Source organism: Acomys minous (assembly GCF_964271855.1).
Source record: "Acomys minous genome assembly, chromosome: 6".
Classification (NCBI taxonomy): Eukaryota; Metazoa; Chordata; class Mammalia; order Rodentia; family Muridae; genus Acomys; species Acomys minous.
The window spans coordinates 50472787-50603371 of NC_140487.1; the positions used below are offsets into that span (position 1 = coordinate 50472787).

At 42.2% G+C, this 130585-nt stretch overlaps 2 protein-coding genes across 3 annotated transcripts; one reads left to right on the forward strand and one right to left on the reverse strand.

The window, feature by feature from the left end:
- Window positions 1–228: 228 nt before the first annotated feature.
- Window positions 229–92771, reverse strand: HERC3 (HECT and RLD domain containing E3 ubiquitin protein ligase 3). Of its 2 annotated transcripts, XM_084786980.1 has the most exons (25): window positions 92334–92771; window positions 80004–80257; window positions 62869–63028; window positions 62009–62085; window positions 61073–61294; window positions 60074–60165; window positions 58944–59074; window positions 57862–58022; window positions 56383–56459; window positions 51195–51319; window positions 49810–49869; window positions 45701–45812; window positions 45194–45383; window positions 43049–43212; window positions 42625–42738; window positions 37606–37629; window positions 37426–37515; window positions 35061–35231; window positions 33798–33941; window positions 33193–33359; window positions 27938–28004; window positions 27385–27467; window positions 4473–4656; window positions 4140–4242; window positions 229–2087 (listed from the first exon to the last, which is right to left on the reverse strand). In XM_084786980.1, the coding sequence occupies exons 2-25, from the start codon at window positions 80227–80229 to the stop codon at window positions 1879–1881; spliced, it is 3153 nt and encodes a 1050-aa protein (XP_084643106.1). In that variant the 5' UTR covers window positions 80230–80257; window positions 92334–92771; the 3' UTR covers window positions 229–1878. The 2 variants fall into 2 exon arrangements, with proteins under 2 accessions (XP_084643106.1, XP_084643107.1); XM_084786981.1 differs by lacking the exons at window positions 80004–80257; window positions 92334–92771 and adding an exon at window positions 63216–63373.
- Window positions 15722–17624, forward strand: NAP1L5 (nucleosome assembly protein 1 like 5). Its single transcript, XM_084786991.1, has 2 exons — window positions 15722–16380; window positions 16612–17624. Exon 1 carries the CDS (start codon window positions 15894–15896, stop codon window positions 16362–16364), a length of 471 nt encoding a protein of 156 aa, XP_084643117.1. The 5' UTR covers window positions 15722–15893; the 3' UTR covers window positions 16365–16380; window positions 16612–17624.
- Window positions 92772–130585: the final 37814 nt, after the last annotated feature.

Consider the following 130585-nt stretch of genomic DNA (forward strand, 5'->3'; position numbering starts at 1 on the left):
TCCTCGTGTATTCTCCGTGTTTGAGCCTCGCTAGCTCCCCTCCCTCTCTGGGAAATGATTTTTGAACATCAGTCACTTTCACCACTCCCGTTCTTCCCATCACTTTCCTATCCACCTGTAGAGCATTTGGCTCCACCTTCTTTTAGTTCCTGTCAATCTATTCCTTGGCTGGAAGACTTAACGCTTCCATGGAAAGCACACTGTCCATCCCACAAGTACAATACAAAGTTGTTTTAAGTTAAAACACCAAATTTATTGCATAATATTGAACTATATGCACACACATAGAAAATAAACATTTCATATAATTGTGTATCTTTTTTTAAATGTTCTATTTATAAGGACTGAAAAACTACCAATTTAGCAATTGGAGTAACTTTTAAAAACAAAAAGAAAAAACAAAATCTACATTCCTTCATAAAGACTCAATGCTGCATCACAATCTATATGTACTTCATTTTATATAAATAAGTCTTTTTCTCTATCTACTACAGATTTAAAATTAGGATTACATAAGTTCTTTGATCATGTAGAATTCTCTTATCCAATGATGGGCAGTTAAACATGTCATTTTTGAGACAAATGTATTTGACTTAACATAATCCCTCTGCTGAAATCCCACTGTAAAGGAACATTTCAAATGTGATAAACAGAAACTCTATCATGAAGAGTATTTTCATATTTTAACAGAGACAGAGGTAAAAAAAAAAACTTACAAAATTGAAAACAACAACAAAAGACAGCATGCATCCACTAGCAGAAGAAAAAGGAGAACTGATTCAAGCAGCAAAGACAAGGAAAAGTAAGAGAGTAAAGAAAGGGAAGTGGGGAGCACAGGAAAGAAAAGGGAAGGGGAATCAGTGCATATAAAGTGATAAAAAGGAGAGGGTTTATTAATTGTACCATTCTTGGGCAATATGGAGATAAGAAAATGCAACTTGCTTCAAAAGCAAGGTAAAGGGGGTCTACCGAGTCACGGTAAACCAGGGGGTCACGGGTCACAGACATGTGCAACCCACCTGGAACCTGAGGCTGCTGCCTGTGTCTTCCTGGGGCCCAAGCAATGGGCAGCCCTGGAAGGCTGGCAGCACTCCTTCAGGCCCTAGGTTCTTTTGTTTCGGGTAGTTTTGTTTGTTTATTTATTTATTTTCCCTCTCCCTCTGTTTATTTATTTTTTTAAGTGTCTTAAAAACTTTATTATAAGGAACTTGCAGCCAGGCGCCATGACACACACCTGCGATTCCGCTTTCTTTCAGCAGGGTGTGTTTAGAAGGCCTCCTCCATTAAGGCTCAAAAGCAATGAGAAGCAATGGCCCCACACTCAGCCTTTTGGAATCGGGAGTCCTGAAGGAGCCTGTTCCGTCTAAAGGGTTGGAGTGGGCTGCAACAACAAGCCGTGCATTCCCAAAGCTGCGGAGAAAGGAAATGTTCGGCACAGCACGCAAGAAGGGACCCATCAGTCATGTCATCCCTCAGAGGAGTGAGGACTGAGGAAAAGAGCAGGGAAGCTGGTGAAGAAACATCGGGGCTGAAAGACATTTGGGAAACAAAAGCTTGAAAACCCACTGCCAGTTAATCCAGACTGCAATACATTCACAGATGAAGGAACAATAGTTACCTTGGTTTAAAACAAAACCAAACAAAATCAAATCCACATCCCAAATTAAAGCCTCCTTTTGGCTCATCCCGACCACTGATATTTCAAAAAGACTATTTACTGCTGAACCCCAGAAACACACTGACCAGGATTTAGGACTCAAAAGTGTCAATCCACTAAAACAATAAAAAAATAGAAACCACCACTCCCCACAGTACTTTGTATCAGCCGCAATGTGGCCAGTGAGGAGGGAGAGGATGTCCTGGGTAAGCTGGGGAGCATCAAGCCAAACTAAAGCCCTCGTAGTTGTCGAGGGCCTGGGTCAGCCGAGCCCTCATAACCTCTTTGCTGCTATATTTAGGGAGGTCAAGAAGGTTGTAGCAGGTGTGGGCCACAGGTAAGTACTCCTCCCCGGTGGCTGTGGACTGGATGACAATTTGCAGGCTGGCCATGCCATAGATGGGAATCCGGTCACTGCCTGTCAGGAACACTGCAGGGAAGAAAATGGCATCAACAGCTATGCAGTCTTCTGGGCAACAGAGAAAGGCATGACACCCTGTGGCTTCCGTGGGAACTACAATGTTATTAGGTACCAACATGTAAGCACCAGGATGCCGGATGCTCAGGCATGCTCTTGGGCCGCTATAGAATGCATATCCCCAGAGGTGAACCTTCACAAAAGCAATGAGGAAAGGAATGACCAGCAAAGAACCCAGGGTCTGTGACTTCAAGATCTCCCCTTACCTCAGGGGTCTGAGAACAGAGCCATTCAGACTGCTGTTTCCCTTCAGGGATCTACTTGCTCATCTCCCGCTTGTGATGCATTGTTACTTAGCACAAACAACTCACTTCTCTTGCACGATATAGACAGAAGTGGTTGTCTTCTCCTGTACCCTAGTGTGGCAGAGTGCTTTTTCTTGTTGTTGTTGTTATTTGTTTTGTTTTTTCACTGTTGAACTGCCAGAAATCACTACAATGAACTCATTATCCACTTGCCACACCCCACCCCCACTTTTTGTGATGGTGGTGTTGGGGTACCCACTCAGGGCCTTTTAGGTGCTAGGCAAGCACTCTGCCACTGTACTATCTGCCAGTCCTCATCAGCCATTTCAAATAATCTGCCATTGTCTAAGGCATATAAACATATAACCATTCCTGCCAAACTCCCAGAATTAACACATCAACAACAACAGACAACAAAATCCTTAAATCCGATGCTCTCAAACTCGAGATACCTTTTTCTAAGGAAACTCCCGGGGACTAGTAGGAAGGCTTCCCCTGAAAGTGATAGCTTTCCACATTCACTTGGCAGCCCAATCCTTCCTCAACCAACACATCACTTTCTCAACACCTTTTGTCCACGGGCAGATGGGTTCTATTGTGAGGTACCATCTTTTCCCCTCACCCTTGCTCCGTATGAGCAGCAGAATCTTCAGCTAAGCCTCCCATTAATATTAATATCTGCCCATTCTTAGAAAGCCAAGAGGTTTGCTTCTTAAGCCTTTTTTGTTTCATGCAGATAAAAATTCTATTCTATTCACTGGCTACTTATGAGGCTATTACACAGCTATAGACAGGAAGATCCAACCATTTCTCAAAGCCTGGATTTGATCATGGAAACTAACTTCACTTTACTCTCTAAAGCCATTGCCCTACTCCAATGCCACGCAGCAGGTTATGAAGGACTACACGCTGCATGACTCTATCTGCAAGCAAAGTCTACAATGGACAAACTCAAGATGGCGGTAGAGGAAGGGAAGAGTTGAGGAGTGATGCTGACCAGTATGGCGTTTCTGAGAGACGGAGGTACTCTGAAGCTGTTCTGTGAGAGGTTTAGAACCTATATACACTGAAACCTGCTCAGTTGCCTACTGTAAACAGTTGAACTACCTGTTAAGTGGATCATACTGCAATAAAACTTGTATAAATCAAATTTTCTCTGCTTCATCTAGAATCTTTCCAGATTAATCTTTTTAGATTTGGGGAGTCAGGGAATCACTATGTTTGTTGGTCAAACTGATCTTAACCTCTTGGGCCCAAGGGATCCTCCTATCCCAGCCTTCCACGTAGCTGGGACAGTAAGCACGAACCACAACTTCCAGCTAGAATGACTATTATTTTTAGAGAAAGTGAAGGTCAGTGAAATGACTCTTTTTTTTTTAAAGATACATTTATTAAGTACAAAGTGTCTTGCCTGCATGTGTGCCTGCACACTAGAAGAAGGAGCCAGATCTCATTACAGATGGTTGTGAGCCACCATGTAGTTGCTGGGAACTGAACTCAGGACCTTTGGAAGAGCAGTCAGTGCCCTTAACCTCTGAGCCATCTCTCCAGCCCAGTGAAATGACTCTTTACTTATTTTCATCTCCTTGTTTCACATATGAGTGGGTACTCATAGCCTCCAATACATTTTAGCTACTATACAGTCAATACACTGAAGCTTAACTTCTGTTAGGAAGTTACATCTTTACCTGTGGAATATATTACCCTATATGATGTGACACTAAAATATGGACAACCTGCTGATGTGATGAGTACTTACAGAGAAACTTCTTCTTCTTCTCTAGTGGGAACTCATGGAATGTTTCCCAGAACAGTCTCACAGTGGGATGTGTGCCTGAGTAATCGCCCTTGTAGACAGCAGTCTGTCCAAAAGAGGAAAACAGAAATTACAGCACACATTGGACACCACTTGCATTTGCAACAGATGCCACTCCAAGGCAGGAGACTTCCAACAGCTGCCCAAGCATGTCGCACGTGAAGGAGGCCAGGTCCTCGGCACACCCACCTACCCGGCTGTGCACACGTCGCACGTAAAGGAGGCCAGGTCCTTGGCACACCCACCCACCCAGCTGCGCTGTGCTCTAGAGCTTACCTCTTCCAGCTCTTCCCAGTTATAGTTGCTGTTCCCCACCATCATGGCTCTCAGTTCTGCAGGCTGGAAGAGTTCAAGGACCTTGCCACCACACACTTTTAGAAAGCCACTGGAAAAGGCTGTGTACCACTCATGAACCGAAATTTGGAAGACATAATTCACGTAAGCATCCACAAATTCTTGCCTGCAGGGAGACCGGAGAAGCGGGATACACTGTAGACTTGGCACTGAGTTGCACAAGCTCTGTGAAGGCGCCTTTCTACACTTGGGTTGTAAGTGATGAGAACGGCTTTGGACCAGGCATCTGTGAAGGCGGCGATGTTATCAGGGATTCCTCTTCCTTAGTTCCTAACCCTCAGATTCTACTGAGTGCCTATAGGGGAGGCAAGTGTGCAAAACCAAAGTACTTACCTGAGCTGCTCCCGTTGTCATCTTTTTAACGTATTCCTTAGAGTTTAGTTTAAGGGGGAAAAAATAAATATTTAAAAAAAACACCCAAAGCTATAGTTGTAGGCTAACTGCTCTACTACCTTCAGAAACTAAAGCTACCTATTATTTATATCCTAATTTATTTCTTTTGCTTTGGTGTTTATGTACGTGCATACAGAAGTCAGAAGACAACTCCTGGTATCATTTCTCAGATGACACCTTGCTTTTGGAGATAAGAGTTTATCACTGCCTGGGGCCCATCAAGGTAGAATAGGTTGGCTTAGCAGCAAGCCCTATGGATCCACCTGCTTATAACTCTCTGGCACCGGGGTGCAAGTGTGCCCTAGCATTGAAGGGATTCTAGCCAGTCTGGGCCTGGCAGCAAGCTTGGCTCTGGCAAGCTTTGCCATTTCCCCAAGTCCCTCTGACTTGCTAAAAAACTGTTAGATTACATTCCCAAAGCTAGCAACCAAGGTCTATTCTCTCATTTGGCTACTTCCTCCTCCAGAGGCTGACTACCAAGGCCCAGCTATCAAAGTATTAAAGTCCAGCAACCAAAAGCCCCCTTCAGTTCACCTAATTAACATGTCCAATCAAAATATACTCCTACATCAGAGCCCATTCTAACAAAGACCTCTCCTTTTTTCTTCTTAAAAAAAAAAGGGGGGCACCTACAAGGTCATTTGTTACTGCTTTTTCTGTCTGGGTCAGAAAGCAGCCACTTTAATTTGTCTTCCCTGCTTAATAAAGGAGCACTCTGTGAAAACAGGTGCTCCGGTGTGGTTTGTGCCTAATCCGGGGTCTGAAAGGGAGCCTCTGCTGGGCAGGGAGCAGGGAGGGGGTGGGTGGGAGGAGGGGAGAAGGAGGAGGGAGGGGGTGGGTGGGAGAAGGAGGAGGGAGGGGGTGGAGGTATGGAGGGGGGTGGGGCATGTTGTCGGTTTCCTTCAGTCATGGTTCCTAACAAGCATCTTGCTGACTGAGCTGTCCTTCCAGCCCTAACTTTTCAAGTATTTTAAAATATAACATTCTTATAAATAGCAGTTTCTTTAGAAGTTTAAAGTCTACTAGAATAAAATGAACATTAAAGTGGACATCATATTAAATTACATTTGAGAGTAAGAAATAACTACTAAAGGGCTAGAAGGGCAATTCAGTTAGCAAAGCCTTTGTTGTCAAAGCAAGAAGACCCAGATACAGTCTGAGCAACCAGGGGAAAGCCGGATGTGGCACTCCCAGTCCTAGGGAGGCAGAAACAAGAGGATTACTAGTTTGACTAACAATCCCAAGTGGCTGGCTAGCTACAGCAAAAGAGCTGTGGGCTTGAGCATGAGCGCGCTCTCTCTCTCTTCTCTTCTGTTTTCTTCTTCTTCTTCTTCTTCTTCTTCTTCTTCTTCTTCTTCTTCTTCTTCTTCTTCTTCTTCTTCTTCTTCCTCTTCCTCCTCCTCCTCCTCTTTCTCTCTGTCTCTGTCTCTCCCTCCCTCTCTCCCTCCCTCTCTCTCTCTCCCTTGCCACCTCATGTAAATACAGGAAGAGGGGGCTGAAAGAAAGAACTACACAAATCCTACACTATGGTTGGACCAGGACACAAATTTGTAATTTTTTTTTCTATTTGTTTTGTTTTGGACTGGTTACAAACTTGCAATCTAACCTTGCTGCCTTCAGTGTTGGGATCACACATCTGTACTACACACCTGATGGCATCTGCTTTCTTATAAATCCTTTAAGCACCTCAAGAAACAATTGTCTCAGCATCTATCCTGTTCTCACAATAATTAGGCAAATGCAAACAGCACTGCGTTACCATTTGTCCCCATCTGTCTAGCATTCGCGTAAACATGAGGTAACACCATGGGGAACCTGGAACCTCATAGAGAGCCACATACTTACAGTGGGAATAAATGAAGAAGCCAAAGGAGAAAAACAAAGGCTATTTAAACAGAGCCATTCTAGAGCAAAGTAGTCAGCCACTGCCACCTTTGTTTGACAGGCCGGAAGGCAGCCAGAGGAATGGCGGTGGGTGGGTGGGTGGGGCGCCTCATAGCAGGAAATGGGACCACCACAACAACAACCTGACAGGAGGCCTTTGGCACATGGAAGCTGTGGCTGGCTGAACAGACACACAGCATCCTAGGCAACTAATCAAGTGTGCATATTTGTTTACTCTCTGTTTATTGTTCAACTGGTAGTTGGGACATAAGTTAGGAGAATTGTTAACTGTTCAGTATCCTGGCCGTTTTGACCTGATTGTTATAGAAGTTACCGAGAAAAATAGAAGGGTGACCGAGTGGACAGGCCTCCCACATGGCTTACTATACAGTAAAGTTAGTTTTCCTTTGCAAGTTGCTCCAAATTATGGATCAAAATTATATTTTTCTCGGTGGGCACGATATTTTCACAAACAGGGGCACAAAGTCAGAAGCGAGACATAAATACTTAAGGGGAGAATCTGTCAATATCCAGAAGAGTTGAAAATATAGATTGCTTTTCCTCCTGGTCCTCTATGAGCTTTCAAAGAGATCTGGAGGAAAAGGGCAAAGAACTTGGGATGTCTGCTGTTAACAAGAGAACTCAGAGAAATATACCCAGCGATCCACTAACGTAAGAGCAAGCAAAGACAAGACAGAATCATAAAGTAGACTGGATTCAGAGAGAATTAACTAGATCTCCACTTCCCCAAATAAAGAGTCTCAGGAATGCTCAGTACAAACCAAGCTTCTTCGGGTGAAATAAATCACGCCAGTATTCATGGAAATTGCTTCCTTTGCCCCCAGAACAATGTTATTAACAAATACCAGAAGAGCCACTTACAGCACCCCGTCCCCTCATCTGGGAAATAAGAAAATATTTAATACATATAAAGGTACTTAGGGCCCACAATACTCTAAAACAGTATGTTAGCTACTGATGTCCTACGGTTTAGGGATTTTTACATATATGATATGTGTATGCTACATATAATTCCATCATTAAAAAATAAAAGCAATCATGCTAAAATGTCTTGATGCATGTGCTTATTTCAAAAGTTGAAAACATGAAATAACACATCAAATGGGCAGTATTTTATGCAAAGGATGGAGGCTGGGGTGGAGGCCAGCAGAGGGCTTGCCTAGGAGGTGTGAGGTCTTAGGCCCCTGCATATAATCCACAGTATGAAATGCATTAGAGAAGAGGATGGAGAAAAAAAACGGAAAAGTGAGTTGAGCATGATGGGAATGAAGAAGTATATAGGGTTTTATTTGTAGTTTTTTTTCTTTTTTTTTTTCTTTCAAGACACCTGAGTGATATGTATCTATTAGGCCTCTGGAAGAAGACAGCAGATTAGAAGTTTCCATCTTGAGACTCCATCAATCAGTAGGTCAAAAGCAAGAACTACACTCTAGAGGAAGGGCACTGGACACTGAAAACATAGCAAAAGAACAGCTAAAAGGCAGAGAGAAACCAGTTAACAGTGGCTCCTCTTGGGTGACAAGAGCGGAAGCACACAGTATCTCAGTGCTACAGACAGGTACCATCTTGAAAGTGGACCAAGAGAGGGTCTGTGAACATGGAACAATTCCAAGTGGGAGCTAAGGCCTTCCCTTATGGTGGAAAGACTGAGTGAAAGGCAAAAAAGCAACTTGCCTAGGGTGGGGCAGTAAGTGACAGAACTCTTGCTTTTCATTGGTAGCACTGTCCTAGGGGCAAAGGAAGCAACTTCCATGGATGCTGGCGTAGCTTCCTTCACACTAAGAAGCCTGCTTTGCACTAACATTCCTGAGACTCTGTTTATTTCAAGAACTGCAGGTGTAGTTAATTCTGCAGTGAGGGGTGAAGGTCCTATTGTTGAAAATTACCTTGGGGACAGAGCTCTGGGGCGCCTCCCTGAGTCTAAAGCCTGGCTTAGCAGAGCACTCAGTCTCCTCCCTGCCACAGGGTTTGAAAGAGCTCTAAGATGGACAGGCAGCATGGGTTCCTTTGGTTCAGAAATCAGAGCTTTGGTTGCTTCCACCATTCCCACACACCTGGGGGAGAGGGAGAGCGGGGATCTGAAGATGGGAATGGATAAGAGAACAAACAGGAAAATAAAAAGATAAAAAGCTCACTAAATGAAAGAGAACCCTCAGTGGTAGCATCACCAATAGACTACGCCAGGGAGAACAAAGAAATCAGGGGTGGATGACAAGGTTGAAGACTTACTAATTCAGATAGCACGATGACCAAAGTATGACAAGGCCTCTAGGGCACAGCTAAGAGAACAAATCTACAGGTTGGTAGTGCAGAAGGGAGAGTTGAGAGGTAGAATGATTTATTGAGTCTTTTTTTTTCTTCATACAATTCTCCAAATCTAGAGGAAAAAAATAAGACATCCAAAAGCCAGGCGTAGTGGCGCATGCCTTTAATCCCAGCATTCAGGAGGCAGAGGCAGGCAGATTGCTGTGAGCTCAAGGTCAACCAGTTCTACAAAGTATGTCCAGGACAGAGAAACCCTGTCTCAAAAAACAAAACAAACAAACAAACAAACAAAACAGAAAGAAAGAAAGAAAGAAAGAAAGAAAGAAAGAAAGAAAGATATGACATCAAAGTATCAGAAGTAATTACAAACTACAGATAAGGAGCTCTTTATGTTATACTGTGGCTTAACTGCCATAGTACAGGACAGAAACTGAATACTAAAGCCAGAGGGAAAATTCCAACAACTGTGAAGACAGACCTATCAAAATAGCAGCCCCAGAGTACTATATCTTAGATGAACTCAAAGACCTGGAGAAAATAGAGGAACTATTCAACCCCTGAAGCAAATTACCTGCCTACCATTACTACAGCAAGCAAGCAAAGAGATTTTTTTTTTTTTTTTTAACTAAAAGGAGGAATGAAGATATTTCCAGACAACCTCTAAAGCCAGCATTGCAAAAGAAACCTAAAGTAATGCAACCCAGAGGAACAGTAGTCATGGGCTTAAGAGCTCAGAAAAGAATCAAACATTATTAAGCCAGTAAACCAACACACCTCTAAGATGAAGAAGGGGAGATGCTATTATATACTTTTCAACAGTAATCACAAATGTCTTAACTCATCAATTAAAAGACAAGATAGTTTTTTTTAAAAAAAGTCTCACCTATTTTCTTCGCACTGGCATAAACAGACTGAATGTGAAAGGATGGAAAGTAATACACTAGGCAAAAATATTTCAAAGCAAGCAGAAGCAGATATAATCAAGCAAGTCTATCACGCAGATATGCTAACAGGGCATACCTCAAGTCACAATCAGTCAGAAGGTAACACTGTAACAATAAAGAGAACATTGCATCAAGGACAGATAACAATCCTGGCAATGACCAAACCCAAACACTCCTGAATGCTAAGGGACTCAGAGGTTCATATAAAATGAAACTGGGTAAATTTAATCTCACTTTCTTCAATAGGTCATCCAAACCAAAAACATCAGCAGAGAAACACTAGAGTTTAAATTGGACCACAGAGCAAATGGACTTAACATTAGCATCCAGAACATTGCATCCAACACCTGTGCAATATATATTCTTTTTATCAGCCCACAGAACTTCTTCTAAAATAGAATACATTTTAAGAGATAAAACAAGTCAATAACTACAGAAGAAATTGGGAGAATAGAAGAAACTCAGAAATGAACAGTAAGAGAAAGTACAGAAATTAAGCCAGGGCATGGAGACTGAACAATACACTTTGAATTATCAATGTGTTATAGAAATCAGAGAGAAAATTAAAAACTTCATAAGTTCACACAAAAATTAAAATACAACTTCCCACAACCTTAGGGACACTGCAAAACTAGTTTTAAGAGGGAACTTTAGAGCCATGAATGCCTACATTAAACTTCAGGGATGTCAAGTAAATAAGCTAATATTGTAGGAAAATAAAAACAAGATAAATACAAAATTAACAGGTGAAAATACACAGCAAAGATATGAAGACTAAAAACAAGAGACAAGATGCCAGTGTGTGTGTGTGTGTATGTGAGAGAGAGAGAGAGAGAAAGAGAGAGAGAGAGAGAGAGAGAGAGAGAGAGAGAGAGAGACAGACAGACAGACAGAACTATAGACAACATGATATGGAATGGGGGAAACTTAAAGCACTTACTCTATAATCAGGCATGAAAAAAGGGTATCATGCTCCCCAACTTTATTCAATATAGTTTGAAGGCATAGCCAGAACAAAAAGCAAGGAGAAAAATTAAAGGACTATAAATAGAAAAGAACAGAGCCAAAGCCTCCCTATTCACAGACAATGTGATCCTATCATTAAAATACCATAGACTCTGCTATAAAGGCTGAGATCTGATAAATACTTTCATCAGAGCAGCAATACATAAACCAATGTACAAAAGTCAGAAGCTTTTCTATACACCAATAACAGACATATTCAGAAATAAATCCAACGGAAATGAAACTGCCTGCATTGACGTACTGTGCTGACTGTGGGTACTAAGCAAAACAGCCACGCTATAGAATCAGCCTTTGCCTGTAATTACTTTCCTTTTTTTCCTATTGCTGTGATAAAATTCCCTGACAAAAGCAACATAAGGGTAAAAGGGCCTATTTGGCTCACAATTCCACATGCATTATGGCATAGAAGTAAAGGCATCAGGAATGTGAGATAATTGGCCACGTTATATCTGTAAATCAAGAACAGAGAGCAATGATTTAATGCACTAGCGCTCATTTTGCCCTATTTTATACTGCTCAGGACCCAACACCCAGGATTGGTCCTGCCCACAATCATAGTGGGTCTTCCCACATCAATCAGGGAAGGCAAAACAACCCCACAGGTCATTATCAGAGACTAACCTTAGTCCAGAGACTCTATCACAGGTGTGCCCAGAGGCTTGGCCCACCCCGTACCTAGGTACCCAGTTGAAAATTAACACTAACTACCCCAGCGTCAGCAGCAGATAAACAATTAAAAGAGTGTGGTATATATACAATTATATATTACACTATCTGCAGGAAGATGGGTGGAATAAGAGATCATGCTAAATAAAAATGCCAGACTCAGAAAGACAAATGTAGGCCAAGCTACATTCGATCCCAAACTATTAAGCTATTTTTCTCATTTTAAAAATTGGATATATTTTCTTTTCTACCCTTTCAAAGAAAACAATCCTTATTCTATTGATATCATATTTCTTTACTTTCAGGTTTATTTTGGCTCTTTGTTGTTTTCTTCATTCTGATTTTAGGTTTACTATGTTTCTCCTCTTCTAAGTCCTTAAGATGCCTCATTAGTTTCTTTATTCAAAGTCTGTTTTTGTTTTGTTTTGTTTTTCAAGACAAGGTTTCTCTGTGTAGCTCTGGCTGTCCTGGAATTCACTGAGGCCAGACCAGGCTGGCCTCAAACTCAGAGATCCACCTGCCTCTGCCTCCTGAGTGTGAGTACTGGGATTAAAGTCATGTGCCAACACCACCCAGTTTATTCCCTCTTTATTGACTAACAGAAGCTGGTAGTCAATGCAACAAGCTTCCCTGCTAGTGCAGCTCTCTCTACAGCCCCAGCTCTGGTGTGTCGAATTTCTACTTTCACTGGTTTCAAGAAATGTTTGAAAGTTTTTATTTCTCTTCAGATTTAAATGACTTTCCTTTTTCCTTCAAAAGTATGATGGGCAGAGCTCTGCTTGCTCTGTTCCTATCCCCCAAGGACTTTTCCTAGTTGCACATCCTTTGTCCCAGCCCAGTCTGGTTAGCTTACCTGACTTAGCCCACCCATGCCATATCCAGGCTCCATCCCTTACCCAGGGTACCCACCCTGTGTCCTAGACTGGTGAGCTCTAAGATCTCAGCTCACCCACAGCCTCACCACACTCCCGTGCATAGCCTGGGTAGCAATGACTGAAAAGCAACCTAAGCAGATCCAGCTATTTGTGCCATCCCCTCCCTCCCTCTTACCCCCTTTCTCTTTCTCTAATGTTGCTTCAATCTAAAGCTTCCCCTACAACGATTCCTTTTTAAAAATTATTATTGCATGCATATGGGCATTTTTGCCTCCATATATAGATGTCTGAACATCATTTGCATGGTTGGTGCCCACAAAGGACAGAAGAGTGCAAGGAATGTAAGAATGGTAACTATGCGCATTGGTAAATATTCTGAATCATGTGTCACTAAGGATACCGGGAACACTGTAACCCCAGAAAGTCAAGATGCTGAAGCAGGCAAGTTCTAGGTTTGCCATACAAACTGGCACTGGTATATAAAGACTCCATCTCAAAACAAAACACAGAACAACTATAACTTTCATACATTACTGGTGTGAAAGCAAACTAGCACAGCCATATGGAAAAGAGTGTGACAGCTATTTATGAAGTTAAATAAACCAAATAATCCGGCAATTTTACTGGTAGGTATTTACAAAAAACAAAGATGTGTTCAAATAGAAATCTACAGACATACATTTCACAGTGGTATTATTCATATTTTTAAAAACTGGGAATAACACTGGTGGAAATATTTCTCAACAATATAATGTAACAAATTAGTAACATAAATGACAATACAAATGGGTATCAAATGCATTTGCTTGTGAAAATGACAGATTCCAAATACTGCATGTGATTCCATTCATAACCATTAAGAAAAATACAGAATTAGGGTAGTGGTGGGGCACACCTTTAATCCTAGCACTCAGGGACAGTGACGGGTGGGTCTCTGAGATCATGCCAGCATGGTCTACAGAGCACGCTCCAGGACAACAGAGCTACACAGAGAAACCCTGTATTGAAAAACAAAACAAACGCTTTTAAGCCAGGTGGTGGTAGTACACACCTTTAATCCCAGCATTTAGGAGACAGAGGCAGGGAGATTTCTGTGAATTTAAGGCCAGCTTGGTCTACAGAGAGAGAGAGTTCCAGGACATTCAGGGTTACACAGAGAAACTCATGTCCCTGGAAATAAAGCAAAACAAACAAACAGAATTATTGAGACAGTAAACAGGCCACCGTGTCATCTGCACTGTAGGGAAAAGGTCCCAAGGGCATTTCAGGGGAGCAGAGTTACTATTCTCTATCATGATTACCACAGTGCTAACAGGAATGTATTTGTTTATGGAAATACTCCCCAAAAGCTGGATTTTACTAAGTTTTAGGATCTTTTGAGTTAAAAAGAGAGAAAGAAAGAAAGAAAGAAAGAAAGAAAGAAAGAAAGAAAGAAAACAAAAGAAAAAGTATTGAAAGAGGACCACCAAGTTGGCTCAGCAGATAAGCCATTTGCTCCCAAGCCTGAAGACCTGAGGTAAATCGCTAGAAACACAGGCTGGAAGGCTAGAACCAACATACATTCACACCGTGGATCACGTAGTTACTCCTTCAACACATAAGGCCATAAATGTAATTTAAAAAACACCAAGAATGAAGGAGGTAAAACAAACTGAAGGACTCACAGGTGCATTAAAAATGCATTTTGTACATATTTACTTTCTTTGATCAGATATTTATTTTGAAAGACACTATGCATAGTTATCTTTTGCATATTAACACAGCAATTTTCTTAAAATATTCAGTGCTTACTATGTGCCAGAACTAAATGGTTTACATATAATTAACTTAATGTACATAAGAACCAAAAGGTAGAAATCCCTTACAGAATTCTTATGCGCAGGACACTGGTATGGCCCACCACAGAGAAAGAAAAACTCCTAAAGAGGTAAGGAATGCAGCTGCCAGGAACCACTGAACATTTGTTTCCTCACCTTTATTCCAGAAACTGTAAGGGGGCAGAAAGGAGCCAGAGCTCAAGGCCATCGTGAGCGCAGGCCAGCTAAATAAGTAAATAAATTCATAATATGAAATAAAAAATTCTCTAATTCTGGCTTGTATGAGTAAAAACTTAAAGAGTGTCCGATCACTTCATCGTCAGAAAACAAGAGCTTGATGTTTATGGTGTTTTCCAATGATCTCACATGCAAATCACAAGCAGACCCAAAGAGCAGATGGTTAACCATTAGCTGTTTGGTGACAAATGACTGTAGATCCCTAAGGAAGAAGAGGACCACACACATGCTTTTCAAGATGTATTAAAATGCCCTCTTTTCCCCCTGGCCCTTATGGGCATCTCTAACCTGCCATCCGGAGGCAGCGTGCCTCCCAAGAAAACTACGAATTGGGCCCTAGACACTTGGAGATGATGGCATCTTATCACAATATCACAGGTTGAACATTCCCAAGGGTCTAGCTTCTGTTCACCCTTACTTTATTCCTTTTCATAGGTACCTGTTTGGACCCTTCAGTATCATTACCAGGATGCTACTATGCAGAGATCTCATACATAAACACTTAATAGAATTCATTCCAAGGTCCCTCCTACGCCAGTGTGCCGCCAGGAGTAGCTAGGTTTAACAGAGATACTGGCTTGCGGCTCTAGGAGCACAAGATGGTCAGTGCGTAGATACGCGCACTGCAGGTCTGCAAACGAGTAGGGGGAAAATGGTTCTGCAACTCTAGTCTCTGGAAGTGAATTTAAGACGCAATCGCGATTTGGAAAGCAAGGTACCCATAACCAAGGCTGACTAGCATCAGCTATGGCGCACTTCCGACAGAAGTTGAACAGGTGCATTGCGGATTCCGAGAGCTGAGATGGGAGGGGGGAGCACACAGTAAACAGACTGGAGCTGTACAAACAGGTATGGAAAAATACAGTCTCAGCCTCAGGCTGGTTCTAGCCAGTTCTACAGGGGTGGGGGCGGATGGTGGGGGCTGAGTGTTTAAGTAGCAGGTTTTGGAGACCTTGGAGATAGGAGCATAGCAACAATCTGGTGCAGTATGTGCGCACAGCTGTCAGCTGATAGTGAGCAGCCATTCACTTGCCGCGAGCCGCGAAGCGGCCGCGCGGACGTCACCACAGCCGTCAGCTTTTGCCGCATCCTCTCAGACTCACTCTGGACCAGCCGCAGTCACAGCTGCAGGACGTCCCTGGACCAGCTCTGCCGCAAACTGCGCAACTACCAGACCACTGCGGCAAACCAGCCGAGCTGAGCCGAGAACTAGCCATGGCCGACCCCGAGAAGCAGGGACCCGCTGAGAGCCGCGCCGAAGACGAGGTAATGGAGGGCGCCCAGGGTGGCGAGGATGCCGCAGCTGCCGACGGTGCTGCTGCGCCCGCGGCTGAGGAGCCACAGGCCCCCGCGGAAAATGCGCCTAAGCCCAAAAATGACTTTATCGAGAGCCTGCCCAACTCCGTCAAGTGCCGGGTTCTGGCGCTCAAAAAGCTGCAGAAGCGCTGCGATAAGATTGAGGCCAAATTTGACAAAGAATTCCAGGCTCTAGAGAAAAAGTACAACGACATCTACAAGCCCCTACTTGCCAAGATCCAGGAGCTCACCGGAGAGATGGAGGGCTGCGCGTGGACCCTGGAGGGAGAGGATGATGAAGACGATGAGGAAGAAGAGGATGATGACGACGAGGAGGAGGAAGAGGCTGCAGCAGGCGCAACTGGGGGTCCCGACTCCGCCAAGAAGTGAGCACAGCAGCTGACAGGTGACAACCCCCCCGCCCCTTTTATTTCCAATGTCGGCAGACTTTAAAGGCTCAGGTTTTGTCCAAAATACAATGTGAATCTATTCTGACATTCCTAAAATTAAATTGAATCAAGTAGATTCTGGCTAGCCCGTTTCTAATCTGACTTTTATTTCTGTAAAACAGATGCCAAAAGACGTTTTTAAAAAAAGCCTAATTAAGCTTATTTTTTTCTCCCTGCTCTTCTGTGAGAACTGGACTTGAGACTGATGAACGGTTGTCAGTTAGATGTGAACTAAAGTGCGTCACACGTTGAAATCCATTCATCACACTACACCTGATCACCCAAGCTAAGACTGAACTCTTCTCAATGCTTAATTCTTCAGTTTCTTTACATTTACCAGCGCTGGAGGAAAAGGAACCCAAGAACGACATCATCTTTAAGACTTTTGCTTTTGCAAACCCAGACATCAGCTTTACACTCCAGAGGAGACGTGGCATGGAGGAAGACTGGACTGACAGCATTAGAGACTACTGTTTCTGAGGCTAGGGAAACTGCCATTTCAAGTTTTGAAAATTTTAAATATTTTGAAATTACAGAAAGAACATGGTTCCAAAAAAAGAGGGTTATTACATGTACAATATTGTCAACACGTGTTCATTTGTTATGGTCTCATGTTATCTGTTTTCTTGGTAGTGTTTACAAAAATCGTCAAAATGACCCCAAGTGTTTTAAGTATTAAATCACCTTATAGTATTTTAGAAATATAATTTACTTGAAGAGATGTAGAATGTAGCAATTCTGTAAAGCATGTGTATCCAGTGTTGCGTAGTTTGACCTTTTGTGAAGTCTTTTTGTCTTGTAGCTTTTAGCAAGTAGCTGTGAAAACCATCAGAACTCCTCAATGAAGCTAATGTTTGGAAAAATATCTACTTGAAGAATCAATCCAAGCGTGTATCCCTGCCCCCAGCTCAGAAATAGAAAGGGTTTAAGTTTGCTTGTATTAGCTGTGCCTTCATTATTTTGCTATGTAAATGTGACATATTAAATGGTGCATAATCAAATTTTATTGCTTGAGGACAGAATGGCAAAAACAGGAAGGACTTTTGGGGAGAGACATTTCATATAAATGCCTTTAGCTTCTTTGTGGATTTTGAATTATCTGTGAACCAATGTTCTGTAAAGAAATACAAACATAAAGTTGTTTACCACTGTGGTGTTAACAAAACAGTATTTTCAAAAAATAAAGACTTGTTATTCTGACTGCCTGTATTCTCATCTATAGAAGGGGGTGGTAACAGTCCCTTCCTCACAGTTATTATGAAGAAGAAAAAAAAAAAGCACATCCCACACAGCAACATCTGATACCTAGCAATAATTTCCAGCTATTATTGTTATGATAAAGACAAAAGACCCTGATAGAAAATTCAACTCTTTTCCTCTTCTGCTACGTAAGAGAAAATGGTAGCTTTATTAATTTCTACCTTCGTGACTCCTTATTATCAGAAAAAATATGGCTTTTAATTCAGAAACAGAAGACATTAAAAAACTACCTTGTTTCGGTTTCATCCATATAAAACCTGGTTTTAATTTCTTCTCAGAAAAAGTAAGGCTTTAATGTGACGTTATCAATGCACACACACAAAATCATCAGACGCCATTCTTTTCCATTTGCTGCAAGGGTTAATCACACTGCAGCAAAATCTGATGACGACAGGAATGGAGGGCAGTGCTAACTGGTTGCTAATGACAACAGATGACTATGAACAATTCTAAGGTAGTGGTAATCTTCCTTACAGTCAGACCAACCCAACTGAAGGAGTATATTACTTACATTATGATCATCATAATCATATGGTTATTTTAATAAGAAAAGAAGTAAAAACAGTGAACATTCACTCATCTTCAGAAATGGAGAGACTGACATTTAGTATTTCTCTAGGTCTGGTAAAAATTAAAAAATAACTATAAATAAATGGTCTAATAGTTGGAAAACGTATTTTATGGATATATGATTATTAGATATAGAAAACCCAAGAAGACAAACTAAAAAACATTATACACAAGTTTGATAAGTTGATTGGTTATCAGACTAGTATATAAAATCAATAATTAATTCAAGGCATTAAAATATATAAGATTTCTTTTACACTAGAAATAATATATGCATACATAAGCATAAGCTATCCTATAACAAAAATGTTATATGAATTTATATGAAAAAATGGTATTTCACAAAAAACTAAGCCCTTGACTTACATTATCAAAAAACATTAATCCTTCTGAAGTTAATTTATAATTTATCACAATTTAATTCAAAAGCCCAAGTGGGATCTGGAATGTAATATAATTTCTTTGCTGCTCACCTATAAGAATAGCTGAGACAGCTTTCAATAATTTAGAAACAAGTAAGACTTTAATAGACTCAAGGAAACATCTTAATGAAAAAAATACATAAAATACTTATCAATTATTAGATACAGAAAGGCTAAGATTAGGAGACATACAGCCAAAAGAAATAAACAGACATGACAAGGCAAAAAATTAGAAAACAATCAAGTTTTGAGTATATAAACTCATTTCAAATGCAAACAAGTAGCATGCGTCACATCTGTAATAGATATACGCTACAAAACGTTAATGGGCTTAATAGTTTGACAAATATATGAAAATTACTACTCTAGAGATTTACATAAAGAACTTGAGTTGATTATTTTAAAAAGAGGAAAAACTGGGGAAGGAGACCTGTTCCTACGGCCAGCACTAGGGTGAAGCTGGGCTCTGGCAAGGCTGAAGGCAAACATCTTCCAGCTGCCTGCTATGGCCAGCAAGCATTGTTTTATATTATATAGGTATATGACTAGCACAGGTTTTTCTGGCCATTGGGGATGTTTAGGATGGATGTCAATTTTACTTCCTCACTGAGCTGATCCTAAATGTGTGTCCCTTGAGCTGGTTATTTGATAGTGCGTCATGGCTGCACAGTAATGTCGGCAGGACACCATCTCTGCCAGGCAAGTAAAATACTGCTTTGCAGTAAAACATTTTAACCCTTGACAGGCCAAACTCAGCAAAGCACAACGTAAGGAGCAGCACAAATTATCCATTCAGTGCACGCTCTCAGAGTGTGACACAGAAATCTGCACTTTAAGGCTCACAGAGTAGGCTCAGTGCCAGGGCTCTGATTGTCTGCAGGTTCACACACATGCAGACATGTAAACAAATGTTCTTTTCATTGAGCTGAAACTTATACAACAAACCATTTTAAAAGCAGAGATTTCAGACAGTTACTGACTGTGCAAATACTATCAATAAATCATGTTTTTAAAAGTATTTTACAAATTCACACAGCATTAGAATAGGTCAGTGCTATGTAGAGTCTTTAAAGTAGCCTATGTATGAATGAAATGCAAATATTTTAATGATACTGTGAGGACTGAGGGAAACACGTATTCTCAAACACCAATAAAAATGAAAAACCTGGCACAATTCATTAATAAAAATCAACCTAGCAAAAATATTTGTCAACAGATTCAAAATGTCGTATTTCTAAATTTTATCCCTAAAATGCAAGGTTTTGAAGGCAAACAATCCTTTTTTATACAGAGGATGTTTCTAACACTTTTAGTAAAAATGGGGGAAGGACCGAAAGAATATAGAATGGGTGATTAAAAAAAGAACATACAAACAAACCAAATATCCAAAGAAAACACATTTACATAGCAGACTACACAGTATTTACAAGTATCCATGAGGTTTTTGTTGTGGTGGTGGTAGTTTTGTTTGTCTCTTTATTTGTTTTTGTTTTTGTTTTTTTTTTTTTCCAGACAGGTTTTCATTATATAGCTCTGGCCTATCTTGGAATTTAACTATGTAGGCTGGCCTCAACTTTACAAAGATCTGCCTGCCTCCACCTTCTGAGCACTGGAATCAAAGGCATGTTCCAAGCCCTGTTCATAAGGGCTTTACCACATCTTAAATCCTGTATACACACTGTATTCACTGGTTCAAAATCCATACACTCAATTTCACACCTATATAGTACACTTTTAACTATACTAGCTTTTTTTTTTTTTTAAAGAAAATTATACAGACTGCCCCAAAGGAGAAACAGTAAATTCCCCAGCCACTTTCTCCCCTAGGGGAGAGGACAGGACTCTCCACTGTGGGCTCTCAGTGACAGGGTACACCCCTAGAGCACAGGGCTGGCCAGAATCAAGTCCTTTTCTTTTACCTGTACAGCTGGCCCAAATGATCTAGGTCTCTCTGTTTCAATTTCATCATGTGCAAAGCAGGAAGTGTGCCATGATAAGTCCTTAGGAGAGTGCATGGAAAGCACTCTGGAAGCCTGACTGGCCTGTTCATTGTCTTTTGTTTCTGTCACAGTCTACTACGAGTACAACATGGACCTTAAAGACTGCATCCCTCACCAATTAGGGGTCGAGAGAAGTCATTAGAGGCACAGCTCCATTCCTCAGTTCTTTCTATAGAATTCAGACGCCCTTTAGAACAAAAGCTGTTTCCCTCCCATTGGTGGTAATAACACGTTATGGAATATAAAAAATACTTAACCACGGGAGTGACGCAGTACAGTGCCATCCACATGTGGCGACCACTATGAAGAGACCAGCAAGTGAAGAAGACACCAGCAAGTGGCCACAGACATTCTTGTACTTGGATGCATGTAACTAATCTGAATGGAATTTTTATTCTGCTGATACGTGCAACCAAGGGAGCCATGACAGAAAATATCTTACTATTGGCAGAGCCCAGGGTTCCGTGCCCAATACTAAGGGAAAACAAACAAACAAACAAACACCCCTACAAACCAAAACCAAAACCAACCCATAATTTTTTTTAACTAACCTTGCCTCATAAAAGATCACAAGAACTCCATTTCAAAGAGGTCTGCCTTATACTCTAGACAAAGAAAGTCTACATAGTCCAGAAAAACCTAAATATAGCCCATATTCAGTATGCTAGCATTAGACTGAAACTTCTTATCCAGTAGAATGTCACACAGTTGGCTAGGCACTCATGCCTATAAGAGGAACTCTCTACTGGACCACAAAAGGACAGAGTTTGGACAACTCCTGGACAGTTGAATACATGGAGTTCCTAAAGAAAGATGCAACCTGAGGTACACACCATCTTCCACACCTTCTCTCTCCCACACCTCACCTGAGGCATCCTCTCATGGGGACCCTGTATAACATATTTTTGGTAAAAGCAACTATATTTCCCTGAAAAGTTTAAGCCACGGAAACAGCAATAGAACCAGAGGGTAGGGGTTGTGGGAACTTTAATTTACAAGCCAGCCAGTCAGAAGCAAAGGTTAAACAACCCTGGAGCTCACAACTGGCACCTGATAGGGGTTAGGGGTGTCTTGAAACTTGAGTTTTCAGCCTGCGAGATATAATGTTAGTGTCCATCGAACAGTGGAAGAAATTTAACTGGGTTAGAGGGCAGTCAGCCATGTTTACTCCAAAACTGACTGCTTGCTTACTGGTTCTGTGAAATTCCTGCAACTTTAGGAGCAACGAGAGTAACCTGCATTATGAGAGTATGTGAGATGAAACAGAGGTTGAGTATGCTGTCCTGTAACTACTCTTGGGTGTATGCACAATCTTTCTCGTACCATTAGAACACCCCACAGTAGCTATTTTGTCAAAGGGAGGCTGGCAACTGAAAAGCAAGAGAGAAGAAAACAGGTTTGCCTTTCAAAGAAACATAAGCTCTCTTCGAAGGGCAGGTGATCACTGACCCAGAGAAGCACTCAGGGTCAGCAACGCTCATTAGGGCACATGTGCCAGCAACCGAAATAAAAGCTGGAAAGATAAGGCAAAGTAAACAGTGCATCCTGGGCCCGCTTCTGTAACACAGCTGCTCTCTGCTCACAAAATGGCAGTGATTACTCACCACCTGTAAGACGCAACCTAGTTTCTCTACCTCCCTAAGTCTTTTACGATCTAATCGCCCACCTAAGCCATGCAAGCTGTACAAGTGAGGCTTCCCCTAGCAATGGCCCACTCTTCTTTGCCTGAAGTAACAGGTCAGGTTTGTCCATCACGCTACAGAACATCATGTGTATTGTTCCTTCTTCTCCATTTCCCAGTATCCAAGTATTAGCAGGTGAGGACCTAGGTCTCTAACACATCTGTCCCCCAAGGTGCATCTGAGATAAGCTCTCAGACTGTCTTCAGATTAAACCATGGCAATTTAGTCTTCCCTGGCCTAGTTACGGTGGCATGGGAGAACAGCTTATCTCCCTAAATAAACAGTTATATCTCAGCATTCTCACATAGTTTATCTTGCAATCGTTGACTCAACCGAGCTATTGATTCAGTGAAATGTCTGCTAACTGGGCAAAGTGTGAGAGAAATAATTTAATAACAGTATGAAAAGAATTTGAAAGTGCCTAAAATTGCCTTAACTACAGACTACACTGCCAGTCCTGAGCTGAATCGCTTTTTGCCTTCAAGTACATCAAACACACACAATGCTGTGAAGGCTCACCAGAGCAAGAGATAGTCCATTACCCAGGATTTTCTACCTAGTGTGAATTTCTAACACAACACACACACACACACACACACACACACACTCTCACTCTCCCTCACTCTTGTCTGAGTCCAAGTTAATACAAAAAGGTAAGACATCTTATGAAAGACTAAAGACTAAATGTGCACTTTGGGGATGCTTTGCTATAAAACACACTCCTAGGTTATTTCATCACTGTGTATTTTTCAAAGAGTGTTCTTTTACACGGGCCTAGGCAGACACACACCTGATGCTTGAGGTGGCTGCCAGTGTGAAAGAGAAGGCAAATTCCCAGGAAGAAGATGTATCTGTAAAGTCTGAATCGCTGATTGGAATGTCAGTGCTCTGGGGAGGTTAGAATAAGTCTGTTGCCTAAATTACAGCTTATCTTGGGCTAGATTTAACCCCTTAAGCCATTCTGCGATTAACAAGTGGTTGGGCCTACCATTCTGGAATCAAGAACCACCACCACCACTACAACAAAAGAAACCTTTGGAGTATAGTACCTTAGGAGACGGAAGTCATCAGACAGCATCTCAGGCCTATAGAAGAGATTCCTCCATCTTCCTGTAGCCCGTCTCCCTGAGATTCCCACCAATGTACTTTTAACCTGCCCTGTTGGAGCTTGAAGCCTGGCGTGATGGACTCTATGCTTTCCAAGCCTTGGTCACTCACTATTTGGCTCTATAATGAACTATGTCTTTCTCCCTTGGGGAGAGAGCTGTGCTTTCTGTGTGCCAACAACACTCTAAAATAATTACTGAAAGTATACCATGACAAATATAAAAAAATTTCAGTAGATGAGTGTCATATATGGTCTGTCATAGACCAAAATGTTGACCATGTGTCATATATGTATGTATATGTATCTACACATGCACATGCATCTGCTGTAAAACAACGACCAAAAGTAGGAAGAAGGCGAATAACTGGAACCAAATTATGAGCAAAACTTGCTCTATAAATTTGCCATAAATAATAATATTGTTCTCACAAAGGAAAAATATCCTGAGAATGAGCTATCTAATGCTAATAAAAATACCAATGTTATAAAGATAAAGGATCTGCTTTTTGGTTCCTTAACCAATAAAGGTTTTTAATGATTGCAATATCACCTGAGTCAAGACTAGACTTCCAGAGCCAAGTGTGGTGGTTTGAATAAAAATGGCCCCTCTAGGCTCATATATTTGAATGCTTAGTTTCCAGTTAGTGGAACTGTTGGGGAAGGATTAGGAAGAGTGACCTTGTTGGAGGAAGTGTATAACTGGGAGCGGGCCTTTAAGTTTCAAAAGGCCATGGCAGGCCCAGATACACTGTCCTCCTCTCTCTCACTCTGCCTCCTACTGCATGCAGATCAAAGTTCCAACGTACTGCTCTAGAGCCAATGATTTTGCTTCCTGACCCATGATGATCAAGACTCACCCTCTGAAACTATAAGCAAGCCCCCAATTAAATGGTTTCTTTTATGAGAGCTGCAGTGGTCATGGTGTCTCCTTGCAGCAATAGAACAACAACAAAGACACCGAAGTAATTTGATCATCTGAGGTCATGTTTGTTCTGTATTCAACACTCTGGTGGCAGAACTAACACTTTCCAAAGAGTACATGTCCTGGATCATAGGGAAGGTTGATATTACAGGAAAGGTTACTGTGTGTTATACGCAAGATAAAGCCTGTAGTCAAAAAGCCTCACTCACAGCCTCCCCTCTTGGAGACAAGCATTTTCTTATTCCCAACCTCCTTCCTCGTCTCACACAAGATTTACTGTTAGCCAAAGAAAATGGCAGTAATGTTCAAGTTCTTATCTCAGTGGCTGGCCATGCATTCTAATTACATAGAATGTCCTAAGAATTATATTTTCTTTATTCTTATTTTAGTATTTCTATCAATTTTTCACTGGAAGTGACTTGGAACTCACTAGCGATTAATGGTGGTATACATAACCAAAGGAAAAATTTCTAACTAGACTGTCAATTTCCTGCTTTAAATAATTCCTGGGTATTACCAAACAGTCAAAGCAATACATTCAAAATAGAACTTCCCTCAAGGAACCAGCTCTATTTATAGTCTGTTAACTACTATACAGCCACCCAAATTAGAAACTGTGCCAAGCCTTGCTCATACAAAATCAGACACCTACTGACTGTGCCATTCACACATAACCAACTTTGTTATTTCTACAACGTTCATCTTGGCCCCTGCCGTTCTTTAACCGAGCCAACTCAATGGCCTCCTCTCAGGTCTCTATGCACACTGTTGATTTCCATAAGGCTACAGTAAAGCCATCTTCCTAAAACTGAGATCGATTATCTTTCAACCTGAGCTTTGACAGTCAACAAGGCTTTGACAGTGTTCACTCTAAAACTCTTGTGCCCGCCATGTCCTGGCCCACTCACAAATCCTCAGCAATCTCCCCTCTATCAACCCAGAAGGTTCTGACTCCCACAGCCACTGTGCCCACAGTGTGCCCCCCACATCTGAATTCTTAAATGTCTTATATAGAGCCTACGTCCACGTCACTTGATTTACAAAACATATAACATATACTATAACCTGTTACATATTTGTGTACATTCTCAACCCAGAGATAGAATGATAGAAAGTAGCCGCCTCCTACCGTCCACACCATGCAGGGCACACAGCAAACACTCAGTGTTTATAAAGTGAATGAATGTCTACATAGATTATCACAGTTCAATGCAAAACTAAACAAAATCAAATATTTACCTTCCTCTAACAAGATAACTCAGGGACTGAGATTCATCCTGAAAACTCAGCTAAATATTCAATCTTACCTTAACAGTGTTAAGTCAGCACTGTGATACTCTGAGATGTGTGTGCATTGTTTGGTTTTGTCCAAAGATCCCAGGTTTTTGTCCCTGCCTTACACTGACCTACCCTGCTGGCTATAGATGATAAGATACCCATTTCAGAAGGGACTTTGATCCATACTAACAATGCAACACAGGCCAAAAAGAACCCTACAGAGACCCTGCTGGGTTTTCCCATACACTCTATTAGGATTAGACATGGATGTCTCTATAAAACCCAAATCAGACATCATTAGGAGACAAGTTTCCAGAAGGTGCCCCAGAGATGGCACAAAAGCCCAGTTCCTCATACTGCAGCTTAGGCAGCTCTTCATCTGTACCTCACACAAGTGAGCACTTCCTTGAGTTCTGTCACCCACTCAATTAAATTAACCAGTGTGGGAAAGGGAGGCACATATGAAACCTGATTTACAGGCCTGCCAGTTAGAAGCACAAGTAAAGTAACGCAGGGCTTGGGGTGGCGTATTAAGGTGATCTCTTTGAAGACCAAATCCCAAGACAGATCTTCAGCTAGATACCTCTGAATAAAAATTGTACCTTCAAAGGGCACCTGTGCTGAAGCTCACTCCCCTAGCTTGTGGTGTTAGTAAGAGGTGATGGATCACAATAGCACTAACTTTATAAAAAAGCTAATCCAATAAAGAGTACATATTATACAAATCACCAAAACTCTATGAATGTAACATTTATATAATACCTGATTGTTTCTTGGCTTTTCTTGCTGTAGGTAGTTTATTGTAAATATGTGTAATAATAAAAGTGCATATATTTTTAAAAATCATTCATATTAACAGGGCTGCAAGGAGGTGGCCCAAATGGAGGAAGAAGGCTACTAGCGCTTCTCATGGGAGGATGAATCTTGCTCCTGGCCTCTTCAGCCTCTCTGCATGCCTGGCTTCCACGGAAGCGGCAGCTTTCCTGAACCATACCTTGCTATCATGATGCTCCACCAGTTCATGTTTGACTGTGAGCCAAAAATCTTTATCCCTTAGGTTATTTTTCTCAGAGTATTTGTAGTAACAGTGATAAGTCTGATATCCCAACAGTGCAGATCAAAACGGAGCTGGGTTAATGAGCACGGAGCTGCTATTGGAATGGAACTAATTGCTTGTTTACTGCGAGGTGGAAATCCTAACAACTTTCAGGGTTGAAAAGTAATCAGTCATGAAAGTATAGCAGGGAAAGTTCTGAGTCTGCTTCTCCTTTTACACACATACGCTGACAATATTTATTTATTCAATACATATTTTTGTAGCATTATAGCACTAGGCATTTTGGTAGATAGGAGAAACCTTGTGCTGTCCATCTATTTTATTCCAAAACACCTTCCTATATATTACTGTATTGATATAACTATCCTATAACGTAGGCAGGGCAATTTTTATCACCTTTGCTTTTTAGATGAGATATCTGAAAGCAAATAGTTTATGTGACTTAGTGACTCACTCAGCCTCTAAGCCAAAAAGATACAAATCTGCAGCTAAATAGCTGTTGACTAAATTAAAAACACTCCATGAGCTTCAAGTTCCTGCTCTACTGCCCTCACTTTCTTCATAGAGACATTAAAATACAATTTCGATGTTAAACTAAAGCATCAAACTTCAGCAAAATACAGCACCCGCATCTTCAGCAGCATCCCCGGGCCAGGACTCACCGGTTGTCCTTGCACACGGTCACTCTGTCTCCCTCGGGTATCAGCTTCTTCTGCTCTATCACCCCATAGCTTTCTCGGCACACCTTCGTTGAAAGCAGAGAAAGATGTGTTTTCACTTTTGTTAACTATCATTTGACTTTCTGGGACCCAAATGACTCAAGGGAAACTAGGAATAAACATAATTCAATGACTGTGTTAACAGGAAACTGGGGGTAGAATAAAAATCTGAGTCAGAGAACATCAACACCTTAAAAATATTTTAAGTCATGGAGTTATCAGAAAGCAGATTCAAACAGAAAGCGACATGAACCGTACATAGTAATAGCTTGTACAAGTCAAAAGCAAAGAAGATTAATGTTTGGTAATTTTCCTAAATGCACAGATAAACACAGATTCCTCTCTGCAGCACATTTATTTAACTCAAGATACAATGACTGAAGTAGTTCGACTCGAGAAGGTCTCTGCCTTTGTTGTTCTGTTAGAAATCTAATGCCAATTACAACTTGTCACCAGCAGGGAGAACAGCCACAGTCATAAATACAGGAAGACTGACCGTGAAGTTGAGGCAGAAAGTCTCCTCCACATCTTCACCAGGGTAATCTAGAAGCTCTTGAAGACTCCTAGTCAAAGAAAGAAAGGAAAAGAGGCAAATCGAATGCTGCAATGGCGTCTCTAACTTGATCAGGCCCACAGGCGTTGCTGAGAAAACTAGAGAAGAAACATCTAAAGTGAGCAAATTCAGGAAACAGAAAGAAGTCATGTAACCAATTCAGAAAGCCATGCAAGCAACCTTGGAGAACAAAGCTGGCAGACTCTACTGACGGCCTTCACTGCTGACACACATTCCTAAACAGATGAGGAAATTCAGGTGGATTTACATCTGGTGAGCTTTTGTTTACTCCTCCTTGGCATTCCTTGGTATAGGCACATATGCAAGAGAACAGGATAAAGGCCACGAAGTCCCTGTGGTAGTGTAAATGAGACTGACCCCCACAGGCTCCTGTATTTGAATACCTGGGGTCCCCACTTGGTGGCACCGTTTGGTGTTTGGTTAGGTTTAGAAGGTGTGACCTTGCTGGGGGAAGCGTCCCTGGGGCGAGCTTTCATTCCTAGGCAGCTCTGTAGGCTTCCTGCTTGAGGTTTGAGATGTAAGCTCCCAGCTGTTCCTGCCACCAAGGCTGCTGCCTGCTGCCTGCTGCCATGCTCGCCAATCACCCACACCATAATCCCAGTGCTGAAGTCCCGGAGCATCAGAATCCCTAATGCCCAACATTCCTCAAGTCCAAAACCGCAAATACAATTCTAGCGAATCTAGGTTTTAAAATTCTTTAGGAATGGGGGTGCAGCTCACTCACTCAACGCACCACAGTTCCTGCCTCAACACCCATTCGTAACAATGATAAAGAACAGAACAACCACTCAACAGACAGTAGAAAAACAGCAGCGTATAAAGCACAGCTATTGCTACTTTATAAGAAGGTTTGGAAAACATAACAACATAAGGTATTACTTATAAAAGCCACTTCAAAACACAAAACAGGCAAATAATAGATTTTTCTGAAGCAAAACCACACAAACCAGTTGTAAAGATACAACAGTTAATATCCGCAGAAACACTATTCACAAATGAATACATCGAAAAAAGGAATTGTAGAAACAAATGACAAGGCATGGTAGGTGGGAGCAGCAGCTTTCTAAGTGTGGCCACCTGAGCAAAGCGAAGAATGCCCATCTCCCTTGAAAAGATGATTATTCATTACTTGGGGTCACCACCCAATATAGAGTCAGCCAAAGAACTAAAATGCTGAGAAATTTTATCTTTTATAAATGCAGATGTATAAAAAGGAAGTATCTTCTCTATTGAGCAAGTTTTAACACTTTTAGGCACATGCAACAAATCAGTGATAACACAATAGACTCTCACTGTCAAATTGCAAAAGATGCATGAGACTAAAAAAACAAAAATCAAAACAACAACAACAACAACAACAACAACAACAACAAAAATACCCCCAAATTTTGGAAGCCATCAAGTAATTTTTATCTCCAGTGTTAGATGCTATGGAAAGATCCACTCGCACTTATGCAGTAGCCTATGGAAATTAGGTCCTCAGTGTGCCCACCACAAGGCACTTACACCACACGTGATCAAGGAAGCACCAGGCCCCTCTCCACAGACCATCTTTCTAACTCTTCAGGGTTTTAATCTCTGGAGACTGAAATTTTCAGAACTTTAGACTTGGGAGATGTTGTTCTTCTCGAATCTGACTCTTTGGTGTCATGGTATTTGGGATTTTGTATAGCATCAATTCCTGCTTCACTTACTAATGCAGATATGTGGTATTTTATTATCTGTCATACTGAAGAAACATATTCTTCAGAATGTACTAATAGAAACAATCAGCATGTCCCTTCTCCCAATAGAATATATCCTCGTAACTAAACCATTTCATACTTTTCCTTTAGCGAATCCAGCCCTGCATTTCTGTCAAGAGTTGTCCAGGGGGCTGCGGTAAGAAGGGATGAGTGAAGGCATTGATATTGAAAGAGTCAGGTGTTAAGAAATCTTCCATTAGTCATTTTTTATACCGAAGTCACATGCTGGGAAATCCTTCATTGATGACTGACTATGAGCTGCTCAGCAATTGTTAGAACCCATGGCTACAAAGAAGTAATCTGCAAAGATCTGCCATCTAGAATTATGGGTAGTTTGGGGAAGTGGCAGCATATGAAAGCCATCACTCTATCAATAGCATAATTTTAGGACATGATATAACAAAGAAGCTGTCCTCAAAGTCATAATGTTCATTTCTGGACATTCTCAAAAGGACACGGGCAATCTGGAGTCTGAGTGATCAATGGTTGACAGTCTGCTGGTGGCAGGGGCTAAGCTGGACCAGATTTATAATATCAAATGTCATGAAGTTCTAACTGGGACAGCTTTCTTGGCTGAGGACTTCAGTGCAGAGATTAATTTAGGTTGTACAAATCCATGTATATAACTGCAGGTTTTTCCAGTGATGTCAAGTTCAGTAGGTTTAATAATGTATTGACTTATTAGCATGCACATGCCATAGCAGGAGTGTGGACAACTCCAAGAGTAGGTCTTTCTCTGCCGGGTACCAAACTCAAGTTGCCAGGTGTGTTCATAAGCACCTTTACCTGCTGAGCCATCTCACCAGCCCACATTTTAAAGATCACTTTTATTTATGAATTTATGTCCCTGCATGCAGGTGTGTTCAGATGGTTCTTCTTATAAGGTCAGAGAGAAGAGATAATCTCTAAGAGAAAGTATTCAGATTCAAGGCTTTCCTCATTAAAACAACAACAAAAATAAAAACAAAAAACAGCAGGACAGATTAAAAAACAAAACAAAACAAAACAAAAAACCAGAGGAAAGACATTAACACCCTTCATTTACAACAGAATCGCACGCATCTCCCATAAGAATGACTACACTATGGCAGTGGCAGTTTTCCCAGCTTTCCTCTTGCTGGGTCAAATCATTAACATGGCAGCCTTTGGAGGAAACCATCTTCAACTGCTACCCTCCAGGCTCTGCCTCAGGAGGTGAAATGAAAGGGGGTGACAGGGCCAGCTCTAGACTTCACAGCAGCTGTGACCTATGCCTTTCTGTTCCCTCCTCACTGACTAAGCAAGAGCTGGCCACCTGAAAAACCATTCTTCAAAATATCCAAGTCTCAGACAGGGCTGCAAAGCAAAGAACAGTCACATCTTTTACTGCAGCCTTCTCTTTAGCAACCAAAATAAACCAGCATGGCTGTGTCTCTCTCCTCTTTCTCCACCTTCCACCCACCACCCCTCCATATTCTAAACTTCTCAGTGCTCCCTAGGAGTTCATATAATCCTATGTAAGTATGGCAGTCTCATTTCTAGAAAGTACCTTACTCATTTTTACCCTAGCACTAGAGGTTAAACCTAGGCCACACCTCCACACTCAGTAAATACACTATTTTTGAGACAGAGTATGGCTTTGAACTGGCTGTGAAATGCAGGCCAGTTTTAAGTTCCTGCGTACTGGGATTACAGGCGTTCACTCCGATGGGCAGCCAGGCTTGTTGGTTTGTGGTGCTGGGACTGAATTCAGAGCTGCTGGGATGCTGGACAAGCCTGGTACCACTGAGCACTACTGCCAGTCCCTGTACCAACTTAAAGCCACAACCTTCCCCCCCCCCCAAAAAAAAAGCTGTTCCCTCCCTCTGAAGCCAGCCGTGTGTTTGTTAGCTGCCCAAAATCAACACAGAAAAACTCAAGAAAAAGGGGACACTTAGCCAAAAAACAAAACCAAAAAAACCTAACCAACTACCAACAACAAAGCAAACAGGAGAGACTCCTTTGAAAAGAATTCTGATAGTTGTTCAAAAAGCTAAATATGGAATTAGCATACGAATCGGCAATTCTACTCCAGGCATACATCAGAGTAACGAAAGCTTATGTGTACACAAAAATGTATACAAATGTTCTCAGCAACACTATTCATAATGGTTCGAAAGCAGAAAAGGTCCAAGTGTCCATCGACTGAAGAAGAGAGAAACAAAATACAATGTATGTGTGCAAGGAGTGTTACACAAGGGACTGTCTCACAACGACATGGTGGACAACGGAATACTACACAATGGAGTATTACCTGTCAGTGTGAAAAATGAAACACTGATTCATGTTATAACAGGACAGATCTGGAACATATACCAAGTGAAACAGACAAATTGAACAACACTGTAAGATTCTATTTTTAAAAAAATATCCAGAGTAGCTAGGCATGACAGTCCATATATTTAGTCCCAGGACTCACAAGAAAAGGACTGTGAGTTGGCCTTGGTCTACATAGCTAGTTCCAAGGTAGCCAGGGCTACATAATGGGACCTTGCTTAAACACACACACACACACACACACACACACACACACACACACACACACACACACACACACTACAGCAAACTGATAGAAGTGGAAAGCACACTAGTGTTTACCTAAGACTAATGATACGGAGACCGGGGATAAGACATGAGACAGCAAAACGCCAGGTTGCCTCTCATGTGGTGAAAATAGTCTAGAAACGACTACAGTGATAGTCACACAACTATAAATACACTAAAGTATATTTTAAGTATTCTTTTCATGGGTCAGTTGTATGGCATATGTGAATTATCTATCACTATAGCATTAAACTTTTTCAGTATCTCATCTCAGTAACCTCCCCACTGTTACGTCTGCGCCATGACAAGGCTCAGATTCTCCTCTTTTTGTGTGAATCGGGAGGGGAAGGTACAAAATAATGGAAGCAGAAGTTACTGTGTATTCCCGAGGAGCTATTCTCTCTCTGTCTCTGTCTTTGTGCTCTCTCTTTCTGTCTCTGTCTATCCCTCCCTCCCTCCCTCCTTCTCTCTTCTTATTTTAAGGTTTATTACTTATTTTATGTGTCTGGGTGTTTTTGCCTGCGTGTTTGTGCATGCCCGATGCCTATACAAACCAGATGAGGGCATTGGATCCCCTGGAATTCAAGTTACAGAGGGTCGTGAACCGTCATAAGGGTTCTGGGATACAAATCCAGGTCCTCTGAAAGAGCAACCAATGTTCTTAAGTGCTGAGCCATCTCTACAGCCCCAGGCCTCTCTTTCACTTCCCTCACTTGTCCACACAGTGACACAGGCAATGCTGTACAACCTACAATGTTCCAATACACCCAAACCTGCAAGTATGTTGTTTTCCATCTTAGATCCATGTGCTAGAGCAGCAAGCACAGAGCCCCACACCACCAGCATAACTTTTTTTGCTCTTTTCTTTACCTGCCTTCAGTTGGTGACAGCTCCTTTAAATCTTCCAAGCCAGGCTTTACGTTGAGTAACTTCTTGTAGAGAGCCAAAGGGAAGTGGAGATCAACCACAGTGGAGTTGTAGATAGCTAGTCCGCAGGTTATGCCAATCAAATGAAACCAGTTGTGCTCTACAAAACACTTTTAGGGTGCATGGAAATGTATAAGAAATAGTGTCTGAGGACCCTGACGCACTCTACCACCTACTGAAAATCTTTCCATATTTTAGAACAAAGCCCTTATTTCTGTTAACACAGTCTCATGAGTTGTTATTCCAGGAGCCCCTCAAGCGCTCAAGATCTAATCCAGGTACTCATGCATGCTACATAAATGCTCTACCATGAAGCCACACCCCCGGCCCTAGCATGTCGTTTAGAACTTAGCTCTCCACTTGAAAGAAAAAAAAAAAGTACAAGTCTATGTGAGCATATTCAGACACAAAATCCACCATGAGTCTTGAAAGCAGGTCAAGCCTGAAGTCTGGACATGGTAGACATTTTAATGGTTAATTTTGCAGTGCTAGAAACAAAGGGGCAACAAACAGAAAGTTTCATGCAAACTGTAATATGATGAACTTACTGTATCTGAAAACCACAATAGATTGGAATCTTGGTAGTAGGTAAACATCCCATAAATGGGATTCAAAAGCTCTTTTAACAGCAAAAGAAAGAACTCCTTTGTGACACCACCAGCATCTACTGCTTCCTCCCCATCAAAGATTACCTTGAAATATGAAAACAGAATGAATACTTCAGGGAAAGCAATGACCAGCCAAAGCCTTAACTATGCAACCAGGCAAGAGACCCATCTGCATAACTGACTGAAAACAGGGGCTGTGTGTAATAAAACCCAGAAGTTCTAGGGAGAACAACCAGATCGACTGGTAGGATTATTAGGGTCTTTTTAAAACAAATTCTTTTATGTAAGGTACTAGTAGTTGAACAGGAGTCACACTCATGGGAAGCAAGTGCTCGTCCACTGAGACGTACACAAGTGAACCAAGGCTCTCCCACTGAGTGGCACCTCTGGTCCTTGCTGTGCTTTATTCCAAGACAAAAATCTATCCAAGTTGTCCAGGGCTGTGAACTTCCCCTTCTCCTGCTCTAGCCTGGTGATTAGCCGGGATTAGAGTTGGGTATATGTGTCCTTATTAGACATTCTGGAGATGGTAACAACGTGAGTTGTTGAATAATCAGTTCAGTCTGTTGTGGACTGTGGTTCTGAAACTCCTGAAACCAGCATTTATGAAGTAATCTGAAAGAAGTCACTCAATTGTAAACAACTTCAAAGAATGAACTCTCCCTCAGGATTCCTGTACATACCAGGTTTCACACAGGGCGCTGAGCACAGTAAGCTGTCCTACGTACTAACGCAGCCTAGGAGAAGAGGCCCTTTATCATCCATTACAAGTTGGTAAGCTTGCCTATACTAAGAGGACAGCCGTTTTGTAGATGATATCACACCGTGCCATCTCTCCATTTCTCATTTACCTTCTTTCCCCTAAATCTTGGACATCCTAACCTTCCTGGGTGAGAGCCTGGCTGTTGTAATTTGTCAAAGCCTTTCATCTTCTATGACTGTTTCTGATACTCTAGAGGGGCACACTACAGACAGCAGAAGCAGAACCCCATAATCTTTCACAAGCCAACAACATTTAATCTGATGTTACAAGGAGCTGTTTTTGTTGTTGTTGTTGGTGTTGTTTTCTGGTGACTTGACAAAAGGAAGTGATTAGATTCTTATAAAAAAAAATTGAAATCCATGATGAGTGGCTGTCCGCCCTCTGTATCTGGTAAGATCTGTGCTGCCATATGCTTGCAGATGTACATGGAAGGGACTCACTTTAAGAGGCTTCTTCAAGTCGATGTCAGAATGAATGCTCAGCTCCCTCAGAGCATCTCCAACAAGGTGGTTCCTGCGGACATGAAGGACCAGGAAGGGGCTTCTGGCCAGCAGAGGCTCCAGGGTGAGAAGCATAAAGACGTTCTGCAGGTTGGCGCCGTTGACTGCCACCTGGAAGCGGACAGCCGCGCAACTGTGAGTACAGCACAGAGCCCGCACATCCTCCAGAGATGGCTGACTGTATTTCTGTTTTGCCTTTTCTCTAAAACCTTAACTTTCTTCACGGCTGGTACTTAAACTTACAGGCCACATAAACCTTTTTAATAACAACAATGAGATTAGCTGAAATAATTCGTGAGTCACATGATCTAAATCATTAGGCCAAGTAAAGTGAATTCAACTCGTTGAGACTACAATAACAGTATGTTAGAAGGATCATGGCAGAGGACATGAAAACACGAAGCCAACAGGCACTATGAAAAGTGTTGTTTTCAGCTGATAACCTGCAGGCAACAGTATCAAAGCTGTGTCCATGTGGAAGCAGATACAGATATACACGGACAGCAAGACAGAAAGGCAAAAGAAGACATGCCCATTAGCAGCAGGGTTGGTAGACCTGGACCGCTAATTCACGAATGTCTCTGAACAAAATAAACTGTATTTTTATAATGAAACGCGCAGTAAATGCAAAAATTACATTTGTTTTGATTCATTGAGGACTACCAAGTTCCATTTGAATGTCCCCTTTGCATCAGGTCAGCAAACTGTGAACCCTAAAGGCTGGTACCTGGTTCTGTATAACTCTTGCGCTAATAATGGTTTTCTATCATTTTAAATGGCTGAGAGTAATATTTACAATGTGAAAAATATATTAAATTCAAGACTTAATATACATAAAGTTTTGCTTTGGTTTGGGGGTATTTTGATGTTCTTAGGTCTTTTTGTTTTTTTGTTTTTCTTTTTTAATCCCCGTTTTCTTTTTTTGAGGCTGCCACCTACAAAAGAGTCAAGCAGTTCATAATGGAAACACAGGGTCCACAAAGCTGCCAGTGTTTATTACCTGGCAGAAAGAGAAAATACCTATTATTCCAAGTCTACATAAATATACATTGATCATAAGATTAGTGAAACTGGCATGGTGGTATACACCCATAATCTTAGCATCAGGAGCCTGGAGCAAGGCCAAGACTTCAAAGTAACCTTGATTACATAGGGAACTCAAAATGGGCCTGGAAAGAAACGCAACTCAATAGGTAAAAGACCTTGACAATTAATGTTTAAGATAGTAGGGGGGGGGAAATGAAAAACTGCTCTCAGAAGATAGAAAGACAGGACTGATACCATAAAAATAACCATCTACCAAAAGCAATAAATTCAATACAGTCTTCATCAAAATCTCACTTTATTTCCTGTATATTAATATAATTTACATATTAAACAAGTCTGTAGCAATATTATTATGATATAGTTTGTGTAGAAAACTAATGAGAAAAAAATTCAGATTACAGAATTAAACCCACGTAGCTACAGACTCCTCACCTTTGACAAAGATGTCAAAAACACACATAATAAAAAAGACAGCCTCGTCAACAAATGGTGCTGGAAAGGCTGGATAGTCACATGAAAAGAAAAAAGAAAAGAGAGAGAAAAAAAAAACCCAACTAGATATACAAAAATCAACTCAAAATAGATCAAAGTAACTTTGGAAGATACTAGAGAAAAATGTTAGAGACACAGGCAAGGGCTTTCACAAGAAATAACTCTAAGAATTCACTGAGAGAACTGCATGAAATTATGACACTTGCAGGAAAACAGCTGGAGCTGGAGGGGCATGCTAAGCAGAAGAAGTCAGACGGAAAACACATCCTGCTTTCTCTCATGTGCATAATGTACATTTAACTGTGAACACTTACATGGAAGGAAAAAGGGGACTTTGAGAGCAGAAGAGGCCTAAGTGTTACAAGAGAGAAACAGCAGACAACATGAAAGGAGGGGCAATTTAGGGGAGAAGGGGACCAGTAAGCATGTGCCTCAGAGGGAGATAGAGGGTAATGAAGAAGCAAATAAGAACGAAGTATAATGTATATATACACACACTTTAAATATATAATATATATATGTACACATATATATTAAAATGTAACAAAGGAATCAATTTCTAACCAAAAACTTTTTTTTCAGATAAAGCCTGGACTATTATGAGAGCTTTTCTCAATAAAATAAAATAAAATAATTTAAAAATGTAACTTTTTAAAGTCATAATAAAATTTCACTCAGAAATATACTCCTCCACTAGGAAAAATTACAGCTGAATGTGGACATTGGGAAGAATGGTAAATGGAAGAAATGACTCTGAACAAGCTACCTGCATCTGTAACTCAGCATCAGTCTGTAGCATTTTGGTCTTCGCTTGGGCATCAAAGATGAAAGGGTAGGAACAAAGGGTTACAGTATCCTATAAAAAAAAAATAGAGCATTGGTGTTATTACAGTATTCTACAGAGAACACTGGAGATACATTAGTGTATTCAAAAGGCATCATTTACCTGTATAATAGACGGTCTGGCTTTCTGTATAAAGAACAAAAAAGACAGACTCTTACTTGAATTATAAAAACATAATTTTACCCCCATCAAAATATAAAATATATATAACAAACCCTTTCACATTATCTGGTTATTCAGCCACCAACCTAATACCATTTCAATTGCTGACAACATTTTGATGAGAAAGAAAAGATATTTTGATGGATACAGACTGAACAAAAGACCAAAAAAAAAAATTCTTTAAAAAGTAAAAGACTTTTAAGGACCTGCCAAGCAGAGAACTGCCAGCTTTCCCTGGGGCTTCAACTCAGCTCAGCCATGGCCCACTTGAGTTGTCCATTCAACCATCTGTCCATCTGAACCAGGTCCTGTACCTCACCTTGATGACGCTTCAGCCCTGCCACGGGCATAATGCTGTGACTCATTTTTTGGCCCTGGGGCTCAGTTCTGCTGGCCTCCAGCAGCAATCTATCTGGATTCAGCAAGACCAGAAGGAAGCACCTACAGTGCTCTGCATCTGCTTCTCACAAGGACTCTTAAGCACTGCAGCTCTTTTGTGGCCATTCTGTAACCTGCGCACATGCTTTGTGAAGTGCAATCTGATTTCACAGGTAATGCTAATAATTAACACTATAATAAAAGATCATGTAATACACTAACAGCCATCTCTCATGAGATAGCTGGCTTTTATGGTCAATTTACAATATTCTGACAGGCATTTTGGATATACTGTTAAAAGTGGTAAGACAAGAAATGACCCACCATGGAAGTGGGCAGCAGCATCCTATGGGCCGGGTTCCTGGCCAGAGCAAAACCTGAGACAGTTAGGCTAAAGGAGCTCAGTAGGTGGAGTCCATGCCTTGTACATACAAAGCCTGTGCTTGGTCCCCAGCACTACACAGACTGAGCGTGGTGGGGCACGCTTATGACCCTCGCACGCAGAGAAGGCGGAAGCGGGCTTCAAGGTCACTCTGATATACAGTACGCTTGAGGCCAGCCTTGGCTACAGGATAGCTTATCGCAAGAAAAAAAAATATTAGGAGAAAGTCATCTGAGTGACTGAATTCCTGAAAGATACTACAGACCCAGACGCTCCCAGTGTCTCACTTCTTCCACTATGAGAGATCACATCTCTCTCAATGCCATTAAGTTGGTCCTGCCCCCGAGCCCCTGCATTTAGTCACAGCAATGCGGAAAATAACTAGCAGATGTGAATTTACTCTTGTTCAATAAACTGATATACTGCAGAAAGACACAAACATATCCGTCCATGTTTCTAGCATGGTGTGCTCATGACAGTTATACAAAAATATATTTTTAACAGAAACACAAAAACTATGAATAAAGATCATCTTGATCTGTAACATTTATACAAAGAAAACAATGAGCAAACTCATGCTTGGAGATCCGAGTGCACTGTATCGCTTTAATGTCTCAGAGAGTGAGTGTTCTGTGTTTTTAAATGATTTTAACAAAACAAAAACACATTGTGAAAGGTCTCTTCTTAACTATGTGTTACCACACAATTTACACTTATCTGTTAATGACTTAACTGTGCAAGTTCAGTGAGAAAAGAAAAAGGCATTTTTGCCTGATAGATGCTGCGTTTACTAAGGAAAAAGCCACTATTCCTCTAGCTTGCTGCATGAATAAGATTTAACAGCAGAGGGAGAAAATAGCTGAGTCATCCCTGAAGGTGGGAGAGAGAACTCAAGCCTAGGCCTGGTGGCTCTAGTCTTTGTCTAGAATGCTGGAACATTCCTTTCCAGGAGACACACTGGCTCACCATACTAAGTCTGTGGAGCTCATAAGCATTTTATAGCATTTTCCTATTTAATGTGTACATTTAATTTGGTTCATATATATTGTATTTAATGTGTACATTTAATTTGGTTTATGTATATCGGTATTATGTTTTGATATATGAATAAGAACTATGTCTCCTTTTGTGATTATGCACATTTAAATGAACTCATATAATGGCAGTAATAATTAAAATCCATCCTATTAATCCTTTAGAATTATATTCCTTAAGGAATCTTAGAACATTTCTCTACAATGAGAAATGCCAGAGAAACAGTTCCAGTCCAGTGGAACCAAGTCTGGAACATATAATGCAGGTCCCTAGAAATGGGTCTCACAGACTTGAGGTTCCACGGGTCCAGTGAACTGTATTTCAAGGTGCAACTCACAAAGTCATTTTTTAAAGTATATGAAACAGAAGCAACAAGTAAGTAAATAGATCAGAACTGAAGAACTAGAAACATCCTTTCTTAAATATGAAATCAACACTTCCTAGATGCGCCCTGACTAGGAGCATCTGCACAGACGCGTAGCCCTGGAAGCGAAGTGCTGCTACCTCCCCCCCCCGCCCCCCCTCCGCCAAGTGCCTGCCTGACACCTGAAGGCAGACACTCCCTGGGCGGCACCTCCTCTGACACACCAGCAAGGTGGCAAGATTTTTCGTATTTTGTCTCTGAGTGCCTTTACAAACCACTAAATGTCTCACTGGTCCTGGTACTGTCTTTGGGAGCCTACAGGGACATTCACTGTATACCTTTTGGTTTTTAAATAAAGACTATGGCACATTATTAACAAAGAAGAGAAATCACTATTGCCTCCTCCTCACATCACGAACCCTGATTACACTCACTCCTAAACCCCCTCACCCACACCCCCAACCACTGTGACCACCCACTCAAAAAAGAAGGAATAAAAAAAAAATCCAAGTCCAATTTATGTTGTCTATACATGCACTGGAGCATGGTCAAACCCCCCACCCCCCCCCACCCCCCCCACCCCCCCCCATGGCCAGCCCCTTAAAAAAATTCTGAATCCTTTCCCACTTGCACCCCTGACAGAAGCCATCAGTTGTGGAGAGCTACACTTGAGCGCCCTTATCACAATTTTTAATCGTTCTCTTGGACGGTTTTCTATCTAGGCTGTTACTGTTTGGAGGGTAGGAGTTGTCACAGAAGCCTTCTATGACTCTCTTTCTCAACTGTGAGTCTGCAGTCATCAATACCACTGTAAGAGTAGCTTCCTTGCCCTTTACAGTCAGCAGGAGCATGGACCATGGACTCCCACATGGTTTCTGCTGACAGCATGATGCATGGACAGAGAAAGCCACGCTAGAGAAAAGCTGTTCAACTTGCCCAGGCCTCTGTGTTCTACCTGGGGGCAAAGCAGTTACCTGAAACAACTCATTAAGACTCGCTTCTCTCTCTATCTAACATCTTATAATTTACAAGCTGATACTGTATAATTTCTAAAGAAAATAAGACTAGAGTCCACGGAAGTTCCCACATTAAATTCCAATATCAACTCTTTTAAAACATGATTTCTATTGAAAAGCATTTTGCTTTTCAAAACAATAACATAATCTTATAAAAAAAATACAACAGTGTCCTAATTTTTAAGTTTTCTATAAGAATACTTCCACTAATTTGATCAGCTATCATCTGGCAAAGAAAACTACCTTGGCTATTTAGTTAAATACATTCATATAAATATTTTTACCTTTAGAGACCACTGTAGAGCTCAAAACTATACAGAAAAAAATGCTGGTGATGAATCTGAGAAACTAGCAAATGCCTCACTTAAAATACGTCTGCTGTACCAGCTGCCTTAAATGTAAGTATCAAATGATCACCTGTTTTCTGACATTAAAATCTGCACAAATCCTAAAACCCTTGAATATATCCAGGCTAGTCTGCTATCGCTGAGCAATTGCTGCCATGCCTATGGTAGAAGGCAGGAATCCACATATCTGTGAGTTCTGGGTCAAATATCATCACAGTTAGGTCTGGAATGTATGACATCTTTATTCATGCCATCCTCAATAAAAGGTGGCTGCAGGGTCTGGGTAGTTCACATACGAAGAATGAAATAGACTATCTGTCAGAGAACAATGAATACAAATGATCCTAAACGTCAGGGATAAATCAGTGGGGAGGTGGTGCGCAGAAAGCCTCCTGTAGAAGATGCCCATGCACCCAGCCAGCTGATGACTTCTGGAATCCAGCTGTGTGCCAGATCTCCCAAGATCCAAGAAATGATGAAAGCTTATAATTAACATCTTGATTTTTAATTTGTGGCTGAAAAGAATAAGTAAATAGTGTAAAATATATCACCCTCACTCTTTTCAAATGTATGGATAAGCAATATTAAGAATATTCACATGGACTGGAGACATAGTTCATTAGATGGGTGATTATCTACCTGAAAGAAGTCCTGAGTATGATCCCCAGCAATGCATAAAAGGAAGGCATAAAAGGACACACTGATAATCCCAGACCTGGGAGGTGAGGAGCAGGAGGATAAAAGTCATCTTTGGTTATTATGAGTCTGAAGCTGGGACACATGAGATCTTCTCTCGAAAACAAAACAAGGGGCCACAGAGATGGCTCAGCAGCTCAGAGCTGAGGGCCCAGGTTTGATTCCCAGTGCCCACACAGCAACCCACAGCAGTCTGTGACTCCAGTTCTAAGAGACTGAGTGGCCTTGCCAAGCTTCTGCAGGCACCAGGCAGGCACATATTGTAAACATACATGCAGCTAAAACATTCCTATATGTAAAATATTAAAAAAGCAAAACAAACAAACAAACAAATCTTGAAATATTCACACTGCCTTAAAACAGAATTCCAGAACTGTCTCATCTCTCTGAACTGGTGCCTACAATGTACTAAGAAACAACTCGAGTTTCCCACTGATTCTACCAGTCTGACTGTTTGGATACTTTGATTTACTTTTCTTCCTATTATAACTGCAGCTCCAGATACCTTATGAAGCCTAATGACACTTATGGTTCCCTACATTTCATACAGTTCCACAGTTCAAGCATGCAAAAATTAATTGAGTGAAAAAGACAGGTGTGGTACCAGCATTAAAGTCAAAGAAGAGATGTACGGCTCATGGATAACAATTGAGATGCAATATGAATAAATTAATAAAATGTATTTTTAAAAGAAGCACAAAATGGCTAAAGCCTTCAAATATGCTTTACATGCATTCTTACCATGCCTGCCTGATGTAAAAACCACATGAGGTAGTCTTCCTGAATGTCCACAAGACTAGAAATCTCAGGGATATAAAATGTGTCGTATTCCACATGCTTCACTTTAAGATTTACCTGGTGAAGACCAAAATAAAAACAACTAAATCTAAGGAATTGAAAAGTCTCCCAGAGGGGTGGATGGGAAGGGGGGAGGCTCCCCTTTTCTGAGGAACAAGGAGGGGGATGAGGGAGAGAGAGGAGGAGACTGGGAGGTGAGGAGGGATGGGGCTACGGCCAGGATGTAAAGTGAATAAATGAACAAACAGACAAGCAGTCTTAAAAAATAAAAAAAAGAAAAGGTGTCCTAGGGAGCCCGGGGGTGGGGGTGGGGGTAACCTTCATCCCTCTACCCACCCTCTGCCCCCCGCCCATCCCCGAGGGTCACCTTGTATAGTTTCTGCAGAAGCTTGAGAGCTGCAGTCATGTAATTGTGAAAGAGTGCAGGGATGAGAAATGTCTTCCTTCCCCTCAGCAGGTAAAGGACTGCCCCTTTATAGAGGCTTACCAGCTTCATGAAGTATTTCGGGCAAGCCTGAGACCACCAGTTATCTTAAGAAAGAAGGAAAGACATGCTTCAACACACAACCGTGGGCAAGTGTTCTTTCTTATGTCTTCTTCCTGCTAGCTAAAACTCCCATGGCTAGAAGATGAACATTAGTCTATCATCCAGCTTCGCAAAACTGATTTTTAAAAGGAACCATTAAAACATGTGCGGAGAAAACAGCTATACCTGAAACCCTAAAACTTCTTTCCCTTCCTTCCCTCCCTCCCTCCCTCCCTCTCTCCCTCCCTCTTTCCCTCTCCCCCTGTCTCTTTCATTTTAAAATGTTTTTTTTATGTTCTTTTTTCCAACTCATTCTGAAGGCTAATCTGAAAAAGTTCAGTTCCCAGGCTGTGTGGGGGCCAGACACATACTCTGGGCACAGGGGCCTGCACCCACTACAGTAGTATTTGTGTGCCCTGGTCCTTTCAGCATTGTTTTCAGCCATTTCAGACACTCTGTAGGGCGAGCAAGGGACATTTCATACTAAGAGAGGAAGAGGGAAACCATTCCTTCCTGTTATAAGACATAATGTGTGTTTAAGAAATAGGTAAAATATATTCTCTCAAAGTGGTATTTCCTCATAGCCAGGCAGGATTATTTCACTGGAATTCTTCCAAAAGGTACTCAGCCATACTGCAATCCATAAAGTTTCCCTTATTTAAAATATTTCATTAAAAATTAACGTGGGAGGCTAAGAGCACTGAAGTCCCACTACCTACACTGCGGCTCAGCCATCTGAAGCTCTAGTTCCAGGGGATCTGATGCCCCCTCCTGGCCTCCAGGGCACCAGGCACACACATGGTACACCGACATACATGCAGGCAAAATAACCATACACATGAAATAAACTTTGCAAAATTAAAGTGGGGAAAGAGTCAAATAAAAAGGACAGACTATACGCAGCTGTTGGATTTGTGTGACAGGCATCTGTTGTGCTCGCACTACTTTGAAGTTTTCTCTTAAATATGAACCGTAAGAAGTTAGAAATAAATTAACTGTAACCTGAATAATCCTGCAATGTTTTGTGTTACCTGGCCTGGAAAAAATTAAAAAAAAAAAAAAATTAAAATGCCAAAACTCAAAAAGTCTGATAAACTGTCTTTTCAAACTGCCATTTTGCTCTATTTTATACCTAAGAAAACAGGCTCTGAACAGCTCCTGATCTTGCAATGTGTTAATAAATTACTAACATATTACTAATGCATTCATTAGTACTTCCAGTTTTATCTCTTGTGTGAAGGTGGAAACAATGGGAAAGCCAGAAGCAGGTCAGTTCGCTTGAGGGAAAACCATACTCCAGGGATACTCAGGCCACCTGAACCACAGAAGTTACCAAGTCGCAACAAACACCTGGAAAAATTACCAAGGGAAGGGGAAAAAAAGTAAAAAGCCAGGTGACAGGTTTCTGCACCGGATTACTAAAAACGTCTCGGGCGCTACTCCAGCAGAGACCCTCTCCAGCCCGCTGAGGAACGGAAGGTTCTTATCTCAGCAAAGTGTCCGGAGCCTGCAAAAATCAGTGTGGACTCAACTGTCCTAAAAAAGAAAAACAAAACAAACATTCCGTAAGTCCTCACTAGGTCACTCTCTGTCTCTCCTTTCTTGGAGATCTCTGTATCACAAAAGCTGTTCATTTGGCTCCCACCCCCTAAACGTCCGTACTGGAGAGGGACAGACAGAAGGACACTAACATTTGAGGCATTACAACTGCAAGCAAATGCGGGAGGGAAACAGTTTAAAGTTCAAGAACCTAACTTTACGAATATCTCAAAGTTGTCATGATTCATATCAAGTAAGCTAATAAGAGTTCAATTCGCACCAATTGCAAACAGTTGGTTAAGCTAGAAATCAACGGCCAAGAGAGGATTAACTGGTAAAGCTATCAACTGGCAACAAATAGATTGTTAGATCTCAGTCCACAAGAGCCAGCTGACAAAACAAAGGCAGTCAGTCCAGAACCAGTGGTATTACGATGGATGAATTTACCTAATACTTTGCTGGGGTTTGCATCCAGCCGCAGGATGGCCATCGCCAGGGGAATGGTCAGCGTGATGTAATACCTCGAGTCCTGAAGCAGGGGGAACTCTGGCAGTATTAAGTAGATTCTCATTGCTTCCACATCTGGGGGTGAGCTTGACAACTGGGGGATGAGGCAACTTTCAAAGCTGTTTAATATCTGTAAGAGAGAAAAAAAAAGTAGCGAGAGATTTAAACATATCCGAAGCTTAAATACTTGTCTCCAAACTCGTAAGTTATTTGATGAACTCACAGCTCTTGCTTATTCAGTGCGCACTGAGCAAACAGAAGGAGCCTGGGAAGAAGGGAGGAGCTTCCCGCCCACATGGACCTGATACTTTAGAGAGGCAACAGACAGCCCAACTCCCAACACGAATATTTTTACAAAATTAAGGCTATCTGCCTCGTGTTGAGGTTCCTTGTGTCTTAAAAGCAGACCCCAGTGTAAGCTGCATTTTACAAACACAAACAACATACCTGTTCTAGGATCATGGAGTGCTGTGAGTGCATTAACTTCTCAAATAAAACCCTAGTTGAGTTCAGGTCGATCCCAGGGATTTTGGGACTGGTTTTAAAATGTTCATCAATTCTAAGCAAACAAACAGAGATCCATATATAATAAAGGGAGGCAAACACTGATAAAAACTGTAAGTAGTTAATTAGCTTACCCGTTCTAGGCAGATTTTAATTTGATCTAGTAGATACCATATTCAAGAACACGAATTTTGAAAAGACCAACAGTAGGAGACTTAACGGCAATTCTATCCACCAGACTTGGGGTTGTTTCATATTAAAAAAAAAAAAAGATCGATTTATTTATTTATTTATTTATTTATTTATTTATTTATTTATTATTTCTATTGTGTTCTGCCTGCATGTATACCTGCACTACAGAAGAGGGCACCAGATCTCATTACAGATGGTTGTGAGCCACCATGTGGTTGCTGGGAATTGAACTAAGGACCTTTTGATGAACAGTATTCTTAACCTCTGATCCATCTCTCCAGCCCCCTGGTTGTTTTTGTTTTGAGAAAAGGTCTTACCAGGTAGTCCCTACTGGCTTAGAAGTCTCTGTTAGAACAAGCTGGCGTTGAACACCGAGATCCACCTGCTTCCGCCTCCTAAGAGCTGGTGGGTGGGGTAGGGCTGTGTGCAATTCCACTTTTAAACATGGCTCAAATTTTTCAAACCTTTCCTCCCTCAAGTCAAAGTAAAACATTATCATTTCAAGTCAGGCCATTTACAAGCATGAAAGCAGGTCCCTTGCCTGACCCACTTCTATGCTAGCTGTGGATTTTGTGGCTGGTTGCAATCACCCACCCACACCCACTCATTTCCATTATGCAAATAGGCCCACTCAGGAACAAATGACACATAGACTCTCTTATTCCAAGCCTCCCTCAAAAAGTATTTAAAATAAAAGTCAGATCAACAAATGTCAAGTTACTATCTCTCTTAACTAGACAGATTCAATTACACTCACCCACCAGGGATTGTACAGCAACTATTCGAACTTTAATCAAATGATTTTTCCAACTCCCCACATCTTAGCTTCCCAGAGACTCTTGAATATATCACATCTATTAATTTACAAAATATTTATTCGAAAAACAGGCATTGCTCTGAGTAATAGGTTCTAACAATCTCTGACAATGTTAAATAGATGAAAACTTGGAAGGTGTACATTTTAGTATATATAATGGAATCAAAATGGTCAGATCCAGAACAACTGCTTCAGACTTCCTTGATGAGCATTTTGCTGCTAGTCTAAGAATTAACTAACTAAGACATTAGTTCTAATATGCTAAAGGTAACCTTGAACAAGGGTGGAAGGATTTCTTTCCTGTGTTGCTAAGAAAAATCTCTATGAAAGAGGGCTCCACTTTCCCCATATTCTCTCCAGCAATAGCTGCCAGCTCTTTTCCTGATCTCAGCCACTCTGACTGTGGCAAAACGGGTATCTCAGTCATTTTAATTTTCATTTCCCTAATTGTTAAGGATGTTGAATTAATACTAAGGATTTTTCTTAGTCATTTTCATTCTCACTTTTCAGAAGAACTGTATTCAGGTAGATGACCTACTTTTTAATTGGGTTGTCTGCTTGACAATTTAAGTTCTTTGTTCATTCTTGCTATTAATCCTCTATTAGATGTGTAGGCGACAATGACTCCCTTGCACCCTTCACCTGGTTAATAACCCCTTAGCTTCATAGAAGCTTTTTAGTTTTATGAGTTTTCATTTATCAGTTGCTGGCCTCAACTCTTAAACAAGCGGAGGACTATTCAAAAAGTCCTTTCTAATATATATTTGCTGTAGGGTGCAAACTGTTTTCTTCTAGATTTTTGGGTTGTATACTGTAGTCTCTGGTGCATTGGGAGTTGGTTTTTGTGCAGGGTGATAGATAAGGGTCTAGTTTCGTTCTTCTATATTTGGGCATCCAGTTTTACCATCACCACTTGTTGAAGATGCTGTCTTTTCTCCAGTGTATGTTTGGGGCATCTCTGTCAAATACAATTAAATTTAATGTCTACCACTAAAGATCCATAGCCTAGTACATCTGGCCACAGCCATTCCTAGCCTTCATAAAACGTATCCTTTAGAACAGACTTCCTCAGACTCAGTAATACTGGCTTTGAGGCCCTGACAAGCTTATCTTGGGCAGGCCAGACTATAGGATGTTCACCAGCACCTCTGGACCCACTAGAAACAAAAGCACAACCCTCCCCTTCCCTCCTGTAACAGCCAAAAAATGCCAGGAAACGCTGCAGAGTCACCGTGGGTGGAAACCGCTGTTGTTGCAGCATCACCATAGAGTACAACCCATTTTACCTTTCCTTTCAGGGGAAGGCAGCGACCACACACAGAATGGAGTGTTTGACTTCAGGTGCCCTAGTAAACAAAGAACCACCTTTGTAGCCTCTAACTAAACAGTGGTTCTGAAGAATGAAGAAAAGTTCCTAGAAAGGAGCCGGGTGGTGGTGGCGCACGCCTTTAATCCCAGCACTCAGGAGGAAGAGGCAGGCGGATCGCTGTGAGCTCAAGGTCAGCCTGGTCTACATAGTGAGTCCAGGACAGCCAAGGCTACACAGAGAAACACTGTCTCAAAAAGCCAAAAAAAAAAAAAAAAAAAAAAAAGAAAAGAAAAAGTTCCTATAAAGTAAAAAAGTCCAGAGCCAAATTACCTTGGGCCATCTTTAGCCCTTTCATAGCCATATACTGCTCATCACTGTGAGCTAACATAAGTGTGACTATTAATTAGGTATAATCAGACACCCATAAGCTAAGAATGTAGTTAGTCAGGTGACTCTAAGGCCTAGACAGGAGGTTATCCCTGATATACTCACCAAGGCACTTGAAAACATATTGATTTATGGCTTTCTTTGTTTTTTTTGTTTTGTTTTGTTTTGTTTTTGGTGTTTGTTTGTTTTGGGTTTTTTCTCCCCTTCTATAAAAACTTCATGAAACTGCTGCCACATTGGAATAAGGAACTTAGGACAACCGAAATCTGTGTTCCTAGGCCACGATCCCTCACACTTAGCTCCTGAATAAATGGCCACTCATCCCTTGTGAGACAAGAACTGCATTTCTCATGCAGTAACAGGGGACACGATGGTTCCTCTGCTTCCCTCTCACCCACCCTTTTAGTCCTCCTCACTGCTCTACGTTGTTGCCCTTTGAATATCTACTTAATGCAAGTGTGGAGGGAAGGGACCATGGCCTGTAACATCACTGTGAGACGACAGCATTAAGAAGGTGAGACACAGTGTGTGTACCCTTCAATACTAGACCTTCGCCCTTTCCTACCTCTTCCCTGACAGCCAGCAGAAGGTAATTAGCTTCTACATGGAATCTTCTCCTGCTATGATGGATTTCCTCTCCTTTGATCCAAAAGAAATGTGGTCACCTAACCGTGGACTGAAAATGTACCTGAGGTAAGCATGTCCTTTCAGTTATCATAGGTATGGTTTTTACAGTAACAGAGAACTGATTAACATATTCATCTTAATATTTCATTACCCTAATCAGTGGCTGAAATGGACCACAAAATGATAGGATTTGGGATCACCAAAGATCCCAATCTTTGGCAAGCCCATTCTGCTACCTGAGGTTCCTAAGGGGCTGGCCGTCTGCAGAAGAGATAAGGCCAAAGAGACACCCTATTTGCTGCCTCTGATCTCTGGCTCTGATGGTTGCCAGAGTTGATCCTGAATCCACAGAGCCCCAGAATGAAGCCTCCCTCCCTAAGACCTCCACAAGAGTTCACTCCTGCTGTGAGATGAAAATTACCTCAGCAAACTACAGAAACAAAGAATTAGCCAAGAAGTTTGAATTTAGGAACAAGTCAGGAACACATGTGGAGAGCAGCACCCTCAGACAGCCTGCAGTTCCGGCTTCCGGTCACACTAGGTCTCAGAAGGGACCCTTTCTGTCTGCAAATCTGCCAGTGAGGAGTGAGTGAACACCAACACCCTGGGCTCCTCTAGTTCACTATTGCCAGATGCTTCCATCTTTATGCAAATGTCAGCTTTCTGCTTCAATAAGGATTTACATCACACATGGGCTTCTGAAGCTTCAAGGACACTTACTTTTTTTCCAGAAAACTTCCATTCCAACAAGCTGCAGAAGACAGTATCTGAACAACTCCACTGTTGAAGACAGAAAAGGAGAAAGGAGTCTTTTAGAATTACAAATCGTCACTTATATAAGCCTCAGTAGCAAGCCAGTCATCGCCTAGCCAGCCCACTCGGTCACTGGGGCACTTTCTTTCCTCTAGCAGGTGCATGCCTGGTTTAGAGAACAGTGTTTCACCTCAAAATGGACAACATTAAGGTTTTTTTTTTTTAAGTGTCAAAAATCATAAAAGCAAAATTGATTCTAACAAAAAGCTTGGCCATTCTCCTATCATTTCTTTCTTTCTCTTTTTTAAAGTAAGCTGCTATTTCGCAAGCACAGAAGCTAATAAATGCCCAATCATGTTGTCCTATTCTACTGACCATTTGAGAAAGAAATTGAAGATGAGTGGAAAGAAAGCCTGACTATCACATCTGCAGAATCTGTGGAAGTTGCCTACTCTGTGAGGACAGGACTGCCACCAGAGACAAGGGACAGAACAAGTAAATTGTGAGGAAGGAGACCATAGGAACTTCTGTCAGCTGTAGAATGTGGGTCATATAGCATCTTTAGAGGGGACTTCCTCTCGTTTCCACTTTTAACTAAGAAATCAGAAGTCCTGGTAAAGTTCATGCACATAGGTCGCCTGCTGCTCAGCATCCTGGTCTCTCTTATCCTTCCTCCCCCATCTAACCTCAGCTCCTTAGCAATGCCCACAACAGGAGGGGACTCTGTGGACTGCTGCAGGGCGGGGCCTGGGCATTTACTTCACCCAGCATAGTTTGGATCATAAAGCAAAATCCACTGTGTATTTTTTTCTTCAAGATAGCCATCTTTGTTACACAGATTGATTTATTTGTTTTCATAAATGAGACTACAGGAGAAACATGGAAATGCTGATCATAGTCATCAAAGTCAATAAAAATGTGTAAAAATACAGAGAAAAAATATTTTCCAAACTCAACAAAAGTCTGACACTTTTGCTACACCTTGTTCCCAGAAGACTCTGAATTATCATTTTAACTAATTTTACACTGAATGAAAAAAAACGTAGAAGTTACTCAAATTAGTTAAAATAAAAGGCTGTTAAGATTCAAGGTTCCTTAAAGAAAACCACTTCTAGATGCAACATAAAACAAAGAACTCACAGATCTTGCAATGGTAAGTGATGAGGAGTGAAAACTGCAGAGCAAACCACTGTGTTATTTGGAGGATAATGAGATGAGATTTCAATAAATGTACAAAAACGATTCCGTAAATGCAAAACTCAGTATATGTGCAGAGAGTATCAGCCACCCAGCTGATGTAAGAAAACTCCAGCATGCTGTGGAAGAAGTGAAATGAAAAGACAACCACATACTTGATCGTGTTTGCGTTGTTGTGTTCTGAGAGTTTCTGTCTCCAAACTGCTATGGTTTCATCATTTATTAAGTTGGTGTAATGCGCTTGGTTCACAGTCCTGAAGTCAACAGCAGGAGAAGAATTCTGGAGAAATGAAAGCAAGAGACAAGAGAAATGACAGGCACAGATCTGCTCTCCTTTCCTTCCCGAGCGTGGACTCCACATCATACGTCACGAACTTGAGGAAGGAACTGGTGGCTTCCCAGAGCCTCTCCCCCGGACCACAGACACACGCCCACTCCTGCAGCTAGGAGGGCAGTCTGCTCTTCACGATCTTCCTGGGCCGCTGCTCCACTCTGCTATACTCAGTGGCAGGCAGCCATTATACAAAGGCTCAGCTGCCTTGCCTGAACTTCAGGGTCCCACAGCAGGCTGCGTGAAGCCTCTTTTGTGAGAGACCGAAGTTTAACATCTCCCTCCACTGAGCCTTGTCCCTTTGAGCCTTGAGTCAAGGGGTTTCTTCTAGAGAGTCTGTTTCAACTTGTGACAACTTTTCTAGCTCTCTTTCCTCTTGCTCTGAGTCACCATCCCATAGAGATATTGGGATTTCTTGCCATGATTGTTCCCTCAATTCCAAGAAAACGTAGTATAGAAAATGTTTAAGCCACACGTGATGGTACATGCCTATAATCCCAGCATTTGGGAGGTGAGGAGAATAAGCGAAGGAACCAAGAGCTCAGGACCGGACCACCCTCAGCTGTACAGTGAATTCTCAAAGCCAGCCTGGGCTACATCAAACTGTTGTAATATGTTTAGAGACAAAAATTAGTTATAGTGTAGGCAATTTCTGAAAATTCAGTCACATGACTTTTTCTTCCTCAATTGTTTGTGTGTGCGGTGCATGCCTTTACAGATGTATTTTTCACATGCGGGGGATATAAATGTGTGTGTAAGGTGTGCACACACGTGCATGTAGAAGCATGTGTTGGTCAGAGGTTATCTTGGTCACAGTTCCTTGATCACTCTCCACCTTATTCCCTGAAACAAGGCCTCTCAAGTGGCCTGAGAGCTGACTACATGCCTTGTCTGGCTAGCCAGCTAGCTCTGTCTCTGCCTCCAAATGATGGGATTAATGTCATACCCACCTGGCTTTTACAAAGGTTCTGGGATCTGAACTCTTGTCAGCACATTTTGCAGGGCAAGCATTTTCACTACCGAGCCATGTCCTCAGCCCCAGCGACTCTTAATTTCTGGCTCCATGTATATACCTTTAATCTTATGAAAGGACATTTCAAAAGGATTTTAATAATAGCTTTGAAAATCCCAAATACTGTCCACACTATATACCTTTTAGTGATATACTTTTTAATTTGATGCTTTATGTGTGTAAGTGCTTTGCCAATATATATATCTGTGTACCATTTATATGCCTAGTGCCCACAGACCAGAAGGTAATGAATTCCCTGGAACTGGAGTTGCAGATAGCTGTGAGCTACCATTTGGGTGCTCAGAATTGAACCTGGGTCTTCTAGCAAAGTAGCCAATCAATGTTCTTAACCACTGAGCCATCTCTCCAACCCCAACCCGTGTGTGTGTGTGTGTGTGTGTGTGTGTGTGTGTGTGTGTGTGTGTGTGTACAACGTGTGAGGGTGAGAGGACAACTTCCAGGAATTGGTTCTTTCCATTCCCCATGTTGGCTTCAGAAGTAGATCTTGCCTCTTGGTGGCAGCGCCCTTATTCTCTGAGCTGTCTTGCCAAACCATTTAGTGGTGTTTTTAAAGAAAGCACTATAAGTACTTATCTGCTTGTTTTCAACTTTTTTTCTCCAACATCTACTCATTATCCAGTACTAAGAAAAAGTTGACAGTATGTGCATCCTAAAGAAGGGAAAAGTAATATTCATGCAGTTGGCCATCAATTCATAGAAAAATCATTGTTTTCTCCTTTACACTTGTACATAGATTTCAGCTTTCACAGGAAGCTTGCTGGTTCTGTTCCACAGTTGACAGCTAACATTATGCAGAGAACGGAAAGTCTCCGTAACACACATCATATTATCTTGTTCTTGATAATTACCTCACAAAAATGACTACACACATATACTAAAAGAACAAATATTATAATTGAATTATATCAAAAGAAACTCTTAAACCAACATAGACAACTGAACCAAACACACAGCTCCCTTTCCCCATCTTGGTTATAAAGCACTACTCCTATTAACCTTGAATTGCTTGCTTCCCCAAGGGGACAACTGAACACCAACAATAACACAAACTTACAGAAAATACATGGAGGTCTCAAACTACTTCACTCATTCTTCATCACATACTCAATAGCCCACAGATACAAGGAAAACACTAATTTTCCCCTCCATGGGTGTGGGGACAAAACTCAGAGCCTGCCACATGCTAGGAGAGGGAGAGGAGAGGTAGAACGGGAGGAGAGGCAGAGAGAAAGAGACACATACATCACACACACACACACACACACACACACACACACACACACACACACCTCTAAGCATTTTAACTACATTCCCTCTTTCGCTTATCCTGAGAATATTATAAAGGAAAAGGTGAGGCTGTGATTACACTCAGTACACCTAGATTGCGAAGAAGCACAGCAAAGAAAAATATGAGTATATGTGGAACTTTCAAAACCTGGAAGCTTCAAATCCAAAACTGCTGTGAGTCCAGAAGTGGAAACCCCCAGGAAGAAGCTTTGTTCGTGCACACAGTGATTTAAGATGTCCTGTTACACACCTGAATAGTGTGTTTGAGCTGTAGCATGATTCACGTGCCTGCAAACAGTGATGTAAGGTGTCATGTAACATGCCTTCAGTGTGTCTGAGTCCTAGTGAGTTTCACGTTCACACACATAGTGATTTAAGATGTCATATGGCATTACCTCCATAATGTATTCAAGTTGACATAAGCTTTTGTGTAGTTTTTGGGTTCCATCTCCAATGTACTTTATATATATATATATGTAAATATTTCAAAATCCAAAGATTCTGAAGCACTATTTTTCTGGCTACCACTTCACACACTCAAGTAGTGATAGCGGAACTAGGTAAGCATATACTTTTCAATCTCCGCATCTAACAAGCATCTTGCATGTTTGTGTTATATTACATATAATAATATATGTAAATATGTGTGGCTTTATACTTGAAAAGACAGGTGTGCAAAGACAGCACTTTGGAGACTGAGACAAAGGGAAACCGTGAGCTTCAGGTGAGCCTGGCTACTTTCTCAAGATAAAGGGGAGGAACATTCCATTGTGAGCTTAAAACTTTAATAGGGGACACCTTTCGCCAGGTGAAACTTTAACTTACAGGTTAACTAACACTAACACTATCGTATACCTTACTTCCTTTTATCAGTGGGTTGCTTTCCATACCCAACACTACTAATATATTTAAAACTCAGCTACATAGACATATTGTATGTGGAAATTTAAGTTTTATGTTTAATTCTCAGAAAAAAAGTTGGATATTATTTAAGTCAGTTTCTCCCACAGTGGAGGCACATGCCTTTACTATCAGCACTCAGTAGGCAGAGGTAGGTAGGTCTCTGAGTTCAAGGCCAGCTGGTCTACAGAGAGAATTCCTAGACAGCCGAGGTTACAGAGAGTAAACTTACCTCAAAAACAACAAGAAAGAGAGAATCTTAATTCAGTTTCTTTCGGAAAGGAATTCCTACAAGTCTACTACTTGAAAACAAACAAACACACAAACAAAAATGACTGAAGAAACCCTGTGCTTTTTGCTTTTAGCATTTAGGATTTAGCACTTAGCATTTCCTAATGGCATAAGCTCAGCTTCCTTTAGGATTTCTCTGTGAAGTTACAAAGCTGAACCCAAAACATGTCTAAGGTAGCCACCCTACATCACCCCTAAGATGGCTGGCCTACAGGGCTTCCTGCAGGCTCTTGACTGAAACATGGCTCACTGGCTACAGCATCTGCCTGGCAGCACCTTTCCTACAGAACCAAGGAATGGTAGGAAGGCAACATGACTTAAAAGATGGCAGTGTCGCTGGGCAGTGCCTTTAATAATCCCAGCACTTGGGAGGCAGAGGCAGGTGGGTCACTGTTGAGTTCAAGGCCAGCCTGGTCTACAAAGCAAGTCTAGAACAGTCAAGGCTACACAGAGAAACCCTGTCTGGAAAACCCCAAAACACCAAAAAAACAAAAACAAAAACAAAAACAACAAAAAACAAAAAAGGAGGAAGAAGAAGAAATTGGCAGTGTCAGAGCAATGAAGGGGCTTTCTCAACTGCAAAGGCCTTTGTGTCCACAGGTGCTCCTTTCTTCCCACCAAAATCTCCTGCTTTTCCAGTTACTGACTTGAGTTTGCCCCCTTGCAGAGCTTGTTAGTAGAAGCAGGAGTGTGTGAGAGAAAAGAGGAGAAAGCTCCAGCACCCCTCAGTTGACTGTCCTTGGCCGCAAAGAGCAGAATGAACGAAATAATGTCACAGATTCTTCTATCTATACCAGACCTTGAGCTCTGAAAAGCTTATGTCACTGTCGCCTTTTTCCTTTCCTTCTTCTTCCTCGTCCTCTCCCTTTCCTTTCCTTTCTTTTCCCTTGAGACAGGGTCTCATGGAGCTCAGGCTGGCCAAAACTGGCCAAGCAGGCGAGGATCACTTGACCTGCAGTCTCCACCAGGCGAGTGTACTGGGGTTACGGAAGTGCACTGCCATGCACATGTACACCACTTGTGTTTTGTGGCTTACCTGAAATACTGATGCAGGAGCAAGGGAAAGGAAAGCTCAGTGTGGCATCATGACCAGGCAATAAATAATAAACATTTTAAAATATCTGAACTTCTTTGTATCTCTCTTAAATATTCATTATACACTCAGTTGTCTCAGACAATGAATCCCACTAAGTTATCAAACACCTGGCATTCCTTGTACTTAACAGTGAAGACACAGAAAAATAGTAGCACAAATGCTCTAAGTCGCTTTACATTTCTTTTAGACCAAGTATGAATATAAATAATTAATTCTACACTATAAATTACAACTCTGAAATGTTAAGAACAGGATAATCATTAGCAATTCGAAGGAGCTAAGTGGGCAGAATGTGAAAGTTTAATTTGTTTCTTTTAATAAGATAAACAAAGAGCCACAAAGCTTTTGTGTAACTCTTACCGTAAACACTGATTACCATCATTCTACTTTAAATGTGATATTTACCTCATACGTAGAGCAGAGTACAAAAGTCTGGTCCCCTCCAGAGAAGATCTGCTTAACGACTCGGTACTTAAAGCGATCTGTCAAAAAGCACACCAGACAGTATGTTTGTAAACGGCTGCTTCCCACATCCCTCCTTGTTCCAAACTACCCTTCAGAGAGCTTATCTGTTTGAATTATGTACAGAAAAGCGGCCCTCCTGGCTCACTGCCCTGGACTGTTTCTAGTTCAGTTAAAAATAAACATATGAAGTACTGGCCATACCCTCCCAGCCAGCTAACCCTGACCTTGTTTCTATTTCTCATGCTAATTCTGTCATGCCACCAGCCAGAAATCTAAAATGGGCACTACTATAAATGGTAACACGTGTGTAGCAAACACACACACACACACACACACACACACCTGCATATGGTTCTCTCTATCCCCTTCAGGATGATGCTAGCAGTACAAGGACATCTTTTTCAAGTCCCAGGGTCTCATCACAGGGACACTCTTTTTTTTTTAAATTTATTTATTTAGATTCCATCTCAATCATTATCCCATCCCTTGTATCCTCCCATTCCTCCCTCCCTCCCCCTTTTACCCTATTCCCCTCCCCTAGGTCTGTGACCAAGAGGGACCTCCTCCCCCACTATATGGTCATAGGCTATCAAATCTCATCTTTGTAGCCTGCTTATTCTTTCTCTGAGTGCCACCAGGCCTCCCCACCAAGGGGAAGTGGTCAAATATGGGGCACCAGAGTTCATGTCAGAGTTAGTCCCCGCTCTCCACTCAACTGTGGAGAATGTCCTGTCCATTGGCTAGATCTGAGTAGGGGTTTGATATTTACTGCATGTATTGTCCTTGGTTGGTCACAGGGACACTCTTAAGATCACATAATTGCTTTTTTCTTTTTATTACAATATAATTACATCATTTTACGCTTTATCTTTACTTCCTTATTCCCTACCGCATGCCCCTCCCCTCTCCTTTTTGACATTATGGTTGTGAGCCTCCATGTGGTTGCTGGGAATTGAACTCAGGACCGCTAGAAGAGCAGACAGTACTCTTTACTGCTGAGCCATCGCGCCTGCCCAATTTTTCTGTTCTTATGCAAGTTATTTAACCTCAGGTGGGATAAGACCTTTACTTCTGGCAAAGGGGTGATGGCCAATAGTCATGTGCTTGTTTTTTTAGTGTTTATTTGTTAATGGAACTTGTTAAGCAATCAATTACAACTTTAAGATTAATTTTCACCATTAACAAAAATAAGATATACACCACCAGCACCTTGGATTGTCCTCTAGGCTCTCAATTGCAGAGCTTCATGCAGAATAAGTACTGAAATGACTTGATAATAAACAACCAAAACACAATGAAAGAAAGAAAAAAAAAACCTGTTAATTCCCTCTAACGTAGTTGAAGACAAGTAAAAAAATACATATTAAAATGATAGTTATGATTACTTAGAAATATAATTCCAATGAAAATTATTCTTACCAGCTCGAGCAGAAAGCTGACCACTGTGGGCAGCCCAGTACCCCTTCACAGGAGACGGGCACTTAACATTACATGTGTGTCCAGTTCCCAGCTGACCTCTAGCTCCACAGCCAAATGCATAGATGAGTCCAGAAGAAGGCACAAAGGCTAGGGTGTGCTGTCTGTGGGTAAATAAATAACTTGCTGGCATACTTTCTACTGATAAAGATATACATTCAGTCTGATTTTGTTTTAAACTTCCACATGAGATCACAGCAATTTCTACAAGTTCCTGTGGAGCCTTTCCATGTTCTTAAGTTTCATTACTACAACAGACTCCTCTGACACCCATCCGGCACGGCTAACCTGTGGCTGAGACCCATGACATCTATGAAAGTAGTCCAACACTAAAGCATAAAGCTACTTAAAACATGAAAAGTTTTTCCTAATTTGATGTTGTGGCTTTCTGTCTCTCTCTATCTGTGTCTCTGTCTCTGTCTGTCTGTCCATCCGTGTCTGTCTGTTTCTCTCTCTCTCTCTCTCTCTCTCTCTCTCTCTCTCTCTCTCTCTCTTCCGTCCGTGTCTGTCTGTTTCTCTCTCTCTCTCTCTCTCTCTCTCTCTCTCTCTCGTGTGTGTGTGTGTGTGTGTGTGTGTGTGTGTGTGTGTGTGTATTATAATTGCTAGTGTGGGGGTCTGTGCATGTGTATATATGCACATGCATGTCTGCACAGTGGGTAGGCCAGAAATAATTTTCTCCTTATTTTTCAAAGAAAGTCTCTCAGCTGGGTGTGGTGGCACAAGCTTTTAATCCTGGCACTCAGGAAGGCAGAGGTAGGCAGATCTCTGTGATTTCGAGGCCAACCTGGTCTACAAAATAAAGCAAGGCTTTAAAAAAAAAAAAAGAACAGAAAGAAAGGGAGAGAGAGGAAGAAGAAGAAGAAGGGGCAAGAGGAGGAGGAAGGAGAAGAGGAGAAGAAAACAACAACAACAAAAAGATTTCTTTAAATGGCAGTGGCTGAGTGAGCCCACAGGCTTCCACACTACCACATCGTCTTCTGAGTCTCACTAGCATCGCTACCCTCAGAGCTCGTGGGGACACTCACCTGCCACAGGCAATCTGAGTCACTTCGCTGCCCATCAGCTCCAGGACTCTTCTTGGATTAACTTCATCATTCATGGAGTCATGCCCAAGTTGCCCACAGGAACCAGCACCAAAGGTAAACACGCCTCCACTCTGACAAGGAACAAGGGTCAAGTGACTTTGGTGCCTGAGTTTGAGGGCTGTCCTCTAAAACCTGTACATAAAATGCCATCTCACCACTCTGTATAAGGTGTCACTCTCACAGATGACCATCATCCTTTGTGGAGATGTTTATTAGATGCTAGCTCAGCAGTTTAGGAACAGCAGTAGAACTGGTCCTGAGTTCTGTTCCCAGTACTCACCATCCAACGCTCATAACCATAGATAACTCTAGGTCCAGGTGAGCCAAAGACCTCTTCTGGACTCCGCAGGCAACAGGCATGTGCGTAGCACACATACATAAGCTCCATAAAAAAGATTTTAAATTTGTACTTGAAAAAATGCTAAGTCTATATGATAGCAAGTTCTCAATATGAAAAAACATTTTCGAGCTAGGCATGGTGGCTCAAGGCAATAGTCCCAATATTTAAGAAGCACAGGCAGGAGAGCAGGAACTCAAAAATCATATTAATACATACTGCAAGGCATGACAAAGGCCATCCTGGTACACAAGACCCTGTCTCAAAATAGCCACAAAAAAGAAAGAAGGACGAAAGGAAAGAAGGAATGATTGATTTTCATTCTTTCTAGCATGTCAGTGTTTTTAGAAGCAATAGAGACGGTCTAATAATTTTAAAATAGCAATTAAATTATTACTTGTTTTATATATTCAAATGAATTGTTATAAAAGAACAAAGGATGTGTTTTGTTTTGCATATGTATATATGCCATACTTTTAAGTTATCTAACATGTCACCTAGACAATATATAAGATTACCCAAGAGGAAAGCATAGACATATTTTCAAAAAGCAGTCTTCTTTCTATTCCTCCTAAGACAATCAAGACCAAAGAGGACGAGACAATCAAAGCTAAAGAGGAAATTAAAGTCCAAACATGGTAATTTTCCACCACAGCCACCCTGCAAAATGGGAAACTGCCCATCTCCCCCTGCCCCCACCCCGATCCACAGCCAAGTCCCCTAATTCCCTCACCTTTGTGAGAACCGCTGTGTGCTCCTCTCCACAACTAATATACACAACTTTCTGTGTCCGTAAAAGCTTCACATGACACGGAGACTCTCGATCTAAAATAAATGAAGCATAAGCATGTCACTAGCATTGGCTTTTTAAATGAGGTTCATACAACTACCAGCATGAGTTTTTACATCCCCTCAACTCCTGGCTCCCCTCACCTCTCTGCCTCCACCTCTACGTGAAAAGCCCAACAAAATTTAAGCTCAGCTTATTAAAACCTTAACTCGTAGTTTCCCTATAGTCTCTAACTCCGTCCACTCCGACTCACGCCATCTTCTCTTGCCCCACACATACAACCTGGTCCTTCCAGCTTCCCCTTCATTTCCAACTACACAACCTACAAACAGAATCATCATCGTCTTCTAGCACTGCAAAAACTTGACCCCTGTTTCTACCTCCAAATAGATCCTGCCCCTTGACCCACCATAGTTACTCACCCCAGACCACACCTCTCCTCAACACCCTTAGTTTCTTCTCCCTCACTGAGTAAAGGAGTCAAAGTCCCCACTGTGCCCTCTGGGGTCCTTGGCAGCAGGGCCCACACAGCATCCTCCCTTATCTCCACTTCCGCTTCCTCACCACTCACTTCCCTGCCAGTTCCCGTTCCCTTTGACTGGAACATGCCTCACCCAGTTATCTACGTGCCCCCCTTCCAAGCTGGTTCGCTACAGAGCTCTGCTTGAATATGCTCTTATCAGAGAGCTCCTCCCTGACCAACGCGTGATGAACACGAAGCGCATCCGAAAGCCGTGTGACGCACTATCTATTTACTCTGTATTGTTGGCATCCGTCCACTAGAACACGGTCTCCATTAAGTCATAGACGTCCTGTCTTGCTCACTGCTGCTCCCCCAACACCTAGCCCCGGGCCAGCACACACAGTAGGTCCACAAGCAGTATGTGTTAAATAAGCGAATGTGTTTTTAAACTGAAGAGTGCGTGCAGAGACGTGACGTACCTTTTTCATCACTGAGCCCTAGCTGCCCTGCGTTGTTCATTCCCCAGCCAAAAACAGCTCCCGAGAGAGACAGGGCAAAGCTGTGCGCCCCTCCTGCAGCCACCTGAGCCAGCGGAATCCCTTCCAGAGACCTCACCCTCTGGGGGCTGGTTTGGGAGGGGAACTCTTTCCCCAGGCCCAGCTGTCCATGGCTGTTCTTTCCCCATGTGAAGAACTGCCCGTCTGAAATAACAACAGGACAAGTGATGTTCCAAACAAAGAGACACGGCTCCCATAGACAGAGTCACTCTAGCTGTTACCCCATTCATTAGTTGCCCTACATACACCAAACTCACCGAAGAGAAAGCAAAGGGATGCTGTGTTTTAAGATTACCAAAGACTAAGTTAGCATTTGACAACTGAGAAGCAAACGCAAGTTTTAGTGGCCTTCAGCGGCTATCCACCCTTATCCAAAGAAAACCTTAAAGGTTTAAGTAAATTCAGTTCTAAACAGGCTGGTGACCAGGCTCACATCTAAGGAAGGGGACCTTCCTTCTGACCACACTGAACCAGGAGACTCGGCATAGTTTCAGGAGCTGCCGCTGCTGTGGGACAGAGGCCTGGGCAGGACGCGGAGCAGGAACAGCGTGTCCTTGCCCCGCCTCCCAGTTTTACATTTATCTGGAATCCTGATAGTAGAGAGGAGCTTGAGAATGGACTGTAGCTTTTCTAGACAAAGTCTGCAAATATTTCTATATTCTCAAAAACACCTGGGCACGGTCCTGGATACATCCTGCAGTGCTATCTACATGTCCAACAAAGTCTGAGCTACAGAAAGGCTGTTTGGTAAATGCCACTGTTCAGCTAAAGCTTTCAAGTTAGATAACATAGGAGTGACTACAAGAGAGAAGTGCTTTTAAAGATAACATGGCATTAGCATATATTTATATAAATTACCAGCTGCCAGAGCCAAGCAGTGCCAGTTGCCACAGGAAACTTGTAAGATGGTCTGCTGGTTCAGCTTCTGTATTAACCTAAAACAGAAGAGGGTTTTCTTAAATGTGCAGTCATACAAAAACAGTTATCAGAAGCATTCTCAACTAAAGACACTGATGAAAAGTATCATCTTGTCTAAAATATCTTTAAAAATCAAACAGGTAGCCTTGTCTGATAAAAAAATTCTATTACAGCTTTAACTAGGTTGACTCTTAGGAATTTGCTGTTTAAAACAAATGGAAGTTCTCCCACACCTGGAACCCACTTTTAAAACCCTACTACCTACCACCCCCACTTTAGAAAGTCACTACTGTGGCACAGAAAATCTGTAGGATCTCCAAATTATTTATTGTTTTCACAAATGCTAAGGAGGAGACTATGACAGACAGGGCCCAGGAACCTCCATTTAGGAAGTACAGGCAAGAGGAACAGAAATACAAGGTTGGCCCCTGCTACACAGTGAGCTTAAGGCCAACCTGGGATAAATGAGAACCTGCCTCAAAAAAAAAAAAAAGGTACTTTAAAAATTCCTGATCATCAGTTCAAGGTAAATAAGCATAAGAGATAAAAGGGGCATACTTTCTCATCAACACATTTGCCAGCTGCTAGGAACTCAGCCAGCAGCTAGCCCACCAGAACACATTCACTTCCGGACCAGCTCATCTGTTTATAACTTGAGGCAGACATTTCTAAACAGAATTGTTTTTGTGTATTCACAAGTGTTACCAGGCATATTGGCAGTGTAAAGGAAATAACAGCATGAAGAAAACAGTCAAAACTCCTGACTCCCAAATCACGACTCCTTTGGGTAACATGCTCACCTGGGTACTGCCACTGAATCCTCAGTAGTCATGAGGCCCAGCTGGCCATCACTTCCTGCACCCCAAGAAAACAGCTGGCCCCGGTCACTGAGAGCCAAACTGTGCGACTCCCCACATGCCACATGTATGATATTCTGATCAGCCAATGCTCCAATTTGTTCTGAAAGAAAGCAAAACAAAGGAAGAAAATATACAACCTGGAAAACAGAAATGTTGCTCCCCTTGCATTAGCCACTTTCCGGGGCATGAACAAACACCTGACCAGGAGGGGAAGATGATTTATTTTAGCCCATAGCTAAAAGGGCACCGTGCATCATGGGAAAGGAGTGAGCGGTGTAAATCCTCACATTCTGACACCTGGAAGAGAGCCTGGAATGCTCCACTCTGCGGGCTTTCTTCCTGATCCCTTTTTATTGGGTCTAGGACCCCAACCTATAGTATGTTATCTCCCACACTTAAGGTAGGTCCTCCATCCTCAGTTAAATCTCAGAAACACCCCAAAATACTCCCAGATGAGTTCTAGACCCAGCTGTTGACAATGAAGATGAGCCATAGTGATGTCATCCAGGGCAGTCTTACTTCATAAAGAGAACCATGAAACTGTAGGTTTATAGAGCTATCACACTTTGGGGATTCATCAGTATTTTCAGACCTGTATATGAGATTAATCATATTTATTCTCATTGTGTGTATTTATCATGCCTCTCCCTACATCACTGTCCTTTCCCTAAATCTTCCTTCATTGTGTCACTTTTTTTTTTCTATTACTGAGATACCACATGAGAGAAAACACATGCTACTTGTCTCTCTGAGTTTGGCATGTTTTACTTAACATAAGACTCTCCAGCTCCATTTTCTTCTACATGGCTAATCTATCACACGTACACGCGTGGACCCAAAAACAGCAACACTAAAAGCTCTGTAGCATCTGACTTCAAATTATGCTGTTGAGTTGTAATAACAAAAAATCAGTGATACAGAAAACAGACATGCATAGCTATGTAGAATTGGGGGCTTATAAATAAACCACACAGCAACAGCCATCTGAGTTTTTAATAAAGGTTCTGAAAGCATAGAGTGGAGAACAGAGGTTTTTTAAACAAGTGGTAGACAACTGAAACAATATCCCTACCTAATGCCCTATTTAAAAAAAAAAAAAAGCAAAAATAAAAACAAAACAAAACAACAACAACGGTTTAATCTAGTGTAGTGGCACATTCCTGTAGTCCCAGGACTTAGGAAGCAGAGGCAGACAAATCAGGAATTCAAGGTCATTTTCTGTTGTATAATGAAGGGGCCAACCTGGGCTACATGTGACCCTTACTCAAAAACAAACACACAAACAAAACAAAACAAAAACCCTTAACAAATGGTTCAAAGATCTTCATGTCAGACTCACAGGTGTGGTACCACTACAGGTAAACATATGGAGGGAGATACTTTATGATGTAAGTGTGGGCAGTGTCTTTCAGACAAAAACTAAAGTTTCTTCAGAAAATAGAGTGGAATTGGATCTAACTAAAGGGCATCTGTGTGACAAAAACCAGTCAAACAAAACCAGCAAAGGCTCATCCACAGAACAAGGGAAGCCCTTTACCAAGGGTTCATCTGACCGAGGGTTAATTACACAAAATGCATAACAAATTTTAAAAATTAAATGCAAGAAAAATAAATAATGCAGCGAATAGATGGGTGAATAAATGATGCAGTTAATAAATAGGTGAATGAACTAACAGTCATTTCTCAAAGAAGTAGTTCAAGTGGCCAATGAATAAATGAAAAAGTTTTAACTTTAGCCATCAGGAAAACTGCCAATCACGTCTACACCGAGACCATGCCAACCTGGTCAGAATGGCTGGCATTGGGACAACAATAAACATGCCAGACAGGCTGGGCAAGGGCACGTAGATACTGCTGGTGGGAATGTAAGTTAGTTCAGCAACTGAGGAGGCTTCACAAAAACCTAAAACTAGAACGTGCACATTATGCAGCAGTGCTACTTTGGATGTGCATGCCAAAGAGCCAAGCGCAGCAGGCAGTAGAGAGAACCTGCATGGATGGCTCTATTAATTGAAGCCCTATTCATAATAGCCAGATCATGGAACCATTTTGACACACATCATCCAATGAACAGATCTGAAAATGTGGCACGTTTGTGGGGGGGTACATATATGTACGTACATACATATGTATGTTTGAAAGGCAGAAAGGTCGTAAGAGGCAAGGGACCAGGTACTTTGCTGAGATTGTGCCTCCCAGTAACACCAGATGCTACACCCATGAAGTGTCACCAACATGACCATCCAAACATGAGCTGAACAAAGATGACACCAATGAACATGACAAACTAGATGAGAGCAGCCCACAAGGGCTCAACCCTACACAAAAAACTACAGGCAACTGAGTAAAGCCAGGAGCGGGAAAGGCGGTGTTACCCAGGGAAGAGCACACCATCTGGTTATTCTGTGCCAATGCTCAGCGCTGATACAAGTAACACTATATGGACTCAAAAGGTTGTATTTAGGAATATTATGCATATACAAATGCATATATGCATGCAGTAACAACTGATAAAAAAGGAGGCCAGGAATTTGAAGGACAGCAGGCAGGGGTACAGCGGATGGTTTGGAGGGAGAAAAAGGAAGGGAGAAATGGAATTAAAGTAACAACCTCAAAAGTCTTTCACATCTCTGATTAGTGCTACTCTTTGGCAGGGGTGGGGTGGCTGTTGTGAGTGGGATCCTTTTCCTAATTCTGGCTTAGTTTGTCATTTGTGTAGGAAACAAATTTAATTTATACCCTGAAATGTTTCTAAAAATGTTCTCTAAAAATCAAAAGAATTCTAGTGAAGCCTGGCACGGTGGCACATGTCAGTTATCTCTGCAATCCGGGAGGCAGAGGCAGACAGATCTCTGTGAGTTCAAGTCCAGCCTGGTCTACAAAGCAGACCAGCCAAAGCTACACGGAGAAACCCTGGCTTGGGGGGTGGGGGGTGGGGGGGGAATAAAAAGAATTCGAGTGAAATCATTGGAGTCTTTGAGGTGTAGGATCATACCACCAGCAAACACATTATTGTTTGAGTTCTTCTTTTCTTAAAATGCTTGCTTCCCCCCCCCCCCCACCATGTGGCACCATGATTCTTTCACTCCTAGTCTCTTCACAGCTACTATGTTGACGAGATGTTGGATGGCCACCAAAGGCATCTTCTGAAATGATCACGGAGGGTTTTGTCACCTCTACTTGTGTTGTGTCTTCATGCAACTTTTGGTTAGTATGGCTATAGGTTTGATAATCTGGTCTGTTCTTTCAAAGGACCCACTCTGTTACACTAATTCTTTGTATTGTTCTTTTCCTTTCTATTTCATTAACCACATCTCTTGTCTTAGTATTCTCTTTTGGATTACTATTTGAACCTCTGCTGACTGTGTAAGGTCTTTATAGCTATAAACATCCCTCTGGCTACTTTCACTATATTCCATGGGTTCTGTTATATTGTTTTCATTTTATTTGATTCTAGGAAAGTTTTTTCTTCTTTTTTCAGTCTCTTCAATGACCTACTGATAACTTAAAGGCTTCATTTAATCTTCATGTTCACTTATTTTTATAATTTCTACTGCCTGTTTTGTTTTTGTTTTTGTTTTTTGAGACAGGGTTTCTCTGTGTAGTCTTGACTGTCCTGGACTTGCTTTATAGACAGGCTGGTCTTGAACTCACAGGACCCACCTGCCTCTGCCTCCTGAGTCCTGGGATTAAAGGTGTGTGCCACCATGCCCAGCCCTATAATTTCTATCATTGATTCCTAGTTTTATTTAATTATGATATGATAAAATATAAGATGTTTTGATTTTCTTCTATTTATTCAGACTTCCTTTGTGTCCTAAAATATGACCTATTTGGAGAAAGTTCTATGAATTGCTGAGAATGTACATTCTGAAGCTGTAGATGTAGTGGAAGCCCACTTGATTCACAATGCATGCTGTTTAAACCTGGTTATTTCTTTGATGCTTTGGGATGTGGCCTGGGGGACCTAGTTAAAGTGGGGTATTGAGGTCATCCTCTTTACTGTATTGGGGTCCATCTGAACCTTTATGTTCAGTCGTGTTTGCTTTAGAAGCCTGGTGTGCCAATGTTCAGTGCACACGTTTATAACACTCAGGTCATTCTGATGGATAGTTTTCTTCATGAAGTGACCCTCACTGTCTTTCCTAACAATGGGTTGGAGTCGGCCTGACCAGAAAACTAGTACACCTGTTTGCTTTCAGACCCCACTGGCTTGTAACCTCTTTTATTTCCCCACCCTATCTCTTTCATGTTGGGTTTACCTTGGCCAACAAGGTGAGTTTCTTACAGGCAAAGAACAATTGAGTCTCGTAAATCCAAATCCCATACCTATGCCTGTGTTTACCTCCTCTGTCTTATGCCTTTCAGGCATACTGACTGTAAATTCTTTTGATTCGTGTTGATTATGTGATGTCTTTATTCCTCATTTAGTTCTGAGGACAGTCTTTCTGGATCAGGAATGTTACTTTCTTTCAGGGCCTGAAGTAGGTTATTCTATGTGCTCCTGCTTTTGGGTTCCTAAGAGAAATCTGCTATTATTGGTGTGTTTGCCTTTCACATTTCTTGTATTTGAGGAGAAGGGTCCCTTTATATGTGACTTGTCATCTTCCCCTTGCAGCTTTCAGCAGCTGCTGATGCTGATGGTCTATACAATTGCTGTTTTACAACATGATCTAGAGATTCTTTTGTGGTCAGGTCTTAAAAGTCTCCCCTAGGTGTCTACTTCTCCTCAAGAATTTGGAATATGTTGCATGCCTTTAACTTGTACATCTTCTCTTAGTAGATCCACAGCTCATAAATCTGACCCTTTGATGGCATCCCAGATGTCTTCTTATAGCTCTATAATCCTCCAGTGTCCCTCTATGGCTGTGTGGATGTTGTGACGCCTCTTCGCTGTTGCTGTTCCCTGATATCCTGCCTCCACTTGATCTAGTTGGTAAGTGTGACTCTCAATTGAGCTTTTTGTTTAACTCACTCAGCTTCTCGTTTCCAACTGTTCAATTTGACTTTTTTCCAGGAATTTTAGTTCTTTTCAAAATTTTTTTTAATCATTTTTTTTTTCTCAAAAATCTGAGGCAGTTATCTCCAGCCCAGCCTGTTCTTGAACTCTGTCTCTATGTACACAAGGATGACTTTGAACTTCGGATCTTCCCATCTCTCACTCCCAAGTGCTTGGATTACAGGTGGACACCTCCATACCTGGCTTATACAGAGCCACAGATCCAACCAAGGGACTGGTGCAGGTGAGTCTAGGACTTCACCCACTAAGCTATATATATCCCCAGATCCTGAATCACCTTTTAATTAATTTTTTTATGTATATGGGTATTTGCTTGCATGTATGTCTGTGGAAGCCAGGAGTGTGAGAGGGACCTGAAGAGGGTACAGGATCCCCTGGAACAGGAGTTAAGGAGGTTGCTGACCACTTTGTGGATGCTGGGAACCTAACCAGCTCCTCTGGAACAATATTAAGTGCTCTTAACCCTGGGCCATCTCTCCAGCCAACCCCATCCCTTTTCATACCATACTGTCTTCCCAGTTTCATTCAGCTATGCACTTGCATTTGCTTTGAGTCTGTTCCGGTGCTTGCTCATGTTCTTCTTGAACTTGCTGATCACTCTCATCATCAATCTTTTGAATTCTTTGCACTTCGTCCACTTCACGATCACTGGATTTGACTGCTGTAGAATTTTGAACTTTTAAAGGACTTGTGTCGCCTTAGCTCCGTGCCCCCATATTTCTTGTTTTTCTGAATTGGGATTTAAGCATCTGGGGCCAACCTATTGTTTTTGAAATTTTAATTTCCCAGATTCTGTCAGTTGAGTTACTTGCCAAAATTGAGGAAGAACTACCCTGTAACAGGTTTGAGGTACAATTTCTCACAACTGTCCTTTGGTAGGTAAACTCTCAGCCAGTGTTCTCAATGCACCAGGCATGATTCCCCTGCATCACTCAGAGAGAGCTAAACTATCTCCAGAAGCAGCTGTAAGTGGCCTAATTACACCGCCAGTAACATGGGGATGGGGGAGACAACAGCATGTGAACTAAGATGGAGGAGACAGCAGCATAGGAACTAAGATGGAGGAGACAGCAGCATGTGAACTAAGATGAGGAGACAGCAGCATGTGAACTAAGATGGAGGAGACAGCAGCATGTGAACTAAGATGGAGGAGACTGCAGCATGTGAACTAAGATGGAGGAGACAGCAGCATGTGAACTAAGAAGATACTACACAGTAAGAACAGGAAGAAGAGAAAATGAAAACAATACTGAAGAGCAATACTAGAAAAAATAAAGATAGGAGGGAATGTAATAGGAGGAAGCAAGGAACAGAGACGGGAGGAGATCTAGGAAAAATGAAACAAACATAAAAAAAGAAAAAACTAAAAGCAGGAAAGATGAGGGTAGAAAAAAACAGACAAAGGTGTCTAATGGAAGAATGAAAGAATAAAACCAAAAGAAAAGACAGAAGAGAGAGTTTAAAGGCAAGTATTAGAGCTAGGTGTGGTGGGGCAGGCCTGAAGCCCAACACTCTGCAGGCTGAGGCCAGCATGGGCTCTGTGGTGAAACTCTGTCTCAAGAAAAAAAATAGCAAAACAAAGAAATCAGCTGTTACTAGAAGAAATGGAAGGGGAAGGTAAAAGACAAAGGAAAAGGAAAATGCCCAGAAGCAGAATGTATAAAGTAGTGAGTAAATATTTAAAACAATTGGTCTAATCAGCATCAAAACAGTCTCTACAGAAAAAAAAAATTTTTAATATCATCAAAAAAGGAGAGGGTGATTAAAAAGAGGGCAGGTTCCCTCTAAGGAGGCCGATCATGTGGCTGCTTTGGCCAGGCACCAACCATTTAGATCAGTGTCTGTGGGTCACTGTGCGCCGTCTCTTCATCTAGCAGCCTCAGGTTCTGCTGTGTGGGCAGAAAGCCACGGCTGTCCTGTGCTGCCTTGTTCTTCAAGGCTGGACAGGGCAGACCATAAGCTAGCAGCCAGATGTTCCCAGTCTCCAGCACCTTGAATGCTCAGTCACGGGTACCCCAATCCTATGGGGATGTTGTGATCCACACTGGGGGTACAAAGCTTGCATAGTACACTTTAGGTCTGCAAACGCGCCATATATGATCACCTTCAGGTTCATTCCCCTGTCTCAGAGCTCCGACCACTGTCTCCCTGCTGCAGTTTTCATAGCAAGCTTCCCTATGGACACTTGCTACAGCTTTAATAGGAACTGCACTCATAGGCTCACAGGTATGAACACAGGGCCCTAATTGTGAGGCTGCTTCAGGAGCTTGTGCAGTGTTTGATAGTGAGGCCTAGACAGAGGAAGGGGATGTAGATTTCCAAAGGGCAGGCACTGAGGGTCACACCCCTGCCCTTCTTCAGGCCTGGGCTCTATTTTTCTATGTCCTAATCTGCTAAGATGCATGCAAGCTGTCTCAGTGTGCTGGAATCACAGAGACCCTGTCTCTAAACAATAAAATGGAGAATGACAGAGGAAGACTCATAACATGTCAACCTCTGGCCTCCACTTGTATAGATACACACACATGTATGTATACTCATAACACACACACACACACACACACACACACACGTCTGATATCAACTGAAATTGTAATAGTTGTTTTCAGAGACATTGTCTCTACCTCAGTCACTTACTTTATTTTCTGCAATGAGCTAAGGTGGTCTTTTCCCTCTTCTCCTCTTTAGATTTTTCTATTCTTAAAATTTTTACATTTAATGTGTGTGTTTGATTCAGTTTTATATATTTCTAAATACTAGCAATATAGATCCTAGCTATACTATGTACCATATATGCCTATAGTACACACATATTCTCAAAGGTCCCCAAACCTATAAAGACATACATGTACATATCTAAACAGAGAGAATTCTGCAGGATTACTATACAGGCCCAAACGTGAGTAGGAAAGAGGCATATTCTTAAAAGCAACGGGAGTGCATGAAATCATTCTACCCAAAACAGTGAGAAACGCTTCTCCCATCCACAAAATGTTCCTAACTTTAAATACCATTCTTCACTAAGGTCCAAAACACATTCGTGTTTGTACCCAGCCAGGAAACGAAAGGATTTCCCTCTGGGGAAATCAGTCCAGTTCTCTGCCATGTCATATAACAGGTGCACTGCCTTGGAAGCTAGAAGCCGCAGTGATCTCCATCCTGAACCTCTTCTCTCTTTCCACCATAAGTACACGGGTGGCTGCAGCACCTAACTAATAGTTGCTCAGGGCCTAGGGCCAAAAGGAAAGGCTGAAATCCAGGCTGATTCCAGGAAACAGATAGGTCTGTCCATCATAAAAGCTGACACACAGCAAGTGGCTACCTGAAAGCCAGGCTTGCAGGTAAAGAGGCCCACCCCCAGCAAAACTGTACCACACCACCACCACTAGAGTCACCCATGGCCTAGGGCACTAGTGTACCCACAGAGCTGACATGTGTGCACTCAAATGGGATGATATATATTCAAACACATACAATAGCCAAGATATGGGTCAAACTAAGCATCCAATTATGGGTGAATAGATAATGTTAATTCGGTATACACACATAGTAAAGTATTATTCAGTCATAAAAAGTATGGAATTCTGTGGTGTAGGGCAATAGAGATGAGCTTTATATGCAGGACATATATATTAATTAATATTAGGTGAACAAATCAGATACAAAATGACAAACATTGCAGGTTCTCACCTAAACATGGAAGTTATGCAAGTTGATTTCACAGAATCATGGTTAATGGAAGACAGTGAAGGTGATCAGGAGAATGTGGGAGGAGGATGGACAGACAGAATAGCAGAAAGGTGCATCTGGATAGAGGAAACAGATGCCACGCAGGCGGCTGGGGGAAAAAAGTTATCAACAGTCTTGCCAACATTGAACCCTCCATCCTACGATACCGATGTGTCCACGGGTGTAACAGTGGCATGGCTGTTTAAACAGCTACACTCTAGATCAGATTCGAGGCCTGCTTTACAGAAGGGAATCCATGCCTAACACTATCAACATGGTCAAAACGCACGCGGAATCCATAGGCCCTAGGGAAACCATAGGCCCTACAGCAGAATCTACAGATGCTGCTTTGCTTTCATGTTGTCAAACTGCCTTCTAAATACTCATGTTTCTGTCCACAGATCCAGCTGCTTTTACCTTGCTCAGAGGAATGTCTCACTGCAGCGGGCAGAGGTTAGTGCAGACACAACTAACTGTTCAATGCTGAGGATAAGAGACTCTGAGTGCACAGCCGTGAGGCATCCCTATGAGGCTGAGAGAGCATCCCCAGAAGAGAGGGCAGGAAGAATGTAAGATCCAGAGGATGCTTAACTCTGGACACGACATGAATACTGAACGTGCGGACTCAAAGTAGCTGTGGCTACATGCACCAAACCAAGTGAGTTCAAAATTCCAGCATGGAGCCAGGTGGTGGCAGCGCACACCTGTAATCCCAGCACTTGAGAGGCAGGTGGGGATGGAGTTTATACCAATTAAGATCATCTAAAGCAGTTCACCACATGCTACATGATAAAGCCCTACATATATAGCAGATGAATTGCCTCATAGTGAAATAGGTCTAAGACAGGCCACTCCAAGTCCTGGACTCCGCTCTTTAATAAGCAGCTATGGGATACACATACACTTAGCAGCTGAGTAATGGCAGCTTCGGGCTTCTGGCAACACACTGGCAGTGTTCCATAACTTCAGTGGGTAAATACATCTCTTAATTCTGAACACTTGTGTTGCAGTTGTAATTTTGCAGCTTAGCAATTTTAATACGCATTTACTGTAGAGGGTAAGAGGTGCTTGTGCACACCTATAAGCAGAGGGAAGCCAGGAAAAGTTAAAGGCACATGTGTGCGTGCACATGCACACTGTTTTCAAAGCATGCAACTGACAACAGTTGTCTAATGATCTTTTCAATGAAAGGAGCACTGTCTCTTGCTACCTTTTAACAATGTGCTTTGTTTTGTAGTTAGTGTTTAGCTAGTAGGTTAAGGAACATAAACTTATCTGTGGGCAAGCTTACATCCTCTCTGTTTCTTTCGTAAGGATGAACAGGAAGTAAATATAAACAAGAAAGACAACTTGAGAATAAAATCCTACCAGGAAAACCTATTCAACCTGGGATGTTTGAGTGGGGGCAGGAGAGATGGCTCAGTGATTAAGAGCACTGGCTGTGCTTGGAGATGACCCAGGCTCCTTCCCAACACCCACAAGGTAGCTCACAACTACCTGTAACTCCAGTTCCAGGGGGTCTGATGCCTTCCTCTGACCTCTGTGGACACCTGACACACAAGCGGTACATAAATGCACAGGCAGGCAAACACTTAACTCGTACACATGAAATAAAATCAAACCAATTTATTTGTTAGAGGTGTCTAAGGACAAACATCCTAGAATTATTAAATCCCAACTGTCAGGCCAAACTCAACTCTTTCGTCCTTTACATATACTGCAGACAATAATGCTGACCTAATTTAGAGCCACCGTGAGGATTAATGTGCTTTAAAAAGCTAATCATAGTATAGATGATGCCAGCTTATAATAGGTATAAACACTCTCACTATGACAAGGAGACAGAGCCTCTATTTAATGCAAGTTGCTGTGTTAATTTTCTAAAATAATGCTAATTGCAAAACACCAATAACTCTTCACATAAAGATATATGCAAACTAATAAGTATATCTTTTCAAAAATACTCAACTGTCTTCAAACAAAGAAGAATGACTGTCATTGGTAGAAAACAGTAACTTTTCATCAACCCCACCAAACAGCAGTCAACACACCTACTAAAGACAAGCGCTGGACTGACTACTGTTGTTATCTCCATCAGAGAGGGTTATGCAGCCTCCTGGACCACCTGCCACTCAAATGAGGAAGCAAGGGGAGTCTAACAAGGGCAGTGTTGAATCTAGACATTTCCTGCAGTGACTGTGCCTTTTACACCAGAGTTACACACTTCAATAACAAGGAGTCAGTAAAGAATTGCTTCTGCCTCCTTTCAGCTCAGCTTGCAGCTTTCTACCAAGAACTGTCACATCCTTCAGAGGCCAAGAACAACCAGATACCCCAGCTGAAAGCCTAACTTCCAGCAGCAGCAGCAGCAACAGCAGCCACAGTTCTGGGAATTGAGGTTTTTAGACATTATAAACCTCATTCATCAAACAGCAGAGCCATTCCGTTCAATGGTGGCATTATGGAAGTGCTTAGATAGAATACAGAATATGTGAATTGGCTTAAACTACCTACAAGAAAGGGAGAAGGTAACCGTGAGGAAGTGCAAAGAAAGAATCCTAGCTATGAATCACATAGGGCATAAGAGACTTGTTATAAAATGTCATCCTTGGGTTCCCTACAAAAGATTCCCAGGGATGTCTATGCAGAATCGGAAGCCTAACAGAGTCAAAGTCAATTGAACTTATTGCACCTACAGGACAGGAAGAAAGTCTAGTGGATAGTGATACAAGTTCAGACATCCCTAATAACACAAGAGTTAGCTTACACCAAAGTCCCAACACTGGAAATCAGTGTGTGCGAAGGAAGTTAAGGGGTGGGATGCTGACAATGGGGTGGAAGCAAGAGAGGGGCAGTAAATGGACATAGACAACAGTTTCTACTGAGCTTACTAAACAGATGTCAGTGTTTACTTATGTTTCCGTTACAAATTAAGTTGCTTATAGAAATATAGTTTGGGCAAAAAAAAAAAAAAACCCACCACATTTTGATTGCGTGCTTTACAACAAAAGACAGGAAACACACAAGTCTCCCTATAATCCCACCTAGGTAACCCTTTGTCTTATGAAATTCTAGAATAAGCTTTGGACAAGAACATAAAAGAATTAGTAATAATCCTACCATGTCTCTAATCAGAGCTATCTCGATGAGGGGTGGGCTGCAGAAAGGAAAGAAAAAGCAGAATTCATAAGAGCCAGAGCCCAGCAAAGCTGGACACTGTATTTAGGTGAAGCTTAATAAGTTGTTAGGAATATGCTAGTTGTTCCAGGCATCCTTGCCCTTGGCTTGTTTGCAAATGGAACACACACACACAGACACACACACAGACACACACACCACACACACACACACACACAGACACACACACACACACACACACACACACACACATACACCCCTAAACACTAACCCTCCACTCCTCAGAAATTTATACAGACAGGCATAGCTAGGAGTTTGAATATTTGGCCTATTCTTGAAATACCCCTTTCTTGCAGCTTGAATGCTGGCTTAGAGGTTAACAGCATGTACTGCTTATGCAGAAGACCTGCGTTAGGTTCCCAACACCTACAATAGGCAGTTCACCAGCATCTATAACTCTAGCTGCAGGGGATCTGATGCCCTCTCCTAGCCTCAATAGGCAACTGCAAAGACCCACACACAGATATATACACACATCCACATAACTAATAATATGTCTTTAAAAAGAAGTCACCCCTTCTCCACACACCCAAGGATGGAGGAGTATCACTAAGCTGAGAAGTTGAAAAATGACCATCTGAGGAAAACATGGAGCCTCAAGGACATCTACAGCAACACATATTCTCAAACCACCATGGGGTACCTACACCAAAAAGCCAAGTCGGTATGTCATACCAGTTAAAGACAAAGTGCGCAAACAATCTGTCAACTGGCGCGATAGACTGAAGGCACAATGCCAACCAAAGGCCTCCGTCCTGAGAGCCCAACTTTCCTCCTTGCAGGTCAGACTCAATGGCTCCTTGGGTCGCTGGAATTTCAAGACATGAAGTGTTAAGGAAAAGCAACAAGTCATCCATGGCTGCCCTAGCCATCTGCAACCACACTGCCGTAGGCGATAGGAGCGTAGTGAACATAGACAAAAGGCAAGCGCCCATTCTCACATTCTCCGCAGCCAGAAACAGGCACATTACCTATATCTGTATCTAGACCTTAGAGCCCATGAGAATGACTCCAGCTCCCTTCCCAGCACATTCTCAAAGGCTTGGTGTACAACATCACATACTCACTCCTAAGACTCTTATCATACTTCAAAGGCAATTGATCTGTGCGGTGTGAGCTGCAATCTCAACCTGCCCTTCCCAAGAAGACCCTCTTGGCAGAGGGCTGTCATGCAGCTTCCTCCCCAGTGCCACTTGAAGGCCCCTTTTGGTGCCAGGGAACCCAGGCCCCTCCAACAGAACCTGAGTGCTCTATAGCCCCCTGCCGTAAGGATTCCCAGCAAGCTCAATCTCTTTCTTCCACTCATTAAAAATAAACCAAATGGTACCCAGATTTAGAACACCATGAAAAAGTTAAGGGAAGAGAGGGAGGCACCCACCTACACATCTCTCCATTCAGAGGACTACTCAACAGTTGCTGTGGAGTTTATAATTAACATACTAGCTTAACTTGGAACAGAAATTTCTGGATTCTCTTGCAGTTCACACAACAGTCTCTATCTTAGCCCAGAGTTGCATCACAGGTAGGACCAGATCCCCTTGCTGACTCCAAAGGCCTTCTTGGTGTTCCACTCTGGTTTGCTACCATCACCCAGCCCTGGCTGTGGCAGGTGCTGCCCTAACCATGGCTTCAAGCAGACAAAGGATTGCTTTGTACTGCCCACTGACTTCCAGAGGCCCAAGTGGTCCCCACTACCTCCACAGCACTGTGTCCAGAGACTCTCTGGAGCCAGGGGGGATTTCACTTCCACCTGTTCACTACAGCGCCTTCTAAAGATGGCTGCCGTTATCCTGCCAGAACATTTGTTTCTTTACCCACCGGCTGCCATCCTGGGATTCGAGGCAAAGAGGTGCAGTGAAGGTATCTGCCAGAGGCAGGGCCATAAAGAGACCAAGAGGGAGGTCATGAGGGGATCAGTTGCTCGAGGTCATGGTTTTAGTTTCACAGAAAGTTCAAGTCCAACCTGGGCTATATGAATGTATGTCTCAAAAACAAACAAACAAACAACAACAACAACAACACCCCCTCAAAAAACAAAACAAAACAAAACAAAACCCAACCTATAGTACCAAACAAGAAGTCTCCTCCTTTAACAGAAAGGGGAACTGAAGCTCAGAATAAATCCTGTTTATGGCTACACTTACTTCCTGGTAGTAAAAAGACCAGACCGGTTTGAGAACTCTATGCTCAGGCATCTCACCTTGTAATTCCAGAGACAGGTCAGAGTTTTCCAGCTGCTAAAGAGAAGTGGATGACTCAAGATGCTTAAGGCAGGGTTTGGGGGTTCTGCACTAAACAAGAGCACAGACTACCTCCACGGCGGAAGCATGGGTCAGACAGCATTGAAAAGCACCTACACTAGGCTCCCGGATATGAAATCCCCCAGCCCTGCTATCTTTAAGAGGACAGGAATAAGCACTCACTTTCCAGGACACTTCCCTCAAAAGCTGGGCAGGGAAGCTGGGCATGGCGCAGGTGAGATGACTGACTCAGTGAGGAAAAGCTTCTGCACAGCCTGAGAACACAAGCTCACATAAAGGAGGGAGGAAAGAGCTGGCTCCACAGAGTTGTACTCTGACTTCCAGATATGTGCCCCTTCCCCCAGCCTCCCCCCCCCCCCCACAGCCACACACCACAAATTAAGAAAAAAAAAAATCACTTGAATGAGGAGCTGAGTCCAAGGTGCCCAACTCCTGTCTGAATGTCAACATTCCCTAAGGAGGGCAGGCTGTGAGCTGGCACACCCCTCGGCAGGCATTCATTCTTAAATGGTGCCTCTCACCTGAGGAAACGGGACCTTAAAGAGCTTAATGTGAGACAGTGAATTGTAAGAGAAGGAGGGAGAGAAAGAGCTGGGGTTTTAATGTTTTCCACAGAGATGGCCAAGAGTAAAAGTAAAAAAAAAATCTCCCTCTGCCTTCAGGGTAGTTATATATTATATTAATGGTAAAACATAATAAACACGAGGCACTCATTAATTAGTGGCACTTTCCACTGATAGCATTTTACTGCACAGAACAATCATTTGAAAACTTCTCATGCTAGATGCACTGTATAAAGGACGCTGGTGGACAGGTGAGCCTGCAAACCCATTCCTGTAAATCTCAAGAACCATACTAGGAAGTGAGTCAGGAAAGTTGTAATTACATCCTCATGAACACACGTAGTGGGCGCTTTCTAAATGGGAACTGGGGGCAGACAGTGACCAAGAGGAAGCCCCCTAGGCACACTCACAGCCTTCCTACCTTGGGGCAGCGGACACAGTTTCACATTGCCCAGGCTGACCTACAACTTGCTCTACAGCTGAGAGCAGCCTCGTAGTCTGGGTCCTCTTGCCTCTGTCTTCACCATCAAACCCTACATACTTGACAGTTCTGTTTAAAGCCAATCCTGTAGTCTGCAGTTTTCAAATGTTCAGCGTGAAGTCACGGTTACAAATTAAGACTGACATTTAGGTAGAGCCCAAAACAGTAGGGCAGTAGAGGGGGACAGCCACATGCTACAGGATAGGGGACATAAGGAGACTTGGGTCGGGTCACCTGATGCAACTTTCCGGAAGAAATACAGATGGATGCTCCTGACCCTGCAGGCCCACAGATGCTGGAGTTCCAGGACACCATCCCTGATCTCTTTTCTTCCTAAAACTTAAGTGCATTTCTATGTGTCGGTGTGAGTATATGCCATGGGTGTGGCTGGTGAGCCTAGAGGCCAGCAAAGGGCATTGGATCCCCTAGAGCTCAAGTTACAGGAGGTTCTAAGCCAACTGACCTAGTGCTGGGAAAAGCAGCAATTGTCTTAACCACTGTACCATCTCTCCAGCCCCCGTGCTCTTCAGTGAAACTTCAGTGTCTAGACTTGATCTGGACTGAGTGAAATAAACAGCAAGGAGCAAAGAGACTCACAGTGTGCTAGGTTATGACCTGTGAGCAGTCAGGGAGGCTCACCTCAGCACTACCACACTGAGGTCACAAGTCTACATTGTATGTCCACTGAGTGTCAACTTTAGGTTCTAGAATGATAAAGGGAGAAGAAAAAGATGTAAACTAATAGGCTTTGATGCACAGCGGTTGTCAGAAATAAACGAAAAGCACTAATGTAAGCACATTGCTGAGTTCTTGCCTTTCCAGCTCAGCCTTTCCTTCCACCATTACCAGTCTCAGCACAGGACTATGCACCTGTCCACCCACACCCCAGGGTGCACTGAGTACTCAGTAACACACACACACACACACACACACACACACACACACTAGTGCACCTGTCTACTCATACCCAGGGGTACACTGAATATTTGGTCACATACACACACATACACACACACACACACACACACACACATGCATACACACATACACATACACTAGTTCACCTGTCCACCCATACCCCAGGGTACACTCAGTACTCAGTAATATACATACACACACACACACACACACACACACATACACACACACACACACACACACACACGTGCACCTGGCTACCCACAAGCAGGGGTACACTTAGTACTCAGTTACAGTCACATGTACGTACACACATTAGTGCACATGTCCACCCACACCCTAGGTAGGATACACTCAGTACTTGGTTTACACGCACAGATACACTCACGGATCAAAAGTCTACTCACTTTTTTCTCTGACCACCTCACCTCTCCATTCCACACAAGCACAGCTGCCACAAGCCTGCACCTTGCACACATCTATGGAGCACAGGCTTTCCTCATCACTGCATCCCTCATCTCTGCTCACAAAGCCCCACACAGTGCTCCCCACCAAATGCTTTACGAAACCATGTTGCAGAAATAGAAGAATGAAGGGCTTATCAGGGAGGAAACCTGATCCCGATCCCGTGAGGACTCTCGGGTTAAAACTGTCGTGTAGTTTTCAATTACTAGGGAAAATCACCTCCCGATCCTGGTTTGCATGTTGTATAATACGATCAGAAGAAGAAAGTCTATTTTTTTTCCCCATTACATGGCTTAAATTAGACTCAGTTCAGTGGGGAATACTGCACTACTTGAAGGAGCCAGAGCTTCCCCCGAGAGAAAGGCTTGGTCAGGACTGACCTGCTGCCTGTCATTCAGCTTAGCACTGTTCTGCCAGATCAAAGCGGAAGTGGCACTCACCCGGCTTGTTGCCTTCCCGCTCGTGGCCAAGCTGCCCCTTGGTGTTTACACCACACGTGTAAACCTCCCCGTCCTCCAGCAAGAACACAGAGTGGTTTCCTCCGCATGCCACCTCCTTGATGCTTCTGTCGGATACAAAGCGGCACACCTGGGGCTCAGCAACGATGCCACGAAGGTTGGAGCTGATGCCCGGTTGGCCCAGAGACCAATACCCCCAACACAGCATTGTTCTTATCCGTCAGGAAGTCATATGCCTAGAAGATAGTTTTGTTTTTAAAAAGAGGGCGTTAGGAGAAAAAAAATGATGTAAAAAACAAGTTTTAAAAACAGCAGAAGAAATCAAGTAACAAATGCGACCAGTTAAAATAACCCTCCCATGTGAGCGAAAGATGTGCTGGTTATATGAGAGCCGGCATAACAAAACCCATTACTTTTGTTTTAATTAAAAATGGCCCTCTCCTAATAACCACCATGTCTTGCATCTTAAAATAAAACATGTTAATATTATCAAAAGTAGTTCGTTCTATAAGCTCTAAGGATGCCGTTTTGCATTTTAATAAGCACTTAAAATGCAATTTTAAATTAATCTTCTTTACATCACTGCGAGAACACAGAAAAAGAACACGGTCCACATGTCACTGACAAGGAGCAGAGTCCAGGCGACTAGGCGAGACGCTGCACACCACTAGACAGTGATGGAGGCGAACTTACCTCATATTTTCTCAATGCTCCTATCTTTGGCATTCTGTTTTGTTTTTGTTTTTGTTTTTGTTTTTTAACGAACCTTTAGGTAGACCTACTCTCAGCTCCATCAGCAGCTTGTTGCCACTTGAACTGGGGGAAACAGCTCGCTCCTCCCTCTCATCCATCACCAATACGCAAGTCACACCTCTCACCCTGAAGCAGACCCTTTGCAGAAACAAGCACTACATCCCTGTGGGCCTGCTTCCCCGGACATGGCTACGCCTCCACCTGAGCTGGTAGTTTCTTCTTCCTACTCTTCGAACTTAACTCCGTCAGATTTGTAACCCCTTCCACAGACATCATAGAATAAGGCAGGCTTCTTCCATTTCACGGAGCATCAATTTTGGCTCGGTGAGTACTGCTGGCACTAGATCTACAGGTTTTTAAAAATATGCCCTCACAAAAGGGTGCTTTTTCAAACAAATAAAGACAAAATCTCCCCTCTCTCTCTACCAGTTCATACACAGCAAGGAGGCCGGAGAAGGTGGAGCCCTTTTACAAGACAGAAAATGGTGGGAGTTCTTCAAAAGCTCCTTTGGCTCTTAACTATCACTACCGTTGAAAATATCAAGCAGGTGAGTCCTCCACTGAAGAAAACACCCAGTGAGGCTCTCTGGTTCTGAGAGAAAAGTTCAGCATTTTAAAAAGAAAGGTAGGAGATCCCAAGTATGTCATAAAGAGCATGAGCAAGGGATGAGGGCATACCAGTGGTAGAGAACTTACCAAGCTTACACAAGACCCCTGTGCTCAATCCCCAGCATTGCAAACACAAAGCCAGGGAGGGTTCCTCCTCTTCTGAGATGCCAGATGACTGCAACTGTAACACAGTCACATGCCTGGCCAGTACAGAGTGGGAAGCAGTGGATTTGAGAACAGTGATGCCTACCTAGCATTCAGTTTGATGCTGCCTGTAATAACTCTTCAGAATCTCAAACGTCAAAAGTAAAAACATGACATCCTTACAGTAAGTGCTTTACCAGTATGGGAAAATCAGAACCTTGGTGAGGGTGGGCTTGTACAAAAACAAAGCAAAACAAAACAAAACAACAACAACAACACAAAAAACAAAAAACAAAAAACAGAGTACTTCCTGAAGACAGAAATGAAGATTGAGGACTATGAGGAAACCACAAATTTTAGGCAAATGACAGATGTTTAAACATTTCGTCTTGCCCTATGAATTCTTGACAAATGCAGAAGACCTCTAGTCAGCAAAATTTGTCATTTAAATCACTTCATTTGGATTTTAAAGGGAATCTTCCAAAGACCGGCTTTAGGTACATTCAGATTACATTTCGATTCTCAAATGTGTTTAACTATAATATTAAAATTTTTCTTTTTTAATAACTTATAGCTGTATTGCCCCCAACTGAGAGTGACTTTCAGACTCTGAGGAAAGCATCAGGACATCCAAGCTGTACTGCGCACATTTCAGGTGTCCTACTTAATTGTTGCCAGATCCTAAGGAAATGACAGTCTTACTGGGAACTACAGGGCTTGACACAACATGTCAAGAACACATCATGAGCCAATCCATGGGAAGAATTCTAACTTCTGAGCACCTAAGGGCACAAAACATAAAGCCTTTCTGTGCAAATGCAGCGTTTAAGATGGGCAACTCCTTCTTCCTCAGATAAAATCAATAGCTACAAACAGATTACAATCCAATGAATTCAACTGTTTCAACGCTTCTTGACAACAGATAGAGTACTGTCTCCTTGACGGTGTTCAATTGTGTGTACAATGTAATTTCACAACTGCACTACAGTAATTCTAATTTATTCTTTGAGTGTTTGAACCTTTCAACAAAGGCACAAAAACATAAAAGCAAACTAACTCTCTGTCTCAATCAGAAAGTACTGCTTCTTGCCAAGAGTTTAGTATCTTGCCTAGATACTAGACTAAAAAAGTGTTAAGCTTAACTATTATTCTTTGATGAACTGCAAAGACCAGAGAAGAAAAACCTAAAGCACAGAACAGACAGAGAGGGCACAAGGGCAAGACCACATCATTTGCTCAGAGTGGAGCTCCCCAGGTTGCTCAATGCTGACTCACACTCATTTCCTTCTTCATTTTAATGTTATGGTTTTGTCTTCTCTCCTATCAACAACTGCATTAGCATCACAACGTTACACTCTCTACCAGGTACCGCAATAATACACGACTTACTGTTACATCCTGTCATCATCGTAACAAGCACTTTGGGATAAAGCAACACTCACAGGGCTTAACAGCTGGAGGCAGCAGAGCCATACTCCACATCCAAGACTGAGGACACCAGTGGCCACACAGATCCACAGGTCACTTACAATTCCACAACACAAAAATACTTTGGGGATGACTGAATTGTAGTCTGTATACAAAACGTCTTGTAATACTCAAAATAAATCTGCCCTCTGAGTGCAGAACTAGCTGTAATTTAGAGATTAGCAGCTACAGGATTAGCCAATAGAAGAAAAGGTGTCTGGGGGCTGGAGGTGACTCAGCAGCTAAGCATGTTCACAGTGCAAGGAAGAGGTCAGAGTTGCGCTCCTACTCAGATGCTAGCCAGGATTCCTCCTGTAGACTCCTGATGGTGTGGCCAGTGACTGTGCTGCTCAAAATGGCCCTTGAGCTTAGAGCTGACGTGTCTTGTAGACACTGGGTGCAAGAAGGCTGCTGTGCGAAGAAAATGAGTGCTTTAGGTGAGCTTTCTCCACAAATAAACTAAAGGGCTAGTCTTAAGTCTCTTAATAATCAGGAACGGAAAAAAGAAAAAAAGAAACCGAAAATTCTTCATCTTTACATTAAGCCACCGCTCCCAAAACTGCCAGAGTGATATCCATGGTGTAGGACAATGACACAGAGACTGTGTGGGAACAGCAGACTATGGGGATTCACACCACTGCGCTCCTCAACTAGAGCATAAAAGGACGTACAACTAGCTGTAATATACACTAAGCAAGAGTACATAAAGCAAGATTTTATATATATATGTGTGGTGACAAAACCACCTTGCCCTCTCCTGCATCTGCCTGGGAGTATGGCTTCCACGAGTCACTAATGTGGAGCTCGTGGCAGCTTTATACAATGCAATTATTGGCAATAAGGAGAACCAACTATTTACAGATAATCAAATGAACCATATTTTTTTAAAGTGTACTGTTCCAGGCACCTATTTTTGTTGGAATTGGGTTTGTTTTACTTGTAATAAAAGAAACTGCTGACTGATAATAGTAATAATTACATCATTAAGGACAGCAAGAATTAAGGCTTAATTTGAGCTTATTCTGAGTCAAATTCGTAAGTATTAAGTCCGTCTAATCTTCTATAATATTTTACAGATACAGAAAGACAAAAAAAATGACTACACACACACACACACGCGCGCGCGCGCGCGCGCGCGCACACGCGCACACACACACACACACACACGAAGGGAAAAGCAAATGAGACAGTGCTGAGGGAAGCACTCAAAGGACCACACTCAGCCTGCAGAACAGCAGGACTGAATTCAAACTCTAGGCTTGACCTTTCCAGTAAGGAGCCTACATGTTCAGTCAAATGTTCAGCATTATCAAGAGTGCCCAAAACTGTCCACAAAGAATGAAAACCCTGATTAACAGTCAATACGACTATTTGCTATATGAAAAAATTATTTCTTAGCAGTGTAGAGGGGTAGCTAGGCCTCTAATACAGCAGTCACTAAATTCACCTGGACAATTGTCTTGCTTGAATTCCACAATGAACAGGTAGCCTCCAGGGCCAATTCTACAAAACATGTCGACCAATGGGGGTCCAAAGCATCCCAACCTGTATGGCCTCTCTCTTCATTACTTTGGAGGAGTTTGTTGTCGAGACACAGCTGAATTCTCAGTGCTCTGGGTAAATATAGCCCTAGGTGGGCAGCCTCCAATTGACTAGTAGAAACATTTTAAGAAGAAAAACAAGAAAAGAACAAGAAAACTTGGAAACTTTACCTCACTTGAAGAAATCTTCATGTAACCAAGTAAAATGTGCTTGCCAAGAGAAACAGTAACCTCAGACAAGAGGCATCTCTGTAGCAGGGTTCTTTGCCTTACTGGTAATGTGGCTGAGGTCATTAGCATGTCTCAAAATGGCAGCAGGGGGCACTAAACTAATGCAGCTCTCAGGAAAGAAGTTCAGCGAGTTTACGAGGAGCTAGGTAACTGGCCATGGTGGCCTGCCAATGCCAGCACCTGAGTGGCTGAAGCAGGAGCATCAGGAGTTTGAGGCCACTCTGGGTAAGACAGTGAGACTCTGTCTCAAAAGGAGAAGGACCACAGCACCACCCAACCACTAAGTCACCTTGCACTTACAGACACACTCGCTGCTCGTCGCTGCCAGTATCCATGAGCGTAACCTCTAGCTCAGCCACCTCTGTGCATCACCGATCTCTCAGCTTCTCTCACCCACTTTTATCCATTCATCTCCTTTGCTCTTAGGGCAGAGTCTTTTATTTTCTTTCAAAATAGACAATTCTGGCACCTGTGACAAAAGAACACAGAGCCACACCCTTGTCCTACACACCCTGAGTCTCAGCCTCTACTTCCTGCCTCTTATAGCAAAACAGAAGCAGAGATGGCTTTCAAAGGACAACTTCTTCTGGGTGTCCTCACACACACCACGGTCCCCTTTTCCTCACCGAGTCTTGGCAAAGACTATGAATGGTCAAACGGGCCAACTCAGCTCACGGCCCGAGCTAACCACACACTAGCTGGGAAGCCGGGAGGAGGGAGGAGTAACAAGCTTTATGCCATGTGTAGGAAGGGCTCAGCACCATCCTAGCGTTATAGTAGGCCCAGTGCTCTGCTTCAAGGCCACTGCAGACAGGACAGCTCCAGAAGTTGCTGAGGTGTCACTCCTGATCTCCTTGGCAGGACCAGCATTAGCTTGTGTCCTGCCAAGACTGCACCACAGCAAAGCTGCACTCCCAACACTGCCATCACTTTCCTCAGGGCACCTGAGGTTACTGGCAAGCTTTCTGAGTTTTCTTTAAAATTCGGAAGAGACAGGTAGATGGAGCTCTCTGATCCAGTCCTAGTGACTGAGCTGAAGTCTCAACATGAACCATGGTTTCCTAAACCGTCTTACTGTCATGTCCACAGCAGCCGAACAGCGGATTCCTACTCCTCTGAACATCCCTGACACCCAGTAACATTCAGGCAGGACTCGAATCTCACTGAAAATTCCTTTCAAATATGCTTAGTGGTAGATACACAAATGGTGCTTTGTATGCTGGTGCTAAGGCTATGTACAAGGATTCAATGCATTGTAGGTATGCCCCAAATCCAAACTACAAGTAAATTTAGAAACAAAACTCAAATGCCAGTAACAAGATTCATTCTAATGACACGCTGCTATTATTATTATTATTATTATTATTATTATTATTATTATTATTATTATTATTATATTTTTGCTACTAGCAAGAGTTGCATAAAAGGCAAGCAAATGTTCAACAAGACGCCCAATCTCTTCTGTGTCCTCCTGGTCTTTTACCTTAGTGGGACTGGGGTCCTCTGCCCCTTTGGGTCACCACACAATGCACTGCTGTGCCTGCCCATTGCCTTCTTACCATGATGCCTCCTTCCCTGTCTCCCATCAGGCTTTGGGAAGCTAAACGAATGAGAGAGGCCCTCTACGGGAGCTGGGGGCTGCCTTCAAAAGACACTCAGCAAGCTTGGCAAGAATTGGAAATTCTGGTTAACAGCAGAACAGCCAGGGCTCTAACTCACAGCTAATGAGTGTGAACTGCCGTTAGCAACTTTGGAAAACAAGCTGGCATATTCTAGTGAAGACACGGGGATGTAAAGTATTTCACAGCACCGTTATTTCATTCCTGAGCCTACAGCCAGGCTGTCTAACTCATTAAGAATCTATGGTGCTCCTGTAACTGCAGAGACAGACACAGAGACAGTAAAATCCGGAAACCTGGAACTTGCGGCAGTGCAGGAACGCTGTGTGCTGGCACTGTCCACTGCTGTGGCTGTGCATTCCCAATGTGGCAAATACACCTGAACAAAGAACCTAAATCTCAATATTGTTTGAGTTGAGTTGTAATGTAAGTGAACATACTGGCTACTAGCAACCTTACCATACAGTGCAGTGAGAAATTCATTAATCTAGGCGTCATGATATATATCATATACAAACATATAATTATAAATATAACATGTATCTGTATATATTTTAATGTATATTATATATTTATATAAAATATAAATAAACATGTAATTCATATCATATGTATAATAATTTCTTAATTATTAGAGACAGAAAAAAGCCATGTGAACTGTGGTGGTACATACCTATAAGGCATGCCCTAAGAGGATGCTCAGGGCAAAAACAAGAATGTTTTGTGTGATGGCTAAAAAATAACCTCAGCATCTATGTCAGTAGGAGGATAAGGGGTTCGAGGCCAGCCTGGACATCATGAAACCTATCTCAAAGGAAAGATAAACTATACCACATGCACAAAATACAATACTGTACAGCAGTTAAAAATAAGCTAACAGTAGAACTGAGTCTTAGAAATAGTTTTAAGCTACAAAAGAAATCAGACTATGTTACAAAGTGTAAATACTATGTAACAAATATATTTTAGTAGTAAAGGTATGAATCAGAAAACCTCCAATGAGCACAAAATGGAAAGTAGCATTTTGATTTTGGTGGCATCAGGGGTAGAAGGGACAATGCAGAAGAAACACATGGGTAAAGTCCAATAACAGGATGATGCTCTGCTTCTGCCCTTATATTCCTTAACACACACATCACCTACATGACTGTATTATACAAACAGTTCACAGTTTAGAAAAAGCACTGGTCAGGCAGTGTGCACCGCTTAGAGCCTCCTTGATGGACACCCTATGCCCACACAGACCGGCAGCCTCTGTGGGGGAACCAAGTTTCATTCATCTTCAGTGCTTCCTGTTCTCAGAAGAATGCAAGAACACAGAGTGCCTGCGGAGCTGAGTCCTGATCTGAGAAAACCACACTTTCCAGTTTTAACCTGTGTACAGCTATGTTTTCAGGCTGAGTAGGGCTGGTTGAGTCTTTACTCCTAACAAAAATGTCGATGTATTTCTCCACGTACGATGGACCCCCCCACACCCTTGTACTTCGGCAGACCTCAAAGTGAAAGGGCTTTTACAATGAAGCTATCATTAAAGAGAGATTGATCAGGATCTCCTGCTTGGGTGAGGAGGCATTATTCCCCCCATTTACTGTAATTATACATGTGCACAGAAACACATGCACGTATGCTGCCTTACTTTTACAAAAAGGAGCGGGTGTCACCAGACTGTTCAGTCACATTGGGTTTTCATCTGGAAACTACCAGGAGCCCCTGAAAGTAGGCCCAGGAGCAGGGAACTGGGTACAGCACAGTAAAGATTCCAGCCTCAAACATATGCCGGTGAACAGGAAGTGATCTGTCCATGTCTCTCATCTACTTCCTTACTTGTTTATTTATTGAGACTGTGTCTCACGTAGCCCAGGCTGGCCGCAAATCCGTTATATGTCTAAGGATGACCTTGAACCTTCTGATTCTTCCCTGAGCAGGAATTACAGGAGTGTGGTAACAAGCCTGGCCCTTTCGTTCCCTTTCACTCTTTGAAACAGGGTCGCCCTGCAGTCCAAGCTAGAATGACTGCAGAGAACAAGTTGGCTTTAGGTAGTGAAGATGGCGCTGTGGATACTGCACAGCGCAGGAATTTTATTACCGAGCCTACAGCCAAGCTGTCTAACTCACTAAGAACCTAACTTACTAAGTCCAGGCTGGCCTCAAGCTCACGTTAATCCTCCTGCCTCAGCCTCCCATGTAGTAAGATTAAAGACATGAGCCACCACAGCTGGCAAACGGTGGTTGTTTTTTTTGTTTTTTTTTTTTTTTCCATTTTCTGCATTACTGGGGCCTGAACTCAGAGCTATACCATGAGCTACACTGCCACCTAGACCTTCCCCACTGTTGTGGTGTTGAGTCTTTGTATGTGGTGCAAGTCGGCCTCAAACACATGACCATCATCCTGCCCTCGCTTCCCCTGGTGTAAGTGTGAATCCTTGTCTAGCAAGGCCCTAGCATCACACACAGACACACACACACACACAGACACACACATACACACACACACATACACACACACCCCATGGGGGTGGAGGTGGCACAGAGACAGCGAGGCAGCAAGCACACCAACATTCTACAACTGAGAGAACAAAATTCTGGCTCTCCATGGAAGCCCCAAGCCTGAGATGCTTTTGTCCATTTCTCCACAGTTAGAGACCAGACTAGTGTCCAGAACATAAAAGGGGCTTGTGCTGGATAGTTTTGTGTCAGCCTGACACGAGCTAAAGTTATTGGGGGTGGAGGGGTGGGGGAATCTCAAGCCGTAGGTAACCTGTAGGGCATTTCCTTAAGTAGTGATTCATGAGGGATGGCCCAGTCCACTGGAGGTGGTGCCACTCCAGGCAACTGGTCCTGGGTGCTATGAGAAAGCAGGCTGAGCAAGCCAGGAAGCAGCATTGCCCGTGGCCTCTGCATCAGCTCCTGCCTCCAGCTTCCTGCTCTGCTTGAGTTCCTGTCCTGACTGTCTTTGGTGATGACATAAGCCGAATAATCCCTCTCCTCCATCACAACAATAGTGACCTTAACTAGGACAGGGCTCAAAACTAAAACCTGAACAAAGAAAAACAAATAAAAAACAAAAACAAACAAACAAACAGTGCTTACTGTGACTGCAAACCAACCTGGAGTCTAGATCTAAAAACTTTATTGAATTTACCCTCTGTCAAGTCAAGGATCTAGAACAGCCAGAAGTCTTATTATACACAGCTGGTGGGAGTGTAAGTTGGCAAAAACCACTTTAGAAACCTCAAGATTAGCAAGATTAAATCACTTGCTCAAGAACATGTAAATAAGTAGCTGAAATAGAAGCTTCCAAGTCAAAAGGCAGAATTCAAATTCCCTCTACTAGACTACAAGCTATCCTCTTAAACATGACACCAAACCGTCTCTCAAACAACCGGAGGCCACATCACAAAAGCCGCACGCTCTCTCATATTGTAAATATGAGTTAAGGACAGAGCGGCATATGATCAAAATACATTATAAATCTATGAAAATGTGATAATGAAACCATTATTGTATATGACTAATATATGCTAATAAAACATTTGAAAAGAAAATGTAAAAAGACAAAGCTGTATGTAATAAGTGAGCTAGCTCATAGTCGCTAAATCACTGGTGATTACACAACCAGAAGAACCCAAGGCAGCCAGAGGGAGAGGGGGAGTGAGCAAATCTCCATAGAGTTAACCAGGCCTTCCTCCACAACCTTGACTCATGATAAAAACCAGCTCACTTACACAGAAACACTCACCTTTAGCACCAGCAAGGGTCATTTCTGAATGTTTCAAATGGTTAAGAGGGCAGGGTAGCACTGTCGAAGGGGCCAACTTACTGAAACGGCTTACCAATCCATCAGAACTGGCAGGCAAGATCTTCTGGACCAAGATAACTGTGGCTAAGTGGCTGCAGAGAAAGGTGGCACAGCCTGTACCGCCCCCCACCACCACCACTTAGAGGGTGGAGGCAGAAAGTTGTCGCTACAGAGAGAGTTCAAGGCTCAGCTACGTGAAAAGCCAGCTTAGAAGGAAGGGGGAGGGGAAAAGAACAAGGAGAAGAGTGGAAGGAGAAGTTGCCAAAGCAGAGCCCAGAAACTAGGTCCCCTACTTTGTGGCTTCACCTTGTTCTCTTCACTACCTCAAAGCAAAATGAACCGTGAAACCGTGTTGTTGACAGCCCTTCTCCAAGCAGCTGTATCGGGCTGGACTGTCACCGAATTTTGTTTAATCCTCTTATCAGCTCTGTGCATTAGATATTATTTCCATTTACAAGATAGAAAAAAAAATCCTAAGGTTCAGAGGACTTAATGTTAACTCACCCCTAATCATACACTAGGCACTGGACCTGAAGCCAGAACTGTCCCACCTCAACACGGGGAGATGCACGTTAAAGAAACAACATCAGAACAGGACTCTGCAAAGTGCTTAAAAACAGGAGGGGTGGCACAGACCTGCAGTCCCAGCGCTTTCAAGGCTGAGGCAGGAGGATTACTGGGAGTTCAGTGCTAACCTAGGCTACGGTAAATTACAAGCCAGTCTACACTATGTAACATGACTCCACCTCCAAGAGAAAAGAGAAAAGAGAAAAGAGAAGAGAATGGTATGAGGAAACTTCTGAAAAATAAGAATATCTTTAACCATTCCAAGATGGAATGCTCTCCAGTGTGTTATCAAGACAGAGGTTTGGTTAAGATAACCTCAAACCAACCTTGATGAAGCAGGTTTAATGTGACTAGAGCCATAAAAAGTACCTTATAAAATTCTTGCCATTTAACAGGGGCAGTAAAAGTTTCATTACTTTCACATCTTATTTAGACTGGACAGAAATTATTGAGAAAGAATTCCATCTTGCGGCTCATTTCTTCAGGTATCTTTCACAGCTAGCTACTTTACTGGCCCAGCTACAGCGCTTCCTACTTTCGTTTCTCCCTGTTACCATATCCTCTAAGTGCAATACCAGAAGCCACAATCACACAAATAAAGCCAAACGGGGAGCTTTGACGTGTGTTAAGGTCCCTCACCTACGATGGTCTCAGCGGCGACACAGCCCGTGGTTACTGTATGAGTTTCAGATATCATTTCTACTGTCTTAAGGAGAGAATCCCTTCCGATTAGATTGATCACTTGTTATTTCAGAAACTGGTGAAAAGCTATCTTTTGTCTCCAACAGGGGTGCTATTTTCATTATATGCAAAGACGTTCTTAAGTGGTTATACAAATCTTAAGAGATTCAAATTTGTATGACAGCATGAAACGCAATGCCCAATGACTTCTTCAACACCGTTTGGAACATTTTTGGACTCCTGTTTCTTTTATTAACACAATGAACGTCAACTACTTACTAAGCAAGTCCAACTGGCTAGCAGTGAGCCATGCTTCTACACTCATGACAAAGGTCTGCATCTAATTGATTCCTGCAGTTCAACTTCTCAGAGAGGGTCAAAACTCGAGTATATAAGGCACCGATTTTACTTTTCTGATTTATAACTCTTTCCTTCACCAAGGAAAGGAAATACCAAAAAGAGCCGCACTACAATTTGCCTCTGAAAGTACCATATTGCTCTGGCTCCATTTTAAAAAGCTAATCCTCCTTTTACTTCGCTTTCCTCCCCCCCCCCCCAGTCAAGCTAAAAAAAATCAGTCCACTTTATCAAATTATCAAATGAAAAGGTTTAGAAATAGCTTTCTATTTGTGGAAAGAGCCAGAAGGCACTTAAAAATGGAAGATATCACTTGAATCGTCCTTCCCCAAAGCACCCCGGATGAGACAAATCCTAGCAAAATCCTTAGACGCCTTAGGTTAAAAAAAAAAAATTAAGGTACTTCCTAATGGGCCAGATGTGAACTCTAAAGTAAAATAGAATCAGAAAACAGCTTAGAACAGTAAAGTTCAAGCACTCGTCCCCTGGGGCCCCTGGGCGGCACACGCTCACTGCTGCAGCCGGAGCCCTTCGGTTCACACACCTGCTCCTCCGTCCAGCCGTCGGGTCGCCCGCAACACGCCTGCACCAGAGACCCGGTTCCCGAGCCCCGCCCGCCAGCTGGGTGGGAGGAGCCCGCGGCCAGCCGCAACGCGAATTCCCCTGCCGCCACTCTGCTCTTCACGCAGGGAGGTCACCCGCGGCCCACGGCCGAGCCCGAGCGCGGAGGCGCCTCCGCGACAGGGAGCTGCGGTCAGCCCAGGCCCCTCCCCCGCGGGAGCGGCCGTCCGGTGCCCCCCGAGCTCGCCGTTCCGCCCGCAGCGCCGACCCGGCGGCCGCAGCCTGTAGACAGCTCAGGCCTCTGTGGCTTTCAGCGTCCCAGTAATAATGAAGTTTCCCCACACTCCCGCGGCCGCAGAATGAGCTAGGAGAACGTCTCCCAACCCGGCCAATGGTGGCGGTGGCGGCGGCAGCGGGGCGGGGCGCGGCACGGCGGGTGCGGAGAGGGCGGGGCGACGTCGGGGAGGGCGGGGTTGGGGAGGTGACTGGGAGCGGGGCGGGACCGGCGGCTGGGAGGTAACGGGGAGGAGGGCGGGATCTAGGGCGGAGGAGGTGACCGGAGAGGTAGCCCGCAAATGGTGTTTCCCACGATCTCCAGGGGTCTGGGAGGTGACTGCAGGTTGCAAGACCCACTGCGGGGTGGTGGTAGGGAGATGGCAGGACTCTGGACCCAAGACGGGAGAGTGGAGGTGTAACCTCTGCCTGGGTAAAATTGCCTTGCGCCGGCGAGGATACAATGGAGCGTTGCCCATTTGTGTGGGTTGTTCGTGGGTTGGTTGGTTGGTTTTGGTTCTCGACTTAAGTTCTTATTATTCATGCAGGTGAGAGAGGAGACTGGCCTGGTGAGCAGGAGGGTGGGTGGATGCTAGGGAGGTGGTTCCGAATTGAGTGTCACTTGGGGGAGCCAAGGACTGCAGTGGTACACAAGGAGGGGCAGGACTAGAGAAGAGAGAACACTGCACCAGGGAGCATGACAGTCACCAATTCTGAAGTCACAAAACAGCACCTTTGGTCTGAAACTCTAGTAGGAGGGGAAGGAGAAAATAAATAAAAGTTTCAGCTCCACTTCCCCAGGCCTGTAGGAAGATAAACAAGTTTCTTCCTCTCCCAAGACCACAAATGCTCTCAGACTTGCCCTAGGGCTCCTCTTATCTTCAAATGATCTTTTCAAGAAAACCATAAGACAACAGTGAATTCCTATATCTGCCTGCTTTTCATTTGAGACACTGAGCATGGGGCTTTAACCCAAAAGAATATCCAAGATTCTCAAAGAACTAATTAAAAAGAAGGCACGAGCCCCTAAATGGTCATAAACACCAGCTGGTCCATCTTAAGGACACATATAAAAAACCGAACCTAAACCATATTCTCAGTACATCCTGATTTATTCATACAAATGTAACAACACTACAGAAGCCATGAATTTGAGGGGACACATGAGAGAGGCTTGAGAAGGATAATAATATAATTTTATTTTAATTAAAAGGAAAAAAGAATTTAAGTAGACGAAATCTCAAAATTGGACATTTTCAGAATAATTCTTTCCAAAACCATTCAGATTGAAGATTTTGAGAATAAGGCCCTGAGGAATGCTGAGGATGAGGCAGTGAGTGCCCTGATGGATCCTCAGGATAAGGCAGTGCCCTGATGGATGCTGAGGATGAGGCAGTGAGTGCCCTGATGGATCCTCAGGATAAGGCAGTGAGTGCCCTGATGGATGCTGAGGATGAGGCAGTGAGTGCCCTGATGGATCCTCAGGATAAGGCAGTGCCCTGAAGGATGCTGAGGATAAGGCAGTGGGTGCCCTGATGGATGCTGAGGATGAGGCAGTGAGTGCCCTGATGGATGCTGAGGATGAGGCAGTGAGTGCCCTGATGGATCCTCAGGATAAGGCAGTGAGTGCCCTGATGGATGCTGAAGATGAGGCAGTGAGTGCCCTGATGGATGCTGAGGATGAGGCAGTGAGTGCCCTGATGGATGCTGAGGATGAGGCAGTGAGTGCCCTGATGGATGCTGAGGATGAGGCAGTGAGTGCCCTGATGGATCCTCAGGATAAGGCAGTGAGTGCCCTGATGGATGCTGAAGATGAGGCAGTGAGTGCCCTGATGGATGCTGAGGATGAGGCAGTGAGTGCCCTGATGGATGCTGCAGATGAGGCAGTGAGTGCCCTGATGGATCCTCAGGATAAGGCAGTGAGTGCCCTGATGGATGCTGAGGATGAGGCAGTGAGTGCCCTGATGGATGCTGAGGATGAGGCAGTGAGTGCCCTGATGGATCCTCAGGATAAGGCAGTGAGTGCCCTGATGGATGCTGAGGATGAGGCAGTGAGTGCCCTGATGGATGCTGAGGATGAGGCAGTGAGTGCCCTGATGGATGCTGAGGATGAGGCAGTGAGTGCCCTGATGGATGCTGAGGATGAGGCAGTGAGTGCCCTGATGGATCCTCAGGATAAGGCAGTGCCCTGATGGATGCTGAGGATGAGGCAGTGAGTGCCCTGATGGATGCTGAGGATGAGGCAGTGAGTGCCCTGATGGATGCTGAGGATGAGGCAGTGAGTGCCCTGATGGATGCTGAGGATGAGGCAGGGATATTGGCTTCATGTGGACCTTCAGTGAAGACTGAAGTACCTCTGAGACTGGGAAGACTAGGAAGTAGAATCTCTGTTGTGGGTAACTAAGGTCATCTAAGATAAGGCTTTCTAAACTTTCTCCTCTTGCACTCCCTCTTTGCCCCTACCTGAATTTTTACATATAGATATATAAAGTGGATATTGAAATCATAAGGGATTTTACTTTGCAGTGATTTTTTATTATCATACCGTTTTGCCATTTTTTAAAGAGAACAGGAAATAAGCATACTAGTGAGATTGACTGTTCATTTATTTTTATGTGAGGAGTTAAATCTTGGTTGAATACCTGTTACTTCAGAACACAGAAGAATGTTTTTCAACACTAGGCACTTTGATTCTATAAAGATCAATGCTAAGAAAGCTATTTCACATAAATACATAGTATAAAATGGCTAAAGTGTATTTGCGGTCATATCTGAAATGATGAAAAATTGTTCTAATCTCAAGTCAAAATTCATAGAATGATATTTTTATAATTTACTTATTTTTATTTTATGTGCATTGGTGCTTAGCCTGCATGCATATCTGTGTGACATACATTTCTTTTTTATTTATAATTTACTCATATTATATCTCAACTGTTACCCTTCACTTTTATCCTCCTGTTTCCACCCTCCCTCCCTCTTCTGCCCAGTTCCCCTCCCCTAGTCCAGCGGACCACAGTCCATCAGGTCTCATCAGCATAGCCTGCATCTCCTTCCTCTGTGGGCTGCAAGGGGACATAATTAAATCTCAGGCACCAGAGTTCATGTCAGAGGCAATCCCCACCCTACCCCCTCCAGTGGAATGAGCTGTCCACTGACTCCATCTGATCAGGGGGGCTAGGCTCTCTGCATGCATTGTCCTTATTTGGTACCTCAGTTTGTGCAAGCCCCCCTGAGTCCAGATGCACTGTCCTTGATGGTCTTCCTGAGGAGCACCTGATCCCTCCAGGTCCTTCTGTCCCCACCGCGACCACCTTTTGCATATGACTCCCAGACAATCTGGCTGGGAGTCCTAGGATCTGTTCAGATCCCCTGCTGGGTGTAGTCTCTCGGAGGACATCTTAATTCAGTTTCTTAAATCAAACATTCTACCACTATCCACAATAATACTATACACTATACTACTAACCTGCTCAGGAATGATGACGAGTAGATATAAAGTCTTTCTTCTTTGAAATTAAACCATTATGTTTCTATAAGAATGGGAAACTGGGGCTGGAGAGATGGCTCAGAGGTTAAGCCCACTGTCTGCTCTTCCAAAGGTCCTGAGCTCAATTCCCAGCAACCACATGGTGGCTCTCAACCATCTACAATGAGATTTGGTCCCTTTTTCTGGTGGGCAGATGTACATGCAGGCAGAGCACTGTATACATAATAAATAAATCTTAAAAAACAAAACAAAAACTGGGAAACTGTATGCACAGAAAACAAGAACACCGTAATTCATTACATAGCAGTCTTAAATCTGAGCTGACCTGTTTAATGCAGTGTTGGTTAATGGTGAGATGGGGACAACAATACGCTCGGTGGTGTGACAATTTGTGCAATGCAAAGTACATTACTGTGTGCTCAAAACCAAAACTTAAGTGAATTATGAAATTGTAATTCAGGGAGCTGGGTGCTACCAGGAATGTATCTTGCTCGTTTGCTTTTCACTTAATTTCTGGTCACTGCACATTCAGAAACTTGACAAAATTTTTTCGTGACTTTTTCATTCAGTGAGGCGATTCCATATGGAGTTGTGATTCATGAGTTAAAAAGCCTTGGTTTAAAAAAAAACACAAACCATTGAAATTTGAATCACAAAACCTGCTTTTAGAAACACTGGAAGCAAGAGTAATAGTCGCTCAGCCTCCAGATGTGTAGCAGTGTTGACAAAGCTCAATCTTCCGCAAAGATATAAATACAAGTTAGAAATATCACTAGCAAGAACTGGGTAGTGGGCCAAGGAGAACTTACGGCCTATGAATCTAGTTGGTTTTGTGTAAATTTTCACACTGAAGAGACAGATTTGTTACCAACAACTCCAGCCAAGAGATGAAGTAGAAATGATGCCTAAATAACTAGTTTTTTTATCCTTATAAAATGGCCAAAACTCTAGGAACTTTATCTCGTGTGAAACAATTAAGAGATTTTATTTTTACTTCTTTTTAAAATATATATATATTTATTTTATTATTTTTAACTGTGCACGGTATCTGTGTAATTTCTCCATAATTTTCATTTTCTTGCTTAAAAAAAATCAAATATAGCCCAGAAAGACAAATGCCACATGTTCTTCCTAGCTCAGGTTTATCTGGTTAATTTGGAATGTCTGGAGAGGCCAGCAAGCTTGAGAACCCATGAAAGTGGGGAAGGAGAAAGGTTGTAATTGGGGCAGGGGTTGGGGTGGGGAGGGGGTATAGAGTACATGAAAGCAGAAGGGGAGGGAATGCTGGGAGGTGAGGTGGTTAAGTGGAGAAGGAGGTGAGGAAGAGATGGGAGAGAGGGTTAACACAGGCTAAGGATTCACTTTATGAAAACCTACTTCTTTATAAGCTGGTTAAAACGTAATAATAAAGGGCATTTGAATAGAGATACCTTCAAGTGTAGATTACAGTGCTCCAGGAAGCACTGAGTTATTCACTGAAAAGCCAAGGCATGTGGTACCTCCTTATGGATTGGTCAGGGTAGCTCCAGAAGCACCCGACACAGTACAAGTTATTCCTGTTGCTCTTGGTGGCCACAGAGCTGCGTGCTAAGACCCTGCTGCTGGAGATACCACACAGTTTAGTGTCAGGACATTTAGAAATCAAGCTGGAAGGTTTTTCTGGTTGGTTAGTTTTTCAGAAGACTAGATGCTGCGCAGGCTGAAGGGGGAGGGTCAGGGGAGCATTGTCAATGATCATAACCAGGAGTACACCCTGCGTGCTGCAATACCAGCCTGCAGGCAACATGTGCCCACTGGGTCTGGAATGGCATGAAGGTCTCATGAGTTAGAAGGGCCACCTTACAGGAAGAAATTCATGCCTAGCTGCTGTCCTTGATGGAGCTCCGGGGAAGTTTGTACTGAGAAGCTTGCCCTCCGATCTGGGATGCTGCACGGAGGACTGGAAAGAATAGAGGTACAGAGATGTAGGTCATTATGTTTTATGCTACTAAGCTATGACAAAGCAGCTGCTCCCCCTGGAGAGGGAGCAGATGGATCCAGGAGGACAGAGAGAATCCAGGTTCTCACACTTCTCTGTGGGAAGGTGCCTAGGCTGCCCCTCTCAAGTGGGGGGGGGGGGGAGCCACGGCTTGAAGAAGTGCAGAGGTAGCCAAAATCACAAGCCAAAATGAGACAGCCAAGAAACAGAGAAGTCAGCTTTAATGCATCCTAAGATTTATACATTCCGTATTTAAAAAAAAAAAAAAGAGTCAGAGCTAAGCCAAAAGATTAAAGGGACCAACAGGGAAAGGGGAGAAGGGAAAAAAGGAGAAGGGAAAGGGCCAAGAGGATGAAAGAAAAGGACAAAAGGACCTTCTCCACTCTGGGACCCTGGGGTTTAAGCCCTGGGTAGGAAAAAGGGGGAGAGCAGTTCCAGGATATGCCTTTATAGTAAGTACCCAGAGAGCCTGTCTCTGGAACAGGAAAAAACGCTTCCTTGTTAATCAAAGGCAGTTTCCAGGCCTTTTCCCAACTGGGTTTTTGTGGCCCTGCTGAGAACAGGAGGGGTCACTCCCCTTTTTCCGAGAGCAAATCGGCAGGCTTTTCTGGGAGGGAAGTGGACTTCTGTCTCAGTCCAGCATAGTCCCCACACCTAGCACTGTAACCCTGGCCAAGAACTGGAGCCTGGAGAAGTCATAGGCCCTCAAGTGGAACCTACTGCCGTTGTTTTGGCAAACAATCATGCCATACTGTGTTATGAGTGTGCTGGTTTAAATGAGAAGTGTTCCCATAGTCTCAGGGATCTGAATACTTGGTTCCTAGTTAGTCTCACTGTGTGTGGACGCTTAGGAGATGTGTCCTTGCTGGAGGAAGTATGTCAGGTGGGGTGAGCTTTGAAAGCTCAAGGCCTTGCTTACTTGTAGTTCACTGTGCTTTCTGCTTCCAGTAAAGGGTGTGACATCTCAGCATGCTGTGCCAGCCACCATGACAGCAACTACGAACTCTAAACCCTCTGGCACCATATAAACTCTTTCATCTACAAGCTGCTTTTGGTCATGGTGTTTTGTCACAGGAATAAAAACCCTACCTGAGACACTGGTGCAGGCTAGCTTTTAAGTCAACTTTCACATAAAGTCATCTGAGAGGAGGAAATCTCAACCGAGGAAATGCCTCCCAAAGATCAGGCTGTAGGCAACCCTACAGGCCAACTTCTTCATTAGTGACCGATGGGGGGAGGACCCAGTCCATTGTGGGTAGTGCCACCCCTGGGCAGGTAGTCCTAGGTTCTGTAATAATGAAGTCTGGGCAAGCTGTAAGGAGCAAGCCAGTAAGCGACACTCCTGCATGGCCTCCAGCCCGGCTCCTGCCTCCAGGTTCCTACTCAGTTAAGTTTCTGGCTTGCTATCCTTCAGTAGATTGTGACTTAATTGTGTAAGCCAAATAAACCTGAGCCCTGCCAGGTCCAAAGGAAACTCCTTCTCCCCGAATTCTGGCGGTTAGACAAAAGCCAGCATTCCTCAGGAGCTCGTGAAACTGGTTCCCCTCTAGCAACTGAGCCACTTACCTTACCGTTGGTAGAGAGGGCAAATGGCTGTCTATAGTGCCTGTTGGTATACCAATGCACATGCTGGCTTCTAGGCTTCCTCAGCACCACAAGCAGCTGTTACACATCCCATAGTCCATGCTGGCATCCTGGCTTTTCTCAGCTCTTCTCATTACTGCCTCACCCACAAACTTCCTCCAGCTCAGGGGTTTCTTCCCTCTCCCCACCCCAGCTACTCATTTCTCCTTATAGCTCTGCTGTTTTGGCTATGGGTTCCCTTGGTCCTCTTAGTCCTTTCTTTCTCTTCATCTTGTGCTCTCTCCCTCTCTCTCTCCTCTCATGGCCAAGTCCAGTCAGCTGACAGTGTTCAGTCTTTCTTTATTTCTTTCTAAATCTCTGATCTGGACTCTTTCAGATGCCTTGGGCAATTTGCTTCCTAACATGTCCAATAAAAACCTTCCCCTTAACCATACCACAGCATCAGTTTAGGCAAACTCTTTCCTCCCCAAGTTTCTTTTGCTCATGGTGTTTCATCGTAGCAACCCTAAACTTAAGGCATAAGCAGAGAGTGGGTTGTTGCTTTTTAGAGAAACGTGGAACATTTTAGAACGTTTTGTTTTGGTTTTTTGTTTGTTTGTTTGTTTTTGGTCTTGTTGGTGGTGGTGGTTTGTTTTTTGAGACAGAGTTTCTCTGAGTAGTCTTCACTGTCCTGGACTCACTTTATAGACTAGGCTTGGCCTCGAACTCACAGAGATCCCCCTGCCTCTGCCTCCCACATCCTGGGATTAAAGGCATGTGCCACCATGCCCAGCTATCAATCACTCTTTTGTAGGTCTACATTGACAAAGACCAAGTGAGGCAGAAATAATTTTTTTTTAAATGTAGAGTTTGGAGAGGAAAGGGACACTGGCAAGCTTGATGTTATAGCTTCTCCTTGTGCTAGAAGAGAGGCTATAACTACAAAGGAGGTTCACTAGGCTGTACATATAAAGGAAAGACTAGATTGGTGTTAACAAAGGGAAGGGTGCCCTTGTGGCAAGGACACACACACACACACACACACACACACACACACACACACACACACACACAAAGTTTCCAACTTCTGAAATGAAAAGTGGCTAAGGAGTGTTCTGCTCTTAGCAAGCAACTGAATTAAAAAAGCTGAAAAGCTGATTCAAATGTCATTCAAGGGACCAAAAAATCCATCCCACACTGGCTGCCGAACTTAAGGGTGTCATCTACATGGTGCTGGCTTCAGGGTCAAGTCAAGAAGAGTAAAGGAATAATGGAATCTTAGCAACAGAAGAGTAACTAATACATTAAATATTTGTGTCTTTGTTTAATTTCCATAGATAATAAACCACTGTCAACCTCTGTCATAAAAGCTTCAGTGGTCAGTAGTTAGTGCAGAGATTCTTCAGTGGAAGTGCTGAAAGCTACTGTTGAGTGGTCATCCCCAAACTGGGGGTAGGGGTGTGGGGGTTCTTGGCCACCAGTCCCTAGGGACCAAGGAGTCAGAATTGACCAACTGGGGATTCAGATGGCCTGTGAGCACGATGGAAATAAAATTTTCTGGGACCAGCTTCAGCAAGACTGCTCCACTTTACCCTGGTGAGCAAAGGCAATATAGTTCTTGGGGAGTGAGTGAAGGGTTTCCAGGGTGGATGCACACTGTTGGGTGAAGGGTTCCCAGGGTGGATGCACACTGTTGGGTGAAGGGTTCCCAGGGTGGATGCACACTGTTGGGTGAAGGGTTCCCAGGGTGGATGCACACTGTTGGGTGAAGGGTTCCCAGGGTGGATGCACACTGTTGGCTGGCGCTTGAAGTGCCAGGGATGCTTCATTCGCCATCGGCAGCACAGCTTATCTTATGAACTGGAACACAGTATTTCTTTATCCTATAGGCAGCAGTGGGGAGCGTGTTAGCAGGGAACTGTGTCAGAGGTTACACTCCAGATATGGTTGCAGGCTTCCATGCCTTGAGACACTCTCCAGATGAGGTCAGGCAGAGAAAAGGAAGCCCCACTGACAAAGCTTGATTGTGGTAGCCTTGCTTTGTGCTGGAAGGCACAAGGTGCTCCACTTACGCCAAGCTCAGGGCTTTCGAGTCATGGTAGACTGCAACCTTAGCAGCAAGGTTTCCCAACAAAACAGAACGTGTATATCACTACCTGCTACCCCAGCTCAAGCTCAGGGGACATCAGGATAAAATGATAGAAGAGCTGGAGCCTAGGGAGGAGTTTTGTGACATTCTCTCTTCTGGGTCTAACATGGCCTTTGTCCTCCTAAACTTACAGCAGCTATGATTATCTGCTCAAGACCTGTGTAAGGTGGAGCAGTCAAAGTCCAGCACGGATGGGTGAGAGACTCTGGAGGCTCCACATAGTGGCTGCTGAGAGACAAGGAGTCATTCTTCTAAGGTGACCTTGTCATTGTTAGTTGCCCCGTGCTCCAGCAAATGTCCCCACACTGGTGCTCATGCAAGTAACCCTATTTAAATAATGTGTCATAAAAAAAAAAAAAAGACATGAAAGTAAGAAGAGAACTTGTTGGGCAAAAGAAATATCCAGAGAGAGTAGGAGAGAATAATAGAGAAATAAAAGTGAATCTGTCTAAAATACTTATATAGATACATGTCAAAGCATAACATTTAAAATTGAATGAAAATGTTAAATATAGAATTTTGTTTTTCTTTTCACTAATACATAGTTACTATATAAAATGTATTCATTTCATTTAAAAAAACTAAAATAAACTGTCGAACCTCATTTAATTCTTAATAGCCTGGCACCAAGGGCTGGAGTATAGCTCAATATTGCCTGCGTTAAAGCCTGGCATTTTCCAATGTGCATATGTAATTTTAAAGTAGCCTATTCAATGCCTAATACTTTCACTATTTTCTGAATTTAACCACATAAATGGACATTTTTGGTATTTTTGTCATTTCATTGTTTGAGGCAGAATGTCATGTAGCCCAGGTTGGCCTTAAATTTACAGATAACCAAGAATGACCTTGAGATACTGATTTCTGCCTCTGCCATGTCGGAACTGCAGGAGTAAGCTGCCAGGTCTGGCTACTTTGTTTGTTTGTTTGTTTGTTTGTCTGTCTAAGTTTTTTGAGACAGGATGTTATTGCACCACAGACCAGAACCAAAGATGACCTAAACTCCCGACCCTCCTGGTTTACCTCCTCAGCACTGGGATTATAGGCATGGGTCACCACAGTTTTGTCGGTTTGCTCTTTTAGATAATCACTTGTCTTCCTGGATGGCCTTGAATTCCCTATGTAACTAAGGCTGGCCTTGAGCTTCCAATCTTCCAGTCTGTATCTCCTAAGAGTTAGGATCAGAGATATACACATACCCCTGTCTAGATTGAACTTCTTTAATAAAATTAAGTAATAATCTATAACATTACTTTAAACAACTGCATGATATCTGGCAAAATGAACATATTGCTACTTTTTCCTGGCACATGTTCAAATTGTTTTTGGTTCTTTGCCACTATAAACAATCGTGTAATAGAGACAGACATTTGCTCTCAAGAACAACTTCCTCACAATGGCTAGGTTAGGCCAAAGGTAGACTCTAAGTTCTTGTAATTTCTCAAGTTTCAAAGGGTGGCACGAGCCAAATACAGCACGTGAGTGGTATTTGTTTAACCCCTGACCCCCACTGCCCCAGCAGTAATTTTTAAAAATCCCTTGTATTAGAGTAGTTTCATAGACCTTTTAAGTAGTTATCAAAATATATGTGAAATAAAATGAAACCTAAAAGTCTTGCAGTAAAAATTAATATACCAACACCTAACAATTAATTTAAGCGAGATATTTGTGCCTATTTATTTAGAAATTAACTACAAACTTAAAAACGTGTGATTATAGATATCAGTACACAATTCTGTTTTTTTGTTGTTTTTCCCCTGGTACTCCCACATAGTTGCCAAAAATAAAGGTTCTGAAAAGGAAGCTCTGTACAAACTCAGACTGCTGTTAGTCTTTCCAATTTTCAGCACATATGCACCAAGCAGTACCAATGAACTGGTGGCTCACCAAGTTCCAGGCAAAGCATCTGAATTTGTCATCAGCAGTAGAATGACAACGAGAGAAAGCACTTCACTCTCCATTTCTAAAAACAAAAAACAAAAAACAAACCAATAACAACAACAAAAACAACCCCCCCCCAAAAAAGTGAAACCCCACAGTTGTGAGCTAACCAACCACTGCGGTCTAATTGCCTTTGTCCATCAGCATGCTGTATTATGAGCCAAGGCTTCCAAAGCTGTACAGGAAAACAAGGATGCTGGCCAGCCATGGGTGGACACAGTCTTTGAGCCTGCCACGGTCCTGAGGTTTGGTCTCAGATGTATGTTGAAATCCTCAGCCCCGGAGTGACAGTGGTAGCAGGGAAGGCCCGTGGAGGGTGATTGAGTCATGAGAGCAGAGCCCTCGTGTCTGGAATTGGTGCCTTTTTTATCTTTATTTATTTTTTAGTTTTTCAAGATAGGGTTTTTCTCTGTGTAGCCTTGGCTATCCTGGACTCCCTTTGTAGACCAGGCTGGCCTCTTTTAAGGAAACCCTGGAAGAGTTACCTCTTCCTCTCATGCTTGTGAGGATGCAAGAAGGCTCCACCTGTAAGGCAGGAAACAAGTCCCCAGCCCCAAACCTGAAGGTATGCCTAGCTAAGTACATTCCTCCTCAGTTTCATGTCTGCCTGGAATCTTGGAGTGAAAATTTATCTGGAATTGAGTTTTTTACAGATGGCGTCAGTTAAGATGAGTGGAACATTTATTTTTGTTTTTGTTTTTGTTTTGTTGTTGTTGTTGTTGTTGTTTTTGGTTTTTCGAGAGAGAGTTTCTCTGTGTAGCCTTGGCTATCCTGGATTAGCTTTGCGGACCAGGCTGGCCTCGAACTCACAGCCATCCGCCTGCCTCTGCCTCCTGAGTCCTGGGATTAAAGGCATGCGCCACCACGCCCGGCCTGAGTGGAGCATTTATAAACCAAAAGACACAAAGCCATCAGATACTGGGGGAAAAGGCAGGGAACAGATTCTCTCGTATCCTACTGAAGAAACCAACACTACTATTGCCTAAGACTCCTAGATTGCAGAATTGTGAGACACTACACTTTAGTTGTTTCAAAACGTCTAGTTGTAGTAAGGGCAATGCTACAAAATTCATCTACTACATCACTTAATGTGGTGTGGCTGGGACGTCTCTTACCACCTACACCTCACTGACTGTGACCAAGTGGTTGGAGTTTGGCCAGGTGTTTTCAGGACCTTGGCCTCTTGTTCAAGAATGAAAGGCATGGTTCACACAAATTGCAAAGGTAACAGGGGATTTTAATTCCAAGCAAAGTGATGATATAGATTAAGGAGGAACACACTGTCGAGAGTGACAGTGAACCAGGTGAAATGAAAGTACTCAAGGGCCTCAGTAATTATTTGAGCCTTCTTTTTATGGGATTTGGGAGAAAAAGCAATTTAGTTACTATGGGTGCAATGTGGGTGTTTTTCTTCTTTGATACATAGTTTTTGAGTTATATGACCATATCCTTACTTTGTATTCATCTTCTCATAATACTCCTGGTTTTAATTGAATGGGTCCAATCATGGATAGGTATGTGTCCAATAATGCGTGGTAAACGGGGATCTCCTTCAGGTTTCCTATGAAGACTGCTGTTTCTCACTTGCTAAAGAGACCCACAGATTCTTTCATGTATTTTACTTTTCTTGCAGAAATGGTATTTGCTCTAAAAAGCGAGAGTTAACAGTAATCCTAGGTAAATGTCATATTCTACCCAATAAACTGACAACATATTTAGGAACTAGTGAATAATTCTTTAAAGTGGAGCACGGCTTACCACGATTCTTCCATGTGAAAAAACCACAAAGCTCTGCTGTGGAGTTAAAAAGAGGTTGGGTCCTTACAAGTTGTTTGGAATTTTGATGACTAGTTAAGAATGTAAGCAAATAAAACAACACATTAACCAGAGGTTAATGCAAGATTCATGCTAGAGTTATGGTCAATTAGGAAAGGAGTGGCACGTTGACAAGGAATTTTCAAAATGAAGTTGGTATGGGTTGAAATAGTCTGTGAAGATTTTGATTTTCCATGCAGTAAGCGTGTGTCTTTGGATTGGAGATATGAGGTCATTGATTTTTAAGATATTAAAATATGTGTGTTAATTATGGTCATCCTGTTGTTGATTTTTTGTTGTGTTGTGTTCTCAATGACAATTTGTGTTATAATAGCTATGGCTTCGTATTTTTTCAGTCTCTTGATTATGTTAATTCCTCTCTTCAGCCTGAAGTATTGATTCCTGTATTTTCCCTTAAATGTACTTAACTGGCTATAAAAGTTTTAGGCAAATTTTTACTTCTCTCTCATTTATGATACATAGTTTAGCAGGTATATTAGTGGAGTTTGGCCAACACAGACTTGGAATACATTATTCCAGGATTCCAGGATCTTTTCCATTGAGATATCAGCTATTATTAGTCTGGTGGGCTTTCCTTTATATGTGACTTGTGCTTTTTCTCCTGCAGCTTTTAAAATATACTTTCTTTGCTCTGTATACTTACTGTTTTAACTATAATATGTTATTGCAATTTTCTTTTCTGGTCTTATCTATTTTGTGTTCTGTGTGCTTCCTGTTTCTCTATCAGTGTTGTCTTTCCTTTGTTTGGAAGTTTTCTTTTACGATCTTTTGAAGATCTATTCTATGCCAGTGACTTGTCATTCTTTTCCCTCATCTATGCCTATGATTTCAAGGTTTGGTTTTGGTTTTATGGTGGTATCCCACATTTACTGTATGTTCCTTTTTATTTTATATTACTTCTTCTGCTTGATTCATTCTACATTTAAGGCTTTTCTTTGAGTTCTCCAGTTAAGATTTTGGATTTTTAAAATTCCATATTTATTTCAGCTTGAGGTCTCTTCAATGTGTCTACCTCCTTACTGAATTCCATTTCAAGTCCTGAGTTGTTTTAATCATTTCTGTCATCTTTTCATTCCTATTTCCTTAGGCATCACTCAGGCAGTTATTCTTCTTATGTTCTTTCTCCTGATTTTTTCCAAGACAGGGATTTTTCTGTTTAACAGTTCTGGCCATCCTGGACTTGCTCTGTAGACTGGGCTGGCTTTGAACTCACAGATATCTGCCTACCTCTGCCTGTGGAGGGCTGGGATTAAAGGTGTGTGCCCAGATGAAGAACCTAAACAAGTATATGGGATGGCAGATGGGAGGTAGCTTGATAGAAGTTATTAAAAACAGATGGCATGGAATTGACACAGGGATCCCATGCCTGAGGCCCTACTATGGAAAGTAGTTTAGAGGATCGATATCTGCCCTGCCCCAGGTTAACTAAGGCTATTAGAAAATATAACAAGTGTCTGTAACTTGATTGATTGTTAGCCAGGCCTACAGATAATACAGGTAATTTTAAAAAACAATAGACTCCATTTAGGTTTATTTTATATATGTATATATTTTAGGAAGATCCTATAATAGTAGGTTCCAATACAGCTTTTCAAAAGACATTTAGTGTTAGTTTTGTTGCTTCCCATATTCCCTTCTTTGCTCTGTCTTTCCATTCTCATCTTCGTTTAGCCTTCCTACTTTTACTTTCCACTTCATTTCTTTATGACACTATGTTCTATTTCTCCTTCCTTGAAAGATCTTCACCTGTCCCTTACTGGTTCTTTACTAGCTACCTAACCTTTGTGGTTATTTGGAATTAAAGACACATACGTAAAGCTTAAAAGGTAATATCCACATATAAGACAAAGCATGCAATATTTGTCTTTCAAGGTCTGGGTTTTCTCACCCAGGATGATTGTTTCTACTTCCACCCATTTACTTGGTGAACTGTATGATTTTGTTTTTCTTAATGGCTGAATAGCAACCAATTTGTTAGTGTATCACATTGTCATTGCTTATCCATCAGTTGGTGGATATTTAGGCTGTTTCCAATTCCTGGATATTGGGAATGAAGCAGCAATGAACATGAATGAGCAAGTGTTTTCCTAGTAAGTTGTGGAATCTTTTGGGTATACGCCTGATAGCGGTGTGACTGGATCTTGCGCTAGATCAGTTTTCAGCTTTCTAAGGAACCTCCACAGTGCTTTCCCTCGGGACTGCACAAGTTTGCACTCACACAAGCAATAAATAAGTGCTCCTTCTTCTCTGCATCCTTGCCAACATGTGTCATCATTTCTTTTATTGATCTTGTCCACTGTGACTAGGGTTAGAGCAAATCTCAAGGCAGTTTTAATTGGTATTTTCCTAATGGCTAAGAATGTTGACCATCTTTACAGTGTTTCTCATCCATTTGTGTTTCATCTTTCAAGAACTCTCTGTTTAGTTGTAGTTTCAATTTTAATGGGGGTATTTGTTCATTTGTTTGTTCAACATTCAGATTTTTAGTTATTTCTATATTCTATATAAACCCTCTATCAGATGTATACTTAGTAAAGATTTTTTTTTCCATTCCATATGGTGCTGCTTTGCTTGAATGATGGTGTCCTTTGTGATACAGAAACATTTTGGTCGTAACATCCCATTTATTACTTGTTCGTCTTAGTGCCTTTGTTTTTATTGTTCTTTTCAGAAAGCCCTTTCCTTTGCCAATGACTTCAAGAGTATTGTCTACTTCCTCTTTTATCAGACTCATGATATCTGGTCTTACATTGAGGTCCTTAATCTCGTTGGTACTGAATTTTTCTGAGTGATAGATATGTATCCATTTTCATTCTTCAGCACACAGCTCTTCAGTTTAGCAAGCACCATTTGTTAAAGATGCTGGTTTTTCCTCCAGTGTGTTTTTTTTTTGTTTGTTTGTTTTTGTTTTTTTGTTTTTTACTTCTTCATCAAAAATCAATTGTCTGCATGTAAGTGTAATTGTGTCTGAATCTATAATTCTTTTCTAATGGGGACCGGGACCTACTCTTTTCTAGAGGAGACATTTTGTTTTCTTTGCTCATTTTTCTGTTTTTATTCTGGGATATAGGTATATGGGGTATATAGGGACATATAAAATGATTCTTGGTGTAGATATCTGGTCATTCTTTTGCTGGTTGAGTATTCTGTTCTTTGATTACTGTTGTCCACTCTGGGTCTTATTCAGGTTTGGGGGCTGTGGGGTGACCGGTAGAGAGGAACTCTGTGGTTCCGTGAAGAGTCACGGATGATTATAGATGGGCTATAAGACCAGTTGAAAGAGGTAAAAGAGAAGAACTAGAAGAACCCTGGACCCTGTTTCCACACCTAGATGTTCAGTCCAAGGAGATGGATACGGTCCTGGAGGAGGGACTAGGGTAGGCAGGAGGCAGGAGGATTAAGAATAAATTTGCAGAGACCTAAGTGGAGGATGAAAAGGAGGGGAAAGGTAGTCTACATGAATTATAGCCAACTGATTATAAAAGATACCTTTTAAAGCTTCTTCAGATCCTGAAAAAAATCTATGATTTCATTGATAAGAGTTCAGTTTTGGCTTTGTGCGTTTCTAGCCCTGTGAAATTAAGTGAAGTGATTCTCTTCTTTGTCCAAATAGCATCATCCTGTGTACTCTCCCTGCTACATAAGGTTTTTGGAGGATAGAAAAACAAAGATGCTACTATATAGTCAAATAAAGAGAAACAAAAAATAAAAAATAAAAACAAGAGGCTAAGGTAGCCCTACCTGGACCATCAAAAAGTCTTTTGTGACCTGTAGAAGAAAGCCTTGGAAAATACAGGTGATTGGTTGGAGCCAGAACCGGAAAGACTGAGTGTTAGGGCTTGTCCCTGAGGGGAGAGAGACTATTGAAGGATGGAACAATTTCAGGCTTGATGAGGGTCCAGGCCTACCTGTGAAGGATCGGTTGCACAAGGAAACAACTCCTCAGAGTATACACACTGCCTGGGGGATGGCAATGAACAAGAACCATCAACATCTCAGCCAGATTGAGATGATGTGGAACCACCTAACATGCAAATGATGCATGCAAAAGCCAGAGACAACCCCTGATGGAAAAAGAAGTACAGGAAAGCTATAGCTTATTTATACTTTCAGATTCTTCATTCAGAACATTGAGCGAAGGCTACATTCCAGCTGACAGAGCAGGTGCTACAATTAAACTGCCTGTTTTGGCATAATAGACTAATCATCTTCCTGCAGTTAAACTAAAGGGAACAAACCATTATAGTGAGGAAGGATAGAGAGACAGGAAACATTAAAGGGACATGGAGTGGGAAAGGAGGCAAAGTGCGGATAGTGTAATGTGGGGACTTCTGGGAAATGTTCAGAGGATATATAAATGCTAGAGCCACAACAGGGGGCATGGCTGGTTGCTTGTTGTTTAGGGGGGAGTTGTTGGTTGGTTGTTGTTGGTTGTCTTGGTCATGGTTTGTTAAGTAGTCATGCCCAAAGAAGAAACATCAACAAGAAGAAATTAAATATCCCAAGGTGAATATCAAACTTGCCTCAAGGAATTCGATGTTCCTAATCAGCAAGAAGTAGTTTAGTGATAACTTCACCCTCTTTCTGACCCCTGACTTTATTCAGGGATCGCTTGCCTTTCCTTTCTATCCTTTTTTCCTCTTTCATTAGTGTTAGGGGGCTAAAGGGGTGGAAGAAAAGGGGTAGATAAGAGTGAAAAGAACAACCCACAAAGTAGCAAACACCAGCTCTAGGGGAGAGTCTGTTAGGTAAGCATAGGACACACAGAGTCCATACTGTGTTAGATTACTAACAACTTTCCTTTGCAACAGCTGGAATAGCACTTTCCAGCACTATGTATGCTAGCCAGGAAGGAGGAAGAGTTTAGCTGAGTTCCACTTTCATTAAAAAAAAAGTCTTACTTCTACAGTTTGTGTTGTCTTCAGTAATGGAGTCTTACCATGTAGTTTTGGTGGGAAACCAAGGGCAGTGACAATAGCTTGTATAGTTTTGGGTGTCTCTAGGGCAGTGGTTCTCAACCTGTGAGTCACAGCCGCTCTGAGGGTCAAATAATCGTTTTACTGGAGTCAGCTACGACCATCAGAAAAGACACTTACATTATGATTTGCAACTATCACAAAATTACAGTTATGAAGTAGCAATGAAAATAATTGTACGGTTGGGGGCCATCACCATATGAAGAATTATATTAAAGGGCTGCAAAATTAAGAAGGTTGAGTACCATTGTTCTAGGGGCTGCTCCCTAGCCAAAAAATTATGGAGAAGTAACCAACAATTAGCACTGGCAATTTGGTTTAAAAATCTGTGATTTCTGGTAGCAGCATTATCCGCCCTTGTGGAGAAGCTCTGCTTCTTTTGTTTATTTATTTTAGATATATTTTTAGTTAGCTTCTAAAGTAGTAGGTTCCTATGTGGATTTTCCATACATTCTATCTATGGTTGCCCCTTATCCTTTCTCTATCTTGAAGAACTGGGAGAAAATCAGTTCCCATTGTTCAAGGCACCTAGACTGTGGACCTTTGTTTTAGCAGCTCCCCAAAACTGACCAGTAGCGTCTCCTCTGTTGTACAGTGTTTCTCTGGAGTGTATTAGTCAGGGTTCTCTAGAGGAACAGAAGTCATAGAAATGTGTGTGTGCATGTGTGTGCATGCATGTGTGTGTGTGTGTGTGTGTGTGTGTGTGTGTGTGTGTGTGTATGTGTGTGTGTGTTTTATTAGAATGACTTATAGACTGTTGTCCAGCTAGTCTTATGATGTCTGTCTACAAAGGGAAGGTCCAAGAATCCAGTAGTTGTTCATTCCACAAGGTTGGATATTTTGGCTGGTCTTCAGTGTAAGTCAAAAACCCTGATGGAAATGTAGGCTCTAATGCCAGTGAAGGAATGGACTTGCTGGAAAGAGTGAGAACAAGTGTGCAAAGTGAGAGCTTCCTTCTTCCATATCTTCCGTATAGGCTGCCATCAGACAGTGTGGCCCAGATTAAAGATGGATCTTACCACCTCAAAGGATCTGGACTAAAGATGTGTCTTCTGATCTCAATGATCCAGATTAAGCATGAATCATCCCTCTTCAAATAATTTAATAAAGTTGGTGAACCCAGATGCTGGGGTTTTAGTTAACTTCATACGCAGTCAAGTTGACAAGCAAGACTAGTAATAACAGATGCCATTACGAGGTGAGCAGTGTCTTCCTGTAACTACAGCTAGGTAGGAGGCATGTTGTATCCTCTTCTACAAGATAGGACCACTGGAAAGGATAGGATGAGGAGAGTCTGTTTTATTGCACTACATGTGTAAACTCCGGAAGACAAACAAACATATCAAACCACTTGTACAATTGAAGATCAAAGAAGCTGGAAGTCAGGACTCTTAGTTTTAAGACTGGCATTGTGTTCTTTTGATTGTAAAGCGTGACTAATAGCGTAAGGACATTATTCTCCTGTCAGAGGGTTTTGAAGCGTGATCCAACAGTGAGCCAACCACACAAAGCATCACAGGGACTCTGTTTGTCTTATGTTTCCGTTCACCGGGAGCTGCTGGTAGAGGAGGAATAAGCTGTTTCTCTAAGGCTTTTCTGTTTGTCTCCAGGGAACTCAGAGCTTCAGATTCTTTGATAAATAGTTTTGCAGCAAAAGCACTGAAATTTTCAGAAAATTTCCATTTAAACATTTTCTTGTTACGCGTACTTCCTAGAAAGATGAAATAGCAGAGCCAACCATTTTCTCTTCACACATGGAAACTCTTTGGTATCCTTTTGTTTTAGCACTAAGAACACCAGCTCCATTGCACATAGGAAAACAATACCTTATCGTGCAGGCGAGTTGCACACTGAATTTAATGAGATGATCAGAGCTAGTGTGACTAGTGATGCTTCCTGGTAGGATGCACTGAGAAGGACATGGGCCACTTCTGTGTTATTCCCAACAAAAAACCACATAACGTGAGTCTGACGCTAAGAAGTAGTAGACTTCCTGTGTACTTCAAAGCGTCAATGTCATGAAAGAAAGACCAAGCAAGCACTTCAGAGTAAGAGAGATAGAGAAGATACGACAACTCAATGCCGTGTTTGATCTTAAACTTGGTTCTGATAAGAAATTGTTGGAGTTTTTTCTTTTTTTTAAAGACTGTTTGTCATTATGTACCCATGGTGGCCTCAAAACTCAATCTTCCCCATCTTAGTCTCCTAAAAACCATGTTTATCAATATCAGCTACCACACCTACTTCAGAAATGCCTTTGTTTTGCTAAAGAAAATTATTATAATAGGGTATGGCTCAGTGGTACAATATTTGTTTAGCATGAAAGATGCCCTACATTCTATCCAAATATAGTGAAGAAAGGTAAGAAGGAAGCAGGAAAAGAAAGAAAGAGAAAAAATATTAATGATACAGCTGATGAAATTGAAGTATACTAATACTTTAGCAAGAGCATATTGGTATTACCTTCCTGATTTTGGTAATTACACTATGCTTCTATAAGCAAAAGTCCTTTGTGTTTGGATTTAAGTGGTGAAGTACACATGGATCTCACATTTGAAAGTTTTTCTCAAATTCATTTTTAATGTGTAGCTGCAGAAAACTATTGTTTATGGAATATAGGAGTGAATATATAAATATTATTAATTGCATTTTTAAAGCTTTAATGAAGGTCTTAAAATATATAATATGCACTTCCATTATCCACTCAGTAGAAAGAATCATTGGCTCAAAGCCATTTTGTGTTATATATCAAATTCTGGTCTCAAAACAAACAAACAAACAAACAAAAAAACATAAAACCAAACCAATCAAGCAAACAAAAAAAAGCCTGTTCTCAGGCAAGAAAGAACTTGAATGGCACATCTACTACAGTTCTCCTACTAGCTCCATTCTAATGCTGCCCAAAATTGAACTGAAACTTGAAACAGTTTATATATTTTGAATTTCTTTGAAATAAAAATTAAAATTCTTTCTGTTGGTCATTAAATTCCTGTCATATTTCTAAAGCACACAATACTAGTAGTCCATTTTGCATTGCTATAATAAAGATCTGAAGTTGCATATTGCATAAAGAAAAGAGGCTCATTTAATCTACAGTGCTTTAAGACAGCACTGCCATCTGCTTTGTATAAATGTCAACTTGACACAAGCTAGAGTGATTTGAAAGGAAGAAACCTCAGTTGAGAAAATACGTCTATAAGACTCAACTGTTAGGCATTTTCTTAATTGGTTGATGAAGGAGGGTGCAGCCCAATGTAGGTGGTGCCATCCCTGGCCTGGTTGTCCTGACTTCTATAAACACACAAACAAAACAAGTTGAGCAAGCCATGGGAAGCAAGCCAGTAAGCAGCATTCCTCCATGGCCTCTGCATCAGCACCAGATTCCCGCCCTGTTTGAGTTCCTGTCCTGACTTTCTCCGATGATGAACATCGATATGGTTGTATAAGCCAAATAAATCCTTCCTTCCCCAAATTGCTTTCTGGTCCTGGTGCTTCACTACAGCAGTAGAAATTCTAACTGAGACACTTTCTATATAACACCAACATACACTGAAAAAGAGATCACAGATATACTATCATTTATAATATCCTCAAATACCTGAGAAGAAAGTATGTTCTTTTGTGTTTGGGTGGAATGTTCTGTAGATATTAGTTTGGGCTATCATGGCATCTATTAGTTTCTTTATTTTTCTACTCATTTTCTGTCTCAATGATCTGTCTATTGGGGAGAGTGGAATGTTGAAGTCTCCCACTATTAATTTGTGGGGTTCAATGTGTGATTTGAGCTTTAGTAATGTTTCTTTTAAGAACGTGGGTACTCCTGCATTTGGGGCATAGATGTTCAGAATTGAGACATCCTCTTGGTGTATTTTTCCTTTTGATGAATATGAAATGTCCCTCCCCATCTCTTTTGATTTGTTTTGGTTGAAAGTCTATTTTATTAGATACTAGAGTGACTACCCAAGCTTGTTTCTTAAGTCCGTTTGCTTGGAGTACCTTCTTCCAGCCCTTTACTCTGAGGTGATGTCTATCTTTTTTTGCTGAGGTGTGTTTTTTATATGTAGCGAAAGATGGGTCCTGTTTTTGCATCCATTCTGTTAGCCTGTGTCTTTTTACTGGGGAGTTGAAGCCATTAATATTGAAAAATATTAATGACCAGTGGTTATTGGTTTCTATTTTTTTGTGTGTGAGTGGTGGTGGTGGTGGTGGTAGTAATAGTAGTGTGTGTGTGTGTGTGTGTGTGTGTGTGTGTGTGTGAGAGAGAGAGAGAGAGAGAGAGAGAGAGAGAGAGAGAGAGAGAGAGAGAGAGAGAGAAACTTCCTTTCTTTTGTTTTTGCAGATGTGGGTTTATTTATTTCCTGTGTTTTCTAGTGTAAAGTTAGCCTTCTTGGATTGGAGTTTTCCTTCTAGTATCTTCTGTAGGGGCTGTATTTGTGGTTATATACTGTTTAATCTGGATGGGGGGGCGGGGCCTGCACAAACTGATGCACCAACCTAGGACACTTAAAGCAGAGGCCCTAGACCCTGTGTTCAGACATAGCAGATGGACAGCTCATTCTCCATGTGGGGCAGGGGCAAGAGCAGGGAACTGCGTCTGACATGAACTGTGGTGCCCACGATTTGAACATTGCCCCTTGGGGGAGAGGCCCTGTGGGCACACAGAAGAAGGGGGTGCAGGCTATCCAGATGAGACCTGATAGGCTGTGCTCAGATGCTGGGGGAGGAGGACCCCATCTGTCAGAGGTCTAGGGGAGGGGAACAGGGCAGAAGAGGGAGGGAAGGTGGGAGTAGGAAGATAAAAGTGAGAGGATTCTGATCAGAATGTAATGCGAATAAAATACAGTAAAAGAAAAGGAAAGAAAAAAGAAAAAACAAAAACTAAAATGGGTTTGGTGGTTGAGGTGACTTTAACTGTGGATGGTAAACAACAATACAAAGGAAGATGGGGGAGAAAGAATAAATAACTATATTTAAAAGCCATAAAGAAGCCCTAGGGAATTATATTATTTTATATTTTCCTGAGACCATGAATGTGAGAGGGAATTGAGTTAGGGTTAAATTTCTGAAGTTGACTGAAAACGAAGGACCATAGACAGACAGGACCATATTTACTGACTTACAAGACAAGGGACCATGACGAATCTGGGCAAGATGACTCATCTACCTCAGAAAAAGGTGGCTTGTTACCCTGTGTATGGGCAGGAATGACTGTAACACATGTTTCTTCCCCCTCCCCCTTACCCCACCTAGTCCCTCCCTTCTGGTGTTGTCTTGTGAGGCTGCAATGGAAGCTGGGAAATGTAGTCCCTTAATGGGGAAACTATTAGTCCAAGCCCTAAGGTGTGGGGTGGGGGGTGGGGGGTGGGGGGGTGGTTAGAAAAAAAAAAAGCGAGGCGGGGCGGGGCGGGGATTCATTCTAAATGTTTCCTCTTATGGCAGGTCTGCGTCGGAGGGTGGTTGTTTTGTACTCGTTGAAGAGGGGTTTGTAAATGGAATGAATTATAACACATTGGAAATTATTCCTTAACCTGTTATTTTATAAATAAAAGACACAGAAACCTGTCAGATTTAATTCAAGCCTTAGAGCTCTATGGCTGGGCAGATAATCAACCCTTTGAGCTGTCTTGTCTGCCTCCCCGTCCAAACAAACAAACAAACAAACACAACAACAACAACAAAAAACCCGTCCATCTCTTCCATTTAGGCTGCTTCTCTCCATTATGGCAATGGAGAGCAGGCAGCTCTAGGCCACATGTTTTTAGTTCACGTTAACCCATGAAAATTTCCTCTCCTTCTCTCTCCCCTCTGCGTTACTGAACAAGCTGTGCCTTTCATAGCAAGAGAGTCAGGAGCCGATCTCAGGAAACTCAGAGGGACTAAAACACCTCCACCATGATTAGATCTGCTGTTGCTGCCCCACAGCCTCCATCAAAGCCTAGGTAAAGAGCTGGCTTCATAAGGACAAAATAAACCCATGTGGGAAAAATAGTAACATTAAATTACTTTTAATGGATTTATTAGATTGGATTACATGATGTGGCCTAACATACCATGTAGACCAACAATGGCTGTCTTCTCTCCAAGAGGCTGAAAACTATAGCTACTCAGCCCTGAGGCCAGATGACTCCCTACTTCCACCTTGGTGCTGAAGGCACAGAGGATTCCTGAAGAAAACAGGCTTCCTATCCACATTGGAAGACTGAAGCAGCTGGCTTCAGGAGCCATACCACATCCTTGTGGGTTCATTTAAACAGAGGTAGTCCACTAACACCAGGCAGTGGGCTGTAGGAAGCTGGTGCTCCCCTCAACTTGTCATTTCTTAAAAAGCATGTATTGAGAATTGTGCACATATTTTTTTCTGTCCAATAGATTTTTGTTGACACTTCAAACTGATTTCCTCACGAAAGTTTTTTTTTTTTAAACCTAGATGTGCTGGAGAGTTTTATGGCAACTTGACACAAGCTAGTCATTGGAGAAGAGGGAACCTCAATTAAAAAAATACTTTTATAACATCAGGTTGTAGGTCAGCCTGTAAGATATTTTCTTAATTATTGATTGGTAGGGGAGTCCCCAACCCATTGTGGGTGATGACACCGCTGGCTGGTTGTCCTGGGTCCTATAAAAAAGCAGGCTGACGATAGACAGGACATTCTCCACTGTTGAGTGGTGAGTGAGGTCTGACTTTCATACAAACTCTGGGGCCACATTTCTGACCACATCCCCTGGATGGGGAGGCCTGATGGCACTCAGAGGAAGGATAACAGGTCACCAAAAAGAGACTCGATACCCTATGAGCACATAGAGGGAGAGGGGGTCCCCCACAGTCACAGACATAGGAGAGGGGAATAGGGGGGAAACAGGAGGGAGGGAGGAATGGGAGGATACAAGGGATGGGCTAATAATTGAGATGTAATATGAATAAATTAATAAAAAAAAGAAAGCAGGCTGAACAAGCCAGGAGGAACAAGCCAGTAAGCACCCCCACCCTATGGCCTCTACATCAGCTCCTGCCTCCAGGTTCTTGCCCCGTATGAGTTACTGTCTTGGACTTTCTTTGGTTATCAGTGCTGTGGAAGTGTGAGCCAAATAAACCCATTTCTCTCCAACTTGCTTTCTGGTCATGGTGTTTCATCACAGCAATGGAAATCTTAACTAAGACAAATTGGAACCAGAATAGTGAAATAGTGCCCTGATAGAGCTGACCGTGCTGTTTTGGAACTTTGGGTGAGAAAAGCTATTGAGTATTCAGTGCTTGGTGAGCTGTGAGCTTGGAGTAAGAATGTTGAGGGCAATGCAGACAGTGGAAGCCACCTATCTGCCTTCTCAACTCTCAGAGGAAAGTTTAAAGTCTCTACCAGGGCTATGTTATTTTAAATTTAGACTCTGGTAGCAGAACTTGGTAGTGTAAGAATCAGCCAGGTGCTACTGGTTTTGAAGGCATGAAGGGGCATTGGAAAGCATCGGAGGCTTTGCACTGTGTGAGGCCCAAGAGGCCATTGGTGAAGGTGCAACTTCAGCGGCAGCTGAAGGCCCATGAGTGAGGAACCTGCAGAGATACTGAGGTTCAGCACCTTGAAGAGAGCCCAGGAGAGGCTTTTGGTGGAAACTGTACCACCTTTGCAGCAGCAGACTCCAGAATTTTGGAGATACCAGTACCAGGGGATGACCACCAAGAAGAGCAGCAGCTGTGAAGTGGAGCCAGAGCCTAGAAGACAGGCTGTGTGTGCTGCAGAGGACAGAGCTGGGGAAATGACCTAAGCCCCATTGGAGGAGCATAGAAGTGGACATTGAGTTTTTTACACTTTTAAAGTTTTGTTTTGCTTTAATATGATTCTGACTGCTCTGGTTCTTTCCCTTTTAAAGTAAGGAAGTATTAAATTTATTTTTGATTTTTCAGGAGCTCACAGTTGAGAGACTTTGAATTTTAAAAGACTTTGGATGTTGAAAGAGATTGGTTATTTTAAAGAGACTAAGCTTTTAATGTATTTCATTTTGTCAAGACCGGAGGACTTTGAAAGTTATTTATATTTTTAATGTGAGCTCTTGGGGATGCACGAGAGAGAGGAAAGAATAACTCGAACTTGGTTAGGGTCACCCTGCACTCTTGATTGATTCCTTTTTAGAGTCCCTTGTAGATCTAGACTGAAAGTTACCTTAAAGAACTAGAATTCAATATATAGAAGTAATTTCAAATTAGTTATATGACTACCTAAAATTGACATCAGACATTATGACAGGAATATAAACATTTTAGTTCAGATAATTTTATATTCATATATTTCTACAGTCTTTACAAAAGGCGGGAGTCGTTCACCACATACATTTGGTGGTACACTTAACAACGGGAAATTAACCTAGAAGCACAACTTTCTTACTGATCAAATTTACTGTGAAGTTTCCAGAATGTGAGTGAATGTTATGAATTATATTGAAGTTACTCTTGTAAAAAAGGCATGTATGGAAAAGAATCATTTATGCAGCTGTCTAGGCACCTACCTACTATCTATCTACATCTGAAAGTACAGGGGGAGAAATTTGCCCATGTATAGCTGTGTACCAAATTCAGTCACATTGATAACAAAGAGTGATCAACATAGATTGTTCTTTGGAACATTGCTTCACCATGTCAATCAGGAGAGCCTTCCATTGCCAAGGGTCCTGCCACGGCCTCTGAAGGGCTAAGCCTAGATCATGAGCATACACAGCACTGCGGCCATTTTGTGTGAAAAACGTTAGGTCATTCCTTACTACTCAGACATATCTCTCGAGTGGCAAATTTTATTCAGAAAGCATTTTATTTCAACTATATTTGTGATGTGAATTTTTTGAACCATGAGGTAGAAAGGGACCTCCAACCACAGAATGGCTATGTAGTCATTATGCTGGTTATTGGTTATTTTATATTATTTGTCTTGTGTTTGAAATCAAATGAGAATACAAATAGAGATCAACTGTAAGATGAACTAACAATATTAAACATAACATAGGAGAGTTGTAAGTAGCTTTGAAGTGTCACTAAATTAGATATCAATACTCTTCTAGAAATGTAAGTCTTCTTTTTCCTAGGTTAAGTAATGATGTTGGCTTAGTTCCACCTTCTAGAACAGAGGACACAAGCCCGGACAATTGCAGACTTTAGTCTTTTCCAACATCATGAGTGACTAAAGTTCTAAACTAATGCTCCTGTCCTCAGGTGACAGGAGGCGAGGCCAAAGTCCCTTAATCCTGGGTCAATGGGATCTCAAGTTCCCTGCAGCAGTGATTCATGAGCAAATATCCATCCATAGATGCAGTGGCGCACACTGAACACGAGATGGAGCCAGAAAACCAAAAGCAAAGACTCAAGAGTGCCATGAAAACACAAAAGGTTGAATAAAGAAAATCACCAAAAGAGTTTTACTTTCAGTATTGCTAATTCTCTTATATTAGCAGATGTGATTGATATTTTGATGCCATGTTCTGGTAAAGGTAAGTCCTAGGTCATTTATTACATAGAATTCTGATTTAGTCACCGCACATAGTATCATTTGCCAATAACATTTTTACTGGACTCATATCTAGCCTTAGTAATGAGTATGACACCACTTGCTAATTTTCTAAAATGTTTATCTCTTATGTATTTTCTCCCTTTAGTTGGAGTATGTTTCTCTTAAGAATTCTAGAGAAGAAATTTCTTTTTGTGCCCAATTAGTTAAAATCTTATTCTCTAGTAAGAGTTTAACCTATTCAATGTTAATGTTTTTTAAATTCTATTTTTATTTTTGTCTCACTTAAAACTTTTCCTATTATATTAATTTTCTTCTAATTTTTGAGTCAAAGATGTTTCACTTTTTTATATTCTAATGATCAGAATTTATCCAACAAACATGCTTCCATAAGATACTGGACAGGCGTTTGATAATCAAATCTATATTTTTCATTAATATCAAGAGTTAGTAGTATGAATTAACATTTCTAAAGTGATAGGCCATGTCTTGAAGGCAGCTTTTATTAGTTTGCCTGCTACTTATTAGTGTTTTGATGTATTTTATTTTGTTCCAAAAATAAAAGTGTGGTTTAAGATAAAAACTAAATAGCAGAAGACTTATGTTCACATTGGGTATATAAGCGGCGTTTCGTCTAATGTGGGTCAATATTCCTCTCTGCTTTCTGGTCCTTATGTCTGTTACTCATTCCTGCTTTGTCTTTATAATTTGTTTCAAGAGCATGCACACCTCCTTCTAAGTGGGCTTTCTCTGTTAAACAGTGGTATTTCAGTCATGTTTCCATGGCATTTTATGGTGTGCAAACATCTTCAAATAAACTCAAGGTGTTGTTTTTCTCACTTCCCAAGCAATAAACTCCCGTTCTAGGGAGTTTTAATAGTAGTTGCCTAGGATCCTAAGACACAGTCTCCATCCTGACTCTGTTTCCAGGGTTTGTGGTTGTGCGGTGGGAATTTGGACTCAGATCATGGAACACTGACCTCACAGCCATCTGCACAGACTCCTGGGCATTGACTCCTGGTTTGTGTAGAGCTACCAGTCGTTGGTAAATGGGATAACCAGGCCCTGGCTTGGGGCAAGGACTGAATTCTTGCTGTCTAAATTTCTTTACAGATGATCATCTCTGAAAGCTAGAGGCAGTGTTTCCCTCTCTGTCCAGCAGAGGGCGGTGCACAACAAGGGAATCTGTTGCTTGCATTTGCAGAAAGCAGTGAGCACCAAAACATACCAGAAGAATCTCAGCAGCACAAGCCAGCATTGATTTCCCCCCACTTATTTATTAATTTAATCTCTTTAAAGCCTGATTCCAGCCTCCTCATTTCTCTCCTCCCAGTTCCGTCCTCACTCCTCCGCTCCTCCTATTCTCTCCTCTCCTTTTTTTTTTTTCCAGAGAGAGGGAGGCCCCCAAAGGGGATCAGCTCACCCAGGCACCTCAAGTCACAGCAGGACTAAGTGCATCCTCTCCTATGGGGCCTGAGAAGGCAGCCCAGCAAGGAGATAGGAAGCCAGCAGCACTGATCCTAAAAGCACAAGGAAATGAAGGATATTCTTCCTCCCACCCCTCAGCCCAAGCAATCTTACACCCTGCAATTCTCATGTTTCCACCCACTAGGTGTTGGAATTACAGGCATGCACCACCATGCAATGCCAAACACACACACACACACACACACACACACACACACACACATACACACACACATATTTTTTATATCTGGGACCAATATATGTACGTATTTATAAATTGTGAAGTCAAATTTTTGAATAACTCACCTCTGCTTCTTTCAGCAACAAAGAAAACCAAACCCTTTGGAATAGTATTTATTGATGACTCCATCCAAAAGCCATCCTGATTGCACACAAGTTTAAAACAATCCATTTAACCATGTAGTTTGGCACAGAGGACACCTCACTCCTTGGTTTTCCATGTAAGTTCCATGTAAGTCTGCCATAGAGACTCTAGCACCACAAAAAGTCTCTGTGGAAGGCTTTTTACTTGGGTCCAACTGTATTAGTTTTCTACTGCTGTGATGAAACACCACGACCAAGGAAACTTAGGGAAAAAATATCTGGGTTTACGATTTCAGAGATTTTAGAGTCCACAGTGGCAGACAGAGGCTTCAGTTGCTAACATAAACCTAACTACTCTGAGTGACAGGACAACAGGTGTCTAGATGTCACACACCCCTCTCCTGATACATTACTGCAGTTATGTGTATTAAGCATATGTGTATTGCTTAATTGACTGACTGAGATAAACTACTGTTTATGTCTTCACTTTACCATCCATAAATTTATCTTCTGTGATGTTGAAAGGTGAAGAAGTCTGCACAAGGGGACAGTCTTGCAAACTAGTACTCAATTCACAGACCTTTAGGTACTTGTCTAGAATGTTTGAGGTGTGAAGACCTGGGTTCTATTCCCAATTCTGCAGAACAAGGAAGAGCAACATAAAACATACCCATTCCCTGTACAGCTTCTAACCAGCTAAGTATAGCAAGTGTGGTATGTCACAGGTCTGCTATAGCAAGGCAGTCAGAAAAGAAGAAGAAGCATCTCCGGTGGACATTTCAAAAATTTGTTTTGTTTTATACACACAGAGTGTGACTGAGTGTACACATATGCACCATGCACATGTGGAGCCTGTGTAGGTCAGAAGACCCCTTAGAACTAGAGTTGCAGATGGCTCTGAGCCACCATGTGGGGGCTGGAAACTGAGCACAGGTCCTTTACAAGAGCAGTAAGTACTTTTAACTGCTGTGTCCTGTCTACAGCCCTGAGTGTGAACATTTCCTAACTATTGTGTCTATATTCCATCCAGTGGGATTAAAGGGTCTGTGTTCCTAAAGGTTTGTACTAAAGGTGCATTTGTATTCTAGCCAGATCACACAGACCTCTAGGTCTTTGTATGTTATCCCTTGCCAAAGCAGCCATGTTGTTGGACTAAACTTATTCTACAGGAGCCGGGTATGGTGGCACAAGCCTTTAATCTCAGCGCTCAGAAGGCAGAGACAAGTGGATCTCTGTGAGTTCAAGGCCAGCCTGGTCTACAAAGCAAGTCCAGGACAGCCAGGGCTACACAGATAAACTCTGTCTCAGAAAAAAAGTTGCTCTACAGTAGAAGCCAGCTTTGGGGATGGGACAGGACAGAGAAAAATGAAGATTCCTTCAGTGAAACCAGGGACAGCCCACCAGTGTCACTGTAGAAGGCGAGCACCATGGACAATATTTGTCTGTTGAGTTCTGTGCACATCAGTCTCATGAGACTACAAGACTTGGTCCAGGACGTAGATCATGAAATTTGTTTAGCATGTTGACAGTCAATAGGAGACAATTATGACTTGATTAAATCAACATTAATGCATTATTTATAAGCCATAGAGATCAAGATATCTGATAGGGAGTATGAAAAGAAAGCTGAGGGGATAATTTGTATGAATTTTTGTTTATCCAAACTAACTATTCACTAACCAAAGTAACACAGGGAACTGTGTGTTAGTGTAACAGGTACGGCTGCAAAAGCACACACAAGCACAGATTTTTTATTGAGAACGGTAAAGCTTAAAACAAACAGAATTCCGACACTCCATATCCATCTGACTATGAGATGCCAAGCTTACTTCTTACACACTGGTGAATGGCCTGCACCCACTTAAGACACTGTGGAAAATAGCTGGTATATTACAGAGACTGGACATAGTTACTTTGGCTCAGCAGCCAAGGCATGTTCTGTAAACATTTCACTGAAACGCTGCTCACTTTGGCTTGTTATTTTGGGCTAACACTGTGGTGAGGAGACACAATTTTGAGTGTTCTTCCATGAAAATCTGAGAAGCACCCCTGCATCCCTCGCCTCCTTTGAAAATTTCTCTAATAAGCTGCAAGTAAGGGTATGCTTGCTGATCACCCCAAAGTACTCTCCTGTCTATCAGCCATCAAATTCTGAAAACAAATGAAACAAAACAAAAAGCAAAGCAAAGCAAAAACCAAACCAAACCCCTGAGGCTTAAAAAAAAATTCTGGTTGAAGTCAATCTGATTCCCTATGAAACCTGAAAGAAAACAACACCCTGAATATCACATTTGGAATTAAGATGAAACTGTTTTCTCTGCTTTTCTTCAGCAAATATTCTGAATAACACCGGCTTATATCAGTTAGCTGTTTATTCTTTTCAAAATAGCTGAGAAAATATGACTCTAAAGTTTGAATTCGAATAATGTTGATTGCTTGGCTTTACTGATTATTCAACAAATACTTTCCAAGTACTCTGTACTTAACATGGCTCCAAACAATCCAGATACAGGAGTAAACTAAGTAAGCAAAATCTCTACCCTTTATAGCTCATGATCTTGTCTGGAGAGAAAAACTTCTCAAGTTAGGGATAAGACTCCCAAAGACAGGAGTGATGGATACCTGCAAACCTCTTGTCCCCTTTCTGTTACTCTCCATCTTAGAGGAGGTATTAGTGTGATATTAATGTTAAAAATGACTACCAATTCCACTATTTTTGTAAACATTGCCCTGTGCAGAGTGTACCAGGTGGCCTGGATGGCAAACATACCTCATTGGAGTTGGGCAATGGCTAGATTTGTACAATCAACCCAGCCTCTTTGTCCCTGCACAGATGAATCCATGAAAGAAGACTTCGTGTGTGTGTGTGTGTGTGTGTGTGTGTGTGTGTGTGTGTGTGTGTGTGTGTGAGAGAGAGAGAGAGGGGGGGGGAGAACACAAAGAACATATTCTGACCATCAGCACAAAACATAAGATTGATTCTGAAAAGTCTTCCTAGATTAAACAAACATGAGGGAGAGTGAGTTTGGCTTTTTAGCTCTCATCAGCAGGAAGATAGGTCTATGGTCTGATACTGCCTGGGCTGTGGTGTAAACAGCTCTCTCAGGAGGGGCCAATGACTACATCTTTGATAACCATCCCCAAGAAGACAGAAACCAGACAGCAAAGAGCTCAGCACTTGCCATAGTCCATTTACTGCAGGGTCATGTGAGGGCAAAGCCACCCTCCCCCATGTGAGGGTGACAGGTGCCAAGATATCTGATGGGCTTTCCCAAACTCAGATCAGAAATTAAAAGTATTTGTTCACAAGTTAAATATTCACAAACCAGAAACGAACACAAAGGAAATGCTTGGCGTTCACTTTGTTTTCACAAACTTTCCATGGTCCTGTCTTATCTTCTTCAGATTAATGATTACCTGCTTATGCCTCCACACCATCATTTAAGATCACGTGCACTCCTCTTTTTATTTTATAAATACTCCCTTTTAATACATCTGGTTTCACTTCCACACCTTCCCTTGTATGATACTATTATTTCTTAGGTTCTTTGATATTTATCTTTGTGTGATTTTTGAACCAGAGCCTAAATTTCTAATGGGCAAACTGTATATTAAAATACTTTTGTATTTGTTGAGCAGAGGAAAGATTTGAAAGGCTATAGGAGGTGTGGTCTGAACTAGGAGGACAATACTTAAAATGTCTGCAATCTATTGCCTATCTGGAGGGCTACTACAGATTCTAGTAGGTCTAAATATTTGCTTGAACTTTGAGCATTTGGCACATCAGAAAATACAGTGAGTGGCACAGTTGCTCATGGTGTTTTTAATCTGGATTAAGTGGGTTGATATACTACCATTTTCTGGGCTTTAATTACATATTTTTTTCTTTCTTTTCATTAACAGAACTCATACAAAACATTAGAGGAGTTGGATTTTGGCCAGATGAAGGTTTCCATAGTTGATCTTAAGAAAAGGGTGAAGTGTGTCTGAATACTCCCCTTCTGGTGGATGACGCTGCTTCTCCTGATGGTCACATTCTTGAACACAAGACAAAACACCATCTTAACATGTGTCCTAGTATGACTCTGGGGCAAGTCCCATTTTCACCTCATATGAGGTGACCAGGTAAAGAAAAGGACTCTAAGGAAGAGAAGATGGGCTGCTGCACCAGGGACACTCATTGGAAGGACCTCATCTTTCCAGGAGGAGACCAGGAGAAGTATTACCCAGAACTGAGATCACACCAAAAACTCTTGAGTCATGCCTTACTGATTTGCTTTCTTTCTATCCCAAAGCTATCTCTGCAGTTCCAGGTGTGAAGAAGAATAGGAGAATCTCACAGACTGGGCACCGCCTCTCTGGAGAAGCAGGAGAGTCAGCCATTCTGAGGAGCCACCAACATTTTACCAGTTCAGGCTCTGGTTGTTGTTGGTCACAGGCGATGTGCACATTTATATTTTAATACAAATGAAGGATAAATGAGGATTCAGTTTTTTCAGTCCTGCTAGCTGCATTTTAAATGGTTCATGTGTTTTCTGTATCACAGTATAGAGACAATAGATGGATTTCACTGTCATAGAAATGTGACTGGAGCTGTTATTACAGCCTGCACCTGCCCATAGGCAACAGTTTCCTGAACTGTTTATTTCTAGAAATCCTGAGATGATTCACAGTGTACAGATCACACCTTGTTGTAGGCATAAGGTTACTGTGTAATTTAAAGGCTGATTTCTTTACCCCTAACATCTCATTGTAATCTTTTGAGAATTTCCTCTCTCAATGTTGTATAAACACTGCTCCCCAATTGTCCCTTGATATGCCAGTGAAATAGCTTATATCAAATGGCTGAGCAGGGGAGAGAATAAGGCCGGACTTCCTGCTGCCATCCAGGGAGGAGGAGTTAGAAGAGGAAAGAGAGGATTGAGGCACAGGCAGAAGTCCAGGAGACATCAAGAGCAAAAAATGAAGCAAGAAAGCTACAAAGTGAAAGTATTGATGAGATGTACACTGGGCGGTAGCCAGATTGGCTTAAAGGACTAAGAATAGAGTGATAACTGCTCAGTTCTTGTGTTGTGAAACTTCTTATTAAACAAATATAAAAGAGTCTCAATTATTTGTGTGATAGCCAGGTTAGGAGAGAAACAAAAAAATAAATACAGTTTTATAAAATTAAAACTGAAAAAAAATTAAATTAAATTACAACTGTAATATTTGGGCACCCAACATGGGGCAGAAGCTACACAAGTCTAGCCAGAACTTACATAGAATCTAAACCTGAATAGAAAGCAGTTTAAGTTTAGCTCTGTTCATTAAGAGAGCAACTTCAGTTTCTAAGGCAGGCACTCACAGCTTCCTGATTAGATTCCATGGAGAGGAGCAAGTCCTCCAGCCAGCCCCAGAGAAACAAAACCTGATACAAATCCCACAGAGTCAGTTCTTTTAGGAAGCCCTTGCTAAGAAAAGTTAAGTGGCTCTTTAACACAAGCAAACTTCTCAAAGCCAGACTTTCCTAGCCAAGAGAGGAAGCTAAAACCCTTTGAGAAAGGGGTCTTGCTGTCCTGAGTAGCATATGCTTGTGAACCAAATCATTTCCCAGAGTAGAGGAGGGGTCAGGATCCAGTGAGGGAGGCAGAAAAAATATTTCTCTGGAAACAGGAGCCAAAGACAGACTGAGAAACTTCAAGCATCTTAACTGGTAAGATCTAGGAGGAAAGCTGGATTTAAGAAAGTAAAGTCTTTAGGGAGATGTTTTGAGATTACAGAAGATTAATTTCTTTTTTTTTTCCCCTTAGGAATATTTGCTTGTTTTTTTTTTTTGTTTTTTGTTTTTTTCCTCCTTTATTAATTTATTCTTGTTACATCTCAATGGTTATCCTATCCCTTGTATCCTCCCATTCTTCCCTCCCTCCCAATTTCCCCTTATTCCCCTCCCCTATGACTGTTCCTGAGGGGGATTACCTCCCCCTCTATATGCTCATAGGGTATCAAGTCTCTTCTTGGTAACCTGCTGTCCTTCCTCTGAGTGCCACCAGGTCTCCCCCTCCAGGGGACATGGTCAAAGGTGAGGCACCAGAGTATGTGAGAAAGTCATATCCCACTCTCCACTCTACTGTGGGGAGTGTTCTGTCCATTGGCTAGATCTGGGTAGGGGCTTAAGGTTTACCGCCTGTATTGTCCTTGGCTGGTGCCTTAGTTTGAGCGGGACCCGTGTGCCCAAATCTGCCTATCATAATGTTCTACTTGTAGGCTTCTAGGACCCTCTGGGTCCTTCTACTTTGCCTTTCTCCTATGATTCTCTCATCTAGAGTCCCACTAGAATGTTCTCTCCTCTGTCTCAGTTTCCTGGTAAGTGAAGGCTTTCGTGGGACATGCCCCTTGGGCTAATATGCAGATATAAGTGAGTATATACCATTTGAGTCTTTCTGCTTCTGGGTTAACTCACTCATTATGATCATTTCTAGCTCAATCCATTTATCCACAAATTTCGGGAATTCCTTGTTTTTAATAGCTGAATAGTATTCCATAGTGTAAATGTACCACAGTTTCTTTATCCATTCTTCTATTGAGGGACACTTAGGCTGTTTCCATGTTCTGGCTATTATGAATAAGGCTGCTATGAACATGGTTGAGCAAATTTTCTTGCTGTGTGCTGGAGCATCTTCTGGGTATATTCCAAGGAGTGGAATAGCTGGGTCTTGAGGAAGCCCTATTCCCATTTTTCTGAGATAGCACCAGATAGATTTCCAAAGTGGTTGTACTAGTTTGCATTCCCACCAGCAATGAAGGAGTGTTCCTCTCTCCCCACATCCTCGCCAGCATGTGGTGTCGCTTGAATTTTTGATCTTAGCCATCCTGATGGGTGTAAGATGGAATCTCAGTGTTTTGATTTGCATTTCCCTGATGATTAAGGAGGTTGAGCATTTCTTTAAGTGTTTCTCAGCCATTTGATATTCCTCTGTTGAGAATTCTCTGTTTAGTTCCATGCCCCATTTCCCGATTGGGTTATTTGGTTTGGTGGTATTTAATTTCTTGAGTTCTTTATATATTTTGGATATTAGACCTTTGTCAGATGTGGGGTTGGTGAAGATCTTTTCCCAGTTTGTAGGCTGTCGCTTTGTTCTCTTTACCGTGTCACCTGCCTTACAGAAGCTTCTCAGCCTCATGAGGTCCCATTTATTAATTGTTGACCTTAAGGCCTGGGCTGTTGGTGTTCTGTTCAGGAAGTTGTCTCCTGTGCCAATATGTTCCAGGCTCTTCCCCACTTTTTCTTCTAAGTGATTTAGTGTCTCTGGTTTTATGTTGAGGTCTTTAATCCACTTGGATTTGAGTTTTGTACAAGGTGACAAATATGGGTCCAGTTGCATTTTTTTACACATAGACATCCAGTTAGACCAGCACCATTTGTTGAAGATGTTATCCCTTTTCCATCGAATGGATTTGGCTTCTTTGTCAAAAAGAAGATTAATTTCTATGTTGATAAAAATGGAAGACAGAGTGACACAGTGTTTCTGGATTCCATCTGAGTTTGTTTCTCTTAGCTTACAAGCTAATACGGTTTTGTATATCCATTTTTGGAGAGAACAAAATAAGATAGACTTGGAGAAATAAGAGACTGAGAAATTAGATGGTAAATTAAGGGCCATAGAACAGAGATTGGAGGAATCTTTTAATCAAAGTGAGAAACCTTCAGAAAAATCCAGTTTGGAACTTACAATAACAGCAAAAGAGGTAGTTACAGATGAGGAAAATCCACAAAGACATGAAGAAATCGCAGAATGGCAGCCCATTGGGGTGGTGGATAGAAAGGCTTCAGCTATAGGCCAACATGGTCAGACTAGATGCTATATGTGTACTGTCAATGTTCAGTTACGGGATGAAGGTCTATATGCTAAAGTAGGAATGAAGATCCTGTTTGGAGCTGCTTTGGAACATGGTCATACAGTGCCTTATCTGCCCCATTTTACAGAGATTAGAGAGGTGAAACATATGTACCGTGCTACAGTTTCATATTCAGAATTGCAATGGCCTTTTGCCTTAAATTCTGGAGAGCATGATTCTAAGGTTACACATTTGTTAGAGATTGTAACTGTCTTGGAGGCAACTTCACAAGTTGGGGATGATGGGGCTTCAGCAAGTATATCCATTGGAATACAACAATTTTTATGTATTATAACATGGAACCTCTTACAATATGATTTATAATCCTATAGTCAGACAGTTATGAAAATATCTAACAATAATTTTTAAAAAGATGGTAATAAAACAGAAGGGGAATATAGTATCTCTGCAAAATATACTAAATAATGATTTATTGATTCAAACATTTTTTTAATGAGACAAGTTGCACACCTGCAAAGATAGACTGGATTTTAGAAAGGACTACTGAATTAGATCAGAATATAAATGTCCGAATTACAAGATGAAAGACAAGAAATGTATTGTGTTCAGGAAAAGAACATACTCTGTCTCAGCAGAAAACCACAAGCTGTTTAGTATAAGTAATAAATGCACATTAGCAGTTGGACAATCAAACTCATGGTCATGTTAGATACTAATTTAGTTAATAACAAAAATATGCTTTCTAGATTATAGTTGGAAGTCTTTACGTAATGTCAAATTATACTAATGTAAAAAAGTATATATCGTTTGAGAAATAAAACCATAGAGACATAATCACTGGATGGCAGAGCCTGAAAACTTGAACTTAATTTAACCTTATAATTAAGATAGAGACTGAAAAAACAAAAATGGCT

Coding starts and splice junctions, on each gene's coding strand:
- NAP1L5 (XM_084786991.1), top strand. CDS start 15,894: ATGGCCGACCCCGAGAAGCAGGGACCCGCTGAGAGCCGCGCCGAAGAC.
- HERC3 (XM_084786980.1), bottom strand. CDS start 80,229: ATGCTGTGTTGGGGGTATTGGTCTCTGGGCCAACCGGGCATCAGCTCC. Junction 49,870..51,194: donor AACAACGCAAACACGATCAA/GTATGTGGTTGT, acceptor TGTCTTCAACAG/TGGAGTTGTTCAGATACTGT. Junction 37,630..42,624: donor TTTTACATCAGGCAGGCATG/GTAAGAATGCAT, acceptor TTCTTTATACAG/AAAGCCAGACCGTCTATTAT.